This window comes from Hylobates moloch, unplaced genomic scaffold, assembly GCF_009828535.3.
Source record: "Hylobates moloch isolate HMO894 unplaced genomic scaffold, HMol_V3 SCAFFOLD_20, whole genome shotgun sequence".
Classification (NCBI taxonomy): domain Eukaryota; kingdom Metazoa; phylum Chordata; class Mammalia; order Primates; family Hylobatidae; genus Hylobates; species Hylobates moloch.
The window spans coordinates 32,993,360-33,134,153 of NW_026652295.1; the positions used below are offsets into that span (position 1 = coordinate 32,993,360).

At 52.3% G+C, this 140,794-nt stretch overlaps 3 protein-coding genes and 1 pseudogene across 7 annotated transcripts in view; 1 reads left to right on the forward strand and 3 right to left on the reverse strand.

Annotated features, from left to right (window-relative positions):
- The first annotated feature begins 6,781 nt into the window (after window positions 1–6,781).
- On the forward strand, window positions 6,782–75,215 carry PACSIN1 (protein kinase C and casein kinase substrate in neurons 1). Of its 2 annotated transcripts, none has more exons than XM_032140457.2 (10): window positions 6,782–7,036; window positions 66,288–66,413; window positions 67,377–67,533; window positions 68,684–68,919; window positions 69,439–69,594; window positions 69,708–69,883; window positions 70,284–70,404; window positions 70,501–70,628; window positions 71,641–71,828; window positions 72,409–75,215. In XM_032140457.2, exons 2-10 carry the CDS (start codon window positions 66,351–66,353, stop codon window positions 72,516–72,518), a joined length of 1,335 nt encoding a protein of 444 aa, XP_031996348.1. In that variant the 5' UTR covers window positions 6,782–7,036; window positions 66,288–66,350; the 3' UTR covers window positions 72,519–75,215. The 2 variants fall into 2 exon arrangements, with proteins under 2 accessions (XP_031996348.1, XP_031996349.1); XM_032140458.2 differs by lacking the exon at window positions 6,782–7,036 and adding an exon at window positions 54,825–55,046.
- Window positions 75,216–77,751: 2,536 nt separating this feature from the next.
- Window positions 77,752–96,240, reverse strand: SPDEF (SAM pointed domain containing ETS transcription factor). 2 transcript variants are annotated; one of them, XM_032141033.1, is made up of 6 exons: window positions 95,840–96,240; window positions 83,971–84,435; window positions 80,953–81,150; window positions 79,478–79,525; window positions 79,213–79,359; window positions 77,752–78,409 (listed from the first exon to the last, which is right to left on the reverse strand). In XM_032141033.1, exons 2-6 carry the CDS (start codon window positions 84,404–84,406, stop codon window positions 78,231–78,233), a joined length of 1,008 nt encoding a protein of 335 aa, XP_031996924.1. In that variant the 5' UTR covers window positions 84,407–84,435; window positions 95,840–96,240; the 3' UTR covers window positions 77,752–78,230. The 2 variants fall into 2 exon arrangements, with proteins under 2 accessions (XP_031996924.1, XP_031996925.1); XM_032141034.2 differs by lacking the exon at window positions 79,478–79,525.
- Window positions 96,241–116,079: 19,839 nt separating this feature from the next.
- Window positions 116,080–118,141, reverse strand: LOC116459624 (interferon-induced transmembrane protein 3-like; annotated as a pseudogene).
- Window positions 118,142–130,698: 12,557 nt separating this feature from the next.
- Window positions 130,699–140,794, reverse strand: part of ILRUN (inflammation and lipid regulator with UBA-like and NBR1-like domains) — a 108,484-nt gene continuing 98,388 nt past the window's right edge. For all 3 annotated transcript variants that reach the window (XR_009211269.1, XM_032140205.2, XM_032140204.2), the window contains one exon: window positions 130,699–130,921. Coding sequence is in view for 2 of the 3 variants with exons in the window: in XM_032140205.2 (XP_031996096.1) it covers window positions 130,886–130,921 (36 nt within the window). In the remaining variant the exon portion in view is untranslated. The remainder of the gene's footprint in view (window positions 130,922–140,794) is intronic.

The window sequence follows — 140,794 nt, forward strand, 5'->3', positions numbered from 1 at the left end:
GACCAGCTCAATTGATGCCCCTTGGATGAGTCATTTTCTCATTTAAAAAAAAAACAAGTAGGAGTCAAAGTAATGTTTGGTGTGGTAAGAGTCAAAGGTAACGATGCATGTGGAGGCTCTTGGGAAACTGAAAAATCAATACTTTGTACAGATTCTCCCCTGCCCCCCACCACCATTAATTTTGAGGATGACATTACTAACGATGAACTCTGCCCAAGACCACATCTTAAATGTAAAAGATGATTATTGGCCAGGCGCAGTGGCTTGCACTTGTAATCCCAGCACTTTGGGAGGCTGAGGCGGGTGGATGGCTTGAGGCCAGGAGTTCGAGACTGGTCTGGCCCACATGGCAAAATCCCGTCTCTACTGAAAATACAAAAATTAGCCGGGCACGGTGGTGCATGCCTGTAGTCCCAGCTACTCGGGAGGATGAGGTGGGAGGATTGCTTGAGCCTGGAAGGCGAAGATTGCAACAAGCCATGATTGTGCCACTGCACTCAAGCCTAGGAGACAGAGCAGGACCTCGTTTCAAAAAAGAAAAGAAAAGAAAGTTAAAATTAACTGGCATCCTAAACAAGCAAACAAAAATTACAAAATCTGTCACGTGTTGAACCTGCTGGCCAGCCTTCACTTAGGTATTCTGCTTGCGTTTAAGGTACAACGCCACTAGGTGGCGATGGTATCTGGGCCATAGAGGCTTGTTCCAGAGCCATTACCCCCAGGACAATCTCAAGTGTCCTCTTTTTATACTTGGAGAGAGGCACCCCCGAAGGACCCATTGAGCCTCAGTTTCCTCAGTTGTAAAATGAGGGCAAGTATGTAAACTCCTCCTGTGCATAGTAATGCCTTTAGTAAATATTTGCTTCTTTCCTAACTGTATGATTTCTTAGCTGTATGAACATGGCTTTTGGAACAAGACGGCCTGGGTTTGAATCCCAGCTCTATCACCTACCAGTTTTGTGACCTCAGGCAAGTTACCTAACCTCTATGGGCCTCCGTTTTCCTGTCTGTGAAATGGGGGCTGGTAATCAGACCCATCCCTGTAGTTTCCATGTGTAAAGCTTAGAAAGTACCACGGCCGGACGCAGTGGCTCACGCCTGTAATACCAGCACTTTGGGAGACTGAGGTGGGCGGATCATCGGAGGTCGGGAGTTTGAGACCAGCCTGACCAACATGGAGAAACCCCATCTCTACTAAAAATACAAAATTAGCCGGGCGTGGTGGCGCATGCCTGTAATCCCAGCTACTTGGGAGGCTGAGGCAGGAGAATCGCTTGAACCCAGGGGGCAGAGATTGCGGTGAGCTGAGATCATGCCATTGCACTCCAGCCTGGGCCAACAAGAGTGAAACTCCGTCTCAAAAGAAAAGAAAGAAAGTACCTGGTCCAGGAAAAGGGCTATGTTTGCCACAGTGTCTGTATGTCCTGGGGTGAGTAGGCTGAGTCTGGGTCTTAACTCTGGGCACCTTCCAACACTGAGGGCCTTGTCAAGGTGCGATGTCATCTTCAGGGAGTTTCTAACTTCCCAGCCATGAGTCATGGACTAAGGAAGGCACAGTTCTGAGGCTCCTGACATCCTGGTTCAGGATTCAGGACACGGCTGGCAACAGCCTCTGTCCACCAGGCAGGTGATGGCACTCAATTTGCAAGTGTGAAGCCAGCTGGTGGGAGGATAAGGCGAGGGCAGAAGGAGCTGTGAGACTGTTTTTAAAGTACTTTTGTGCCTCGGAGGTGTCCTGCTCATGTCCCTGCGTGCTGCTGAAAGGCAGCTCATAAAATAAAACACCACAATGGGTGACTGGGCCAATTGCTTTCCACGCTCTGACCTGCCCACCTCCATGCAGGTTTGCGGGGGAGGAATCATGTGGCAAAGACAGCACCAGAAGTCAGGAGATCTGTTTTTAGCCCCAGCTCTGTCACGGATGCACTGTGTGACCTTGAATGAGTCACTTTCCCTCTCTGGGCTTCAGAGTCCTGCTCTGCCAAAATTCGGGGAAAAAATCCATGTCCTTTCTTTTTAACCAGAGATGTGGTAAGAATAGAGAAACTCCTCAAAACTCCACCTCCTCCTTGAAGCCTTTCACGTTGGATGGAACAAAAGGGAACTCACAGCGTTACCACCACCCTCCTGCTCTCCTAGGCTAAACATTCAATATTAATTAGCATCCATTATTCATGTATGGGTTGGTTGACTTCACAGGCTTGTCCAGTGCTGGTCTGTCCTTTCCACAAGTTATATCTGCGTGTGAAAGCTCCTCTGGGGAGGTCTGTAGGCCTGCCTCATTGCCCTCCATGGTACAGACAGCCTAACAGAGGAGGCTTCTGATGGAGGGAGGGCTCGAAGCTCTCAGTGGGAAGGAAGGTACCATGGAAACTGAGGCTAGTCAGATCTTAATGGGACTGAGAAAAAGTGCACTGAGGCCGGGCACAGTGGCTCACGCTTGTAATCCCAGCACTTTGGGAGGCCAAGGTGGGCGGATCATGAGGTCAGGAGTTCGAGACCAGCATGGCCAACATGGTGAAACCGTATCTCTACTAAAAATACAAAAATTAGCCAAGCATGGTGGTGCGTGCCTGTAATCCCAGTTACTCCAGAGGCTGAGGCAGGAGAATTGCTTGAACCTGGAAGGCGGAGGTTGCTGTTAGCCGAGATCGTGCCACTGCACTCCGGCCTGGGCAACAGAGCAAGACTTTGTCTCGGAAAAAAGAAAAAAAAAAAAGTGTATTGAGGAGAAAAAAGATGTGAAAAGTGCTAAAAATACAAAAAATTAGCCGGGCGTGGTGGCTAGCGCCTGTAGTCCCAGCTACTCGGAGAGGCTGAGGCAGGATAATGGCGTGAACCCGGGAGACGGAGCTTGCAGTGAGCCGAGATCGCGCCACTGCACTCCAGCCTGGGTGACAGAGCGAGACTCCGTCTCAAAAAAAAAAAAAAAAGTGAAAAGTGCTGTGCAAAAGGGAGAAAGTCTTATTCTCTGAGCGGGGCACAAAACAATAAGAGAAAGAGGTGAGAGGAGAGAGAGAGAGGGAGAGAGAAAGTTTATCTTTGATGAACGTTAAGTTTTGCCGACAGAAAATCTAGAAGAAAGCTAGTTTAATTTTAGGAAGCATGGAAGTTGTGTCAATTCCTAAAATAACAGTTTATTTTAGATTACACAGGACAGGGGTGTGTGTGTGCGTGTGTGTGTGTGTGTGTGTGTGCGTGTGTTCCACTCTAATTTTTTCAGGGCTTGAGGCTGCGAAGGTCTGAATTCAGCTTTAGGGAAGCCTCAACTCCTAAAGGAGTAAGCCCAGCTCAGTCTTCTCCCTCACCCCTCTCCCCACCCACCTCCTCCCTCTCCCTACCTCTGCCCAATCAGGTCTGACCAGCCATTGCCCTTCCACACTGTCCCCAAGTGGCTCCGCCCCTGTGAAGGCAGAGTCCTCCCTGTGCCCTCTGCATTACACCCTGTCCCCTGTGAACGTCCTCTTCCTGCTCTTGCCATCCTCCACCGAATGCCTGCTGCCGAGGAACATCGAGTGTCCTCTCTCAGTCAGTGTTCTGTGCTCTGGACTTCACTGCCTTTTCAAAACCTTCCAGGCCTGGGCTTCATTCTATCTACATCAAAGCTCCTGATGACACATTGAGCCAGGCTAATGTGTTAGTAGGGGAGGGGCCAATTGTTAGTCTATCCAACCTAGATTGTCCTTTAAGAGCCTCTTGGGGAATTAGCTTCTTTACATTAAGAAAGTCCTGGTAGGCCAAGCACGGTGGCTCATGCCTGTAATCCCTGCACTTTGGGAGGCTGAGGTGGGGGGCTCACTTGAGCCCAGGAGTTCAAGACCAGCCTGGGCAACATAGGGAGACCCTGTCTCTACAAATAATTTTTAAAAATTAGCTAGGTGTGGTGGCATGCGCCTGTAGTCCCAGCTATCTGGAAAACTGAGGTGGAAGAGGATTGCTTGAGCCTAGGAAGTCGATGCTGCAGTGAACTGTGATTGCACCACTTTATTCCAGCCTGGTCGAAAGAGCAAGACCCTGTCTGAAAAAAGAAAAACAAAAAAAGCTCTGTCTAAAGAGGGGTATTTCATACCACTGTGGTAGATCGGAAAGGGAGAAATTTTGGGGTGCATGTAGTTGATGATAATAATAGTACCATTATTTTGGCACACCTACTGAGTCCCAGGCACTATGCTAGGTGACTTACATTCTTTGTCTAATTGCAATAACCCTATGAGGCAAGTGTAATTATCATCATCATCATCATCATCATCATAAATACAACAAAATTAACTGAGTACGTATGTGCTAAGCAGTTCACCTAATTGTCTTGTGAGGTAGGTGCTGTTGCCATGCCCATTTTCCAAGCCGGGGAACCAAGGAACAGATCAAGTAGGCAACTTGCCACACGGCTATTAAGATGAAAAGGCTGAATCTCAAGGGGTTGAGTTACCTGTCCATGTTCACCCAGCAAGCAAGCAACTGAGTGAAGTTGATGTTCCCCCCACCCACCCACATGCTCGTCACACCTCCTTCTGGGGCTACTGGGAAATTCTAGGTTGGGGTAAGGGCAGCTAGGACCAGGACCTGCTGGAGTGGGAGTGGGGGGTGGGGCTTCACCAGCCTGAAACAAACAGCATACCCCTTGCACAGAGGGTGTCCAGCAGTGCTCCACGACCCGGCCCTAGCCACTTGCCAAATGTCCCCTGGCCTTGCTGACCTTTCCCAGCAATCCATCCCTGCCTCCTGCCCTGTCTGGCTCATCATAATCCCAGTTAACCTTTGTCACCCTGTTGGAATGCTGCCTCCTCCAGGAAGCCTTCCTGGATGGCCCTAAACCAGAGCCTTATACTGACCTTCTCCAGAACATTGTCCACTCACTTGTCTGTCCTAGTCAGCCTTGAGGTACATACTACCATCTGGCCTCCCCAGCTGGGTGTTGAGTTGCCCCAGGCTCCAACACCTAACATGCAGTCGGTGCTCAGAGAATTCTTATTGCACGAATAAATACTGCATTCAGGCATTGCTCTGGGTCACTGGGACATGAATTTCAGTGCCTCTGGTGGAGTGTGTGGAGAGGGAAGTCAGGAAATATAAACATGTGATTATTCCAGGCTCAAACAATAGGGAGTAGTAAGCTCTGTGGCATACTAGAGTCTGCATGCCTACCTGAGGGGCTCACATTCAAATTCAGCCACCACCCTCACCTCCTAATCTCTACACATGTAAAGGGCAGGGACCCATTCTGGTCCTGAGGAATTTCACTTCTTTTCCCTTCTTACAGCTTTATTTTTATTTTTATTTACTTAGTTTTTCTTTTCTTTCTTTCTTTTTTTTTTTTTTTTTGAGATGGAGTTTCGCTCTGTCGCCCAGGCTGGAGTGCAGTGGCGCGATCTCGGCTCACTGCAAGCTCCGCCTACTGGGTTCACGCCATTCTCCTGCCTCAGCCTCCAGAGTAGCTGGGACTACAGGCACCCGCGACCACGCCCGACTAATTTTTTGTTTTAGTAGAGACGGGGTTCCACCGTGTTAGCCAGGATGGTCTCGATCTCTTGACCTCGTGATCCGCCCACCTCGGCCTCCCAAAGTGCTGAGATTAAAGGCGTAAGCCACCGCTCTCGGCTCTGGCTTTATTTTTCCACTCTGTGCATACCACTTTAAAATACACGCTTGGCCGGCACAGTGGTTCCTGCCTATAATCCCAGGACTTTGGGAGGCCGAGGCGGGCAGATCACCTGAGGGCGGGAGTTCGAGACCGGCCTGACCAACATGGAGAAACCCTATCTCTACTAAATATACAAAATGAGCTGGGTGTGGTGACTCGCGCCTGTAATCCCAGCTACTCGGAAGGCTGAGGCAGGAGAATCGCTTGAACCCGGGAGGCGGAGGTTGTGGTGAGCCAAGATCGTGCCATTGCACTCCAGCCTGGGCAACAAGAGTGAAACTCCGTCTCAAAACAAAACAAAACAACAACAACAACAACAAAAACGAAACAAAACACTCTTAGCTGCTGATATTGAGTATCTATCTTCCCTCACACATGTGAACTATGAGATGGCAGAGTTTTGGTCTGTTCTGTCCTCTGCTGCAGCCCAGCCCCTCATCAGTGCCTGATACAGAACAGGTCTTCAATAGGTATGTGCCCCGCTCCTCCCTGCAGCGTCCAGGCTCCAGGCAGCATTTAGGGCTCAAGTTCGGAAGAGCGAAGGCCGTTGAGGGTCCCCTGTTAGGCCCCAAGCCCCCTAGAGAGCTCCAACGACATGGCCTGGAGTTTGCTCAGGCGAGAGCCGGTCCTGCTGGAACTAGGACATGAGGGTTAGCGACCCTGCCCCATGGGGTCACAGGGCAGAAGCTGCGGGCAGGGGTGGGCATCAGTGGGGCGGTGGTGCAGAGGGTGTCGCTCCCAAGTCAGCTCACACGCACATCTTCAACACACCCACCACACAGGCACCCGCACGCACCAAGGGACGCCGAGGTTCGGAAGAGGAGGAAAGGCCAAGGCGATGGGGAGATGGGGAGAGAGGCAGGGAGCAACATCCCGGGCTCCGAGAGCGCCAGCTGGGAGGGCTGGGGAGGAGGGAGCACGGGAGGGCTCCTGGCACGCGCGGAGCCGCGGGCAGCCCCCGGAAAAGGGAGCCAGGCAAGACTGCTGGGGTAGGGGTCGGCTGAAGCAGCGGGGAGCCTGACCCCACCCGCCACCCGCCACCCGCCACCCGCCACCCCCGGCGCTTGCCAAACTGGTTGCTGCCTCCCCGGCAGCCGCGGCGAGTCCACCTGCGCAGCCACCGCGCCGCCCTGCCCGCGCTACCATTGGCTCGCTAAAAATGCCTCTCTAATCTGCGCTGCTCTGTGCACGCCTCCTCCTCATCCTTCCCCCCACTCCGCCTCGGCTCTGACCTTCCTCCTTCCCGCAGCCCCGGCGAGATCCCAGAGCGACGCGGTGGCGGCGGCAGCGCCAGCCCCCTCCTCCCCCGGGAAGTCGGCCGGGCTTGAGGCCGGGCCCGGACGTACCGCTTCGCCCCGAAGCGCCGCCGATGGTGCCCGGCGCTCCTGCTCCCAGGTAGGGGGTCTGGCCCTTGAATAGAGGGCGGGGGGGTTGTGTGTGCGGGTGTCCAGTTAGGGAGTGCGTGTTGGAAGTGGGCGCCGGGACTGACATCTCCCTGGGCCAGAGGCCGGGCAGGGTTGGGCAGTTGCCTGGAGAGAAGCGGGTGCGCGTCCGGGGATGCCTTCAGGGGACGGAGTTCGCGGGCATCACCCAGGCAGTGCCAGGATGCCCTGCGCTGGGTCCCTTGGGGGAGCGAGCCGGCAACGGAGGCCCTTACCCCAGGAAAAGCGCCGGAAATAGGTTCCTTGGGAAGCTGGGGCCTGGGCCCGGGCGGTCCGGGTCTCTGGACTGCTACCAGAAGGGGTGGGTGGGCTGGTGGCAGCTTGGTGCATAGGCTATTTATGGATCAGAGTGGGCTGGGGAGAAACACAGCAGCTGATGCCTGTCTGGCTTATGGTTAAAGGTATTTCCTTCTGTCCCCTACCCCTTCCCCCACAGCTGGGATGGGAGCGGGGAGGGGGGAGAAGGCAAGAAGGAGGCGATGATGCTAAAAGACCCGCAGATAGAGAAGCCATGGGCTGCTGGGCACTGCCCTCCCCTGCAAGCCCCAGGCCACTTGCTGCCTGTTAGAGCTGTCTCTGCCCCTTATTTTCACCTTAAAAGAGGCTGTGAAAAGGTTAAAGGGTCATCAGGGTGTAGGAGACGTGGTGGCAAACCCGGGAGCTTGGCCAGACCCAGCTTCAAGCCCCAGCTGCCCCTACCCACAACAGCACAGCTCTGCACCACATAGGCAGTGACACATATGGCCGCTTATTTCTAGGCACAACCATAAATAACCCACATTGCCCCAGCCCCTGGCACAGCTGGGGTGCAAACAGGACTGTCAGTGATTTTTCTTCCATCCTCCATCCTGGCCTTTCTATCACAAGTCCAAATCATCCCTCTCAAGCCACCCCCTCCAGCAGCTTCCCTGATACCCCAGGTGAGATCCTTGCCCCCTGCCCTATGTTCTTGGACTGCGTTGTGGCTGGGTTATTTGTCTTGTTCATCTCCTTCTAGACCAGAAGTACCTTCAGGCTGGGAATCTGATTCATCTCTGTCATTGCCCCTGCACCAAAGCAGGGTTTGGCACCAAGTAATTTGTGGAATGAATGACTTATTGAATGAGTGAATGTGAACTCTGGGAAATAGCTGGCAACCTGAGGGAGGGGGTCGAGCCCCCACTTGGGCTTTCTCTGTATTCCCCAGGACCAAAGAGCCACTCAAACCAGGTGGTTCTCTTTAGTAGGCCCTTGCTTTTTTTTTGAGAGAGAGAGTTTCACTCTTGTTGCCCAGGCTGGAGTGCAATGGCACAGTCTCAGCTCACCACAACCTCTGCCTCCCAGGTTCAAGCGATTCTCCTGCCTCAGCCTCCCGAGTAGCTGGAATTACAGGCATGCATCACCACGCCCGGCTAATTTTATATTTTTAGTAGAGACGGGGTTTCTCCTTGTTGGTCAGGCTGGTCTCGAACTCCCAACCTCAGGTGATCTGCTCACCTTGGCCTCCCAAAGTGCTAGGATTACAGGCCTGAGCTACCATGCCCGGCTAGGCCCTTCCTAAGCCTGGAGTTGATGGGCAGCTATGCCTTTTGGAGATAAGATAGTGTTGCAACCTGCTGGCTCCAGAGGGTCTTATGGGCCCCTGGTTTGAGTCTCCAGGCCTGGTCCTGGCTTGAGGGAAGGCCTGATGTGAAGGTCTGGCTCTCCTCAGGCCGCTGGGTTGGCACTTTCTTCCCGGGGTGCCAACTTTAGACCAAAGTCTCTGCCTCTGTCCCAGCCCTTGGGAAAATACAGGTCAACATCAGGGAAGCTGGGAAGGCCCAAGCCAGGCCTTCCTCGGCCTCTAGGGTCTTCATAGCAAGCTCTCAGGGGTCTCATGACCCTAGTGTGTGGAGGAGCAAACCCACTCCAGAGGAAGAGGCTGCCAACAAGGGTTCTGGCCTAGCCACAGGCCTGTGTCTATGAAGGACATCAAGATTTCCAGGCTTCAGAGGGGCCTAAAGAGAACTGTCTGGTTTGGGTAGCTCTTTGGTCCTGGGGAATAGAGGGAAAGCCCAAGAGGGGACTCAACCCCCTCCCTCAGGTTGCCAGCTATTTCCCAGAGTTCACATTCAGTCATTCAATCATTCATTCATTCCACAGTGGACCGCGTTGCTATTTGACAGCCATGCAGTCTCCCTGACGTGGCTCTGCCACCATTCCCACACCCAGGCTGACTCTCCCTTCTTGCCCTCCCTCTGCCCCCTGGCTGCCCTGAGCTGCTTTCAGTTCCTCAAGCAAGTGGGGCTTCTGTCACCTGCAGGCCTTTGCACAGGCTGTTCCTGTCCCCTCCTCTCCCTCTTCCTTCCCACCCAAACCTCTCACCCTCGGGAGTCCACTGAGACTCCTTTTCCCTCCAGAAGCTTCCCCAGCTTGGGCTGGGAGCCCCACCCGTGATCCCCTCCCCACAGCCTGGCTGCCTCCCCTGGGAACCCTGCCATCATGCAGTGTCCTCTCCCTGCTGGGCTGTGGGGTCTGTGGGGGCAGAGTCTATGTGCTATTTCCAGTGGCCCCATGGCCTGGCACAGAGTAGAGCCAGCTCTGGCTTGTGGAGTGAGTGAGTGACTGTTGGTCCCATCATCTACTTTCTCTCCTCACCAATATCAGGACATATTTTGCATTCTTCTCCCATTAGGAGATGAGGGACCCATTCAGAAGTTTGCGGGTATCCCTACAGCAAGAATGAGAAGCCTTCCCTGGAGAAGTGAAACTGGCTGCAGGTCTGGAAGGACAGAAGGGACAGGAGAGGACATTAGGGGTGGAGGGCATTCACTGATCTGGGGGACCCTCCCTGGGGAACCAGGTGGAGGGGTTGGGGGAGGAGTGGGTATACCAGTTAAGAAGGATGCTGCTTGGTTTGGTTTTACATTTTTCTTAAAGAAAAATAGCTTTTATTATTTTTTCTTATTACCAAAGTAATATAGGTTTGCTGTGGGCAATTTAGAATATACTGGAAAGCCGAATGAAGGAAGCCCATTAGCCACATCAGACCCACCCACCATGGGCACTTCATAGCTGGTTTCCAGCCAGGGGCAGGATGGACCGGAGGGGAGGTCTGGGCTGGGGACTTGGGGGGCAGGTCAGGGTCCCAGGAAGTAGCCGTGAGGATTGGCAGGCAGGTAGAGGAGGGGTCCCGGAGCTTCACTGTGGAAAGCAGGGAAGGAAGTGGGATTGGATGAAGGGGAAGTGGACTCTGATGTAGTCCCAACAGGCAACAGGGTGCCCTGGGGCTAGAGTGGCCTTTCAGTTCATGCGCATTTGCTTGTGAGATTCAGGCCCTAGACCCCAGCATCCTGTGCCCATCAGGCACTGGGTTTGGGCATGCCTTCCGGCAGGTGGCTCTGTGGTAGCAGCAGTCCCTGAAGCATCTGCCCACTGAGGTCGCCTGCTGACAGCACCCACCCCCTGGGGCAACAGATAGTGTTCATCACCAGGAAAGATGGGTTGGGAGGAACCCAGAGGTGGGCTGAAGGGACAAGATCAACTGGAGCCTGGCCTCAGCTGGCTCTGGGGAGACAGGACCTCTAATGCCAGGGAAGTTGCTGGTGCCGTTTCCAGAAAGGGAGTGTGTCTGTGGGGAGCAATTTAGAATGTACTGGAAAGCCAAATGAAGAAAACCCATTAGCCACTTCAGACCCACCTGCTGTGGACACCTTGTGGCTGGTTTCCAGCCAGGGACAGGGTGGCTTGGAGGGGAGGGCTGGGCTGGAGACTGGGGTCGGGGGCTCCCCTCCACCGTCCCCTGGGTGCTGCCTCTGAAGACCTCAACCTTGGGTGTGAGGGGCTGCAGGATACCTGAAAACTGGGAGGGCAGGGGAGGCCTTGGCTATTATTATTATTATTTTTTTTTTTGAGACGGAGTCTCACTCTGTGGCCCAGGCTGGAGTGCAGTGGCACGATCTCGGCTCACTGCAACCTCTGCCTCCCGGGTTCAAGCAATTCTCTGCCTCAGCCTCCTGAGTAGCTGGGATTACAGGCGCATGCCACCACACCCAGCTAATTTCTGTATTTTTAGTAGAGACAGGGTCTCACCATCTTGGCCAGGCTGGTCTTGAACTCCTGACCTCGAGATCCACCCGCCTTGGCCTCCCAAAGTGCTGGGATTACAGGCGTGAGCCACCATGCCCGGCCTACCTTGGCTATTATTTTAACATCACACGATATTGTTATTATTATTTGCTTTTTAGAGGCAGGGTCTTGATGTGTCACCCAGGCTGGAGTGAGTGACACCATCATAGCTCGCTGCAGCCTTGACCTTCCGGGCCCAAGGGATCCTCCCACCTCAGCCTCCTGAGTAGCTGAGTGCTACCATGCCCGGCTAATTTTTCAATTTTATTGTAGAGATGGGGTCTTACTCTGTTGTCCAGGCTAAAAATAACTTGATATTAAAATGCTGGGTAGGGGCAAGGGTAGTCTTTCTATATAAAATGCAGGATACTCAGGTAATTTTAAATTTCAGAAAAACAACAAATGTGTTTTTGTTGTTTTTTAGTCTAAGTATGTCCCAAACATTGCATAGGACATATTTTTAATAAAAAACTGTATTTGTCATTGATCTGAAATTCAGATTTAACTAGGTGTCCTGAATTTTTATTTTATTTTATTTTTATTTATTTATTTATTTTTGAGATGGAGTTTTGCTCTTGTCGCCCAGGCTTGAGTGCAAGGCTGCAATCTAGGCTCATTGCAACCTCTGCCTCCCAGGTTCAAGCAATTCTCCTGCCTCAGCCTCCTGAGTAGCTGGGATTACAGGTGCCTGCCACCACACCCAGCTAATTTTTGTATTTTTAGTAGAGATGAGGTTTCGCCGTGTTGGCCAGGCTGGTCTCAAACTCCTGAACTCAAGTGATCTGCCCGCCTCAGCCTTGCAAAGTGCTGAGATTACAGGCATGAGCCACCGCGTCTGGCCCTGAATTTTTATTGACTAAATGTGGCCACTGTAGGCTGGGATAGGGAGGAGTGGAAAGAGAGGGTGAGAATTTTCTCTTCTTGGGTGTGGGGGAAGAATCAATAGATACTTGTTTGAAGTTGACAGTTTTAAAACGTTAACACATCCATTTTTAGAAACAGGTGAGATGTTCCAAATTTCCCATCTGTTAACTTTCTATACTGGCTAGAAAGTAGCCCCTTATTTATGGATTTTGGCTCCTTGGTGCTGCTGAGAAATAACAAAACAATCGTTTTCTCGTTTATGCAAGTGAGACAAAGGGAGATGTGGTGATCAAGGGTGGAATCACTAAAAAGGGTTAATCCATTTAAGAAATAAAAGTCCTCATCCTAAGAAAGCTCTCATTTGGCAGAGGGCGTGGGAAACTGGAACTCTCACGTCAGTTGGGGAGCATACGTTAGCGCCGTGTTTTTGGCAACAGCGGTCACAGTTTTGACTTGGCAATTCCACTTTTTGGGACTTATCCCACAGGTACACTCTGAGCAGTGTGCAAAGATTAGCTGGGCAGAGACAGTCAGTGTAGCGAAGCTAGATGTCTGTCAGGAGGACCAGTGACAAAGTCAAGACCTCTTTGTACGCTGTGATTTCAGGCAGTTGTTCGTTCTGGGATTTAGTCAACGGATCTCTGAATGTCACTGCCTGCCAGGCACCACTTTAGGTGCTTGGGGACACTAAGACAAGACGGGGCAGAGCTTATTACCAGTGTGTAAATATGGTCACAAAGTACTAATAAGTTAAAGCAAGTGGCTTTGTAGAACAATGTGTGTAGTATGATGCAATTTTTAAAGCACATGTACATATGTTCCTCTGTGTTCATATTTACATAACGATGTGTAGAAGGCTGCATACCTGACTGTGATTAGCGCTTACCTCTGAGGGGAGGCCTATTGCCGGGATGGAGGGAGAATGCGTCCTCTTTGTTTCAGCCATTCTGTGCTGTTTGCATTTTATAAACAAATATCATTACTCCTAAAGAAAAAAATTAAAACTGCACTTGATGATACTGGGAATTTTTTTCTTAGAAAGCTAAAAAAATGAGCACATAAACTCCGTTCCCCTTAATCTGATGGCATTTGAGTCACATGCTGCCACGTGTGTTTGGAGAGTTTTTATTTGTAGCTGGTTCCTAACTGGTCCCCTCATGGGCTTATTTCCCCTCTCCATCCTCCAGACTTGTGGTGCCTGAAACCTGGAAGGATGGGAAAGGGGGTAAGGTAAGGTAACATCTGGGTATCAGGAGGGCTGCAGAAGGAGTATGGCAGAAGTGGGGTATCTGGCAAAGTGGTGGTTGCGTAGCCCTGGGGAGTCTTGTAGGGGCACAAAGGAGGGGCCAGGGATCCCTGACATGTGCCAGGCACTCTTTTGTTTATCCATATTTATAACTCATTTAGTCCTCTTAGTAACCTCATGGGGTTATCCCCATTTTACAGATGGGGCAACTGAAGTTAAGTAACTTGCTTGAGGTTACACAGTGAGTAAGTGGCTGAGCCAGATTCACAGCCATGCAGTCTGGCTCCAGAAGCTGTGCTTGTGAGCCTCTGTGCCTCAGCACCTGTCGTCGAGGAATAGGGATAATCTCTTGTCTCAGAGACCGGAGGCAAGTGTGTTCTGGAAGACTGAAGGAGGGTTGTCTTCTGCAGAAGGCAGACCTGGAAGGAAAGGATGGTCACATCCAGAGATGGGGTCGGGGGCGGGGGGTGGTGACAGCAGAGTGACAGCAGGGACAAAGATGCAAAGGCTGGTATGTGAGTGGTGGGCTCAGGGGCTGGGGAGGAAATCAGCATAGGAACACGAGGGAGGACATGGGCCGTGAGGCTGGTGGGGCAGCCAGCTTGGATTGCTGCTGCAGGGCATTTTAAATGATCAGCCTCATTGGACCTAGTGGGACAGGTGGCCCAGGGCTGCTTCTCCTTGCAGGGCCTGGCAAAGACCCTGCATCCCTCAGCCCCACTCTGCCCAATCTGGGCCTTCCCTGAGGTCACACATTTCATCACTCGGTTCCCGGGGTCTAGCCTTGACCAGTCACTGAGGACAAGAGGGGCAGCCAAGGCAGGGCTGGAGGGCTGGGGGTTGGGGGTCCAGGCTGAGGTCCTGGCCCTGACACTGACTCACTGAGGGGCCTAGGGCCACTCAACCCCCTCCCTTGGATTCTGTTTCCTCTTCTTTTATTTGCACACTTTTTATCGTGAAACATTATAAGCATTTACAGAAGTAGAGAAAATGTCATATAACAGTCATATACTCATGTCTTAGCATCAACAGATACCAACACATGTCCAGTCTCCTCTCAATCAAGATATTTCTCTAAAAGATAAGGACTTTTTCTAATGTAATCACAATACCATTATTACACCTAAGAAGTATTAATTCCTTTATATAGTCAAATATTCACTTAGTATTCACATTCCCTATTGTCTCAGACATGTCTTTTTGTTTTTTAAATAGTTTGTTTAAATCAAGTTCCAGGTAAGGTTCACACATTGTGATTGGTTGATATGTTTTAGTCTCTTTGAATCCACAGTCTCCTCTCCATCTTTTCTTATTCTTTTGCAGTTTATCTATGGGAAAAAGCAGGTGGTTTGTCCTGCTGTGTTTCCTGCAGACTGGATTTTGTTGATTGCATCCCTGTGGTGTTATTTAGTATGTCCTCTCTGTAAATTGGGGGTTGCATTTGTCTGTCTCTGACACCTCATCTAGTCATCAACAAGTCCTTCAATTCTACATTCAAAACACCCAGAATCCACCCACTTCTTATCACCTCCATTGCTGCCTTCCCTTCTCAGCCTCCACTATTCTCCCCTAGATGTTTGCAGCAGCCTCTACCTGGTCTTCCTGCCCCGTCCTTGCCTCACCAGCCAAAGGTCCTTTAAAACTTAAATCAGATAACATCCTTCCTCTGCTAAAGCTCTTCAATGACTCCCCTCCCATTCAGAATAAAGCCCAGAATCCTATAACAGGCTAGATGCGGTGGCTCACACCTGTAATCCCAGCACTTTGGGAGGCCGAGGTGGGTGGATCACCTGAGGTCAGGGGTTTGAGACCAGCCTGGCCAACATGGTGAAACCCCATCTGTACTAAAATTACAAAAATTAGCCAGGCGTGATGGCACATACCTGTAGTCCCAGCTACTCGGGAGCCTGAGGCAGGAGAATCCCTCAAATCTGGGAGGTGGAGGTTGCAGTGAGCTGAGATCATACCACTGCACTCTGGCCTGGGCGACAGAGCAAGACTCTGTCTCAGAAAAAAAAAAAAAAAAAGCCCTGTAATAGCCTACAAGGCCCTATGTGATTCGGCTGCCCAATACCTCAGACCTTCTCTCATACATCCTAGCCTCACTGATCCCCAGGTCATTTCTTGGACCCATCAAACACCCTGCCCCAGGGCCTTTGCACGCCTATTCCCTATGCCTGGAATTCTCTTCCCCAAAGGCCTGCATGGCTCATGATGTTCACATCTCCACCTACATAACCCCCTCAGAGAGGCCTCCCAGACCACCTCATCAAAAACAGCCCTCGTTGTCCCCCATCCCCTGATTCTACTTTATCATCTTCATAGCACTTATCCCTGACATTATGCTCTTGTTGGTTTCTTGTCTGTCTCCCTTACCTGCCCAAGCGTTCCATGAAGGCAGGGTTTGGGTGGGGGCAGAGCAGCATGACTGGCCTTCCCCTGCCCCTCACTCCTGCCCACAGAGCTGACTGCCTCCTCCTCTCACATTGCTAGCTCCTCTACTTTCAATGTTTCCTAAAATTAAAAAAAAAAATTTAAAAAACGCATATTTGTGCCTAGTGTGTCATTGTTTACAAAATATTTCCTGTCTCAGGTCTGGTCTTCTAGAAGCAGAGCTGAGACAAGGATTCCCGGGCAAATGATTTATTGCAGGCATGCTCATATTAGAGCGGGAAAAGATGTGCTTACAGCTAGGATCCCGCAGAGAGCTCTAGATCGTGAACAGCAAGTCTCACAGGGTTACCTTCCTCCAGACAAGAGGCCAGGCCTTTGTAGCCCCTTAGCGGGTGGTCATTGTCTGCAAGCTGCTCCCAGGGAAGGGCCTAGCCTCCCCCTGCATCTCCAGGTAAGGCAGCTCCTGTAAGCCGAGGGCAGCTCTCAGGGGAAGGGGGCAGCTGTGAGCTGTTAGCAGCCAGCACCCACAGCTGCTGAGAGATGGGTACCCCACCTGGTAGAACGACACTGGCAGTACCCCCTCTACTTCCATATCCATTTCTGCTTTGAGCCTTGCCACAAGTCTGTGGGGATGGTATTTATTAATGATCATTATTCCCATTTCCTAGAGGAGGAAGCTGAGGTTCTTAGGGCTGAAATGACTTGCTTGAGGTTGCACAGCCAGGAAGGGGTTATATTTAAGCTCAGATTCTTACACGGGATCCTCTGGTTAGCTGGCAAATCGTCTTAGTGGCTGCTGGTTTGTAGTTTTACTCTCACGCGTTCATCCTTTTGAATGTTAAATGAATATGTATTGCGTGTGGTGTGCTGTGTGCTGAACTAGGCGTCGGGCCATTCAGCAGTGAATGACACACACTTTGTCCTTGTCCCTGGAGTTGCCAGTCGGTGGATCTGCCCAGTATTTAGCTGCCACCACCGTGGTTACCCCTACTGAGCCCTCAGGAGTCCCAGCTTCCATAATGACAACACCATGTCTGTTGAGCATGAACTATGTGCTAGCACTGTGCCAGGCTCCCCTTCGCCTTCACAGCACCCCATCTTCAGATGGGTATGCTGAGGCTGCAGAGGGACTTGCAGCTCCCAGCCGAGATCTCTCAGCAAGCGTGTGATAGAGCTGGGATTCAAAAGCACGGGGCTGAATTTGGCTCTCCTGCTTCCTGCAGCCCCTTCCCCAGTCCTCCCCACACTCCCTCCCCCCTCCACCAGCAGGATATCTGGTGTCACCTCTATCATCAGCTCCATCAGACACTGGGCTGCCACTGCTGCCTGCTCCCCAGGTGTTGGATGACTGGCCACCATCTCACCTGCCCCACTTGGCCCTGCCCCAGATGGGGCACCTCTGATAGGAGGCCTCCCCTACCCTACAGGGCCCAGGATCCCTGCCTCTGCCCCCTTGCCAGCCCCTTGTCATTGGCCCTGACAGCTGGGTGGGCCGTTCTGCCAGCCCCAGCATGGCCTGGGTGTTGGTGGCCCCTCCCCCTTGCACCAGCTGGCCTGGTAAGCTGCAAAGCTGGCTTGGCTCGGCTTGGGGGCCCCTGGACAGGGCTGGGGGCAGGTGGCAAATCACAGGGGACTTCCTTCTTTCCTGCCAAACAGGGCCAAGACAATCCTGACAGGGAGCAACCAAATCACAAAATTGCCACCTGAGGAATGTAAGGGTGGAGAGGGCACCCCCCAGGACTGCCTTGGTAATGGGCATCTATGAGGCAGTAGTTCGGGGGTGGGCACTCCAGGCCTGTGTCAGCTCGGGATTTCCCTTCTCTCCCTAGGACCCCCTCATTGCCTAGCCTTCAGGCCTCTCTGACCATTGCTCATTTGGGCTGTGGCAGAGGAGGCCAGCACTCTGTTCCAAACCTCAGCCCTGAGGGCGTCCTCCAGGGGCTGCACTGAGGGACTGTGCCTCTCTTGGCAGAACTTCGGGAATCTTTGTGTGAATTTTGTATGCGAAACATATGCAAATAAGCATATCCAGGCCGGGCATGGTGGCTCATGCCTGTAATCCCAGCACTTTAGGAGGCCAAAGCGGGAGGATCGCTTGAGTCCAGGAGTTCAAGACCAACTTGGGCAACATAGGGAGATGCTGTCTGTATTAAAAAAAAAAAAAGAAGAAGAAAGAAAGAAAGAGAAGAAAGAAAGAAAGAAGAAAGAAAGAAAGAAAGAAAGAAGAAAGAAAGAAAGAAAGAAAGAAAAAGGAAATCATGTCCATCTCACTGTGGGTGTGGCCTGCTGGGGTGTTGTGGTCTGCAGGGAACAGGCACTCCCTGCAACAGCTGGGGGACCGGGGCACAGAAAGATGAGGACTCCTAAGGGCTCTGGCCATCTCATCTTTACTGCAAGCACAAGTCCGATTTCCATCATATTTTCTCCTCTCCAGATGGTTATTTTTTTTCTAATTTGATCGTTTTGTTTGCATTTATGAGCTAGACTTCTACAAAGAACTATTCCTCTTCACCTATTTTGTTATTCTGAAACACGGTGCATACTGGAGGATAAAGGTTCCATTCCTTCACTTTATCCTTTTTTTGTTTGTTTGCTTTTTGAGACAGGGTCTCACTCTGTTACCCAGGCTGGAGTGCAGTGGCATGATATTGGCTTACTGCAGCCTCAACCTCCTGGGCTTCAGCAGTCCTCCCAACTCAGCCTCCCCAGTAGCTGGGACTACAGCTGTGTGCCACCAAGCCTAGCCATTTTTTTTTTTTTTTGTAGAGACAGGGTCTTCCCATGTTGCCCAGGCTGGTCTTGAACTCCTGGGCTCAAGCAATCCTCCCGCCTCAGCCTCCCAAAGTGCTGGGATTACAGGCATGAGCCACTATGCCCGGCCCCTTTATCCTTTTCTTTTTTTTTTGAGACAAAGTCTCGTTTTGTCACCCAGGCTGGAGCACAGTGGCGTTATCTTGGCTCACTGCAACCTCCGGCTCCCAGGGTCCAGGGATTCTCCTGCCTCAGCCTCCCAAGTAGCTGGGACTATAGGCACGTGCCACCGTGCCCAGCTAATTTTTTGTATTTTTAGTAGAGATGGGGTTTCACTATGTTGGCCAGGGTGGTCTTGAACTCTTGACCTCGTGATCCACCCTCCTCGGCCTCCCAAAGTGCTGGGATTACAAGCATGAGCCACCACGCCGAGCCTATTTATTTTTTTTTTTTTTTTTTTGCAATGGAGTCTTGCTCTGTCACCCAGGCTGGAGTGCCGTGGCATGATCTCGGCTCACTTCAACCTCCGCCTCCCGGGTTCAAGTGATTCTCCTGCCTCAGGCTCCTGAGTAGCTGGGATTGAAGGCACGTGCCACCACACCTGGCTAATTTTTGTATTTTTAGTAAAGATGGGGTTTCACTATGTTGGTCAGGCTGGTCTCGACCTCCTGACCTTGTGATCCTCCTGCCTCGGCCTCCCAAAGTGCTGGGATTACAGGTGTGAGCCACCACGCTCAGCCTATTTATCCATTTTTAAAGAAATGAGTTGGTGCTGTAGCAACCTCCAATGGTGACCAGTGAATATTTTTTCCTTTAAAAAAATATAAACACATATAAAATAAGTTGTACATTTGTACATTTGTATATTTGTCTTAGTCTTTTTTGTGTTGCTATAACAGAATACCTGAGCCCAGGTAAATTAAAAGGACAAGGAGCTTATTTGGCTCACAATTCTGGAGGCTGAGAAGTCCAAGCAGCATGGCACCGGGTCTGCTTGGCCTCTGGTGAGGACCACCTGGCTGTATTCTAACACGGCAGGAGCAGGTGCCAGAGCGACAAGTGGGCAAGTGTGAAAGAGACACAGATGAGAGGCTGGGCTCGCTTTATAACAGCCTGCTCTCGTGGGAACTAATCCGTTCCCACAGCGCTCCAGCAAGGTGGCATTAACCTAGTCATGAGGGCAGTGCCTCGTAATCCAAACACCTCTCACTAGGCCCTACCTCCCAACACAGCCACATTGGGAATCAGATTTCAACATGTGTTTTGGAGGGGATGCACTCAAACCATAGCAACATTTTAACAAATTTAATATAAAGCCAATATCTCCATCATGTAGGTAAAAAAAATCAGAACATTGCCACAGCACCAAACGACCCCCTCAGACCTTTTCCTATCACAAGCCCTCCCTCCCCCACTGGAACCCACCATTCTAAATAGTTAGGGTTATTCACTGCTTTGTTTTTGGTTTTACCACGTAAGTATGCATCCAAAACCAAAGAGTTCTGTTTCTTTTTGAATTTTCTGATTTTTCTTTCTTTCTTTCTTTCTTTTTTGAGACAGGGTCTTGCTCAGGCTGGAGTGCAATGGCGTGATCTTGGCCCATTTGGGCTCAACCTCCTGGGCTCAAGCAATCCTCCCACCTCAGCCTTCTGAGAAGCTGGGACCACAGGAGTGCACCACCATGCCCAGCTACCTTTTAAATTTATTTTTATTTTATTTTATTTTTTAGAGAGATGGGGATTCCCTGTGTTGCCCAGGCTGGACTTGAACTCCTGGGCTCAAGTGATCCTCCTGCTTCAGCCTCTCAAAGTGCTGAGATTACAGGCAGGAGCCACCACACTTGGTTTTTTTGAATTTTAAGTAATGAATTATGTATTCATTAAAGTCTGTTCTTTTTCATTTTGTTTTTAATTTTATTATTATTATTACTTTTTGAGACAAAGTCTTGCTCTGTCGCCCAGGCTGGAGTGCAGTGGTGCAATCTCAGCTCACTGTGACCTCCGCCTCTGGGGCTCAAGTGATTTTCCTGCCTCAGCCTCCATAGTAGCTGGGACCACAGGCGCACGCCACCACACCCAGCTAATTTTTGTATTTTTAATGGAGATGGGGTTTCACCATGTTGGCCAGGCTGGTGTCGAACTCCTGACCTCAGGTGATCCACCCACCTCTGCCTCCCAAAGTGCTGGGATTACAGGCATGAGCCACTACTCCTGGCATCTAAAGTTTGTTCTTTTTTTAAACTAACATATTCTTTTTACCAGGATCCAGGTTGTTATTTGTAGCATCAGTCCTTTCATTTTCTTTTCTTTCGTGTTTTTTTTTTTTTTTTTTTTTTTTTTTTTGAGAAAGGATCTCACTCTGTCACCCAGGCTGGAGTGCAGTAGTACCATCACGGCTCAGTGTAACCTCTGCCTCCCGGGCTCAAGTGATCCTCCCACCTCAGCTTCTCGAGTGGCTGGGACCACAGGTGTGCACCACCACACCCAGCTAATTTTTAATTTTTTTTGTAGAGATGGGGCACTCCCTATTTTGCCCAGGCTGGTCCTGAACTCCCAGGCTCAAGCAATCTGCCCACCTCGGCCTCCCAAAGTGCTGGGATTAAAGGCATGAGCCACTGTACCTGGCTCATTTTTCATTATATATAATAGTTTCTAATATGTGAATAAACCATGATATACTTGTCCAGTCTGTTTACAGACATCAGGGTTTTTTTCTGATTTGTGTCTACTATGAAAAGTTCTCCTGGCTTCCATGAAGGGATAAGATAAAAAAGTTTCTGCTCTATACATATCCCCAGGTAAACATATGCATGCAGTTCTCCAGGGTTTATGCAAAGGAATGGAATCACTAGGTCATAGGGTATGTGATCTTTAACCTTATAGATAATGTGAAACTGTTTTCCGGAGTGCTTGTACCAAATCACACCTACACAAAGCAGTGTGTGCAGAATCCCAGTGGTCCACGTTCTTGCAGGTATGTGGTTACTAGCAGACTTTTTCTTCTTTTTTTTTTTTTTTAGAATTTAGTTTTCATTATCATTATGGATTTTTATAAATTTGATGTGTTTTAGCACTTGCAATCATAATTCTCAGTAATGCTCAAATTGTCTCATCTTTGGCCAGTGGGAACTTCTTCAAATGGACTCTTTTTTTTTCAGACAAGGTCTCACTCTGTTGCCCAGGCTGGAGTGCAGTGGCATGATCTCGGCTCACTGCAACCTCCACCTCCTGGGGTTCAAGTGATTCTTCTGCCTCAGCTACCCGAGTAGCTGGGACTATAGGCGTGCATCACCACGCCTGGCTAATTTTTGTATCTTTAGTATCTTTAGATGGGATTTCACCATGTTGGCCAGGCTGGTCTCAAACTCCTGATCTCAAGTGATCCAGCCTCCTTGGCTTCCCAAAGTGCTGGGATTACATGCACAAGCCACCACGCCTGGCCTCTGACATCTTTTTCATACGTTCACACGGGTCTTTGAGAATGCCCTTGCTTGGCCAGGCATGGTGGCTCACGGCCGTAATCCCAGCACTTTGGGAGGCCGAGGTGGGCGGATCACGAGGTCAGGAGATTGAGACCACGATGAAACCCCTTCTCTACTAAAAATACAAAAAATTAGCCAGGCGCGGTGGCGGGCACCTGTAGTCCCAGCTACTAGGGAGGCTGAGGCAAGAGAATGGCGTGAACCCGGGAGGCGGAGCTTGCAGTAAGCCGAGATCGCGCCACTGCACTCCAGCCTGGGTGACAGAGCGAGACTCCGTCTAAAAAAAAAAAAAAAAGAAAAAAGAAAAAAGAAAATACCTTGCTTTCTGGTGTGAAGATGTTCCACGTTCCTCAGAGCTGGACTCAGCCAGCTCTCCAAGGAGCTGCGGATCTTTTATATAAACACATTTTTTATTGAAATACGATTCATATACCATAATATTTACTGTTTTCAAATGTACACGTCAGTGGCTTTTAGTATATTTACAAAGTTGGGTAACCACTATCTAATTCCAGAATATTCCATAACTCCAAAAAGAAACTCCATATCCATTAACAGCTACTTCCCCATTCCCCCTCCCTCAGCTCTGGAAACCATCAAACAACCTTCTGTCTCTATAAATTTGCTTATTCTGGAAGATTCATATAAATTGAATCATACAAGCCTTTTGTGATGGGCTTCTTTTTTTGTTTTTTTGTTTTTTGTTTTGAGATGGAGTTTCACTCTTGTTGCCCAGGCTGGAGTGCAATGGCGTGACCTCGGCTCACCGCAACCTCTGCCTCTTGGATTCAAGCGATTCTCCTGCCTCAGCCTCTTGAGTAGCTGGGATTACAGGCGCCAGCCACCATGGCTGGCTAATTTTGTGTTTTTAGTAGAGACGGGGTTTCTCCATGTTAGTCAGGCTGGTCTCGAACTCACGACCTCAGGTGATCTGCCCACCTCGGCCTCCCAAAGTGCTGGGATTACAGGCGTGAGCCACCACGCCCGGCCCAGACTTTTTGAATTCTAGAAGTCAACCTAAGGTCCCATCCAATAGCCTCTGAAGCTCTGGACAAAGGACCTTGGGATGTAGGACCAACCTTGCCCAGTCCCTTCATCTTACAGTAATGCTGCAGGACAGAGGAGGGGACTGGCTTGCGCAGGGCCACGTAGCTGGTGGGCACCAGAGTTGGGTCCCAGTTCAGTTCCTACTGCTCCTCTAGGGGTCCTCACCCCAGCTGGGCGCATGTGCTCCAAACCTCCAAACTCCACCGCTCCCTTTACGTGGTTTCTGGTGCCCGGCTCTGTGGCTCTTAGCCACAGTCTCTCTCCTTCAAGGACTTTTTTTTTTTTTTTTTTTTTTGAGACAGAGCTTCACTCTTGTTGCCCAGGCTGGAGTGCAATGGTGCAATCTTGGCTCACTGCAACCTCCGCCTCCCGGGTTCAAGTGATTCTCCTGCCTCAACCTCCCGAGTAGCTGGGATTACAGGCATATGCCACCATGCCCGGCTAATTTTGTATTTTTAGTAGAGATGGGGTTTCTGCATGTTGGTCAGGCTGGTCTCGAACTCCCAGCCTCAGGTGATCCACCTGCCTCGGCCTCCCAAAGTGTTGGGATTACAGGTGTTAGCCACCACGCTCAGCCCCTTCAAGGACTTTATGGGCTGCCCCAGCTGAGAGAGGGTACTTGTCCTCCTAGTATGAGCTCCTGTGGCACCCAGGAGGTGGGAGGTGGCACCTGGACAGATTGTCCATGGTCAAATTTGGGAAATTTACTTTTGGGTTCAACCCAGGTAAAGGGTGCTCTTTAGGGTAGGCCTCATCAGGGCCTTTAACATGCTGCTGTGTCCTGTGAATGTCAAGACATTTCATTGCCAACATTTAAAAGCAATCAAGATGTGCTTCAATAGGCAAATGGTTATATAAACTGTGGCACATCCTGGCAATGGAATATTATTCAGTGTTCAAAATAAATGAGCTATCAAGCCATGAAAAGGCAAGGAGGAACCTTAAATGCATTTTACTAAGTGAAAGAAGCCAATATGAAAAGGCCACACACTGTATGATTCCAACTAGATAACATTCTGGAAAAGGAAAAACTATGGAGATAGTAAAAAGATCAGTAGTTATCAGAGATTGGGGTGGGGCAGGGAGAGGTAAATAGGTAGAAAGCACAGAGGATTTTTAGGGCAGGGCAACTTTTCTGTATGATACTACAATGGTAGATACATGTCATCAACATGAGTCAAAACCTATAGAATATACACCACCGAGAGTGAACCCTAATGTAAACTATGGACTCTGGGTGATAATGATGTGTCAATGTAGGTTCATCAGTGCTAGCAAATGTACCACAGAGACGCACAGTATGGACAGTAAGGGTGGATACTATGTGAGTGGAAGGGGGTGTATGGGAACTCCCTGTACTTTCTGGTCAATTTTTCTAGGAGCCTAAAACTGCTCTAAAAAATAAAATCTATTAATTAAAAAATATATATATCCACATACTGACACATATATATTAGGAATTGATAAGTGTTACAAAAGAAAAATAAAGCAGGAGTGAGGGTTTAAGTAAGGGGTGAGGGGCATGGGCTGGCTGTTCTGGATGGGGCAAAAGTGGGGGTCAGGATCATGAATCAGACTTAAAGCAAAGGAAATGCGCCCTGCAGATGTCAAGGGAGGAGCATCTCGGGACAGGAAGCCGCAGGTGCTAGCCCCAACTCAGGGAAGAGGAAGCACAGGGGGTCTGGAGTGGAGTGAGGCGTGGGGAGTGGTTGGAGGTGAGGATGAGTCAACAGGTTGGGGCCCGGAGGCACGGCGATCCTGTTCTCAGATTGGTGAGTCACTCACTGGAGGGTTTCCGCAGGGGTGTGATGTGTCGAAATTACATTTATGTTTTTATTTTTCATTTTTTAAAAAGGCCAGTCAAATTTAGCAGTGGGGGGCTGTGTAGCAACTTTAGTGACATTATTTATGTTTTAAAAAGATGACTGCAGCTGCTGTCTGGCAGATAGACAGTAGGGGGCGAGGGCGGAAGCAGGGGAGCTCATTAGGAGGCCATGTAGCCCTCCGGGTGGGAGAGGGGGCTGGGGCAGACCCTGGCATCTGTGGCCGACAGGTGAGAGGTGGCTGGATTCTGGGTATATTTTGAAGGGAGAGTCAGCGGGGTGTGGGGTGAGGGAGATTCCTGAGTTCTTGGGTGAACAGTGGTGTTGTGTCCTGAGATGGCGAAGGCCAGCGTTGGAGCAGGCTAGGGGGCAGTCATCTGGGGACATGTTAAGTTGGCCTGTCCCACATCCAAGTGGGGCCGTTGAGGAGGCGGGTGGATTTGTGAGGCTGGAGTTCAGGGGGATCTAAGGCCACTGCCCCGATGAGATCCCAGAGGGAGGAGACGTGAGTGGAGAAGAGAAGAGGCCCCAGACCTGAGCCCTGGCCATGTGAGGGCCACCCAGGGAGACGGAGCTGTGACAGAGTGGGAGTGTGGTGTCTGAGGAGCCCGGAGGCGGACAGCATGCTGCCAAGGAGGAGGACTGGAGACTGGCCGTGGGGGTCAGCGGTGGCTGGTGAGGGCCAGAGGCCGACTGGAAAGGCTTCGGAGGGAGTGGAGATGGAGAGGATGCGCAGGCCTTCCCAGGAGTGTCCTCTGCCACCAGAGGGAGGAGACACATGGGCCCGCAACATGGGGGGCACGGGGCGGTCTACGGGGCCCTTTCGACTGTCTCTTAGATGAGAGAAACAACAGCATGATTCTCTCTGCATGGGAAAGAGTCTCATGTGAGGGAAAAGCGATCATTCGAGAGAGGGGAGAGCACATCCCAGCCCTGCAGCAGGAGTGCCCAGACTAGGGGGTGAGGGGTGGACGGACAGGGGGCCTGGGAACCCAGGGGGAGGGAGGCAGGGCCTAGGGGTGGGGTGAGGTGGGTTTGGGGCCACAGTGTCTCTAGGTGCCTCCCTTTTTCTCCGAGCACAGCTGTCAGCTGAGAGGGAGGGAGGAGGAGGTGTTGTAAAATATTTGTCTCCAATGCGGTTCTCACAGGCACCAGGTGAAGTAGGTGCCATCACCCCCGCTTTGCAGATGAGAAAACAGGAAGGGGGCCAGGTAAGTTGCCAGCTAGGGCAGGACTGAGGTTTGAACGGGGCCTGGAGGGCACGGGGTATGGAACTGCGATTCGACTACATCCTGCCCCTCCCGCCTCCCATTTCAGTCCAGGGCTGCACTAGCAGGGAGGACACTGGAGTCCAGACAGGGAAAGTGATGTCCCAAGGCCAGACAGCAAAAAGGTGACATTGCCGTCGCTGGTCCTCTTCCTCCCTCCCCTAAGCTCTATGGGCACAACACACCTGGGCCACTCTGTTCCCACCCCTACCCCTGTCACCCCTGCAGGGCTGCCCTCCGTGGGCCCCTCTCTTTCCTCCTGCCTTGGAGCCTTGGTGCAGTTGCTCTGCATGTTGGGACAGTGCCTCTTCCCCACTTCAGCAGACCCTAGCCTAGGGTCTTCTGGACCCTGGCTGCACATTAAAATTTTCTGATTTAACTGGGCTGGGGCCTGTTTTAAATTGACATATAGTTGGGTGTGGTGGCTCACACCTATAATCCCAGCACTTTGGGAGGCTGAGGCAGCCAACTTACTTGAACTCAGGAGTTTGAGACCAGCGTGGGCAACATAGCGAAAACCCGTCTCTACCAAAAAAAAAAAAAAAAAAAAATTAGCTGAGCTTGGTCGTGCATGCCTGTAATCCCAGCTGCTTAGGAGGCTGAGGTGGGAGGATCAGCCGAGCCCAGGGAAGTCAAGGCTGCAGTGAGCTATGATTGCACCACTGCACTCCAGCCTGGGTGATGGAGTGAGACCCTGTCTCAATCAATCAATCAGTTAATTAATTAAAGTACAAAGTGCACATTAGTGAACATGAGCCACTACACAGAACAAGATACAGAATACTTCCCGCATCCCAGAAGGTTCCCTCCTGCCCCTTCCCAGTTAATGTCTGCCCTTGGTAACCACTCTCCTGACTGTCAGGATCAGGTTTGCCTGTTATGGAACTTCACAGACATGGAATCACGTGGAATGTGCTGTTTGGCGCTCAGTGCTCTGTCTGTGAGAGTCCCCCGTGCTCTGGTGGGCTGAGTGGTTTGCCCTTCTCCACCACTGTGTAGTTGGCGTAGGTCTAGTCTCTGGAAAAATAATCTGAGCTGAAGGTTTGGATGCAGGAGGTTGCTCTCGGAATCAACAGGATTGAAGGATGGAGGACTGGGCTGAAGGAGAAGTCACAGTAGAGGCCTCAGCTGACCCCACGTGGAACCCTGAAGCTGGGGTGAACATCATACCATATTAAGACAAGGGGCCAGGGCTTTGCACCTCCGCATTGACCAGTCACTGGGCACAAGCTGTCTCTGGGGAGAAGGCATAACCTTGGACGAGGTGGCTCCCTTCAGCCAAGGGCAATGCCCAGAGAGGGACTCAGCCGTGGACCATGAGCAGGCAACACTCCCAACAGCTGGGGTCAAAAGTGACCTCACCCTGGGGAGGTGGCAAACCTACAGCATCCACTGCAGCCTGCCCCTCATGCTACTTGGAAATCTGAGCCCTTATAATAATTCATCCCACCTGGGAACAGCTTCTTCAGGGTCCTGGCTGGTCTCTTTTCCTGGGGAGGCTTATAAGGGGAAGGTCAGTGAGATGAGCGACAGTCCTGCTGCTGCAGCAGGACTCTGGGCCACAACAGACACTTGCAATCTCCCTCTTCAATGACCCTGACCTTGGCTAGCACCTCTGTTGGTGTAGGTGGCTTCCCTTGTGAGGGGACCTGGCCCCTCATGTCTGAGGGAGTCTGAGTCTCTGGCCGTCCTGCTCTCCTCAGACCCTGACCATTGCCCTTGCCCATTTCCCATCAATACCAGGCAAGGGAGCACCAAGAAATGTCCCAGGGAATTATCTGGCTGCCAAGGCTATTATTCTTCCCTGCCCCTTGCCATACAGTGTGAGGCTTTTACAGAAGGCCCCTGTGGATGATCAGGGCCAGTTATTCCTGCCAGGATGGTGACTCCGTGCTGTTGTTTCTTTTTCCCTGCTGGTTTCTTGCCACAAGGGACCTGAAGGGAAGTGGTGGCAGTTATAGCTGAAAGTTTAATGTGACTCTTGCTGTCTCTTGGTGGAACTATTTCCCTTTTGGGAACCAGAATTTCTAAACTTGCAGTGCCCAGAGTTGTCCCTGGGTGTGGTGGTGAGTGGGGCTGCTCCTACTTCTACCCCGTAGTTCTTAGATGCATGTATTCTAGTCCCATTAGGGACTCAGCCCCATACAGTAGTCATTAGAGTGTGTGCCATGTTCCAGAAGACAGCTCACCATCCTTGCAGGAGATCAGCTCCAAGCTGATCTGCATCTTTTTATTATTATTTATTTGATTGATTGATTTGTTGCCCAGGCTGGTCTTGAGCTCCTGGGCTCAAGCAATCCTCCCTCCTTTGCCTCCCAAAATGCTGGGATTACAGGCGTGAGCCACCTCACCTGGCCTATTATTTTTTAAAGTGACAAATAAAAATTGTCTATATTGGCTGTGCACAGTGGCTCACACCCGTAATCCTAATACTTTGGGAGGCCGAGGCAGGCAGATCACTTGAGCCCAGAAGTTCGAGACCAGCCTGGGCAACATGGTGAAACCCTGTCTCTACTAAAAATACGAAAATTAGCCAGGTGTGGTGGCATGCCCCTGTAGTTCCAGCTACTTAGGGGGCTGAGGCAGGAGGATCGCTTGAGCCAGGGAGGTGGAGGTTGTAGTGAGCCAAGATGGTGCCACTGCACACCAGCCTGGGTGATAGAGTGAGAGTTTGTCTCAAAAAAAAAAAAAAAAGTGTATTTTTATGGTGTGCAACGTGATGTTTTGAAATTGTGGAATGGCTAAATCAAGCTAATTAACATATGCATGACCTCACATATTTTTATGGTGAGAACACTTAAAATCTATTCTTGTAGCAATGCTCAACAATACAGCACATTGTCATGAATTACAGCCACCATCCTGTACAGTAGAGCTCTTGGTCAGCTGCATCCAAAAGGCTGTTGCATCACCCCATCCGGCAGCAGTGCTGGGTGGTGTGGTGTACGGTGAGACCGGCAGGCCCTCACGTGGAAAACCCACAGCCACACCTCCTTCGATGGCAGGTAGTTTCAGAGGCAGACAGTTTCAGAGGCTTCCAAGAGCTATCATAGTAGCTCTTGCCCCGCAGGCCAAAGCACCAGTGTGGGGGTTCTGCAATGTGTGTCTATTCCAGTTACACACTCAGGGACCAGCGAGACCACCACTGGATGTCATGTGAATCCACTGGACTCCCTGTGAGCCGAAGCTGGGCCAGGACTCCACTCATCACCTGTCCCCATATGCTTCCGCCCTAACAGGGGGTCATAATGCCTCTTTGGGTCCCCAGACCAATGTCCATGTGGACCCTATGTCTGACAGTCTTTGAAATGCCCGAGTATTCATCTTTCTCCCACATATGGTTACTCACGTAAAAGGCGTGTAAGCCCTTCTTAGGAGGGACTGATGGAATCATCATCACATGTGCTGATTCTGGGGTTGCAGGGTGCTTCCTTCTGGGGACCTGGTCTCTCCTTCAGTCAGTTGGATCTGAAACCTTACTCAGGTCTGGAAACTTCTCAAAGGATCAGGACTTTTCATTGGGTTGCTGCCCTCAACCCCCATCATCAAGCCTTGGATGTTCTCTCTTTTTTGTTTTTTTTTGGAGACAGGGTCTCACTCTGTCACCCAGGCTGGAGTACAGTAGTGTGATCAGGGCTCACTGATGGCAGCCTCGACCTCCGGGTTCAAGTGAGCCTCCCGCCCCAGCCTCTTGAGTAGCTGGGACAACAGGCATGCATCACCACACCTGGCTGATTTAAAACCTTTTTTTTTTTTTTTTTTGTAGAGACAGGGTCTCCCTATGTTGCCCAGGCTGATCTCAAACTCCTAGGCTCAAGGGATCCTCCCACTTAGGCCTCCCAAAGTGCCGGGATTACAGGTTTCAGCCACCATGCCCAGCTCTTGGACTCTTTTGATTGCATCCAGTGGGCAGTGTCCTTGTTGGCTGTCCATCTGGCTTGCCCTGGGACAGGAATCTATGAACCATTTCCATGGCTTGGCGGGTCCGGCAGCTCTGACCCAGCTGCTAGCGGTGGTAACTGCCTCCACCTCATGACTCCTGAGCCTGCCCTTCTGATGACCAAGCGCCGCCACCTGGCCTCTTCCTTCGGGATCCTGTCATCCGCACTGTTGTCAGGGCACCCAGTTCTGTAACTGCAGCTCCAACTAGCAGGTCTTCAGAGGACATTCACCTGGGCTTCTTAGGGGCTTTCCCATTGGCCCTGGCAAATGAGGTGCCTGCCCGGCCTTCCTGCAGAAGACAGATAGTGAGTGGGTTTCTGGCCAGACATGGCAGAAACCCAAGCATGCCCCCTTCTCCAGGCCTTTGGATCCTTTCTTCCGCTGCCTGACACGGCAGCCCTGGCGTTTCTGCTTCTACTGTGGACTTTCGTTTTCTCCAAGCAGCACGTTAAGGCCCTCTTGCCAGGGTGTTAATTCTCCTATTATGGGATTGACTCTCCTTTATCCCACTTGATGTCCCACCCCCGCCCTTGGGCCAGCCTCTGATCCTCTGCATAGTCTTCGAGCAGGGGGAGTGCTTGCCAGGGGTCACTTCTGCACCTCACTCTTTCCCAAGCAGGTTCTGACCTTGACACAGCTGACTCATCGTGGTCTGAGCATTGAACTTCTTCTGTTTTACGCTCCACTCATAACTGCGCCCTGAGCCCGCTCCTCAGCTTTTTCCTCTCCTCCAGCTGCAGGAGAGGAGGATCTATTTGCTGCTAAGGAGGCCCTTGGCTTTCTCACTTGGCCTTAAATTAGTGATGAGTCACACTCAGCCTTGCGTTGCCTCTCTCTAGTGCACGCGGGCCCCAGCACAGCCATCTCCTTCCACAGGCTTTATAATTAATTACCATTCCCCAGCCTCTCCAATTCGGGAGCTCTTGTCCCTGCAGTGCGGTCCCTTCCCTGCTACCTGCTGGGTGCCAGCTCTCCTAGCACCAGCAACAGTGGGCAACCCAGCTTCTGGGTCCCAGTGTTCAGAGGCTGCTTCCTAGAATCAGTCCTGACACCAACTAGGGTAGATTAGGTTCTGACTTGGAGACTTGTGTGCAGGAGGGTCGCTGCTGGAAGTGCTCCTTGGAACACCACGTGTAAGAGGAGAGGGCTGTGTGCTCCATGGTGTAAATGCACCACATTTTGTTTTCTTTTTTTTTTTTTCGAGGTGAAATTTCGCTCTTGTTGCCCACGCTGGAGTGCAACGACGCGATCTCGGCTCACTGCAACCTCTGCCTCCCGGATTCAAGTGATTCTCCTGCTCAGCTTCCCGAGTAGCTGGGATTACAGGCACCCACCACCACGCCCAGCTAATTTTTGTATATTTAGTAGAGACGGGGTTTCACCATGTTGACCAGGCTAGTCTTGAAGTTCTGACCTCAGGCGATCCACCCGCCTCAGCCTCCCAAAGTGCTGGGATTACAGATGTGAGCCACCGCGCCTGGCCCCCACATTTTCTTTAATCCACCACGTTGATTCCCTTTTTTTGCTATTGTGACTAGTGTAGAGATGAACATACAAGTGCACGTTCTTTTTGGTAGAATGATTTGTTTTTCTCTGGGTATATACCCCAGTAATGGGATTGCGGGTCAAATGGTAATTCTGTTTTCAGTTCTTTGAGAAATTTCTAAACTGCTCTCCATAGTGGCTGAAATCATTTACATTCCCACCAACAGTGTATATGTGTTCCCTTTTGTCTGCAGCCTTGCCTGCATCTGTTCTTTTTTGACCTTTATAATAGCCATTCTGACTGGTGTGAGATGGTATCTCACTGTGGAATACTATGCAACCATAAAAAAGAGTAAAATCGTGTCCTTTGCAGCAACATGGATGGAGCTGGAGGCCATAATTCTTTTTTTTTTTTTTTTTTTTTTTTTTTTTTTTTTTTTTGAGACAGAATCTCACTCTGTTGCGAGGCTGGAGTGCAGCGACACAATTTCTGCTCATCGCAACCTCCGCCTCCTGGGTTCAAGCAATCCTCCTGCCTCAGCCTCCCTAGTAGCTGTAGCTAAAAGCACGCATCACCATGCCCAGCTAATTTTTATTTCTTTTTATTTTTTTTGAGGCAGAGTTTTGCTCTTGTTGCCCAGGCTGGAGTGCAATGGCACAATCTCAGCTCACCACAACCTTCGCCTCCAAGGTTCAAGCGATTCTCCTGCCTCAGCCTCCCGAGTAGCTGGGATTACAGGCTCGTGCTACCATGCCCGGCTAATTTTGTATTTTGTAGACATGGGGTTTTGCCACGTTGGTCAGGCTGGTCTCGAACTCCTGACCTCAAGTGATCCACCCACCTCGGCCTCCCAAAGTGCTGGGATTACAGGCATGAACCACTACGCCCAGCCTGGAGGCCATAATTCTAGTGAATTAATGCATGAACGGAAAACCAAATAGTGCGTGCTCACTTATAAGTGGGAGCTAAACATTGAGCACCCAAGGATATAAACATGGGAATAGTAGCCACTATGGCCTTCTAGAGGAGGGAAGAAGGGAGCTGTGGGTCACGAAACTACCTATTGGATAGTCTGCTCACTACCTGGGTGCAATATATAGCCATGTAACAAACCTGCACATGTACTCCTGTATCTAAAATAAAAGTTAGAAATAAATAAAAACCACACACATGAGAAAAGAGCATAGGGAAGTGGAATAGGGCAGAGAGTGGGAGAGGGTGAACTAAGATGCCCTTTTAACACAGGCCTCAGTTGATCCCATATGGAGCGCTGGGGCTGGGAGGACACTTCAGAGTTGTCCCAAATCAAGCAAGGGATCCAAGCCTGGGTCAAGCACTTGTTGGATATGAGTTGCCCCTGGGAGGGGGCCAGCAAGAGGAGGGCAATTCTTGGAAAACAACTCTCAGAATTGTCAGCAGTGAAAATCCCCTGCAGCTGGGGGATGGAGTGTCTTCACCCTGATGCTGGGCTTTGGGGTGGCACAGGGCATAACATTGTACACAGTATATCTGCTTAGTCTTTCAGCTATTGGTGGACACGTAGGTTGTTTGGAGGCTACTATGAATATGGTTGCTGCAAGCATTCATGTGCATGTCTTTTGGTGGCCTGGGCACTCATTTCTGCTGCATGTAAACCCAAGAGTGGAAGTGCTGGTCTAAGGGATATGTGTGCTGAACTTCAGTAGAGATTGCTGCATAGTTCTCAACATGGCTGATCCCATTTTACAATCCCACCAGCAGTGTTTGAGAGTTGTGGTTACTCTGCATCCTCACCAACACTTGATATTATCTGTCTTTTCATTTTAGCCACCCTGATGGTCCAGACATCACTGATTCTGTTGTGAAGCCTGGTGGGGAACCAATGCTCCCCAATGGGTAGGAGGACATGAGATGTGGGGAGCCCTTGGACTACCCCCACTTGACTACCTGATTCTAATACCAAGGGTCTTCAAAACCAAATCCTGGCAGACACATTAAAGTATTATCAGATCGTAACATCCTCAAGTGCCCAGGCTTGTCCAGCTTCTTTCAGCATGGGATTCCAGCTATCAGATGTGGGAAGGGAGCAGGGGTAAGCTTTGCTGCCTGGGAGGCCAGGCTTCTGTGGACACTAGGAAGCAGCTGCTTTGACTTGCCCTGTCCAGCGTTTCATGGCCTCCAGTGCACTTTCTCATCTTAGCTCCTTTGGTTCTCATAATAGCTCTAAAGGCAGCAAGAGAACAGAATATCAGCTCTATTTGACAGAAGACAAAACTGAGGCCAGTTACTTGGGCAAAGTCACACAGAAATCAGTAAAAGTGAGCCTGAAACCAAGCTGTAGATTCCAAGTATGGGACACAAAATTTACCTACTTGTTAGTTTTATTGGCCTATCTTACCCTCCCCTTCCTTTAGAAAGCAACTCAGGCTGGCTCCTTGGTAGAGTTAACCTGCTCTGCCCAGTTCCCCAGTGCCCACCCCCATTCTTTGTTTCATGGTATGCCCCTACCTCTTGCTCATCAATGTCCTCCTAGAAGCGGGTCATTCCCAGAGCTCTCTGTGCTTAAATGTTAGACCAGAGCTTCTCCAACTTTAAGGCACACAGGTGTCTCCTGGGGGCCTTTTAAAAAGATTCTGATTCAGTAGGTCTGGTGGTCCTAAGAGCCTGCATTTCTTTTCTTTGTTCTTTTTTGAGAGAGAGTCTTGCTGTGTTGCCCAGGCCTGAGTGCAGTGACGCATTCATAGCTCACTGCAGCCTCAACCTCTTGGGCTCCAGCAATCCTCCTACCTCAGCCTCCCAAGTGACTGGAACCACAGGTGTGCACCACCATGCCTGGCTAATTTTTAAATTTTTTGTAGAGATGGTGTCTGGCTGTGTTGCCCGGGCTGCCCTTGAACTTCCGGGCTCAAGCAATCCTCCTACCTTGGCCTCCTAAAGCGCTAGGCTATGAGCCACCAAGCCCAGCCACAGCCTGCATTTCTAACAAACTCCCAGGTCATGCCAGCGCTGCTGGTCCTTGGACCATACTTTGAGTATCGAGGCATTAGATCACTCCCCCAGCTATCGGCTGTATAGGCAGGTTTTTATGCTGTGCTCATCCTCTCCCTCAGAGCTCAGGCAAACACTGGTTGGTTGCTGTCTGAACTCTGGCACTAGTGCTAGTTACTGTAAGTCCAAGCCTCTCTCTGGTTTTCCCATTATGGTATTTACCATTCAAGTCATTTGGCTCAGTTCAAGGTGCCTCACTCTTAACACCTCTCTCAGAAGCACCTCTATTCCCTCCCTCTTCCGGCTCGCTTCTCTTTCCTCCTCCATCAACACTCCTAATTCCTACCCTCTCCTCCTCCAAAATGGGCAGGATCTCAGCTAGGCATTAGGCAAAAAGCTAGCTGAGTGAGCTTATTTATACTAAAGTGTGAATGACTCACATCTCTTCCCTTAACTCTCCCAGTGGTTATTTAGATGTGCAAAAGAAGGAGCTTTTGGTTGTTGGAAATGGTGACAGTGAGAGAAAGAACAAGAAATATTCAGGAATTCTTTCCTTTACCACCTAACATTTCCCATATATGGGCTAATGATTGGAATTACATGAAGGAACTTTACAAGTCAAAACTAAAACAGGAGCACTTGGATTTTACCCTAGATCAGCAGAATCAGAATCTCCAACGTGGGGATCAGGAAGATGCTTTTTTTTTTTTTTTCCAGACGGAGTCTCACTCTGTCACCCAGGCTAAACTGCAGTGGCACTATCTTGGCTCACTGCAGCCTCCACCTCCCGGGTTCAAGTAATCCCCCTGCCTCAGCCTCCTGAGTAGCTGGGATTACAGGTGCGTGCCACCACGCCCAGCTAATTTTTGTATTTTTAGTAGAGACAGGGTTTCACCCTGTTGGCCAGGCTGGTCTTGAACTCCTGATCTCAGGTGATCTGCCCACCTCGGCCTCCTAAAGTGCTGGGATTACAGGCATGAGCCACCGTGCCCAGCCAGGAATGTGCATTTTTTAAAGGATATTTTGTTGCACATACAGGTTTAGAAACTACTTCCCTAAATCGTACCAGTTGTGTTTCCATCTCCCCCGTTTCTAAAGGAGAGATTACTCAAAGGGTCCCTCTGTGTCGCCCAGGCCCAGAGAATGTAGAGTGGGAAGAAATGGGGCGTAGGTGAGGTGTTAAGGTCTAACTCCTATCAGAACTCAACTGTTTACAGGCCCCTTATCCTTGGTGAGGCTGAGCCTCAGTTTCCCCATCCCTACAACAGGAATGAAGCCAGCTGCCTGCTGCTCCCCTGTGTGGTTGTAGCTGGAGAGCAGACAGGCAGCAAGTTGTGCAGATGCAGGTGATTGTGCCACAGGACTAAAGGCAGCCTGTGATGGGGAGGGTGAGGGACCAAAACCTGGCTGGAGAGGCCCAGCACCTGGGCTGAGTGAAGCCTTGGTCACAATGGCTCATTGGGGATAATTGCTGCGGTAATTATGAAGATTGCACAGGCAAATGGATTCTAGTTTACATTCTGCTCTCCTGCAAAGGTCATCTGTAATTGCCTGATTTCCTCCCCACAGTGGGGAGGAGGCTGCGGTGGGGGCCTGTCAGAGGGTCACTGGGCTGCAGGCCCAGGCTGAGGGGGGTGGGGGCTGAGGTCTTCTGGGGTGATCTCTGCCAGCCTGAGGCGGGAGGCAGATGGGTGAGCTCTTGGCGCAGAGGCTGCTCGGCCTCCTCCTCCTGGATGGTACCCCAGCTCCTCAGTGCTCCTTCAGCTGCGCTGGCTGGAGATGGGAGAGGCAGAGCTTGCTGACTCGTGGGGAGACTGATGCTGAGGCTGAGGCCGTGGGTTGTCCTGCCTGTCAGTCTGTTTAGAAGCCTCAGCTCCACACTCTCCTCCATCTGACATGCTCCCTTCTCTGGTCATCTTTCTGTACAAATGAAATGGTTAGACCAGACAAAATGGCTTTGAGTGGCCCCTTCCAACTCTGGATTCCTGGATTCCAGGACTCCAGCCTGTGGTCCCCAAGTTGTGGAAGATTTGTGCATGGGCTTTGGAGCTGGATACAATAGAGTCTGAATCCTGGCTCATTTCTGCTGTGTGACATTAGACAATTGACTTTACCTCTCTGAGCTCCAGTTTCAACTTAAAAAAAGATAGAGATAATGATATGCATCTCTCTCTCTCTCTCTTTTTTTTTTTTTTGAGACAGAGTCTCATCTTGCTCTGTCGCCCAGGCTGGAGTGCAATGGTGCAATTTCGGCTCACTGCATCCTCCACCTCCCGGGTTCAAGCAATTCTCATGGTTCAGCTTCCCAAGTAGCTGGGAATACAGGCGCCCACCACCACGCCTGGCTAATTTTTTTTATTTTTAGTAGAGACAGGGTATCACCATGTTGGCCAGGCTGGTTTCGACCTCCTGAGCTCAGGTGATCCTCCCGCCTCAGCCTCCCAAAGTGCTGGGATTACAGGCTGAGCCCCGCACCTAGCCAATGGTATGCATCTCTTAGGGTTGTTGAGATTAAAGGAGATAATGATGGAACATATAACTGACATTATTGAGTGCTTCCTGTGTGTCAGGCACTGTTCCAGGTACTTTTGATGCCTTAGCCCAGGTATCCTCCCAGTTGCCCTGTGAGGTAGGTGCTGCTATCATCCCCGGTTAAAGATGAGGAGGCACCGTTGACAGCATGGGCAGATAGGCTTTCTGCAGAAGTCATCTGCTGCAACAGTTGGGAAGCTTCTCCAACAAGGCTCCTCGCAGGCTCACCTCGAGCTCTTCCTCCTTCTTGGAATCTCCTCCAAGGGGGTGCGTGCCCCAGCCCTGCCCCCAGGCAGCCACACCTCTCTGATTCCGTGAACAGACAACCTGCCCCACACTGTCCATCACTCTGTTGCCATCCGACTCTGTGGTCTCTCTCGATCCCTCCCACGGTCTGCTGGGGCTGAACCCATGGTCAGTTCTTGTTCGTCTTCTTGAATGCACCTGTCAAAGCAGTGGGCATGGCATGGTGCTGGGGGGCCCATTTATTTGAGAATTTCTAGGGCTAGAATCTCCCAAAGTCCCCACTGGGCCCAGTGTACACCCTATTCTATGTGTCCATGGGCCACACGTCATGCTAGAAACTGAGAATATAGAGACTAACACAATTGGGACTAAGATTTCAGTGTAGTAGACAATGGTTTCATTCTGGGCTGCCCATGGGAATCACCTGGGGAACCTTGAGTTCTGATGCCTGTGCCCCACCACAGAGATTCTGGGGTGCAGAAAAGTCCTTTGCCTGTTTTGTGTTTGTTTTGTTTGTTTGTTTTTTGAGACGGAGTCTCGCGCTGTCACCCAGGCTGGAGTGCAGTGGCGCAATCTCGGCTCACTGCAAGCTCCGCCTCCCAGGTTCACACCATTCTCCTGCCTCAGCCTCTCCGAGTAGCTGGGACTACAGGCGCCCGCCACCACGCCCGGCTAATTTTTTTGTATTTTTAGTAGAGACGGGGTTTCACCGTGGTCTCGATCTCCTGACCTCGTGATCCGCCCGCCTCGGCCTCCCAAAGTGCTGAGATTACAAGCGTGAGCCACCGCACCTGGCCTTGTTTGTTTGTTTTGAGACATAGTCTCCCTCTGTCACCAGGCTGGAGTGCAGTGGCCTGATCTCGGCTCATTGCAACCTCTGCCTCCTGGGTTCAAGCGATTTTTCTGCCTCAGCCTCCCAAGTAGCTGGGACCACAGGTGCACGCCACCACGCCTGGCTGATTTTTGTATTTTTAGCAGAAACGGAGTTTCACCATATTGGCCAGGCTGGTCTCGATCTCCTGACCTTGTGATCCACCCGCCTCAGCCTCCCGAAGTGCTACGATTACAGGCACGAGCCACCGCGCCCAGCCCTTTTGCCTGTTTTTTAACTGGGTTGTTTGGTATTTTGTTATTGAGTTGTAGAAGTTCTGTATATATTCTGAATACGAATCCCTCATCAGATATATGACTTGCAAGTACTTTTTCCCCATGCAGCAGCCTGGTCTTGAGGAGTTTTAAAAGTGTCCCGGCTGGGCACAGTGGCTCACACCTGTAATCCCAGCACTTTGGGAGGCCAAGGCGGGTGGATTGCTTGAGCCCAGGAGTTTAAGACCAGTTTGGGCAACATGGCAAAACCTTATCTTGACTAAATACACAAAAAAATTAGTCAGGAATGATGGCACACACCTGTAGTCCCAGCTACTCTGGAGGCTGAGGTGGGAGGATCACCTGAGCCTGGGAAGGTCATGGCTGCAGTGAGCTGTGATTGCACCACTGCACTCCAGCCTAGGCCACAAAGCAAGACTTTGTCTCAAAAAAAAAAAAAAAAAAAAGTGTCCCAGGTAAGAAAACTGGATATCCACATTCAAAAGAATGAAATTGGATCCATACCTTGTACCACAGCGGTCCCCAACCTTTTTGGCACAGGGGACTGGTTTCGTGGAAGACAGTTTTTCCACAGACTGGGGTTGGGGGGTGGTTTTCCACAGACCAGGGTTAGGGGAGGGTTGGGGGATGATTCAAGCACATTACAATTATGGGGTACTTTATTTCCATTATTATTACATTATAATATATAATGAAATAATTATACAACTGGCCATAATATAGAATCAGTGGGAGCCCTGAGCTTTTCCTACAACTAGACAGTCCCATCTGGGGATGATGGGAGACAGTGACAGATCATCAGGCATTAGATTCTCATAAGGAGTGTGCAACCTAGATCCCTCACATTCACAGTTCACAGTAGGGTTTGCACTCCCATCAGAATCTAATGCTGCCAGACAGGAGACGGAGCTTAGGCGGTAATGTGAGTGAGGGGGAGTGGCTAAATACAAGGTTCCTTGCTCACCACTTACCTCCTGGTGTGCAGCCTGGTTTCTAACAGGCCATAGACCAGTAGCAATCTGTGGCCCAGGGGTTGGGGACTCCTGTTATACTATATACAAAAGTTAACTCAAAAATGAATCGAAGACATAAATATAAGAACTAAAGATTTTAAATTCTTGGAAGAATATATAGGGATGGGCTGGACCCAGTGGCTCACGCCTGTAATCCCAGCACTTTGGGAGGCTGAGGCAGAAGGATCACTTGAGGTCAGGAGTTTGAGACCAGCCTGGCCAGCGTGGTGAAACCCCATCCCTACTAAAAATACAAAAAAAATTATGCAGGCATGGTGATGGGCACCTGTAATCCCATGTACTCAGGAGGGTGAGGCAGGAGAATTGCTTGAACCCGGGAGGTGGAGGTTGCAGTGAGCTGAGACGGTGCCACTGCACTCCAGCCTGGGCGACACAGTGAAACTTCATCTTAATAAAAAATAAAAAAAAAGAAAGAAAAAGAAAATATAGGGAAGAATCTTTATGACATTGGATTTGGCAATCGTTTCTTGGATATAACACCCAAAGCACAGGCAACAAAAGGGAAAAAATAAATTGAACTTCATTAAAATTTAAAACTTTTGTACGTCAGAGGACACCATCAAAAGGGTGAAAAGCAGCCCACAAAATGGAAGAAAATATTTGCAAATCCTATATCTAATGAGGGGTTAATATCCAGACTATGTATAGAACTTCTACAACTCAATAGCAAAAAAGACAACCCAGTTAAAAAACAGGTAAAGGACTTTTCTCCAAAGAAGATATACAGTTGGTCAATAAGCACAGGAAAAGATGTTCAACATCCCTGATCATTAGGGAAATGCAAATAAAAAACACAATGAGATACCACTTCACACCCATTATGATGGCCCTTATAAAAACAGAAAACAACAAGTGTTGGGAGTCTCTGAGCCTACTCTGGTTTGGGAGGCTGCCTGATTCGCAAATAAAAATAATAAAATAAAATAACATAAAAAAACAAGTGTTGCAGGGAGGTGTAGAAATTGAAACACTTGTATGTTGCTGATGGGAATGTAAACTGGTACAGCCACTGTGGAATTGTCAATAAGCAGCAATATCTTGAAAGGAATCTTTTTTTCTGAGCAGTAGGTCTCAACAGTAGGCTTAAAACATTCAGTAAACTGTGCCGTCAACCTGGATGCGCTGTCATCCAGGCTTCCAGGCTTTGTTGTTCCATTTACAGACACAGGCAGAATAGATTTAGCATAATTCTCAAGGGCCTTAGAATTTCAGGAATGGTAAATGAGCACTGGCTTCAACTTAAAATCACCAGCTGCTTTAGCCCCTAACAAGAGAGTCAGCCTGTCCTTTGAAGCACTGAAGCCAGGCATTGACTTCTCTCTAGCTATGAAAGTCCAAGATGGCATCTACTTCCAGTGGAAGACTGTTTCATGGGCATGGAAAAATCTATTGTTTAGTGTAGCCACCTTCCTCAGTGATCTTAGCTAGATCTGGATAACTTGCTGCAGCTTCTACATTACCACTTGCTGTTTCACCGTGTACTTTGCTGTTGTAGAAATGGCTTCTCTCCTTAAGCCTCATGAACCAGCCTCTGCTAGCTTCAATCTTTTCTTCTGCAGCTTCTTCACTTCTCTCAGACTTCATAGAACTGAAAAGCGTTGCAGTTTTGGATTAGACTTTGGCTTAAGGGAATGTTGTAGCTGTTTTCATCTTCTATTTAGGGATGAAGGTTTATTCTAAAACTTTCTCCCTGTCAGCAATAAGGCTGTTTTGTTTTCTTATCATTTGTGTGTTCACTGGAGGAGCACTTCTAATTTCCTTCAAGAACTTTTTCTTTGCATTAACAACTTGGCTGCACTCCAGCCTGGGTGCCTCCACTTCCCAAAGTGCTGGGATTACAGGCATGAGCCACTGAGGCTGGCCTCCAATTTTTAAAAAAATTACTTAGCATGTGTAGTTTGGTAGACAAAAATCTTTTTTTAAGACAAGGGATTTCTTGGGTGAAGAAATACCTAAAGGGTCCCATGGTGGTGAAGAGGTTAGAAATTGCTAATCTGATCCAATGCCCTCAGTTTGAGGGGAGCAGACCTACACCCAGAGAGGGGAGTCACCTGGACCAAGCAGCCTACCTAGGAGCAGACAAGGTCAGGGCTAGAAGCCAGGACCCGGGCTTGTTGAAGAAGCCAGTTCTGGGCAGGTTTCTTGGGTCTCAATGTGTGCATGTCTGCCCCAAGCTGTCAGCTCCCCCAGGATGGTGACAGTGTCTGTAGCATTTTTTTTTGATCAGTGACCAGAACAGGTGGGGAGGTTTAAAAGTCTCTTTGGTGGTGGTGTGATAAGATAGGACCTGTTCTCAAGGTATAGTCAATAGAACACCAATATCAGCATGGGGAACTTTCAGAAAGGTAGGTTATTAAAAAATGCAAATTTGGCCGGGTGCAGTGGCTCACGCTTGTAATCCAGCACTTTGGGAGGCCGAGGAGGGCGGATCAAGAGGTCAGGAGATCGAGGCCATCCTGGCTAACACGATGAAACCCCACCTCTACTAAAAATACAAAAAAATTAGCCAGGTGTGGTGGCGCACAACTGTAATCCCAGCTATTCAGGAGGCTGAGGCAGAAGAGTCTCTTGAATCCGGGAGGCAGAGGTTGCAGTGAGCCGAGATCACACCATTGCACTCCAGCCCAGGAGACAAAAAAAAAAAAAAAAAAAAAAGCAAATGATTGGGGCCCACTACAAACTTTCTGGGATGGAGAAGTACATTGGTGTTTCTCACACCCACTCGTGAACCCTATCTCCTGGTATTCACACCCTGGTGCAGCGTTTTCCACAGTGACACTAGGCTTGGCAATATGACTTGGTCTTGCCAGTAAGACATTGACAAGCATGACACAGGTAGAGGCTTGACAGAGAAATGCTCACACACTGGAACTTATCCTTTGGAATGCTCACTTTTGGAGCCCTGAGTTACCATCTAAGTGGGTCCAGCTATTGTGCTGGAGAGACCACAATGAAGGAGAAACAGAGGGAAACACAGGAAGGGACAGGGACAAGCATCCAGCCAACTGCCAGCTACTGCAGCCATCCCAGCTGAAGAAAAGTCGTGTCAATGAAGAAGCCATCTTTTTTTTTTGAGACGGAGTCTCGCTCTGTCGCCCAGGCTGGAGTGCAGTGGCGTGATCTCAGCTCACTGCAAGCTCCGCCTCCTGGGCTCACGTCATTCTCCTGCCTCAGCCTCCTGACTGGCTGGGACTACAGGTGCCCGCCACGACACCCCGCTAATTTTTTGTATGTTTTAGTAGAGACAGGGTTCCACCGTGTTAGCCAGGATGGTCTCAATCTCCTGACCTTGTGATCCGCCCACCTCGGCCTCCCAAAGTGCTGGGATTACAGGCGTGAGCCATCATGCCCGGCCAAAGACGCCATCTTGGACATTTTAGCCCCAGCTGAGGGCATGTGGAAGAGAATAGCCACCCAGCTGAGCCCAGTCAATCCACAGAGTCATCATAAATCATCATTGTTCTAAGTCACTAAAATCTGGTGAGCTTTGCTATGCAGCAATAGACAACTGAAACCCCTGCTGAATCAGAATCTCTGTGGCTGTGGCCTGAATCTCCATTTTGTACAAACCTCCAGTTGGTCCTGATGCTTACTAAAGTCTGAAGACCCCTGGAAGGGGCACTGCATTTGGAATCCAAAAGCTTGATTCAGGCCACGCACAGGGCAACATAGTGAGGCACTATCGCTACAAAAAAAAAACCCCAAAATTAGCCTGGTGTGGTGGCACGCACCTGTAGTCCCAGCTACTCTGGAGGCTGTCCGTAGGAGGACTGCCTGAGGCCAGGAGTTCAAGGCTGCAGTGAGCCATGATTGTGCCACTGCACTCCAGCCTGAGCATCAGGGCGAGATCCTGTCAAAAAAAAGAAAAAGAAAAAGAAGAAGAAAAAAAAGCCTGATTGAAATTCCCAGGAGCTGTGTGACTTTGGACAATTCCTTAGCTTCTTTCATACTCCAGTGCTTTGTGTGAGATGAGTAAAGACTCCAGAGAGCAATGGGGAGGAGAGTGCTTTGTGAATCGGAAACACCAGATGGAAATGCGAGTGAGTATCGTCAGCACTGTTAGCCACACTGGAGCATGCATTGAACACTGCTGCATGCCCAGCACTGAGCCTGGTGCAGGCTGCTATGTTGGACTGTGGTTGCGAGTATGCTTGTCCTATTTAATTCTCCTCAGGTACCAGAGGTGAGAATGTGGGCTGGGGTGCTCATAGAATGTGGGCTGGGAGTGCTCTTGGAAGTCACTCCATCCACCTTACAGCAAGCCCTGTGGCTCCATCTCCAGAGGGTGCCCTGAATCCACCCTTTGCCACTGTACTATCAGTGCTCTCACGGACTGTTGCAACAGCCTCTTTTTTGTTGTTTTTAATTGAAGTGTGACTTATAATGTTGTATTTTTAAAATTGAAGTATAACACATCTTAGCCATGCAATTCAATGAACTTTACACCTGTGAAAACTGCCACTCGGATCAGAATAGAAAATACTTCCAGTGCCCCAGAGGCGTGCTCCTGCCTGTTGACATCTCCCAGAAGCAACTGCTGTTCTGACCTCAATCTCTATGAATTAGATTTGCCTGTCCCGGATTTATCTGTAGTGTTTTTGAGTGTATCTCTTTGTATAGATTTTTTTTAGTAGTTGCTCTAGGTATTACCATATATATCTACATGCCTATATCTATTTGTCTATATCCATGTCCATCTACCCATCCATCCATCCATTCACAGCCTGCTGGTGTCAGTGTTTTACCAGTTCAAGTGAAGTGCAGAAAACTTACTTCTCCTTAAGTTCCTTTACTCTCCCATTTATAGTCTAATTGTCATCAATATTTCCTCTGCATGTTTTGAGAAGCACATCAGACAATGTTATATGTGTGTGTGTGTGTGTGTATATATATATATATATATATTTTTTTTTTTTTTTTTAATAGAGTTTTGCTTTTGTCACCCAGGCTGGAGTGCAGTGGTGCGATCTAGGCTCACTGCAACCTCTGCCTCCGGGTTCAAGCAATTCTCCTGCCTCAGACTCCCGAGTAGCTAGGATTACAGGTGCCCAATACCGCACCCAGATAATTTTTGTATTTTTAGTAGAGACAGGTTTTGCCCTGTCGGCTTGGCTGATCTCGAACTCCTGACCTCAAGTGATCCACCTGCCTCGGCCTCCCCAAGTGCTGGGATTACAGGCATGAACCACCACGCCCAGCCGTAATGTTATAATTTTTGCTTCAACACTCAGACATAATTTGGAAAGCTCAAGAGAAGGAAATTTGATCATATTTACCTGTATTTTTGCTCTTTCCATTTTTCTTTCCTCCTTCCCAATGTTCCAGGAGGATTCCTTCTTTTATCTTTCCTTTCAGTTTCAAGAACTTCCTTTAACTATTCTTTTAGGGTAGGTCTGCTAACAAAAAATTATCTTAATTTTCCTTTATCTGAGAATACCTCGATTTTCCTTCATTCCTGAAGGATATTTTCTCTGGATATATGGTTCTGGGTATGGCAGTTCTTTTCTTTCAGCACTCGAAAACTGTTTTGCCACTTCTTTCTGGCTTCTATGGCTTCTGATTTTAAAAATCTGCTGTAATTTGTTTTTCCCTTTTATTATTATTATTTTTTATTTTTAGTTTTTTTTAGGAATGAGGTCTCTGTTGGAGTGTCGTAGCACAATCATAGTTCACTGCAGCCTTGAACTCTTGGGCTCAAGTAATCCTTGGGCCCAGGAGGCCTCAGCCTCCCAAATAGTCAGGACTACAAGTGCACGCCACCACACCCAGCTGATTTAAATTTTTTTTTTTTGTAGAGATAGGGTCTTGCTATGTTGCTCGGCCTGTTTTTCCCTTTTAAATAAAGTGTCATTTCTCTCTCTCTGCTTTCAAGATTTTTTCATTGTCTTTAGTTTTCAAGAGTTTGACCATGATGTGCCTTGGAGTGGATTTCTTGGGGTTTTACCTGTTTGAAGTTCACTTAACTTCTTAAATCCATTGTTTGTCTTTTGCCAAGTTCAGGATTGTTTTCAGCTACTATTTCTTTGAATATTTTTTCAGCCCCCACTCTTTCTCCCCTTCCTCTTGGACTCTAAAAACATGAATGTTAGAGCTTCTATTTTAGTTCCACATGTTCCTGAGGTTCTGTCCTTTTCTTTTTTTTTTTTTTTCCAGGCCATTTTCTCTCTGTTGTTCAGATTGGGTAATTTCTATTGTTCTATCTTCAAGTTCGATGACTTTTTTTTATCTCTTACCTCCATACTATTTTTTCTTTTTTTTTTTTTTTTTGAGATGGAGTCTCACTCTCTCACCCGCCAGGCTGGAGTACAGTGGCACAATCTCGGCTCACTGCAACCTCTGCCTGCCTGGTTCAAGCAATTTTTGTATCTCAGCCTCCCTGGTAGCTGGGATTACAGGTGTGCACCAACGTGCCTGGCTAATTTTGTAATTTTAATAGAGATGGGGTTTCACCATGTTGCCCAGGCTGGTCTCAAACTCCTGGCCTCAAGTGATCTGCCTGTCTTGGACTTCCAAAGTGCTAGGATTACAGGTGTGAGGCACAACACCCAGCCTCCATTCTATTTAGAAAGCTCACTGGATGTTGAGCCCATCCAGTGAGCTTTCTAAAATTCTATCAGTTTGGTTCTTCTTTGTAGTTTCTATTTATTTGCTTAGGCTTTCTGTTTTTCATTTGTTTCAAACATGTTCATAATTGCTTGCTGAAGCATTTTTACGATGGCAGCTTTAAAATCCTTGTCAGATAATTCCAGTATTTGTGTCTTGGTGTTGTTGGCATCTGTTGGTTGCCTTTTCTCATTAAAGTTGAGATTTTCCTGGTACTTGGTGTGACAAAATTTTTTCCTTTTTTATTTTTTTGAGACAGAATCTTGCTCTGTTGCCCAGGCTGGAGTGCAATGGCACAATCACAGTTCATTGCTGCCTCGACCTACTGGGCTCAAGCAATCCTCCCACCTAAGCCTTTAAGTATCTGGGACTGCAGTCATGCACCACCATGCCAGGCTAATTTTTTCATTTTGTAGAGACAGGGTCTCACTATGTTGCCCAGGCTGGTCTCAAATTCCTGGCCTCAAGTGATCCTCCTGCCTTGGTCTCCTAAAGTGCTAGAATTGCAGGCGTGAGCCATTGCTCATGGCCACAAATTATTTTTGTATTATATCCTGGACACTTGGGGTATTATGTTATGAGATGCTGGATCTTCTTGAAATCTGTTTCAGCAGGCATCTTTTAACCCTGGGCCTTATTAATGCCAGGTGCGGGTAGAAATCCAGGTCCCCTACTTGACCTTGGTTGACACCCTGGTGGGGGTCAGGGGTGCCTCCTTACTTCTGGGCAGTGGTGGGAGTTCTGGCACCAGTGATCCCTCCCTGCGTGGGAAGGGAGGGTGCCTTGTTACTGCTTCTATGTGGTCTCCACTGACCTTATTACTCTTGGGTGGGGGTGAAGGTCAACCCAGCATGAAGAGGGAGGGGCATCTTGTTATTGCTGGGTGCAGTGGAAGTCCTGGCTCCCCCTCATTCTTCACTGTTGTCACCCTGGCGGTGGGGGATGGGGCTCCTAGTTACAGCCAGGCAAGGCTCCCCACCCGGCCTTTCCTCACAGGGGAGCATGGGCCTGGGGCTGTAGTTTCTTCCATGGTGTTTGGCTACAGTAGGGAGGTCATTGTTTTAAAGGTTTTTGTCTTGCTAGGCTGGGTCTCTGCTGATCCTTTGGCTAAAGAGAGAAGGTTTTTTCTCTCTTTTTTTTGTTTTATTCTTTTTTATTATGTTTTAGACCTATCAGCAGGAAGCAAAGAGCAGGTTTTTCTTGGGGCTGTTTTTGTCTATGTTTATTGGTATTTCTGGGTTGCTGACTTCTTCCAGCTCCAAATCTGGCATATATTGGGCAAAAACAAAACCCAGGGAACTCACTGCTCTGTCACTGTTTGGTCTTGAAGTGTCTAGTCAGTCTGTCTTCTTCTCTCTACCTTTAAGGGTCTTCTTCTGTTTGTTTTATATATAGGGGTGGTTTTAGCAGGAGGAATGGGGAGAAGTGTGTATACTCCATGTTGTTCAGAATCAGAAGTCCAGATTCATCTATTCTTGAACTTCACATAAATAGAATCTACTGTGTGTGCTCTTTTAAGTTTGGCTTCTCTTGCTCGGCATGATGTCTTTTCAAAAAAACTTTTATTGTGATTAAAAAAAAACCACATAACATGAGATCTACCCTTCTAACAGAATCTTAAACGTACAGTATTAACTATAGGCCCAATGTAGTGCAGCAGATCTCTGGAACTTTTTCATCTTGCAAAGATGAAGCTTTATGCCCACCGAATAGCAACTCCCCATTTCTTCCTCCCCTCGGCCCCTGGCAACCACCATTCTCCTTCCTGTTTCTGTGGATTTGACTACTTTAGATACCTCATGTAAGTGGAATAATGCAGTATTTGTCCTTCTATGACTGACTTATTTAAGTTATCATAATATCCTCAAGGTTCACTCATGTTGTGGCATGAGATAAGATTTCCTTTTTTAAGGCTAAATATTATTCTACTGTGTGTGTATATACCACATTTTCTTTATCCATTCATCCATTGATGGCTATTTAGATTGTTTCCACATCTTGGTTATTGTGAATAATGCTGCGATGAACACAGGAGTACAAATTTGTCTTTGAGACCCTGATTTCAATTCCTTTGGATAAATACCTAGAAGTGGTATTGATGGATCATATGGTAGTTCTTTTTTTGTTTGTTTGTTTGTTTGTTTGAGACGGAGTTTCACTCTTGTTGCCCAAGCTGGAGTCCAATGGCGCAATCTCAGCTCACTGCAACCTCCACTTCCTGGGTTCAAGCAATTCTCCTGCCTTAGCTTCCCAATTAGCTGGGATTACAGACATGTGCCACCGCACCTGGCCAATTTTTTGTATTTTTAGTAGAGATGGAGTTTCACCATGTTGGCCAGGCTGGTCTCGAACTCCTGACCTCAGGTGACCTACCCGCCTTGGCCTTCCAAAGTGCTGGGATTACAGGTGTGAGCCACCATGCCTGGCAGTGGTTATTTTTTTAATTTTCTTTTTTTTAATTTTTATTTTTAGTAGAGACAAGGTCTCGCTATGTTATCCAGGCTGATCTTGAACTCCTGAGCTCAAGCAATCCTCTTGCCTCTACCATCCAAAGTGATGGGATTAGAGGCGTGAGTCACCGTACCCAGCCTATTTTTAATTTTTTGAAAAACCTTTTTACTGTTTTTTATAGCAGCTGCACCATTACACATTCCCACCAACAGTGCACAAGTGTTCAAATTTATCCACATCCTTGTCAACACTTATTTTATTATTATTACTCTTTAAATAATGGCCATCCTGACAGGTATGAGGTGATATCTCATTGTGGTTTTGATTTGCCTTTCCACAATGATTAGTGATGTTGAGCATTTTTTAATATACCAGTTGTTCATTTGTATGCCTTCTTTGGAGAAATGTCTCTTCAAGCCCTTTGCTCATTTTTAAATTTTTTTAAGCTATCCAGTTATAGGAGTTTCTTATATATTTTGGATCCTAGTCCCTTGTTAGATATGTGGTTTGCAATTTTTTTCCCCCATTCAGCAGGTTACATTTTCACTGCACTGTTTCCTTTGCAGTGCTTAGGCTTTTTAGTTTGATATGTAGTCCCATTTGTCTATTTTTGTTTTTGTTGCCTGTGCTTTTGGTGTCAGATCTAAGAAATCATTGCCAAGGCCAATGTCCTGAAGTTTTTCCCTATGTTTTCTTGTAGGAATTTTATGGTTTCTGGTTTTATGTTTAAGTTTTTAATCCACTTTGAGCTGATTTTTGTCTACGGTGTAAGATGATGATTCAAATTCATTCTTTTGCATGTAGAAAGCAACAGTTTTCCCATCACCATTTGTTGAAGAAGAACCATCCTTCCTATCATTTCCCCATTGTGTATTCTTGGCACCCTCACTGAAGATCTGTTGATCATATATGTGTGGGTTTATTTCTGGACTCTTCATTCTGTTCCATTGGTCTGTATGTCTTTATTTATTTATTTATTGTTGGTGACCATAATATGCATATATGTCTGTCTTTATGACAGTACCATGCTGTTTTAATTACTGTAACTTAGTAATATGTTTTGAAAACAGGAAGTATGGGGCCTCCAGCTTTGTTCTTCTCAATATTTTTTTTTGGCTATTTTGGGGATCTTTGTGGTTCCTATGATTTTAAGATTTTTTTTCTATTGCTATAAAAATGCCATTGAGATTTTAAGAGGGATTACATTGAGTCTGTAGATTGCTTTGGGTAGTATGGGTATTTTAAGAATATTAAGTCTTCCAATCCATGAACATGAGATGTTTTTGTTTGTTTGTGTCTTCTTTATTTCATCAATATTTTATAGTTTTCAGTTTACAAGTATTTCATCTCCTAGGTTAACTTTATTCCTAAGTATTTTATTCTTTTTTGATGTTATTATAAATAGAATTGGTTTCTTAAATTTTTTTCAGAAATTCAGAAATTTTAGAAAACTTTCAGAATTTGTCAGAAATTCTTTGTTATTAGTGTACAGAATCAGCATGATGTCTTGAGATTTATCCATGTGATTATGTGTAGTGGGATTTTTTTCATTGCTGTGTAGTATTCCACTATGTGAACAAACCACACAATAGAATTTACACAATGAAATCCTACACAGCAAACTACCTCAACTATACGCAGTAAACTGCACAATTTGTTTGTCAACTCCTCTGTGGGTGGGCATTTGGGTTGCTTCCAATTTGGAGATATTAAGAATGAAGCTTCTATGAACATTCTTGGACATGCGTTTTCATGGCTATTAGCACTAAATATTGCAAAAGCTTCTTAACTGGTCTCCTTGCCTCAGCCCTGGTCTCCTTCTAATCACTTCTCCATGTAAAAACCACTGTGATCTTCTGAAAACATAACTTGGATCCCTTTCTCCCCTTGCTAAAAAATACCAATGGCTTCCCTTCATACTTAGAATAAAATTCAGAGTCCTCACCATGGCCTACAAGGGCCTCTGGGAGCCAGCCCCTGCCTGCCTCTTTTTTATCACTACCTCGTTTGCCACCTCTCTCTGTCTGGCTTGCTCTACCTACCATCCATTCATCCGCCCTCCCATCCACCCATCCAGCATTCAGCTGTGGGCTGCTTTCAATGTGCTCAGCTTACTCCCACCTCTAGGACATTTGCCCTTGCTCTTCCCTCTGCCAGAAACACTCTTCCTTCAAATCATCACATACCTCCCTTTCTCCCTTTTTTTAGATCTCTGTTCAAATTTCATCTCTTCAAAGGGGGATTCTAAAATGTTCCTGCCTCATACTCTCTGTCTCTTTAACCCACATTATTATTATTATTATTTTGAGACAGAGTCTCACTCTCACCCAGGTTGGAGTGCAGTGATGCGATCTCAGCTCACTGCAACCTCTCGCCTCCTGGGTTCAGGCAATTCTCCTGCCTCAGCCTCCCGAGTAGCTGGGACTACAGGCGCATGCCGCCATGCCCGGCTAATTTTTTGTATTTTAGTAGAGACAGGGTTTCACCGTGTTGCCCAGGCTGGTCACGAACTCCTGAACTCAGGCAATCTGCCCGCCTAAAGTGCTGGGATTACAGGCATGTGCCACCGCGCCCAGCCCACATTATTTTTCTTGGTAGCACTGTTCATCATTTGAACATATTTATTTATGATGTGTCTCCCTTTGGCAAGAAATCTACCTGAGGTTATGGACGTCGTCTGTTTATCTACTGTGTTTCATGCTAAAGCAGTGCTGCACATAGTTGCAGTCAGGAAATGCTTGTTAAATGCACGAAGAAACTAGCATGAGATTTAGTCAGACACCTCAGTATTGACACCAGCTTCATCTTGCAGCTGTGTATTACAGTATGGGGCAAGCCCCTTAGCCTAGGAGTCTCACACTCTGATCACCCGGGATCTTGTGAAAATGCAGATTCTGATGGGGGAAGTCCGGGGTGGGACCTGAAATGCCGCATTTCTGACCAGCTTCCCGGTGGTGCCCAAGCTGCTGGGCCTTGGATATCGAGGCCTTAACTGCCCGGAGCCTCAGTTTCCACACCTGTATAATGGCTCTTTGGGAAAAAACAGTGGATATGGTATAAAGCACCATGCACAGTGCCTAGATGTAGCAGGGACTCAGTGATTGTAATATTTGTCGCTCTTGCTCCGGGTGCCTGTCAGGGCCACTGGACATTTTCTCCCCCGATCTTCCCCCTCCCAAGTACCCACCCCACATGCTTAGCCGCCTACACAGAATCCCACTAAAGCCTTTCCATTTTCTTTCTCTAGAGCTGGCCAGCCCTGCCTGTTGTGGGCTGGGGTTGGGGAGGATTCTGGCATTTTGACAGTCATGGGAATATTATGCAGATGAGATGCAAAGCAGCAGCTAATGAGCACTGATTGCATTTTCCCTGGCTCTGGGGAACACGTGGGATAACTGTGCTGAGCTGGGGAGAGGGGGCAATGAATGCTTTTGGGGAGCTGGATAAGGAGGCAAGGAGGGGGCTGACAGAAGGAGTAGGCATCTCCCAGGGGCATGAGGGCCGCTGCCCTGTGGTGTGGGCCAGACACCCACCTCTGATCTCACCTGTGGGACAGGAACATGGCTAAGGTCCAGGAACAGGAGCTGAGGTTGGGCATGGAGTGTGTGTGTGTGTACGTGTGTGTGTGTGTGCGTATGTGTGTGTGTGTGTATGTGTGTGCGTGTGTGTGTGTGTACATGATGTAGGGGGTGTCCCTGTGCCAGTGTGGGACCTGCAAGTGGGAGAGTAGAGGGCCTTCATTCCCAGCAGCAGCTGGGGCCAGATTAGGCTGACAGTGGGGGTGGGGTGGGGGTGGATGCTCTTTGTGCTGGGGAAGGAGGGGGAGACAGAAGGGGTCAGCTTCTTCCACAGGGCCTGTCTGGAATCCGTGAGTGTGGGAGGACAGGACGTGGGGTCTGCCTGGCAGCAGATGGGGCTGGATCAGGCTGACGGAGGGGTAGGTGGGAGGGCAGCTGTCTTTGGTATCCTTGGATGGAGCCCGGCTCTTTAGGAGAAAGATGATCCGGGGCTGGGGGCCGGCAGGTGGGCAGGGGGCTCTGCTTACAGCACCTGGGAACTCAATCCCTCCCTGTCCCCCAGCTGAGGCCTCCTCACTCTCTAGGAAGCCTCTGCTCTTGGGCGCTGGGAGTCCCCACCCTCCTGGGCTAGGACTTGACCTGAACTCCCTGCCAAGGACGTCCAGGCCTGGGGATGGCTGACATCAGGCTTCTGGCCCAAGGAAGGCAAGGCTGGAATTCACTTCTGAGGTTGATTGTGGGGTCCTCGTGCCCACCACTTGACTGGGACTTCAAGTACTTACGACCTCATCCTGCCTTTGATCTAAGGATAGAAGCGAACTTGGCTATGAAACTTTTAGAAACTGAGTGGCTGGTGCCACGTTTCCCAATCAGATCTTTCTTAATAGAGTCAACGTGAGGCACTGGAAAAGGCTGGGCAGGCTGAGGGCTCGAATCCCAGCCTATCCACTGGCTGCCTTTGTCATTGTGGACAAACTGCTCCATCTCTCAGAGCCTATTTCCTAATCAGTCCAGTAGCCTCACCATGCAAGGCCCTGTGACAACCAAAGACTGCAGGAGAGCCCCTGAGACAGACCCAGGCTTTCCGAGAACCTACTAGCTCGTCACCTCCTCAAGGGCAGGGACTCTGTTTTGCCCACAGCTGTATCTCAGTGTCTAGAACCATCTCTGACACATGGTAGGTGCCTAGTCAGTGTCGGTTGAATGGATGAAATGCCCCATTTCTGTATCCCAAGATGATTTTTCTCTTAGCTCTTGACATCTCTAATACTGGGATGCTTCATGCAATTATGTCTGAGTTTCACTGGCAGCAGCCTTGTGATTGAGAGGGGTCTTGGAAGTGATGAATACGGAACAGCTATCATTATCATTACAAGAGGGCCTTTTGCTTAATTTGTGGTGGCTTCTGGTTCCTTTCTGTTGTATCTGCCCTCTCTGGGGAGTGTGGGGTCCCTGAGAATTACCCTGGGGCACAGGGGCTGCAGTGACCCTTGCCCGAGGCCTTGCAGTGGTGCTGAGCTGGGAACAGCATGTCCTGTGGGGCATGCTGTGTGTCCTGGGCCCCAGTCCCCACTCTGGTCTCCTGTCACCCACCACCCACACTGTCCCTTCTTGGGGTGGCAGAAGTCTAGAAGCCTGTGTGAAGCTTGGAATTCTCCCCTCTGGGAGAGTTGTTTTACTGTGCCCTGTCATAACTCCAAGTACCGATGCTAGAGGGGTGAGTAGGGATATGTGTGGCCCCCTAGGCTGAGGGGGCTCTAGCGGGGATCTAGTGTGGATTTCCAGAATGAGAGTTAGGGAGGGTGGGCCCTGTCTCCACCCCCACCCCATCCCCCTTCAGCAGCAGAGCTGAGACACTGCTGAAATCAGATTAGTGCCTGATCCCCAGGTGGGGTGGAGCAGACAGGCAAATCCTCCCCTGGGAGGCCACTCATTATTCAGCCCCTTGATCCTGACACTTCTACTCCCATCATTGAACCCTGCCCATGAGGCTAGCACCAGGGCTTGTGTGTGCCGCAGTGAGTTTTGTGTGTTACAGGTTCTGAATCCATGTAGATGTATGTGCACGTGTCTTAAAGATGTGTGTATGCTGATATTAGTGTCACAGTTACATGTGTGTGTTACAGGTGCATGTGTAGGAAGATACACAGACTTGTGGAAATGCATGTGTGCAAATATATGTAATGGGCATTTGTATCTGTAAGTGTGTTGTTGGGGTGCACATGTCCTGGACACACATGAGCGCTTAGGGCCACCCATGTGTGCCCTTGAGTGGTGTGTGGCAGCCATGTCCTGTGGGAGAAGCGTCGGAACTGGCATCACAAGGTCTCAGTGCTGACAGCTAGCCCAGGAACCTTGGACTCTCAAATTCTTTTACAGCTGTGGCCCTCAGCTTTCAATCTGTCAAGTGGGTATGAAGTCTTATGACACAAGGTTGTGCATGAGCATCTCTCACACTCAGCCTGGCCTAGAAAAAACTCAAAATTTTGAATTTTCATCAAATGAGAGAATAAATGATTAAACAAATAGAAATGCTTCACAGAGCAGCACGAGCTTAGATTTTAAGGACCCAAGCAAAGTGCATGGAAAGGTGCAGCTGTCTGGAAGGACGGTTGGGAGGCGGGATCTTGGGGAGAAAGGGAAGAAAGGGGACGGAGCAGGGCTTCCCAGTCGAGAGCGGCGGCCGAGCCTGTGTCCCCACTAGCGTCTCTGTGGCTGTGAAGTGTATGCATGTGTGCCCATGTTGATGCGGCGCCGTGCGGGAGGCGGGCGTCCCCTGCTGTACATGGGAGGGAGGCTATCTGTGCAGAGCATTGCCCGGTTGCCATAGAAACGAGCAGAAGGAGGTGGGTGGCTGGAGAAGGAGGCGGGTCGGGAGCAGGGAGTGGGGAGGAGGCAGCAGTGGAGGGAGCTGGCTCCTGCAGTTCTGGCGCTGCTGCCTTCCTGAGTGAGCGGTGGAGGGAACCCTAGAGGACAGAGCCCCCAGCCCGGCACCAGGCCCCCTCTGCCCGCCACCACGGAGGAGAAGGAGGACAGCCAGCCCCTCCGGCCCTGGCCTGGCCCAGCAGGGGCAGTAAGCTCCTACCTGCCCCCAGCTTGGTGCCCACACGGGCCCAGGTAGGCATTTCGATGGCTGGAAGAGGCTGTGTGGAGAGTGGGGAACGGGGCTACCCTGCCTTCCTACCAGCGGCACCTGGTAGGAGCCAAACAGGCCAGCTGGAGGGGCTGGGCCAGGGACCAGGCTGGGGAGCGGGGTGTGGGGCGCAGCCAGCATCCTGAGAGGTCTCGTCAGAACCGTCAGAACCTTGATCCTCCTCATCAGGGGGATTGTCCCTGTTGCCTTTCCTCCTCTGTACCTCTTGTCTCCACCACCACCACAGGTCCTGACTTTGTAGCCATGCCCCCTCCTTGGGGCAGCAGGCCGAGGGAGGCTGGAGCCTCCAGGGACCCACAGTCTGAAGCTAGACAGGGTAGGCGGCAGAGGGCAGGGAGGAGTAAGGATGCCCCCGCCCCACTCAAGGCACTGCTAGGCTCTGGCCATTTGGGATAAGCAGTCTCACCTCCCACCCCCAATGACGCCAGAGCCTCCCTGCTGGCCCTGGATGGTCTCAGGCACTGGGCTTAGAGCCCCCTGGTCAGGTCAGAGGCATCTACCTCCTGCCCCGACCTCAGGCCCTTCCCTTTCCTCATTCTCCCTGGAGACTTAGTGAACTCTCCCCAACCCCACATCTCCCAAAGGACCCCCGTGCCCATCTCCGGCAAGCCCAGGATCTCCAAGTTGGGGTACCAGGGAGCAGGCCTCTGATGGGGGGGGAGTGCCTGTGGCCCTCCCTCCTGCGCTCTCTGTCCCTCTGCAGCATTGCTCCTGGGGACAGACTCGCTGCTGCTGGGGGAGCTCTCGGGCACTGCCACTGTGGAGGAGCCTCTGCTGGCTGCTCAGGAGGGGGCAGGGTGGGGTGCAGGGGAGGAGCTGGGCCCTCTGCCCCAACTCTGGGCAGGGAGGGGGCTGGAGGGGGCCCACAGGAGTGCACGGGTGGGGCACACCTGGTCCAGGTTTGCCCTGGATGGAGCTGAGCCACCTTGGGTGGCATAGGGAGGAGATGCTAGCCTGAGCGGGGCAGAAGGTTGATGTGTGCAACTATGGGTGTGCTTAAGGTCCTGCTCTTCTCCACCTGCTTTCTCTCCTGCACCCCCTGAGAGCCCAGCTGGGTCTTTCACTGGACCACAGTGTGGGGTGTTCCCTTCCCATGGGCACTCGGGTCAGAGGGCCTGGTGCAGGGGCTGAGGAGGGGTCACATGATGGGTAGGGGAATACACGCTGAGAAGCTGGCATGGCTCTGCTCATTTCTGCAAATGTTAGATGCACATTCACAGAGTGCTGGACTCAGGGGCTCCCACTTTGGGATCAAAGGCCTAGGAGGGAGAAGGGCAGGTCTCAGGGATGGCAAAAATGGGATGCAGATTCGCCTGTGCGCACTAACACTGCCTGTCCCTGCTCCTCCGAACCCCGCACTCTCCTCCTCCCCGACCAGGGTGGGAGCTGATATCTGCTCTGCCTCACCTCCTGCCGCCGGGCCTGCTGGCCTCAGTTGCCCATCAGTGGCCGCCCCCACCTCCACTGGAGCAGGGGCTGGTGAGGCCTGGAGGGCAGGTTCTTTGGGTGAGAGCTGAAGGAGCGTCTGTCCACTCAGCAGGCCCTCCAGGCCTGGCCCCGACTTCCCACCCCCGGCCTGCCTCCTCTAGGCCCAGGCCCCTCCCCGTCAGGTTGCTGCTTCACAGGTCGGTTCGGGGCTGCCTGTGCTTGCTCTTTCTCCCACGTTCTTGCCACCAGATTCTGGGGCAGTGAGCCCGCCAGGATGGGCTTCTGGGACACATTTCCCTGGCCCACTTCATTGCACACAACGCGCCCACAGCCCAGGGCACCTGCCTGGAAGACAGATTGAGACTTGACCTCCCCTGGCAGACCTTCTCATGTGAAAGGGAGCTTGAGGGAGGCCCCAGGAGCACTGAGAGGCCTGGAGCTCAGCAGAGGCTGGGGCCTGGGACACAGGAACAATCTGGCTCCCCGCTGGCCCCTCCTCACTGCCCTCGACCCCCGTGCAGGAGCTGGCAAGGGTGAGGAGGTATCTCCAGCTGGCTGTCCATGGGCATCTCAGGGCTCCAGAACTGAGCTCCCATCCCCCCAAACGCCGTTCCTCCCTCGGTATCCCCAGCTCAGCAAACAGCAGCTCTGTCTGCCAGCTGCTCTGGCAGGAGCCATCCTTGACTTCTCACCTCACTGTCACATCCAAACCATCGGCAGATCCTGTTGGCTGGAATGCCACAGCACTTCCAGACTCCAGCCTCTTCCCGCTCCTTCTAACATTACCTCCTCATTCTGAGCCCCCATCTTCCCTCACCTGGGGGACTGCAGCCACCTCCTAGAGCTTCTCTGCCCACTCTGCCCCACCATGGTCTGCTCTTCCCCCAGCAGCCACAGATCCTTTAAAACAGAAGCCAGATCACATCCCACCTCTTCCCAAACCCTGCAATGGCTCCCATCTCACTCTGAGAAAAAGCTAAAGGCCTCCCTCTGACCTACAAGGCCCTCCCCAGTTCCCTCCCCCGTTCCCTCCCCCAACCTCTCCAGCCTCACCCCTCCCCTTCCCTCATCTGCGCAGGCCACATGACCCCCTTGCTCCTCAACCCTGGCAGCCGGCTTCTGCCCCGGGGCTTTGCATGGGCTATTCGGGCTGCTTGAGTGCTCTGCCTGGCTCCCTCCCTACCTCCCTCAGGCCTTTGCTCCAAGGCCACCTGCTCAGAATGACCTTCTCTGACCATCCTCCCTAAAAAAGCACAACTCCTCGCCCCCATCTTCCCTCCCTGTCCCCTCCCCTGCCTTGCTTTCCTTTGCAGCCCTTGTCACCTTCTAACATCCTTGATTACCACTTATTTATCTCGTTTCTTGCCTGCTCAGCCTCTCTAGAATGTCAGCCCCACAAGGGAGGGGATTTTCTGTCTTGTTCACTGCTGTAGCCCAGCTCTGCCCCCTGAGAATCAGGGCTGCAGTATAAAGCCAGGATTGTCTCCCTCGGGGGCTGGCTCAGCATCTGTGCTGTCGTGGGGGCCTAGATTCTGTCCTCACAGGGGAAGATGATGCCCGCCTACCTGGGCCATTGCCTCAGGGACATTGGGTTGGACAGGACGCTGGGCCTGCACTGGGTCCACACATCTTCCTTTTCTCCACTCCAGCTGTGGCCAGAGCAGCTCTGCCCGGCCAGGCCCGGGAAGAGAGCGAGCTGCATGCATCCCACCCCAAGCCACTGAAGCGGGAGGGCCACGGCCGCTTCTTCCTGGTCAGAACTCATCCTTGAGTTCCCCATGTCGCAAAAATGTGCTGCGCTCCCACCAGGAGTGCTGCCCACAGAGGGGGCAGCCTGGCCCCTGCTCTCCAGGTGACCACAGAGGCAGTGGGCTCAGGACAGACAGACGGACCCCTGCAGAGTGGCCAAGTGTGTGCTAACTGGTCTTGAGAAAAGAGATGCCCCAGAGCAGACAGGAGAGGGCCCTGCCTTCCCAACAAGCTCCTGCCCCTGCCTCCCCACTGTGGGCATCTCACTTTGGGCTCCCCCAGAAGCCAACTCCAAGACAAGGATAGGATTCATTTAGGAGGTGGCCCACAGAAACACTGAGGATGGGAAAATGACACAGGGAGACAAAAAAGGGTGCTTTACCAAGCAAGTTACCGCTGCAGGCAATTCAGCTCGCTCCCCCGGAGAGCTCTGGGAGGGGTTTTGAACACACCTTTGACTCAGTCCAGGAGGGCAGGGGAGCTCGGGTATGCATACACCACCTTCCAGTGGCTCTCCACCACCCTTTGCCCTGTCCCTCTCGCTGGCTGAATTTTCTCTGAACTGTTGTCACCACCTAATGTGGTGATATTTATTGTATATTCTTCTTGGCTTTTTGCTTGCACTGGAGTGTAAGCTCCATGAGGGAAGGGCTGGTCTTATTCCCTGATAAGCCTGCCTCACCTGAAACAGGCTTAGAGGCCCTCTAAAGATGTGGGCTGTGCAAAATGGTGTCTTGTCTACTTGGCTTGGGAGCAGGGGAGGGATGTGGGCCTTTTGGGGTGATTTTCTGGAGGAGAGAGAGAGGGTCTGGGCTCTTAAGAGGGTGGCCGGAGGAGGAAGGGAGAGCACAGGGATGGTGAAGGTCAGACCAGGAGTGGGCTAGGGAGGAGGAGGGGCGAGCCACAGAGGCTGGGGTGCCTGAGGCTGTGTCTGAGGCTTGTTCTCACAGGTGGGCCACTAAGGGGTACCTTGGGCCCCTTCCTAACTGGGATGAGCCCACCTGGTCCCCTCTGCCCTGGGCCTCTCTGGAGCCCTCCAGCCTTGAGTAAGGTTTGAGCTCTGCCTCCCTGAGTCTCCCCATTTGTGTTTCCATCCTCCTCCTTCCTCCTCACCTTGGGATCATCATTTCCAATGAGCAGGCTCCCTGGGGACTGCCTGGAACACCCCAGGTCAGAGGGGATGGAGGTCCAGGGGACTGGTTTTCAGACTCAAAGAGAAAGCAAGAGGAAGCCAGGCCTGAGATCTTCCTTTCATGGGGGACCTGGAGACCTGAAGGTCCCAGGTGAGGCCCAACAGTCCTGGAAGGGCTCTGGGGGTGTTAGCTGAGGAGGGGAGGAGGGGAGCCAGGTGATCCAGAGAGATGAGGCTCCTGTCATGAAGGCTCTGTACCTGTTAATACCCATAATACTGCAGGTGAACTCTGGGCCTTCTGTGCACTGGGCACTCATTTCCTCCTATACCAATCCCATGGGGTAGGTGCTATCATCACCTCCTTTTGCAGATGAGGAAACCGAGGCACAGAGAGTTTAACTAACTTGCCAAGGTCAGTGGCAGAGCAGGGATTTGAACCTCATCTCCAGACATTCTGTCTGGCCCCTTGGTGCTGTTAGCTATTGTGCTAATCAGCTTCTTGGGACAGCAGGTTGCCACTCCTGAACCAGCAAGACTGTTTAGGGCAGGGCATGCCTAAGAATGGCACCATAGTGTTGGTGTCAGATGAGGGGAGGGGTAGGCGAGGGCTGGGGTATTTGGGGAAGGCTTCTTGGAGGGACAGGGACTGAGCTGGCCCTTGAAGGGAAGCAGGGGTTTTTTGGGGAGGGGTGAGTGATGGGAGGGAGGATGGCATGTGCCCTAGGCTGGGTTGTGGGGAGACATGAGCAAAGGGGCAGAGGCTCTAGTGGACATGGTGCATCTCAGCTGACTCGAATCCTCCCCACTGCATTGGGAGCCCCAGCAGAGATGGGTCAGGGTCCCCGTGTGGCCCCAAGCCAGGCGCCGTGAGCCTGTCGGTCTATCTCTGGGTGAGGCGAGGAGTGGGTTGAGGGGCACTGCTGGGAATGTCTGTGGGACCTGAGACCCTGGGGGAGAGGCAGGAAACTCTGGTTTCCCCATGGCGGGGTCCCTGAGCTGAGCCTGTTCTTCGGGGAGAAGGCCTTAGGCCAGGAGGGCTGGAGTGACACCCACAGAGAGCTGGGAGCAGGGGCAGGGGAAGGACCACACCTGGGTCTGAGTCTGGCTCTGACTCCTCCCTGCTGTGTGACCTTGGACAAGTTATCTAACTTCTCTGAGTCTCAGATACTCATCTGTAGAACAGGGAAGGCAACAGTCATCTCAGTGAGCTGTGAGGTTTGGAGGTAAAGCGTGTGAGGAGGCGATCACAATGGCACACAGTAGGCGCTCAAAAATCGTTGTGTCGTTGATGCTGCCTGCGTGCTACAGCATCCCTGAGGACGGAGGGCGCCATGCTGAGGGCAGGATGGTCCTGGGACCACAGGGAGGAGGAGACCCTGGAACCAGGCCCTGAGGGCTGACCAAGAGGAGGGAAGGGCTCTCCAGGAGAAGCCCAGGCTGGAGATAGAGGGCAGGTGGGACTCGGGACCCCCTCCTGGCTCCTGGCTCCTGGCTCCTGGTTCCGGTTGTGTCATCGTTATCATCGTCAACATTGGCTGGGCACCCACTGTGTGCAGGTAACTGTGTCTGGCTCTGGGATAGAAAATTCATCATATCTGCTGTTTATTAAGTGAATGTTCAGAAGGTCCTTGGCGTTTATCCATTCATTCATTCAACAAAAGTGCACTGCGCACTTACTATGTGGCCGGCACTGCGCTGGATGCTGGGAATACGGCAGATAACCAGACAGATAAACACCGCTGACTGGACTGAGTGACATTCCTGTGGGAAGGAGGACACGCAACGTGACGAATGCCGTGCTGTGGATGGCGTGTCCGGTGGTGACGAGAGCTGTGGAGAATAATATGGCGAGAACAGGGAGGAGGTGGGGGCTCAGGACCTGCTGGTGGCTGGGAGCAGCTGGGTGACTCCCAGGCCTGTGGTTGGTGACCACTGAGGTAGGAATCCACACAGCGCCTTAGTCCACACCAGGCCTGGCCTCTCCGGGCTTGCGCTCTTAATTCCTCTGTCCCTTCCTCAAGCCAGGAGTAGACGGAACACAGCTGAGGGCCTTGCCCTCCAGGGTCTCCTAGAGGCAGCTGTCAGGAGATGCCTGGGCCTGAGGAGAGACGCCCTTCACCCTGGGGCTCCTTTGTCACTGAGGCCTCCATTACAGACTTGGCCCACGTCTCACTGGTAGTAGTTGGGGGAGCCGGCTCCAGAGCCCTGCACCCCCCGGTCTGCACTTCACAGGCTGCATCATCCTCATGGACAAGAAAGGCAAGACCCTTCCTGGCTCCACAGAAAGAGAGGGCCACCCCTGAGATAGAGCTATTGCCCCACTGCAGGCGACGGCGGTGGCGGATGGATAGTGAGCACCGACACCTGTGGAGAGCTCGCCATGTGTCAGGCGAGGTCCAGTGGCCCGAGGTCTAGTGCTCCGTTTAATCCTTGCAACAGCCCATTTTACAGATGAGGACGCCGAGGCCTGGGAAGAGGGAGAGATCCACGCATGGTCTCACAGCCCATACATGAGACAGCCAGGGTTCAAATCCAGATTCTTTGGCTCCAGAGTCTGGGTTGTAATCCTACTCTGTGCTGCACAGGCCCCAGGGTCAAGTCCTCACTCTGCCATCTGTAGCCGAGTGATCTTGGCTTACCTCTCTGAGTCTTGGTCTCCACAAGAAGAAAAAGAGGAAGCCCCTCTCTGTGAGGATTGCTGTGAGAATGAACGAGGTGCTGGGTGTGAGGGCCTATCCTGAGGAAGTGCTCAGTAAGCCTTGCTTCTGCTCTCCCTCAGGGGGTCCCGGGGAATGAGGCTCAGCAGGGGCCACGCAGCAGGGGCTTCGGCTGGAGCGAGGATTCAACCCCAGCTCCGCTGTTTACTGTCTCAAAGGCCATGGGTGCACTATTTTAGTCACTCTGTGCCTCAGTTTCCCCATCTGTAAATGAAAATAAGGCACACAGAAAGCATCTACAGCAGTACCCATCACACAGTAGGCACTCGCTAAATGCTAGCTAGTGATAGCCAATGTTAATGTCAACACCTCTCTATGTAATGATAGTGTGGTGGTCAGGAGTGTGCGCTCTGGATGCAGACCCTGGGCTCAAATCCCAGTTGTACCTTTCCCTAGCTGGGTGTATTAGGCTCCCCAGAGAGACAGAACCAACTGGATGGATGAGTGGATGGATGGATGGATGACAGATGGATAGATAGGTAGGTAGAGAAAGATGGATGAGAGGGGATTTATTAGGGGAGCTGACTCACGTGATTGTGAAGCAGTCCCACGTTCTGTCTGTGAGCTGCTGAGCCAGGGGAGCCGGTACCGTGGCTCCAAGTCCAAAGGCCTGAGAACCAGGGGGGCCAGTGGGGTAACTCTCAATCTGCGGCCAAAGGCCTGAGGACCTCAGGGGCTGCTCATGCAAAGTCCCTGAGTCCAAAGGCCACAGAACCTGGAGATCTGATGTCCAGGGGCAGGAGAAGAGGGTCAGCTCCAGAAGAGAGCGAGAACTCACCTTTCCTCTGCCTTTTCCTTCTCTCGGGGCCCTCAGCCGATTGGGTGGTGCCCGCCCACATTGCATGAGGGCAGATCTTCCTTCCTCAGTCCACTGATTGCAATGCCAGCCTCTTCCCGTAACACCCTCACAGGCATACCCGGAAATAATGCTTCACCAGCTCTCCGGGTATCCCCTAATCCCATCAAGCTGACCCCTGAAATTAATCATCACACTGAGCAACCTTTGGCAGGTTACTTTGCTGCTCTGTGACTCAGTTTCCTCATTTATAAAACAGTGTAACAGTTTTATAATAGACATCACCTGGCCGTTGTCTATTCATTGAGCTCCCACATGCGGTGCTGTGCACTGTGCGTGGGACATTCAGCCCTCACTGCCTGCTGGCCACTGTCATTGCTGTGATAGCCTTAAATCATAAGATCACACAGGGATGCTGTGACGCCCTGGGCTCACTTCTCCCGTGGTACCTGGACAAGCTCTGTCCCTGTTACATCCCTGAGCCCCTGGATTCTCAGCTACAGTGTGGGAGTGACAGCAGAATCTGCCTGGTCAGGTTGTGGTGAGGATTAGAGGAGGTAGATTCGACATGTGAATGGTATGTGCCCAATCAATGCCAGCTGTCATTTATTGAGACACTAAAGTGTCTTCAGGGCTGAGCTAGCCTCACAGCCACTGGTGAGAGAAGGCAGATGGGCCTCGTGCCCCTTTGAAGGGTTGAGGAAGGCTAAGAGCATGTTGAGTTTGCCCACAGGGAGTGCCAGGTGACAGCCACATCCCTTTCTGACGATGAGAGATGCAGCCTTTTTAGTGACAGCAGGTACCAACTGCCCTTCCGGAAGGACATGGCATTTGTCCAGAGTTGAGCCTCCTGCCTGCCCCCAGGGTGGGGGTGTGAGGTTAGTTTGGAAGAGGCAGAGGCAGGGTGGGAAGGTGTGTCTAGCCGTATGATACGGGGTCCACATGCTGTCTCCTGGCTCTTCTTCCTGAGCCCACCACTGTGTGAGTCAGAACCGAGGTTGGAATTGGGAGGGCCTAGAGTCTGCCATGGCGGGACACTCACCACCTCGTCTAATCCTTAAGTCAGTCATATCATCCTCATTTCCCAGCAAGGCCCAGAGAGGCCTGGGAATTGCCCATGGTCACACAGCAGGTTGGTAGCAGAGCAGGGACCCTGAGGTTGGAGCTGTTTCACTGCACATGCTCCCTCATCTGGAAGCTGGAGAGGCACATTACCTGCCAATACCAAGGGTGGACCCCAGCAAGTTCCAAGAACCCTGGGCCTGGCCTTTTCTGGACGAGGTAGAGAGTGGTCTCAGCCATCGGACATTTTGGCCTGACATACCAGGTCTCAGCTGCACTGTCCCTTCCCTCCATGCTGACAGCACACCCCATCCTGGTTCCCAGCTCCCTCAACTCTCCCCCAACACAGGCCAGAGAGTTTAAAAAATATATACATGAGGCACATTAAAAAATTCTTGCACATGAGGCAAAATTAAAAGGGCACAAAAGGACCTACAGAGAAAAGTCTCCCTCCCCCTGCATCCCCTGGTCACCCCATTCCCCGAAGACAGTCGCCATCACCAGTTTCTCTTGTGGTCCTCCCAAAACACTCCCTACTTATGTATTTTCCCAGCCACATGGGTCTGCACCTTGCTCTTTTTGCTTTAGTGATGTGGTCTGGGGAAGCTTCCATTCAGGAGCAGAACTTCCGAGACAGCGCTGCACCATAACTTACTGACCCAGCCCCTGTGTACGGGTATTTGGGCTGTTTCCAGCCTTTTGCATTTACCAGTAGTACTGTAGTAAATAATCTTGTGCATCATCTGGCTGACTGACTGGAAGTAAATTCATAGAAGTGGTGTTCCTGGGTGAAGGGTGTGTACCCCATAATTGTATCAATAACAATTGTATGGTATTAAGTTACTTTCCCATCACCGTGGGCAAGAGACAAATGGCTCAGGTTCTACCTTTGTTCCCACAAGGGAATGCCTCTACCCTCCACCCAACTCCTGCCCACCCCCAACCAGCACCCTGGCAGCAATGCATTACGGGAGAGTTCTGTGTGACATTAAGGGGTCTAGAAGGGACTGTGGCCCCAGGGATACCTGTCTCACCTGGCTGACTATGCTTCCTTAAACATCCCTGCTTTTTACTTCTCTGTATCTAAATTTAAAACGTTCCTTATGAAGCAAGTAATGCTTTATAAGTGAAAAGTGCCAAGTTAAGAAAAGAAAAATTCAGACTCATTTCTTTGTCCCTTGATGAAATCCAGCCATCCTCCCTCTCACCCACCCCTCACTGTGCATGAGTTTATGGGAAAGTCTGTCTGTGGTTCTTCTAAAAGGGAGGGAACAAAATATGTTTAGATGCCTGAAGGGTGCAAGAGGCAATACTGGGTTATTACTGGGAAAGAGCCCCAGGCCCTGGACAGATGGGGAGCCCTAGGGGGAGGGACATCCTCCACCAACCATTCTTACATGTTATTGCCCCTGCCCTGAGCCTGAGAGCCAGCTGCTGGTAAGAGCTGGGGGTCCCCTGGACCCCCAGGTTGGGCTGAATCTTGCAGAGGCCAGCCCTCCCTGAGCATCCACACTGTCAGGGTTCACAGTCCTGGGACTGCAGTGCAGAAGCAGGGAGGCATCCCCTGGTGCCGGGATCCAGCTAGAGGCTGGCAGCTTGTATCAGGGCCAGGCGCAGCCTGGACTCTGCTGCCTCTTTGAAAACCAGACCCCTGGCCCTCTGAGTCCTGGCTCCTGACTACTGAGCCATTCTTGCCTGGGGTAACAGTGAGGCCTGGCTAGGGGAAGGGAGGAGGGGAGTACCCACCTCGGCCCTGGAGCAGCGCACGGCCTAGATTGGATAACCGTGATGCCTGCCGACAGATCCAGGCCAGACACAGCCACCCCAGACGCTCCCATAGATCTCGGTGGTGTGACCTGTGGGCCAGGACACCACACATTTGGGACTCCCAGGAGACTTGTAAGAAGCTAATGGGGGCTGCTGAGGTTGGGAGCAAGGGCAGCCAGAAGGGCATTTACAGGGTCCAGGGGCTCAGATAACTGAGGAGGCGCTGAGCCTGGGCTCCAACAGTCCAGGAGACAGAACCAGCTCTGGGGGCTGGGGCTGGCTTCTGAACGGAGGTGCTCATACTGGATAGAGGATGGATTCCAGGGATGGGGAAGGAGGAGGGATGGGGAGTTAGGCATGAGGGTGCTACAGGGCGACTCTTGGGGTTACCCTAAGTCTGGTGAGTTAGTCTCTGGACAGGAAGCTGGCATCCTAATGCAAGCCTCCTCCCATGGAGCCCCCATCCCATCGGGTTGGGGACCCAGGCCTGGAATGGCGCAAAGGGTGGAGGGCCCTTCCCTCATCTCCAGGGATCTCTCTCCTGCCCTCCCAGCGCATGAGCAGCCCAGCCTGCTAACCGCAGCTCCGCACTTGTCCATCCCCCTGCGGCTACACCATGTCCAGCTCCTACGATGAGGCCTCACTGGCTCCAGAGGAGACCACCGACAGCTTCTGGGAGGTGAGGCTCTCATGATCCCCAGGTTCTGGGGACCAGACAGCCTGGCTGTTTGGAGGCCAGGCTCCCTTATCACTCATCCCATGACCTCAGGCCCCACTCCCCAGCCCCCCAGTCCCCTCCAAAGCCCTGGGTGTCCAACAGGCAGCAGTAGCCATGAAGTGGCTAAGAGCATTGCCCACTGAGCCAGGAGCCCCTCTCTCCCCACAGCTTTCCCCAGAGAGAGCCTGTGGCATTTCACAATGTGGGAACAGGCCCGTTGTGACTCTGTGGCACTTATATGAGGCAGGTACAGCACAGCCTTTCTCAGCTGTTCCTATTTCCCTCGCTCGCCCCCCATCCTGAGGTGGGCAGGGGTGGAGCGCTGGACACACAGAGAGGGCGTGAGCTCCCAGAGCCCCATGGGGCCGCAGAGCGGGAGGCACAGCCAGAAGCCAGCATTTTCAGAACCTTCGGAAATATTTGAGACCCGGAGAAAAAAAAATTGCTATTGGCTCCGGAAACCCAAGACGAAAACTGCCAAACCTAAATTAATAAGCGTTTAATGAGATGTCTACAAAACATAATATTATGTCAAGAAGCTGCAGCTCAACTCAACGCTTATATGACTCTATATAAATATAATAGATTTAACTCACAAAAACAAAATGAATAATTCATTCCAGCCCAAGTCCAAATTCTAAAAATCCTTCTGCATTTTGTAGCAGCAAGGAAATCATGTTTAAATTGGGGTGAGGGTGCGTGTAGACGGTGGGGCCTGACGCAGGGTGCTGGAGCCTCCGGAAGTTAGTTTCCCTGGCGCGTTGCCGCTGCGCCGCGGGGCGGGGGGCGGGGGCGGGGCCGGGGCCCGAGGCCCTGAGCGGGGAGGCGGGCGGAAGACAGTGGGCTTGGCCGTGTTGGATGCGGCGGGCGGGGCTGGGGACGCTGGGGAACCCGCGGGACTGGTGCTCGCTGCTTGGCCGCCAGGTGGGGAACTACAAGCGGACCGTGAAGCGCATCGATGACGGCCACCGTCTATGCAACGACCTGATGAACTGCGTGCAGGAGCGCGCCAAGATCGAGAAGGCGTACGGGCAGCAGCTCACCGACTGGGCCAAGCGTTGGCGCCAGCTCATCGAGAAAGGTGCTCCCCCAGGCTCACGTCGTGCGCGCCCCCAGGCGGTCACCAGCCCCCTCGGTCTGGGTCCTAGGAGCCCCGGCTACTTGCATGCACCATGCCCTCCATCAACCAGACACAGGACCTTTTCAGGCGCTGTTCCCTCCTAGATCAAACCAGGCCTACCTGTTCATCTCTATTTTGTACAACTTTAGGTTGGATTTGAAAAAACACACTTTTTATCTTGAAATAATTCAAACTTTGTGAAAGTTGCGACAGTAGCACAGAGAATTCCTACATACCCTTCCCCCAGGCTCACTGGCCCCATGTTTGTTTTCTCACTGACTGTTTATTGATATGCGTATTTTCTGAACCATTTGAGAGTAAGCTGGAGCCATTATCCCTGTTTACCCCTAAATTCTTCATGTACCTCCTAAGAAAAAGAGCACTTGCTTAAGTAATCAGAGTTCGGCTATCAAATTTGGGACATGTAATACGACCCACACGCACATTTACCATGGCAATTGTGCTTGCTAATCCAGGATCTAGTGCGGTCGCACATTGCCTCTATGCATCGTGTCTTCAGGTTCCTTTAATCTAGAACAGTTTGAAGTTGCAGTTTACATATACTTGTTCATGTTATTCTCTTGCAGTATACTCTAAACCCCATGAGAGCAGGGGCTGGGCCTGCACCACCTAACACAGTGCCCTGCACAGAGCTGGTGCCAGTACACAAACAAGTCAGTGTGGAATGACTGGTCCCCAGTGGCCTCCTGGCATCTGTCACAAGCTTCAGCTAACATTCCTGGAGCACCTACTGTGTGCTTGGCGCTGTGCTGGGCTTGTCAGAGCTCACAGGGTCCAGGCTGCCCCCCTCCAACCCCACTCCATGGGGCTCACACGCTGACAGGAGAGATAAGGAGGAGGGAGATACAGGCGCAGATACTGTGAGAAGAATGCAGCGAGGGCTGCTGGCCATGGCAGGAGGGCAGAGCAGTCAGGGAAGCCTTCCTGGAGATGGTGGCTGATGTGGGCCCTAGAGGATGGGGCCACGTAGAGCAGAGGAGGGCATTTCTGTTGCTATGGGAGGAAGGGGAAAGCCTCAGAGAAGGGAGGTGTGAGGGGGGCCTCTGGGCAGGGACAGTGAGGTTCTTGTGACCTATTGCCATTCCCTCAGGCCCACAGTATGGCAGCCTGGAGCGGGCCTGGGGTGCCATAATGACAGAGGCAGACAAGGTGAGTGAGCTGCACCAGGAGGTGAAGAACAATCTGCTGAATGAGGACCTGGAGAAGGTGAAGAACTGGCAGAAGGACGCCTATCACAAGCAGATCATGGGTGGCTTCAAGGAGACGAAGGAGGCTGAAGATGGCTTCCGCAAGGCCCAGAAGCCTTGGGCCAAGAAGATGAAGGAGGTGCTCAGTGGGTGCTGCCACGGGTGGGGTGGGGTGGGCCCATCTGATCAGAGGGTGCTGATCCCAGGGAGGGCATCTATGAATGGGTGGGCTGGGCACTGCCCTCTGGGATTGTGCCCACAGGGGAACAGCACTGCCTTCCAGGAAAAAATATTCACAGATGGGTAGGCAGTGCCCATCAGGTAAGGAGACCCATGGGCAAAAAGGGGCACTGTCCCCAGGAAAGATACCAGCAGGGGCAGAAGGGCACATTGGCCCCTGGGTCCCCAGATGGGGTGGACACTGCACTGCCTGACAGGAGGGTATCTGCAGGGAAGCAGGCAGTGCCAAGCAGAGACGCAGCCACAAATGGAGGAGCGCTGCTCCCAAACACCTGGAGCCAGGGCCTGTATGCCTTCTGGCTCTTAAGATTGTGGGCTCACAGCTCCCAGGGAGTGGGCAGGGAAGGAGTTAATGGGTGACCATGTTTGCTGCTGGTCACAAATGAAAACCCTACTCCCTATTCCCCCCTCCCCACAGCTGGAGGCAGCCAAGAAGGCCTACCATTTGGCTTGCAAAGAGGAGAAGCTGGCCATGACACGAGAGATGAACAGCAAGACGGAGCAATCGGTCACGCCTGAGCAGCAAAAGAAGCTGCAGGACAAAGTGGACAAGTGCAAGCAGGATGTGCAGAAGGTGCTGGTGGGCAGGGATGGCAGCAGGGGGTCTGGGGGCCCCTTGCAGAAGGTGGTGGCTGGGAGCTGCAGGCCTGGCTAGGTGTCACCCTCTCTCCACTCTGGTGCCCACAGACACAGGAGAAGTACGAGAAAGTGCTGGAAGATGTGGGCAAGACCACACCCCAGTACATGGAGAACATGGAGCAGGTGTTTGAGCAGTGCCAGCAATTCGAGGAAAAGCGGCTGGTCTTCCTCAAGGAGGTGCTGCTGGACATCAAACGGCACCTCAACCTGGCTGAGAACAGCAGGTACCTGGGCTGGCAGGCACTGAGGGCACAGGCACAGCCAGCAGATGGTGTGACTGGCATGCAGGGCATCCCAGCCCTACATCACAGTGACAGGAAGGGGAGGCAGAGCTGCAGGGGTCAAGAAGGATGAGGCTTCAAACACAGGGGCTGTTGAGTGCAAGCTGACGCACACTGGGTACTCTAGAAACACATGCTGGATGATGGGTGAATGGCTAAGGTGGGAGGGAAAAGGAGTCCACCAAGCATGCCCGGAGATTATTCTTGCAAAGCCCACATGATTCCTGGCTGGGCAGCATGCCCAGCACCCTGCTTCCCTGAGTGGACTCTGGTCTCTCATCAAGGATGTGAAGGGGCCATGTTGAATCTGTGCCCTCCACCTCCCCCATCTCCCTGAGCACAGCTACATCCATGTGTACCGTGAGCTGGAGCAGGCCATCCGGGGGGCTGACGCCCAGGAAGACCTCAGATGGTTCCGCAGCACCAGTGGCCCCGGCATGCCTATGAACTGGCCCCAGTTTGAGGTGAGGATATGTGGGGATGGGAAGGGGAGCCTGAAGAGGCTTAAAGGTGCCTCAGGGCATAGTCCCCCAGCCTGACTGCTCCACTGGCCCCACCAGGAGTGGAACCCAGACCTCCCTCACACCACTACCAAGAAGGAGAAACAGCCTAAGAAGGCAGAGGGAGTGGCACTGACCAATGCCACTGGGGCGGTAGAGTCCACATCCCAGGCTGGGGACCGTGGCAGGTGAGTGCCTCCTGTGGAGCTTCCTGGGGCCAAGAGGGACCCACACTCTGGGGCAGCTGAGTTTTGCTTCAGAAGACAAGAAACGGTCTAGAACATAGCAACTATGTCTCCTCTCTGAAAGATAGTGGTAGTTCATCACTCTAAAGCAGCCGTCCCCAATCTTTTTGGGACCAGGGACCGGTTTTGTGGAAGACAGTTTTTCCACGGATGGGAGAGGGGTGGTTTCCAGATGAAACTGTTCCACCTCAGATCATCAGGCATTAGATTCTCATAAGGAACGTGCAACCTGGATCCCTCGCATGCGCAGTTCACAATAGGGGGTTGCGCTCCTATGAGAATCTAACACTCTGGCTGATCTAACAGGAGGTGGAGCTCAGGCGATAATGCTTCCTCACCTGTCACTCACCTCCTGCTGTGCTGCCTGGTTCCTAACAGGCCACGGACTGTATGGAGCCCCAGGGTTGGGGACCCCTGGTCTAGATCACAGGAACCAAGCCTCCTCTCTAAAAGATAGTGGTAGCGTGTCCTTCTAGAGCACCTACTGTGTGTGGCACGGTTCTATGCACTTTCCATATGTTAACTCATTCAAGTTCAAGCCCATAAATATTACCATTTTACAGATGGAGAAACTGAAACTTAGAGAGGTTAAGTGACTTGCCCAAGATCACATTGCTAGTTAGTAAACCTCAGAGCCAGATATGATGCCCAGGAGGTCTGACTCCAGGATCCTTGCTCTTAACCATTAGGTGGTACTCCTCCTCCCGGATGAAGGTTCAGATGTGCCCTGGAGTCCCCTTCAATGCCCTCTCCCTCGAGGGCTGAATAATAACGCAAATGGTCCTGCATTTAAACATCTGTTTAAAGAGCTCATGAGGGTCACCCCTCCTATGTGGCCAATCCTTGCTCTAGCCTTGGTAGAATTCGGGGTCAGGGCTCTGATTAGGAGGAGCGGTTAGCCCTCGGGGTGCGGTGTGGGGAGACATTGAAGCTGGCTCCCTCCTCCGCGTCTCAGCGTTAGCAGCTACGACAGAGGCCAGCCCTACGCCACCGAGTGGTCAGACGACGAGAGTGGGAACCCCTTTGGGGGCAGTGAGGCCAACGGGGGCGCCAACCCCTTTGAGGACGACTCCAAGGGAGTGCGCGTGCGGGCACTCTACGACTATGACGGCCAGGAGCAGGACGAGCTCAGCTTTAAGGCTGGTAGGACAGCTGGGCGGGGCAGTGCCTGAGAGAGGCTTGGGCCTGGATTGGGTGTGTGGTGGGGCAGGGGCGGTGCCTGAAAGAGAGGCTTCGGCCTGGATTGGGTGTGTGGTGGGGCAGGGGTGGTGCCTGGAAAAGAGGCTTGGGCCTGGATTGGGTGTGTGGTGGGGTAGAGGCAGGATTTGAAGACGGGTTGCGAGGATTTGCAGGGAACTAAATGGGGCGTGGCCTGGGTTATGGGCGTGACCTGGGCCCAGGATGGGAGTGGGGGCAAGATTTAGATTGGTTGGTGCCAGGGGCGGAGTCAGAACCTGAGAATAGTGTGGATGCGAGGTCTGGTTTTGGGGGCGGACCCGACACCCAGATTAGGGGAATGGCTGAGGTAGGCCAAGACCTCTATGCCAAGGGTGGCACGTGAATGTTGGCGTGGGACTGGGGCTGGTTTCCAGGGGCGGGGCCTAAGAATCTAAGACCCAGTGCAGTAATCGGGAGGTGGGTATTGGAGGGCTCCCCTAGCAGCCGGTGTGTTGAGGGAGGGGCAGCCTTCTCTCTGAGCCGCTCCCTGTGTTCTCTTTCCCAGGAGACGAACTCACCAAGCTGGGCGAGGAGGATGAACAGGGCTGGTGCCGTGGGCGGCTGGACAGTGGGCAGCTGGGCCTCTACCCTGCCAACTACGTGGAGGCTATCTAGAGGCCCCCTCCCTCCATACTCCCCTCACTCCTCCCCACTGCCTGCCCTCCCGTCCCACTCTCGTCTCCTTCCCCTCGCCATAGAGTTCCAGACATATTTTCCGATCAAGCTTTTATTTTTTTAAAAGTCAAAACAGAACAAAACAAAGTATGCAGAGACAGAGCATTTTCAGGGCCACCTGGAGGCTGGGATGCTGGGGCTTGGGATGGCCCCAGGGTAGGTAACAGTCTTAGGACTTAGCCCAACATCACAACATCTGCTCTTCGGGTTCCACCAAAGAGTCTCCTGAGCCCTGAGGGATGGATGTCTCCTGACCCTTCCACCCTGCCTCATTCCTCCGTCCCACTCCACTCCAGGCTGCCGGCACCTGCCCCATTCCCTAGCCTGGTTTCCTAACCTCTTCTTCCTCCCCTGCCCTTCTTCCCTTCCTCCACCACCCTGCTCTCAAAGGCCTCCTCTCCAGACCCCTGGCAGGGAGGCTTCCCCATCTTTAGTCTTCCACTCTGCCCCGGGGAGCACCCTTCTACTCCTAGCCGCGTCCCTTGGGACCGGTGGGACCAGAGGAGGAACGGTCACTCTCCTCCCCCATGGAGGTTTCCAGGGGTCCCCCAGACATGAAAGAGGGGTGAGCTGGAGGAACTCATGGTGTCACTGGGGTACAGGAGGGTGAATGAAGGGCATGCAGGCCCTCAGCCCAGGCTGTGCCAGCCCTCCCAGCCCCAGGCCCATCTAAAGGACCAAGACCCTGTTACGCAGGCCCTTCTTTCCAGCTATCAGCACTCTGAGCATCGGCTCTTCAGCAGATCCAAACCCCCTCAGCAACTTGCAGAAGACTTGTCCCCTCTCACAAGTCCCCTGGCCTAGGGTGGGGACCCCCAAACCCACGGCAAAGCCAGCAACAGTAGCAGCCTCCTCCCATTTGCTGGGGAGGAGGTCATCTTGTCCCCCTGGCCCCCCATGCTCCCTCCATGTCCATCCAAAAACCATAAAATCACTGGGTTCCACATCAGCCTCTATGAGGCCAAGCCTTGTACCTTCAAGGCTCTTGGCCTAACCATTCCTCTGTCCTCTTCTCTGGCTGCCTGGGGAGCCCGTGAAGGCCCCATGGGTGCCTCCAGCCTGAGACATCAGGGGAGAGCCTGCAGCTGAGTTTGGCAGAAAGGAGGAACCCTGGCCCTCAGGAAGAAGATAGTCACATGTTTTTCTTCCTTGTCCCCACGGCCCCCAGAACAACATTCTCCCTGCTGGCAGCCCTTCCATATCTCCAAACCTGGGTCAGAGTGAAAGGACCTTTAGGGGTGGGTGGGAGCAAAGGGCCCACCTGCTGGTTGGTGAAAGCAGTGGTGCTGGAGTGCTAGGTACCGCACGAGAGGGTGCGGGGGCTTGGGAAGCAGACCAGGGTTGGACAAAACCCCATGAGGGCAGGGAGCTGGAAGAGAAGTTTCTTGGGGACCTCTGGGGCAAGGAGCTGAGAAGTTCTGCAGCACCAGGTGAGACTTGCTTACAGTAGATGCCACTTCTAGGCCTCTGGACCGCAGATGCCCTCCTCCCTCCTGCACACCTGGCCTCCTGGGCCTCCAGGTAAAGAGAGCCAGCCCAGCCCTGTTTCCCCTCAGTCCTCCTTTGCTCCTGCTGCTTCTCCCAACAGTCCACTGTTAGGAGGTAGTAGACCCCAGCCTCAAGGCTCTGACCTTCTTCATGTGGACGTGGAGGGTCCTGACACTCTGGCAGGGCCTGAGCTGGGGTGGGCCTTCCTCAGGGCCAGGGGCGATGGCATCCCGGGGACAGGCAGACCTCCTTCCTGCCGCCAGCACCCCCTTCCTTATCACTGTCTGGTCTCCGGGCTTCAGCTGCAGCCTGAGATGTGTCCTGGGCTCCTCAGAGCCTGAAGCAAGCTTTTGGAAGCCTGCAGTCCTCCCAGCTCCAGTGCAGAAGCCTCTCCAGCCTCTCCCCAGGAAGGAGTTGGGGTTGGGGGCCTCTGTCCCTCATCGCTTACCTTGGAAAGGTGGGAAGCTGGCAATCTGCACCTTGGGGCCTGGGCTCCCCCTCTCTGTGCCAGTGGCTTCCCAGCACCTGGGGAGGGGCTGCAGCCCCAGCTGGACTCCAGCCTGTCCCTCTTAGCACTCTAGCTGCCCACTCCAGGGCAGGAACTCGAAACCCCCTCCGTCCTGAGCAACCACCTCCAGGGCCCTGTTTGGGACCACTCTCTCAGTCCCCAGGTCCTCAGGGCCCCAGAGCAGGAGGGTCTCCTACCTGGAAGTCCCCCTGAACTCCGGGGCCCAGCCCTACCTGCCAGTGCTGGTGTCAGGGCACTCACCACCGAGCGTGGGGGCCACACCCCTTGCCATGCCCACGGCCTCCTCCTGTAGCCCCTGCCCGCACCCTCGATGCTGCACGGGCCCGCCCTGGCGGGGCTCGGCGAGTAATGTGTTTTGTCCTCAGTTAACCACCATTCTGCAGCCTGGTTCTGCAAGGAACCAGGGCTGCCCCACCGCCCACCGTCTGCTGCCCTAGGCTTCCTGACTCCATTAGTTCTGACACTTGTGAAACTCCGAGAAGTGCTGTGGTCTCAGCAATGCACCTGTTTTGTACATGATTGTGTAATTTAAAGGTATATAAATACAAATATATATATATATATATCAGTTGTGACTGTGGATAAAATCCAGAACTGTGTCAACCTGGCTGCGCTTTGTCATCTTGCGTCTGTGCACCTTCTTCAGTCCTGGGGGTTTCTGAGCCCTCTGAGAGCTATTTGTTGTTAGGATGCAGGGGAGTAGGGGTGGTGCCCGAGCAGGACTGGGTGCTGTCCTGGCCCACCATCTACAGACTAGGCCACTGAGGGCTGATCCCTTCACCCTGCAGGGGCCTGGGTCTTGTCTGGACTGGGGAGGGTGATACTGGAGGCTCCTGGAGCTCTGGCCCATTCAGGTTCCGGGTGCCTTGGTGACAGGCCCTGACCAGGAGAGCTGGGGCATTCAGGGTTCCACACTCATGGATCAAGAGTAAATGAAGCCCTCAAATAGGTTTTGCTTTTTAAAGTAGAATTCTAAAAGTGACTGCTGAGGCCCCTGGTTCCTGGCTGTCCACAGTGCCAAGCTCCCTGTGTGGTGACGCTGGGCCATGCCACACCTTCCTGCATCTCGCCTGGCTCCGAATGCATTTCTGTGTGGGACCCGTGGGAGGGCCTCTTGGGGAGAATTTCTCAGGGGCATGGGCAGAACCAGAGCTCTGGGTCCTCAGCTGTTCTGCCAGCCCCAGTACCAGCCCTTGCTCTGGCTCCCTGACTCCCCCTGCACCCCAGCCCCAGGGGATCTCTTCTGGGGTGGCGCAGGATCCCAGGGCCAGTCCCAGTTCTGCCATCAGCTCACTGTGTTCCCATCCTCACCCGGGCCTCAGCTTCCCCAGTCTGGTGAGATGTCTCTCTGAGGGTCCTCTGGCCCTGGCAGCCTGGTAGGGCTGTCACACAAGCCCATTACTCAGGGCAAATATACCCCTGCCCCCTCCCTGATACCCCTTGCCCCCAGCCTCAGGGTGTGTCAGGCAGGGAGAAAGGTTGAGATGGAAATTGAATCTATTTGCCACCCCATCTTCCTGACTCCTCCAAACTTACCTCCATGTGAAGCCCTGCTTTTAGCCAAACAGAGAAATCTTCAAATAAAGACCAAAGGTTGTTGTATTGTCTTACCTGCACAGGCTGTTCCATTTAGTGATGGGGAGCCCCGAGGGTGGGGTCCCATGGAGAAGAGTCAGAGAATACCCAGCCAGGTGGGATTCTGCTGGGGAGGTGTTTGGAGGAGGGAGAGGAATCTGCAGATTGCTGCCAGCTCACAAGGTGTCACTGGATGGGCCTGTGTCTGCCAAGGTTCATGGGCAGGGAGCTGCCTCACCCGGGCCCCCAGATCTACCCTTTCCAGAGCTGCCCCAGCTTTGTACTCCTAGCCTCTACTCCCCATACCTATCCTCCTGTCCAACCCCTGCCTGAGAGCTGAGGCCTTTCCAGGCCCAAGCCCAGCTGGGGACATACAAGCAAGTGTCTCCAGGGACTCAGCTGGGAGCAGGGCAGGCTGGCTGGAGACAAAACCAGTTCAGCAGAGCCTGGTTCTGGCCAGGGTCCCAGTCTTCCCCCCCCACACTCCTCCCTCCAAGGGAGTGAGACACAGCAGGGGCCCAGCGAAGCACAGGCCTGGGGCAGGGCCCCCTCCTCCCTGCAGTGCAATCCCAGCTGACAGATGCCAAGGTGCTATTTGCTCACTGCCAGGAGCAAACTTTCTTCTGAAGACAATAAAATTGCTGAGGGCAGAAGGCAGCAGTACAGGGTAGCATTTAACCCTTGGTGGTCTGGGTGGTGCTGGCTCCCCTGCTGTTTCCTGGAAGCCAGGCCTCAGAGGATAAGGGTGATAGAGGACCAAGGGTGCTGACCGGTCAGAAAGCCGGAGGGCTGGAGGGGCAGAGAGAGCCCTGTCCTTGGGGAGAGACAGGTATGAGTTATTCTGTCAATCAGCTGTGTGACCATCCGCAAGCCACTTAACCACTCTGAGCCTCGGTTTCATCGTCTGCAAAATGGGGGAGTAGCCCCTACTTCACAGTTTTGTTGGGAAGATAAATGACAAAGCACCTAGCACATAGTAGACCATAAGGACACTGAGCCAGGTGATAAATGTGAGGGAAGTGGGAGGAAGCTGGATGAGTTGCTTTGCCCAGGAGAGTGGGTGGTGGGTCCTGGTCACCCCCAGCATGCCCACAGACACCAATGCACACCCTCTTCCCATCACGCACAGGGGTCTCACACCCACTCACAGGAGCTCACATCTTCACAGATGGCACTGCTGAGGCCTTCAGGAAACAGAAACAGGAGACAACCAACCTCTCTTCCACCCTGTTAGCTGCAAAGCCCTGCTCTGCAACAGAGCAAAAGGATGCCAGAGATGCCTTCCCCACTCCAGTCCTGCATGTAGAACCTCTTTAGCACCGGCCTTGCCACCTGCCTCTCAGCCCGAATGGCGATAGGGAAGATGAGGTGGCTGTTCTAGCCCCTCCTTGACTTTGAAGCCTCACTATCTCTCTCCCAGAAGCATCTACCAATCAATTATCCCTTGCCCTTTAGGCTCAGCCCAAAGCCACCTCCTCCAGAAAACCTCCCTTGACTACTCCAGGCCCTGTGACCACAACCACATTTGACCATTGATGACCTCGGGGCTGTGCCATTCACTGCGCAGACACTAGGGACATGTCAGTTCTCTAGTATCTTTATTATCCCTTCCCGGGGGCACTCCTGGCTCCCCAACTCAGGGGTGCAGATGTCTCCCTGCACCATGCCAGGTGTGGTGCAGAATGGGAGGCAGGGGAATGGAGCAGAGAGAGCCTTGGACTGCCTGTGGCCTTTGTCGAGTCACTGCCCTTCTGTAGGCTCTGCTCTGGAAATGCTGGGGTCAGAGGCAGGTGGAGGGTTCCTTTGTTGGGGAGCAGCCCTGGCTCCCTCTGTCCTCCAGGGGAGCAGCTGGGCCTGAGGAGGAAGCACCCCTGCCCTGAAGGCCCCAGAGGGCCCATATGCCCCCGGGGAGCAGTGGGCGGCCCCTCCCTGACCTTGGGCTCTGGAAGGTCAGAGCAGCAGAGCAGACTGCCCGTTTTCCCCCAGCTCAGAGCCTGGCTGAGGCAGGACAGGCAGGAGGGAGGCCCCTGAGGGCGGGTTTCAGGCCCTGGGCCAGGCACTCAGATGGGGTGCACGAACTGGTAGACGAGGCGCTGGGAGATGTCTGGCTTCCGGATGATGCCCTTCTTGTAATACTGGCGGATGGAGCGGCTCAGCTTGTCGTAGTTCATGGCGGGACGGTTCTTGCGGATGCCCCACAGCCGGGCCACCTGGGCTGAGTCCTCAATTTTGAAGATGCCTGGAAGAGCAGGAGGGCCCAGAGACAGCCAGCAGTATGAGTGAGGTGGCAGGAAGGAGAAAGACGCAGACCACCAGGTCAGCCTCGTGGCGAACCAAGGGACCCCATGCAGAGGCCTCCCTCTGCTCGGGTGGGGCGGGGTGTGGGGGCCCGAATGCCTACTCCCAAGGTGTAGTTGCGGTGAGGGTTAAAGAGACGTGTGCAAAGCAGGTGCCACAGGCCCCAGTGAATGGCGGAGAATACTCTGGAATCACAAACCTCCCGGTACAGGTGAGCCTGTGTACCTTAGTGGTTTCCCTGGGGCCCTGCGGGCCTGGCCCTTGCCAACCCCTGCTTCTGTGTGGGGTTTGCATGACCTAATGCAAAGTCCTGTGTGGCTCCCAGCAGTGCCCACGGCTCACTTGGCAAGAGCACCCCTCCTCCATTACAGGTGTCTCTGTAGTTCCCAAGCCTGAAACGACCTCTTTGCTATTCTCAGGCAGTTCGGCCCATGCAGCCCTCTCTGGCAGGATTAATTAATATGAGATGGTGGAGGGAGAGTGGATTTGGAGCTCGTTCCAGGCGCTGTGCAGTACTAAAGCTCCTAAGTGAGACAGAGTCTAGCAGGAGACAGATGTGGACACAAATTGCACACAGACCCCCAGGGCTGTCCCATGAGAGCTGCATATTTGGCATCTGGGACAAAGGTGGGGATCAGCTTCACCCCTCTGCCCCGCCTCCGCCCCCAGGCACCGTGCCTGGCAGGAGACCCCACAACCTCCATGCTCGCTGGGCCTGCAGCGCCCCTTGGGTACCCTGCTCACCCTTCTCCTTGTTGAGCCACCTAATGAAGCGGCCATAGCTGTGGGGCTTGAGTAGTAGCTCCTTGAGGAACTGCCACAGGTGGATGGGCTGCCCGGAGCATGATGAGTCCACCTCGCTGTCGGTCCAGCTCTCCTCACTGGTTAAGGCTGGGTGGCCAGGGAGGGTGGCGGTGAATGGGAAGGGGAGGCCAGTCCCTGCTTCAGTGGCACCCACCCCTCCACCCCACCGGAGCCCCCGCCCCCACCCTGCCGCTGCCTGGCTCACCGCAGCAGTGAATCGCCCCAGGTGAAGTCCGCTCTTTCATCCAGGCCGCTGCAGGGCAAGGAGACGGGGTTGGGGACCCAGGAGAGGCCCCGAGGGGGAAGGGGGGGAGGCATTTGGGTGGGACTGTGGGGCCACAGGAGCCCCTCTGTGGCTGGGGGTTGCCCCTGTGGCTCCCTGCCTCCTGCCAACCTGGGGAGGCAAGCTGGTTACAAGAAGCTGCTTCCTGGAAGAAAATTCAGGATTTCAGAGCTAGGAGGGGCCGCAAAGGGCTTGCATGCATCCCCTTGTTCAGATGAGGACATCTGACGTGGGGGCTTGCCTGGGCTGCGGCAGGGCACTGGTCTCTGACAGGGTCCTATGAGCGGGTCCTGTTTCTTACTCCTTGACTCATCGAGCAGGCACCACCTCCCCCAGAGCACCTGGCCCTGTGCAGGCAGCAGTGGGTGCCCACTGAGATCGAGACAATTTAGACACTCAGGGGCTGACACGCAGCCATTAGAAATTTAGGGCAGGCCGGGTGTGGAGGCTCATGCCTGTAGTCCCAGCACTTCAGGAGGCCGAGGTGGTTGGATTGCTGAAGCCCAGGAGTTTGAGACCAGCCTGGCCAACATGGTGAAAACCCGTCTCTACCAAAAAATACAAAAATTAGCAGGGTGTGGTGGTGCACCGGTAGACTCAGCTACTCAGGAGATTGGGGTGGGAGGATCCAATGAAACTGGGAAGTCAAGGCTATAGTGAGCTGTGACTGTGCCACTGCACTCCAGCCTGGGCAACAGAGTGAGACCCTGTCTCAAAAAACGAAAACTAAAATTAAAACAGGGCCGCTGTGTACACGGACAGGAGCAATACCCAAGACATACTGTGGTGTGCAGAGCAGTGTAATGCTCTGCTGCTATTTATGTCAAAAAAAAAAAAAAAAGAATAAAAGAACTGCATACATATATATGTGCTCGAATAGTCATAGACTTTCCCTGGAGAGATACTCAAGAAACTGGTAACAGTGGTTCCCTCTAGGGAGGGGGTTGGAAGCTGGGGGTCGGGAGCGGGAGGGGGAAATTGTTCATGGTACACTACTTTTCACTGTGGTCTATTTTATAGCATGCACATTTATTACTTCTTTAATAAAAAAAAAAAGAAAACAAAGAAAAACAAACAAAATTTTAAAAGGAAAAAGGACTTCCTAGTATGCACAGTCCCCAGCTCTGACATCCTGCATCCTCACAGTCTGACTTCTACCTTTTAACCTCCCAGGTGCTCTGTCCCAAAGCTCTGGGGCCTTGACCAGGGCTGGGAGTGGGTTGGGGTGAGGAGTGCACCAGGATCCAGGAGGCAGCTGAAACTGGGGCTGAGATTCAGAGTGGAGTCCAGCTGGGGGCCAAGGGGCTGCTGCCCCAGCAGAGGGCAACCTCCTAGCCAGCATCCTGTCCCTGGCGTGAAGCCTGGGAGGGGCTGCTCCCAGCCATGCCACATCCTACCTGACTTCCAGATGTCCAGGTGGGCGTGCAGCACATCCCCGCCCAGGGGCGAGCGCTGGCGGAACTGCTCCTCCGACATGGCGCACAGCTCCTTGCCCGCCAGCTCCTGGAAGGCCTTGCCCACGGGGGGCAGCCGATATTGGTGCTCTGTCCACAGGAGCCACTTCTGCACATTGCTGGGGCTCCAGTCCACGGGATCTGGGCAAGAGGCATCCCCTCAGCTCAGGGGCGGCCTGAGAGCACCACCCTGCTGTGATGGGGTGCCCACAAGAACCTGTGGCCTGAGACCGTGTGCTCCTGGGGATGGGGCTAAGTCAGCCCCAGACAGGCCCCTGAGGGCCCCTGTGGAAGTGGGTACCCAAGAAGAGAGTGGGGCGAGAGGAAGGAACCAGGGCCCTAAAAAATGAACTTGGTTCAGGGCAGCGTAACCTGGTGCATCTGTACTGCCCGCCTCACCCAGGGCTTGGGTCCTCCCAGATCCCTCCAGCCTCTCCAAAGGACCTTTCGAGGGAGCCTCAGCCCTGGAGGGACAGTGACACTCTACCAGAAACACCTGGGTTTCTCCATCAGGTACTTCTTGCCTTTCCCAAACCCCTCAAGGAACAAGAGAAACACCTACCTGGGAATTAGTCTTAGAACCCCACCATTCTCTCCAGCCCCTGTATCTCACAGATGAGGAAACTGAGGCACAGGGCACTCCATCCCCTTGTCCTCCACGGAATAAAGGGCTAGACGCACAGGAGCTGCTCCAGGCACATGTGTTGAATAAGTGGCAGGGCACAGGGTGGCATGGGGCAGCCACAGGCTCCAGAGGCCAGGAGGGGAGCCCTTGGCTAGGTCCTAGATGTCCCCCTGGGGTACTGCTCTGGGGTGAGCCTCATAGGCCTGTGCGGGGGATAGGCTGGTGGGCATGGTCACAATGGGGCCTCCAAGTGAACACTGTGGTCCAGCCAGTGTCCCAGCTGGGTGACCTGCAGGCTGGGCTGTCCCCACTTAATAAGCCCATTTTCCTCCCCAAGGTCAAAGCCATTTGTTTCTGTTCCCATTGTTGAGGGAGCAGGGCCCTCCCCTCCCTAGCCCTGTGGGTGGGGAGGAGGTCTGTGGGAGAACTCCTGGAGTCGGCCTGGCATGGGCATTGGGAAACTTGGGGCATTGGCAGGAGCAGCTTCAAATGCGGACGTCAACGGGGCGGCTTTGGGGGTAGGGGCCGGGCCTGAGGGATGCGTGAAGACCCCTGCTTCCCAGGGAAATCTGCATAGAGTTGAATGCTGCAGCACCAGGGCCTGAAGACGAGGGACATGGGTCAGGCCTGCCTGAAGCTGGAGGGGCGACAGCAGGACAGAGGACTAGATACTCAGCAGCCCCGCCACCCACAGCATCGGCTCCATAATAACACCTTCCAGGTCTGGCTGACAGACACATGTATGCCAGGCCCTGGGAGGTCCCCTCCTCATCGGGGCCTTCTGTCCCACCAGAACAGTGACACATTTCTCTATTTATTTGTGATCTGTTTCCCTCACTATCATGTCAGCCCTACGAACACAGGGGCTGTGTTGTGTTCACCACTCAATTCCCCAGTCCTAGAATAAGGCTTGGCATATTAGGAACTGCTTTTTGGCCCAGAGAGGTAGCTCATGCCTGTAATCCCAGCACTTTGGGAGGCCAAGGCGGACGGATCACCTAAGGTCAGAAGTTCGAGACCAGCCTGGCCAACATGGTGAAAACTCCGTCTCTACTAAAAATACAAAAATTAGCTGGGTGTGGTGGTGGACACCTGTAATCCCAGCTACTCAGGAGGCTGAGGCAGGAGAATCGCTTGAACCCAGAGGCGGAGGTTGCAGTGAGCTGAAATTACACCACTGCACTCCAGTCTCGGCGATAGAGTGAGAACCTGTCAAAAAAAAAAAAAAAAAAATGAAGAAGAGGCTGGGCACGGTTGCTCACGCCTGTAATCCCAGCACTTTGGGAGGCCGAGGCGGGCAGATCACGAGGTCAGGAGATCGAGACCATCCTGGCTAACACGGTGAAACCTTGTCTCTACTAAAAATACAAAAATTAGCTGGGCGTGGTGGCGGGCGCCTGTAGTCCCAGCTACTCGGGAGGCTGAGGCAGGAGAATGGCGTGAACCCGGGAGGCGGAGCTTGCAGTGAGTGAGCCGAGATTGCGTCACTGCACTCCAGCCTGGGCGACAGCGCAAGACTCCATCTCAAAAAAAAAAAAAAAAAAAAAAAAAAGAAGAAGAAGAAGAAAAAGCAATGCTTCTTGTTGAACAACTGTTTATTGAGCATCAATTATATTCAAGGTGCTATCTTGGCATCTGGGGATGGAGTGATGAGCAAAACAAATGAAAATCCCTGCCTTTGTGGAGTGTACATTCTACTGGAGGACACGGAGAGTGAGCGAGATCAACAGATACGGTGCGGCACGTCCGCGGAGTAGAAGTGCTATGAGAGGAAGCAGGTGAGAACAGCAGGTAGGGATGTGAGCAGAAATTTTTCTTCTTTTTTTTTTGTTTGTTTTCTTTACCATGTCCTGTGCTCATGGGCAGCAATTTTAATGGAGGGGTCAGGGAAGGCCTCATGCGGATGGTGCCATCTGAGCCAAGACTTGAAGGAAGTGAGCCACGCAGATCTTTGGGGGAAGAGCGTTCCAGGCTGAAGAAGCAGCAGCGTAGCGAGTGTTGTGGGAAGAGCAAACAGGCCAGTGTGGTGGGAGCAGAGTGAATGAGGGGAGACTGGAGTCCAAGAGGAGGTGGGGGGCACAGAGCTTGAATTCATATCATCCAGCGCCTACCAGTGGGGACACTAGGCTGGCGTGGTTGGGACACTAGAGATGGATAGAAACCTTCCCGGCCCAGGTTCACAGCTGACTGTGTGTAGAAGTGCCAGCGTCCCCAAAGCTGCCCGAGGCTGGGCCAGAGGTGGCCAGAGTCCATTCAGCAGTGCCCCGACCCACCCCAGTGACCTCAGCCTTGCCTGTGACCCCTCTTACGGAAGCAGGCATATGGAGAGGGCTCACCTGCGGTGATGTTGAGCAGCTTGCAGGCAGTCTCGATGTCCTTGAGCACTTCGCCCACCACCATGGACTGCACCTGCTCCAGTGAGTGCTCCTCCAAGGTCAGCCCGCCGGGCACCAAGTCCAGGCTGCCCCCTGGGGCTTGGCTGTCAATGACCGGGCACTGCTCAGGCTCCTCAGGCGGCTCCTCCCGACTGCTGGCCGCAGGGGCCTTGGCTGCCCAGCTGCTGTCCTCAGGGTACAGCATGTCAAAGTAGGAGAGGTAGAAGGCGGACAGGCCCTGCTCGGGCGTGGCGGGTGGACTGGGACTCCAGTCCCGTCTCTCGAGACCCACTGCTCCTGCTGCTACCTTCTCCAAGCCTGTCCGCGACACCGTGTCGGGGGGCAGCAGGAGGTGGCTGGGGGACACGCTGCTCAGACCCGGGCTGGCGCTGCCCATGCCGCTGCTGTTTGGGCTGGCGGCTGCGTCTACGAAAATGAAAGAGGACTCAGGTTTGACTGCTTCTCCATCCCTGTAGGGGCCGCTAAGCTGGTTATGGGGATGAGGGGCCCTGTGGACAGTGGGCTGGGCCTGGGACAGAGTTGGAGGCTTCCGGGTCATTGGGCAGACAGGCCTTCTGGCTGGGAAAGACAGTGAGGTGGGAGTGGGTACAGGACCAGAAATGGATCGCTCCTTCGATCCCCAAGGAAGCTAGGCTGGCTGGGAGCAGCAAAGCTCCACACATGTACTTTGCTTAAAACAGCCTTCTGAGGTTTCTGACCTCATTCAGCCCTCACAATGGAAGGCATGATTGCCCCATTTGGCGGATGAGCAAAATGAGGTGGGAACAAGGGGCCCTCAATGTCCAAATCTTTCCTGATGTAGCAAAGCTTGTTTTTCTTCTGCCTTTGACAAGGATAGATTGGAAGTGGCAGGCAGAGGCCAGCATCCTAAAGGTGGCCATCATCTTCCAGCAGGGGAAAGGAGAGAGGAACAAGGCGGGGTAAAAACCCTCCCGCACGCCGGGGAGTAGGCCAGCCCTTGTCCTCCCACAGGGTTATCTGGGGGATCTAAGTAAACTCAACACTCTCTAGGGGGCCACTGAGCAAGAGCTCACAGGTGTGCGTCTCCCCATACCCCAGGCTGGGTGCATGGTACCCACCTCCCCTTACCCTCCCTTGGAAGGTGCTGCCCCCAGGGCCCCTTCCAGCTCCCAGTGCTCTCCACTTTCCCCAATGCCTGGAGGAGCATGCGGCCACCCAGAGGCAGTGCCACATGCCAGGCTTTCCAGGGGGAGCCGGGGTGGTGGTGAGATGGGGCAGGGCTCCAGGGAACACCTAAAACCCTTAGCAACTCAGCCACCTGCTCCTCACTGCTGCCCCAAGGCCCTCCAGGGGGAACCATCTGGCCTCAACACAAGCAGTCAGAGGCCTTGCTCCCCACGGGCCGCCCAGGCTTGTTTTTGCCCAGGCCCTTTTCCCTGAACCCCATAGCAGAGTGCACAGTTTGGGTGAGAGGGCGGACTGGAGAGGTGTGCAAGCACTGAAACCCCAGGACATTCTGGGATGGCAGTGATGTGGGGGCCTGAGACTTAAGAATACATCAAGACAGGCCCGGTGCAGTAGCTCATGCCTGTAATCCCAGCACTTTGGGAGGCCGAGGTGGGCGGATCACCTGAGGCCAGGAGTTCGAGACCAGCCTGGCCAACATGGTGAAACCCCGTCCCTACTAAAAATACAAAAATTAGCTGGGCAAGGTGGTGAGTACCTGATTCTCCTGTCTCAGCTACTCGGGAGGCTGAGGCAGGAGAATTGCTTGAACCCAGGAGGCGGCTGCAGTGAGCTGAGATCGTGCCACTGCACTCCAGCCTGGGTGAAAGAGCAAAATTCCGTCTCGGAAAAAAAAAAAAAAAAAACCACACGAAGAATACATCAAGCCAGAGGCAGAATATCACCATCAGATATACGCTCCTAATAATATAGAGAACCAGTTAGGGAGGAGGAAAGGAGCAGATAAACCTGTTAAGGGCAAGTTAATTTGTGTCCTTTCTCGAGGGTTATTTATAGTTTCAAGCAGTGGTTCTCAAAATGTGCTGTCTGGGCCAGCAGAACCAGCGCCACCTCGGCGCTTGCTAGAAACTTGGATTCTCAGGCAGTTCAGAGCCACTGAATCAGCAGCTCGGGGGGAGACTCTGCGGTCTGGTTTAACTGGCCTCTGGGTGACTCTAGTTCATCTTCAAATCTGAGGATCTTTGCTTTAAAGGCAACTGGCCAGTGAGGGGGAAGGCTTTAATCAAAGCACTGAAGTCCTCTCTAACGGTGACATTTATGGTGCCCTACTGGGACAGCGGGCAGGGAAGGGGGCTCCCTGATCCATCTCCAGTTATCCTGTGAGACTGACCCGCACAGCCTCTGTATGCAGCTGGCATTTGCTTCTGCAGGTGGGACAAGGGAAAGAACCCAGTTTGGAAGGCACCTCCACCTCGGTAGGGCCACAGCTAGCCCATTCAATTTCACACAACTCAGAAAATGACATCCCTTCCCCCTGGATAGCATAGCTTGATGAATGGAGCCCAGGTAGAATTTCAGCTTCCTCTGCCCACCCTCCTTGTGCAGTGCCCAACCTTCCCAGTGTTACATGGCAGCCCTGCAGCTTCCTGTGGTGGAGAAAATGCCAGCAGGAGGGAAGGGTGTTCCCTTTGATTTCAACTCTCCCATTCAAGGGCTCCTTTAAGTGACAAGGAAGGAAAGGTCAGGATGGGGTGGGGTGGGCAGAGACCAAGGCGGGGCTGGGGATGTGGGGGACAGAGGGCAGACCTGGAATCATTTCAAGTCCTTCTGTGCAAACACTCGTGTGTGCTGTGGGCCCATATTATTTACTCAGGCAGTGCCAACAGCTCACTCTGCCCCTGGGCCCCACCCTGCCCAGTGCCCATGCCCTACCCGCTAGGTGGCTCCACCCCTGGGGACCCCTCCGCAGCCCCCCACCCCTCCTTCATCACCCCCTGCCTGCCTCCTGCCCCGTCCATATCCCCAGAGCCCCCATGCCTGCCACGTTAGGACAGCCTCTGCCAACACCCTGGGCGCCATGCCAGGGAGACAGAAGCTTTTCCAAGAAGCAGAACTCGCTTCCCTTGTGGCCCTCCTGTTTGCTTGGCCTCAGCCACGGGTAGGACGGGAGGCAGCTGCTGTGTTTCAGGCATGGTTGTGTAGGGTCGGTGGGGATGAATGGGCAGGGCAGGTGACAGCTTTTGCCAGGAAGGCATATAATGACACATCCTTGACACATTTGCTGAGTGCATGTGAAGCCCTCACATCCATCCCCTTGCCAGGAGAAAGGCAGCACAGGCCTTATTCTCTCTTTTTTTGAGATAGGGTCTTGCTCTGTCGAGTGCAGGGCCGTGATCATGGCTCACTGCAGCCTCAACCTCCTGGGCTCAAGCGATCCTCCTGTTTCAACCTCCCAAGTAGCTGGGACTACAGGTGTGCGCCATCATGCCTGGCTAATTTTTTAAATCTGTTGTAGAGACATGGTCTCACTATGTTGCCCAGGCTGGTCTCGAACTCCTGGGCTCAAGTGATCCCCCTGCTTCAGCCTCCCAAACTGCTGGGATTATAGGCACAAGCTACCTCATCTGGCCCGGGTCTTATTCTCATCCCTATTTTGCTAATGGGGAAGTCAAGGTGCAGAGAGGTAAATCCCCAAATCCAGGTCTTCTGACTCCTGGCTCAGGCTCCTTCCCCTTCTACACGTCACATTCCAGCTTGACCTTGCCCTGTACCTAAATGCCAAGGAATCTACTCCCCACCAAGCCTCGGTCCTAGCTCCAACACTTCCCTGATGAAAAATAAGTTAATGGTTAACTGTGTGGCTGGAGGAAAGGTTCGACTGTCCGCAGATCAGGGGTGGTGGGGAATGCTCCGTCCCCAAGGCAGCCCAGGCCTGGAGTAGGGGGGCTTGGCTTACTGGTCAGGGAGCCAGGGCTGGTGTGCCCAACCAGCAACTAGGCATCTCAAGGTCTGGGCTGGCCTCGGGAGGGAATAAGAGAGAACAGCACTGTGAGCCCCTGGCAGTGAGCACCAGTGCCACGTCCAGGCTTTCACCCACATCACCCGCTTTCCTACCCACAGCCAGGGTGACGTGGACTCCAGAGCCCTGCTTTATAGATGCGGACAGTGAGGCTCAGGGAGGCTGTGCAGCTTGTCTGGGGTTCTTCCTGCCCAGGCGTGCGTTCTGCTCACTGGACCACATTCTCTCAGAGGCACGTGCTCTGACCAGTCCCATCTTCCTAGGGGATCTGCCCACCCACCAACTGGGCTCCTTGATGCTCTAAAGTCTGTCCCCACCTGTTGGCTCTTCATTCCACGCCACTGTTCATTTCCCTGCAGCACCCTTTCATCAGACACCCCTGTGCTCAAGAATCTCCCATGGCTCCCCATTGCCCCATCCCAGTGGCTGGTGCCTACCTCTGAGTCCACCTCCTATCTAGCCCAGATAATCAGAGCTGGAAGGGGCCATGTATTATGTGATTGTTTCATAGAATGGGAACAATGAAGCCCAGAGTGGGGAAGGGATTCATGTGCTTATCAGCAGCAGGGTCCGGACCAGAACCAGGGATTGACATAGTGACCACAAATCCAAGCTCTAACGAGAATGGCATTTCATACCTGCCCCTGTGCTGTGGGCACAACAGGGCTATTTTCTAAGATGGCCTTTCCTTCTCATCACAATTCATCCCAAAGCCCTCCTGCCCCAGGGAGCCCTCTCTAATAGCTCCCCGCTGCGACTTCCCAGGCTTGCCTCATCTGTGCCATGCAATTCAGCCCAGGATTAAATCCATCAGTGATGGTCCGCCTTTGGGGACACACGTGCACCGGAAAAGCTGAGGCTCAAAGAGTGGCAGGGAGGTGCCCACAGTCACACAGCACAGCCAGGGCCAGACCAGAGGCCTCCTGACACTCAGGCCACTGCTCTGTAGGCTGAGGGTCCTGGGACGTGCCAGGCATCTGCCATGTCCAGGGTCCTCAGATGGCAGGCCCCAGCGTTCCTGCAGCCTTGGCCTGCCAGCCCCACGGGCTGCCGTCTCCTGAGCAATGCCTCCAGCTCCCAAACCTCGAGTTGATCTCTTCTGGATTAACCCACGTGTCTGGATTAAGGCTCAGCGTGTCCTGGCTCCCTCCTGCTCCAGAGGCCCCGGATCCCACTCCAGACAAAGAAAGTTTGGTAACAGCTGGTGGAGGCCAAGGCCCAGAGACAGGAGCAGATTGGTGGGGTGGCGGCCAGGGGGATTAGCCACCTTGGGCCCCTTCTCTTAGCGCCTTCCATTCCCCCAGGAAGGAAGATTAGGGAAAGAGAGCAGAGGGACCCAAAAGGAGAGATTTAGTGCAGCTTTTCCTGCCACTACCCTGCCTACTCTCACCCCTTGGGGCTAGAAATGTGCCCCTTGAACCCTTTGCCTCCCAGGTTTTCACTCCCACACCCCAACTGGCATCAGCAAAAGATGCCCTCCCTGACAGCTCCAGAACCACAGTTTCCGGGAATGGAGTCACTTGGGAGGCCTTTGCTAAGGACTCAGGTCGCTGGAGGGGTTGGAGCCTGTCTTCCATATCCTGCCTGGTCCCGGCTCTCAGGCCCTACCTCCTGGGGGGATGGTGGTGTGGGGTAAATGTACTCTCACCCCCACCTCAATCCTGAGACCCAATGCCAGACCGCCCAGAGCCCAAGACCCCGGCTGTAGTCCCCATTGAGAAGAGCGCTGAGGGAGTGACAGAGATGGCCACTCTGGCCCTGCTGCTCAGCCCCCAGCCGGCCTCACTGCAGGAGGAAGAGGTCTGATAGGGAACAGACCTCCTCTGGCTTTCCCACGTGGCCTACTGAGCTGTCTGTCAGCCCCTCCCTCCATCCATCCAAGACCCCGGGCCCCCTTAAATGGGTCAGAGTCAGGGGCTGTGGAGGTGAGGCCAGGTCTTGGCCAGAAGCCATGCAGAGTGGGCAGGGGCCACATGGGCCTGCCCCGGTCAGCACCTTGGAGAAAAGCTGGGCTACCCAGGCCGCAGGAAGTCCCAGCCAAAGCCGTGACCACGCCCAGGCGCAGTAGCATGTCTGGCTTCTCCAAACACCCTGACCCCCGCCCTGCCCCATCCCCTCAGGGCCCCAGCCTCTCTCTTGCCCTGCCGTTCCTCCCACCCCTTCTCTGCTCCTCCAACCCTTCCATAGGGAGGACCTTGCTGCAACCTCACCCTTCAAACTGTTCTTCAAACTAGCTGGACCCAAGAGAAGTGCCAGATCCCTTCCTTACGGCCCTCCATTCACTGCCCAGAGCACCACTTCTGCCCGCTGGACAGACCACCCCGCTGCCCAGGAAGGGGGCCCAGGCTGCCACCTCTAGGCCAGCAGCTCCTGCCCTCTCTCAAGCACCCCACTGTGGCCATCTTCAAGCACCTGCTTCCCCAGGGTCTCCAAGGGCAGAAGAAGAGAGCAGGGAGGTGGCTGAGGGAGAGAGACCTTGCTGTCTTGGACTCAGCATGAGTAGAGGAGGTGGGTTTCTTCTAGACCTCCGGGCTTTCCCCACCTCCTCTGGGCACAGACCCGTCCAGGCTAACTGTCCCCCTAACTTTTGCAGGAGCCCTGATCTGTGTGAGTTTCACCTTGGGGAGCCAGCCAGTGGGCCCAGGAGCTGGGGTCTGTGGGGGGAAGTACAGGGGAGTGGGTGAGGCTTTGTGGGGCGGGAGGCAGGTGGAAGCGGGGGCGGGGCCACGTAGCAGGAGGACGGGGCACAGGAAGCCAGAGTGGAGCGCCAGGGGAACCCAGTGGTTTTGCTCTTCCCACAGTTCTCACAGGCAGCAGGAACACATCGCATCAGTGAAGCCTCCTCTGTGCCCCGCTGCATGGGCAGCCCGGGTGTCCACACACACCCTCACTGACACTACTTCCAGGGCTTTCTGGGACAGGAGGAAGGTCAAACTGAATAAACTGCTTTGCCGGGCCCTCCCAGCTGGGGCAGCCAGCATTATTCCCACTTGACAGACAAGGGCGCTGTGACCTGCTACGGGGCACCTGTCCATGCGTGAGCGAGCAGGGACTTGAACTCAAGACTCGGCTCCACCCTCCTTTCTGCTGGTGCTGGCAGACCCGGCACCTTCTAGCTCCTAAGGTCGCCCCTGTTGACCTTCCCCTTTGCCTCTGCTCAGGCCACCTGCCAACCCAGCCCCACAGCGGTCGCCTTGGTGGGGTGTGGGTGGCACAGGTGCCCGCAGCCTGGAGGTACAGAGGCCCACCGCAGCCCCAGGTGGACCATCGTGGCTGAGTTTACTCCAAAGGAGGATGTGGACTGGAAAGAACTGAAGACCTCCACTTCAGGAGATGCGGGTGATGCCCTGCCCTGTTCCCTCCACAGGAGAGACCCTGGGTGAGTCCTTGGTCCCTCCAGCCCTCAGTCTCCTGCTCTGTAGGCCAGGTCATCTCTGAGGACTTTTCTAGCCCAGGTACTGTCTGGATTTTACGATCCATGACCCTCATCTTGCCATCAGCCTGGCTTTGGGGACTTAAAGAAGGATGGTGGGGTCGCAGAGGTGGACACCTGGGGCTCCCCTTGTAAGCAGAGACATACTCCATTTACAGCTGACACTTTTGGCAGAATGAGGGATGTGGCTGGGTGTCCCTCACTGTCCCTGGAGTTGGTGTCCGGAAGCTCTGAAAGACTCAGCCCACCCTTCTGAAGAAGCAGAGCCGGCTTCAGGCTGTCCTGCACCTCACGAGCTGCCCGTCAGGCCTGGCTCCCACCCCAGCAGCAGCGCCTCCCTGCCTCCTCTAGCCAGCAAGGACCCCAGCCCAGACAAACCTGGGGCTTGCAGTGAGTCGTGCTGACAGTGCGGGGACAGAACCCAGTTTCCCACCACAGCAAGTACAATTCCACTCAACTTTCAGGGCTTCCCAGAAATTGCCATTCACGTCTTCCTTCAGCCCTGGTTGAGCCCATGTGTATATAAATATAGTTCACTTCTCAGTGCCCCAGTCAGGCCTCTTAGCCACACCAAGGCTGCCATGCCCCCAACACCTGCACATCTCCGCTTTGCGACGATGCAGCCTGGGTCACATGGCTGCCCGTCTCTGGCACAGTCTCGTCCTCACCAGCAAATCGCACGTACACTCCTCCAAGGGCCGACCATAGCACCTTCCCTCTTCCCTACCCTCCTCCAGCCCCACATACGCCGTACCTCCCAGCTTGCCTCAGGACAGGGGCCGTGAGGTTTCCTGGGTCTCTTGCTCCCCACAGCCCTGCCCAGCAGGGTCACTGAGGGCATGAGAACACATGGATGTCACCGGAGCTCTGCTGTTCCTGCCTGAGGCCCCTTGGCCGATCCTCTCGGCCTCAGCCTCTTCAACAGCGAAATGGGGACTCATAAAGACAGCTGTGTGTCTGGATTTTGAAGTCACCAGGCAGGACAGTGATGTGAGAAGGCTTCACCATCTCCCAAGAGGTGTGTGTCCACAGTGGTGACTGCTGTCTCTATCTGCCGTGTTTCTGCGGCCCCCTCCAGACCCAGCACAGGCCAAGGGAGGCAGAGATCCTCCACACACCTAATTGTTGATCTGTAAAATCTTGATGGGCTGAAGGGAAAAAGCATTCCTGCGATCAGGCCCTGGAGCACACCTCCAGGCTTGGAGAGGGGTGTTAGGACAAAGTGAAGGACTCCAACATCACAGATGAGAAAAGTCCAGAAAGAACTGTCCTGACAGGCTAAGAACAGAAATTGCTTCCAACAAGGTTGAGATGGGTGGGAGTGGGTTATTAAGGGGTTATCAGGACCGGTTCCCACCTGTGAAGTGTCAGCAGAGACACATCCCCCTTTTGTCCTGGCACAGAGGGTGGGGTGGGGCAGAAGGAGCTAGGTCCCAGCAGCCCTCAAAGCAACTTGCTGCCCCAGGAGCAGAGAGGCCTGGGCCTTGCCCCACAACCAGTCTCAGGTGCTGGAGCCCCGGGCTGGGCAGTCCCTCCAGCCACGTCTCCCCTGTGCCAGAGCTAGAGGGAGAAGGAGGAGGGTCTTTATCCTGGTGGTGCCCCGTCATAATCCTGGGGAGGTCCTGGTCCCATCCGACCCCCAGCACAGTCACACTAAGGTCCCTGGCTGAGCGTCTCCCTCCCCAAGTCTGGAGGCCCCCTTCTACCCACCCCCAACCCTGGCTGCTGAGAGGTGGGAGAGCAGAATCTGGCAGGGGGCGCCTCCCAGGCTGAAAACATGCAAACTAGCCAGGAGAAGGAGCTTGGCATTAAATGTCAGGAAGAGCCCAGGGCAACTCAGCTTGTGCAAAGTTTGCTTTGGGAAGAGTTGTTCCACCTGACAGGCCACTCGCTTGGCTGGGGGCACAGGGTGGGGCATGAACGGGGTGGGGGTGGGGACCAGGGGAGGGTCCCAGACCAGGTTTGATCCCTGAATCTCTGCTCTAGCTCTGGGGCTGGGGCCAGTGACTCGGGCCCCCTCTGAGGCTCAGTTGTCTTGTCTATTAAATGGGCTGTCAAGACTATGTCTTAAAGGGGTTGTGGAGGTTGAGATGGAGGGTGAATGGAAATCATTTATGATGGGCTGAGTGTACGTGAGGGAGGCCCTGGGTACAGGTGAGGGGATCAGCTGGAGAAGAGAAAAGAGAGAGGGAATGGGGTGAGGAAGCCGGGGAGCAAAGGAAGAAGCAGAAGGTGATGGGGAGTAGAGGGAGTGGGCCAGAGAGTGGAGTTTGGGGTGAGCTGAGGATGGTGGTGAGGGAGGCTGGGGCCCTGTCCTGTTCTCTAGCCCAGTCCAGGCAGCTGCAGTCTTCACCCACCCTCCCTGCCCTCTAGGAGGAGCCAGAACCAAGAATTCCTGCCCCACCCTCTTCCCCCCCACCCCCCGACCCGCCACCACCCCCCAACGCCCAGGAGACAGGCTGGCAAATCCAACTCCTACACAGCCTTCAAGGTCCTGCTCCAGGCTGTCTCCTCCATGAAGCCTGCTTTAATAGCCAATAGCCTTGTCTAACCTTCTTGTTTCACAGACAAGGTGTTGCAAGTATAGTGAGGAAAAGTGACCCGCCCACGGTCCCACATGGCGGGACCTCACCTGTTCCTTCTTGCCCTCCACCTAGAGGGTCTTTGTCCCCCTGTCAGCCTAAATTAACTTCCCCGGGTTACACTCAGGCTGCAACAAGTCATTTAGCACAAAACTGCTCTAATGGTTTCAGGGCTATTCACTTTATACTCGCAACAACCTCAGTGCTAAAAAGTGGGTTCTCCCGGTTTTTGCACTTCCTGCCAGCAACACACTTTCTGAGCATTGACTGAGCACCTACCGAGTGCAGCCCTATTCCCTCAGATTTGGCTGACAGAGAAGCCCTGTCTAATTCAGAGGGTCCTTGTGAAAACCGAAGTGTTTTACAACCGACAGTGTCCAATAAGCAGGTCTGGTAGTTTTCAGCTCTGGATCCCCCCACGGGGCCTGGCTCAGAGGAAACGCTTGTACGTGCACTGTCAGCCTCTCAAAGGCGAGGGTGGGTCCCCTACGCAGTGAGACCACCTCTTCCACACAGCCCCGCCTGCCTGGGAGCTCCGAGGATGCCCCCCACCATTTGTCTGTGAGTTTGGGGTGGTGGGACTCCAAGTTGGGGGTCAAGGACCTCTTGCAGGCTCTGGCCCCTCTCGCAGGTGGGTGGAGGAAAGCTCAGCCCAACTGGCCTGGCTGAACCGTGGCCTGGGCCTGCCTGTCTGGTGGGGCGTCTCCTCCCCATCCCTGCCCACCAGCTTGGGCCTGGGGCAGCCCGGACGCCTGTTTGCTTTGTTACTCAGCTGAGCAGCTGGTGATGGGGAGATGCAGCTTTATTGGGGAGGTTGGGGCAGGAAATGAGGCAAGTCCCAGCCCTGGCCGAGGAGGAGGAGAAAGCCCATGGCCGTCATAAAGGACACAGGCTACGCGGGGCTCGTGGCCTGGGTGGGGGCTGCTGGGTGGCCCCAGATGATATGTGAGGTGAGGGATCTCGGCCTGCCCATCCCCAACATGCACACACACACACACACACACACACGCACATGCACACACCACACACACACATACTTGCACACACACTCACGCATGCACACACCTTCACCAGCCTCAGGGGCACCCACTCCCCCAGGCCCTTCAGCTTCCCACCCTGTCATCCCACCACCCACTTCCTCTCTCCACCACAGGAATCTGGCAAATCTTAGAAATGAGCACCTTCGAGGGACTGCTACTGTTGCTTTCCTTGGGTGCCAAGACCAGGACCCAAGGCTCTCAGCTTCCCCCAGTGTCCAAGGGCTCAGAAGGTGTGCTCGGCGGTGACCCCAGCCCCCTGGTTCCTGTGCCCATCCCTGCCCAGCCCAGCTCCTGGGCTCTGGACCTGTCTCCCCTGCCCCGACCTGGACCCGGCCTTAGCCTCAGCCCTGACCCATCAGGCTCCAGTAATCCCCTGCCCACTGGTGGCCTGGCACCAGGGAGACCCTTTCCTCGGCAGAGCAGCTGGGCTGGCAGCAGCAGCAAAGCCGCTTGTGTTTTGCCAGCCAAGCAGAACTGGTTAGGTCTCAGGGGCCGGGGCTCTGCATTTGCACAGCGGCCTCCCCTCAGGCTGGGCAGACTGGGCTCAGTGTGGGGTACCCCAGGCCTTGCTGGGCAAGGGGGCTCACCCAGCATGTAGAGTTGGCCCAGAGAGGCAGTCTGGGGAGCATGAGGAGGGGCAGGGAATTCTGAGGGTAAAGGGACCCAGGTCACAGGGTCACTGATGACTGGGAGATGAGCTCTGAGCTGGCAAAGTGCACCCCCTCCAAGTCGTGCCTGCAGTCAGCCACCCCCCAGCTGGCAGGGAAAGACCCCATGCCAGGGTACCCCCATCTCCTGTCGGACTCACCTGTTAGCTGCCTGGTGCCCAGGGAGCTGTCTGCTGCAGTGCCAACTTCAGGGGCCGAGAAGAGATGTGGGCAGCTGAGGCCACTGGCGTGTCTCAGCCAGGCATCTGGGGGGCCAGCAGAACCAGAGGCCAGCAGAGCTGGTGGCAGAGGCAGCACTCAGGTTGGCCACCAGGGGCCTGGCCACCCTAAAGGGGTGGCCCTCTGAGGTCTCAGGGCTGCGTGCCTGTAGGGAGTCCCCTACCCCCAGCCCAGGGCTGCCTGCTGGCACCGTGGCAAGGCCCAACCTGAGGGGCTTGCAGGGAGCTGGCAGCAGGCTTGGAGGACTGGGTCTGTGGGGCAGTGTGGACGCAGCAGAGTGCAGGAATGTGCTGGGAGGAAGTCAGACAGCCGCGAGATGAAGAGTTGGCCAGGGCCTGATTTCCCATTATAAGTAATCCTTCCTTATTTACCTGAACAAATACACTCCTTGCTTACCTCAGACCACAGGCAGGCTCCTGGTTAACCCTTGCAGGTCTCCCCCTCCTTGCTGGGGGATCCATGCCCTGACAGCCAGGGGACTCATTCATTCACTCGCTCATTCACTCGTTCATTGGTTGCTGCATAGCCACTCAGCTCACATTACGTGCAAGGCGCCAGAGATACATCGAGTGGGTCCAGGGCTGGGGTTCTAAGATGGATCAGCTGAGGGCCAGGGACAGACAAGTGAGCAGCAGTGGAGATCTAGAGCCACCCATGCCCTGATGGAGGGCTGAGAGGGCACTGAGGGTGGGCACCAACTAGGGAAATCAATGAGGGCTTCCTGGAGGAGGTGCTGTCTGGCTACTCAGGCCAGGGATGGAGAGAGCTTCAGAGAACCCTGGGGAGGGGTCCCGAGGCTTGTGGGCCAACCATGGCCTGGTGGGAACTGTGTTCTCTCTGCCCCACAGGGTCCTTATGCAGACCTGTCACACAGTGGCGGTGAGGAAGGACTCCTAGCTCGCTTTCCCATGCCTGCAGTCGGGGGCCAGCCAGCAGCAACTTGCTCTCCCATAGCCCCAAAAGGTGATGGCAGGGACACCACGCAGGACAGAGGTACCCACCACCAAGCGCTTGCTGCCCCAGCCCCTCCACCTCCATGAGCCCAGCGGGGGCCACAGAGTCCAGCTTTTGGATTCCTCCATGTCCTGCCAGGTGGGCTGAGGGTTGTCCCTGGAGGCTGGGCCTTCCTTTCTCCAAATCATCTCAGAAGTGCTCCACGTACCTGCTACCTCCATTCTGACAGGGGAGAAAGTTCTAGATAATGCTGATTTTTCTCTTGTTTCAGGAGTAACTGTGTAACTGCTGAGAGCAAGAGGATTCTGGGGCTACAGGGGATCCCAAGGCCTTTAGAACTAGCCCCTCACCTTCACCAATACCCACATTCTCCAACGTAAGGTTGCACTTTGCACCCCCAGGGAGCCCTGTACTTGGCTGTTATTGTCACTGGCACCTTGGTTGAGGATCAGTTATCAGTCACCCCCCAGAGAAGGTTGAGGTAGGACGGAGCGGAGGAAGGGGAGGTAACACAAGGTCCTGAAATGGTACACTCGACCACTCCTAATCCCCAATGGTCCAGCCCTCCAGGGTCAATAAAGAAAGACACGCTACGTTTCCAGGTGGATCTCCTTCCCCTAGAGTGCGTTTTTGTGCCTGCTTCTCTGTTGGCCAGAGAAGCCTGGCTTATATCACAGCATTATGATGCATTAATAATAATGACCACTGCTTAACAGGCACCTACTGTATGCCTCGCACTGTTCGATGCTCATGAGATGCTAAGCTATTAATCATACTGTAAGTACTATAATGAGGGTAAGTACAAGGAATATCTAATAAATGTTTATTGAGGCTGGGTGCGGTGGCTCACGCCTGTAATCCTAACACTTTGGGAGGCTGAGGTGGCCTTGAGATCAGGAGTTCAAAACCAGCCAGGCCAACATGGTGAAACCCCGTCTCTACTTGAGATCAGGAGTTCAAAACCAGCCTGGCCAACATGGTGAAACCCCGTCTCTACTAAACATACAAAAAAATTAGCTGGGTGTGGTGGCAGGCACCTGTAATCGCAGCTACTTGGGAGGTTGAAGCAGGAGAATCGCTTGAACCCAGGAGGCAGAGGTTGCAGTGAGCCAAGATCGTGCCACTGTACTCTAGCCTGGGCAACACAGCGAAGCTCAAAAACAAAATGTGTATTGAGTGGATAAGGTGTCAAAGATAGCTGTCCATTCTCCCCTTTTCCTCAGTAAACAAGGCTTGATTTTTATTTTTTATTTTATTTATTTTTATAGAGACAGGGTCTCTCTATGTTGCCCGGGGTGGTCTCGAACTCCTGGCCTCAAGCAATCCTTGTACCTCGGCCTCCTAAAGTGCTGGAATTACAAGCATGAGCCACTGCACCTGGCCAAGGCCTGGTTTTTAGCTTGGCACATGGCTACCTAGAATTAAGACTATCCCAGCCTCCCTTGCAGCCAGATGTGACTATATGACCAAGCAAAAGTGTCATGTGCCAAGATTTCTAGGAATCTTTCTTAAAAGTAAGCTGGCATGTACTACCATTAACTCCATTCTTATTTATCCTCACTCCATCTTGCTGGGTGGAATGCAGCTGTGATAGCTGGCATTCTGGCTGCCATCTTAGACCATGAGGACAAGATAGTAGAGTGGGGTAGCGAGCTAGAAGGAGCCCAGGTCTCTCAAGATTATGTAAAACCTCCATACCAGCTGCAGACTGCTTGCCTCAGGACTTTTATGAGAGAAATGGACTTTTCACTTTTGTTAAGTGGGAATTCTTATTGGTGTGGCCTCACTCAAGGCCCAAGGGAGCACTTCACAGGGGTCTCCTGAATGGATGGGCCCAGCTAAGCTGTACCAGCTATGGACAGGGTCTCTACCCATTTAAGCCTGGAGTAGGGAAACAAATGTTGCCTCTGGAAGCTGGAAAATGTCCACCAAGAGGGAGCAAGGGAGGTCTCCCCCATCTGCTCAGCTGGGCTAACACAGGCCCAGCCTCCACAGGCTGCTTGGGGAGGACATCAGTGGTGTGCCCAAGGTGGGTTGGGTGCCCATCTAAGGCAATGCTGGTGGGCTTCAAGGGAGGAAAGGCCAACTTTCCCAATGAGGGAACTCTGGGTGACACACATCCTCTTGACACCCTGATCCACCGGGCATGGTGTCTTGGCACCAGCTTGGGATTTGATCAAGTACATGTCCTGATTCTGTCATTTTCCAGCTTTGTGACTTTAGGCAAGTGTCTGAAATCTGCTGAACAGTCACCTCCCAAATCCAGAGAACCCTGAGAGTTACTGTGAGGAGGGAGAAAATGCTGGTCAAAGTGTTCCATGAACCTGGTTGCCCTATTCCAGGGCCTTGCTGAACACCAACCCAACCACGTGTTTGACAAATGCCGTCTTACTCCTCACAGCAACACTTACAGGTAGATGTTGCTATGCCCATTTTTCTTTTTTCTTTTCTTTTCTTTTTTTTTTTTAAAGACAGTGTCTCGCTCTGTCACCCAGGCTGGAGTGCAGTGGCGCAGTTTCAGCTCACGGCCACCTCTGCCTCCCAGGTTCAAGTGATTCTCTTGCCTCAGCCTCTCGAGTAGCTGGGATTACAGGCACGCACCACCACGCCCGGCTAATTTTTGTATTTTTAGTAGAGACGGGGTTTTGCCATGTTGACCAGGCTGGTCTTGAGCTCCTGACCTCAAGCTATCCACCTGCCTCGGCCTCCGAAAGCGTGAGCCACTGGGCCAGGCATATGCCCATTTTTCAAGTGAAGAAATTCAGGCCGTACATTTAAAATGTCATGCCCAAGGTCATAGCTGGGAAGCAGATTCAAACTCAAATCCCTAATTTCCATGACTGCCCCATGCCCAGTAAAACCCTGTTGCTACTCTCACGTCCTCTCAGGGCCAAGTCCCGGGTCCCTGGAACAGGTCACTGGGTCCACTAGACTCCCTGCCTCCAGCTCTCTGGGTCCGCTAGACTCCCTGCCTCCAGCTCTCTGGGCTGGACTCCTCTCTAATCCTCCTCTGGCCAGCTCTCATCAGGTTAAATGTGCCCCCTCCTGTTTGCCCTCCATCCAGACCCCACTCATCTGTTGTGGGCGATGCCTGCTCCATGTCCACCCCTTCCAGATCTGGGGTCCAGTACACAACCCCAGTTGGCCCAGTGTGACTCCGTCCTGGAACTTTTCTCCAGCCTACTGAGATAACAAATTCTCTCTTGCCACTAGAGTTTCCAAGCCTTGACGTGTTAAGTCAGGAGCTGCTACCCCCAGGGAGAATAGGGACAGCCCAGAAGAGGAGGAGCCAGCGGGAGCCAGACACCCTCCTGACATCGCTGTGGGAACACCTGGATGAAGCAGCCATTCCCTTTTTCTGTCGTTCAAATGGACTTGAGTCCCTCCTATTTTGGTGGAGGGAACCCCCATCCTTCGGAGGCCTATTTCAAGAGCCCCCTCCTCCAGAAAGCCTTTCCCTGTCCCCTCCAGTCCTTGTAGACCTCACATGTCCCAAGTCTTGGTTCTCTAGTTCTTTCCCCAGTATTTCTTATTTCTTTCTTCCCAAGATTTTGACTCCTTGAAGGCAGGGATTCTAGAGCAGCTGGCAGCATCAGCCCCAACACACCAATTTCTGGAGCAGTTGGCCTGAGCTTCCTCCCCACACTGGTCCTCTCTGGCCACTGGCCCACCAGAGGCAAGTGTGGAGAGCACCGGGTGGAACTCAGGGCCCACGTCTCGGTTTCTATGCGGCGCTGCCACTGACGAGCGGTGGGATCATGAGCGAGTCTCAAGCACTCTGGGCCTCCCTCGCCTCCTCTGTGAATGGAGATAATAACACTTGCCCTGCTGACCTTGTGGGTGGAGCACTGTGATGAGCGAATGTCAAGTGGCAGCGGAAGTGGACACGCTTTGGAAAGGGCAGTCTGTCTGAATCAGTCTGTTGGTCGGATTCCTGCCTTCCTAGCTTTCTTTCTGCCTCCATCTGCCTGCGCTCCCATCCTCGCTGCGTCCTGCTCTCTGATGAGCTAGGCTGGGGATGGTGGCAGAGACAAGGTTGGGATGTATGCCAGCCACAGGGACATGCATCTGCCAGTTAGTTCCTGACTGACACAAGGCCCCACCCCCAGACCCAGGCTCTAGCTGCGAAAAGGCTGGACAGCTTGGGGGAGGGTGCCCCCTGCTGAGGGGTGAAGAGCCTGAGGCTGGTCACCTAGACAGGGCCACAGGGGACAGGATGGGCAGGAAACTTGGTTGGTGGCATCCCAGAAACCACCCAGCTGTCTCGTGGTACAAAGACCTTGGGACCAGAGAGGCTAGGGACCAGGCCCAAGGACACACAGCAGGGCTGGGATCTGAATCCAGACCCCGAGCTGTGCTCCCACATGGCATGCATTATCTCATTCAATCCTAGCGAGTCCACCACCAGAGGGGATCATTGCCTGTCTCACTCACAGATAGGGAAAAGAGGCTCACTGACATTCCTAGTCAAGCCTGGATAATGGCAGAGGAAGGATTCAGGCTGGATCTGTTGGAATCCTCTTTCCAGGACACCGTGTTGCAGCTGGATGGTGAACAAGGGGCTGGGAAATAGCCCAGGGGGTGGCGGCTGTGTTCTCAGGGCCATACTATGAGGCACTGCCAGCAACTGCAGCATGCCAGGGCCTCCCTTGGGCACACTTGGGCCACGACATGTTGCTCTGCCCAGACCAGCACCTTACTCTGTGCCGCCAGGCCCTAAACAGGCACTGAGGCCAGGGTGGCCAGGCACAGTGGCTGGGCACAGCCTGCTCTTGAGGATAGTTCAAGGCCTGGTGGCTGCAATTGCTCAGGGTCTTCTTGCCTCAGAGGGCAGTGATGACTCCCAAGGGTAGCCATCTGCAGGCTTACTAGTTTCATGAACACCTATTAGGTGCTGTCACAGTGAGTGACCCCCTCCATTCTAGGGAAAAATGACAGGTGGGAGAGCTTCAGGCCTCGTTCCATCAGTGCCATCTCCTACCCCTCTACAAACTGACTCCTCAGAGAACGACCCCAAGCTCCTGATGGGGGCTGAGCAAATGGACCATTTCTTCCTGTAGCCAAGGGCTAGCTGTACCCACCCCCACTGCCGATTCATACCTGGGAGGCCATCTGAAGAGGCCGCATCCCATCCCAGGGCCCCAGCCCTTGGGGTCCTCAGAGTTCCCGTGTGGGCCCAGCCAGACAGGGCTCGTGCCAGAGTTAGGCACCAAGCCTGAGAACCCTGCAGCCCTAGCTTGGGGGACAGACAGGACACACAGATGGCATCCTCTTTACCACCTTCACCCCCTGATGGGGAGCAGGGTGGCCTGTGCCTGCCTGCATGAATCTATTCCCTCCTCAGGGGTGTCCTGGAGGGCTACTGGGGGCCAGGCATGGGTCATTGCATACAGCGAAGCCTCATTGGGCTTACATTCTAGAGAAGGATGGACAACAGCAAAGGTGCAAATGAATAAATTGCATAGTACACTGGTGGGTGATGCATGCATGACAGGAAGGGCCTAGGATGCCTGGAGAGGTGGATGGGATGTGGGAGCAGCGCTGAATACGGTGGTCAGGGCAGATCCCTTTGGGGAGGTGGGATTTGAGCAAGGCACAAAGGAGGCGAGGGTGTGAGCTCTGCAGGTCTCTGTGTGCATTCTGGGTGGCAGGAGGTGAAGTGAGGAGGCACCGTGGAGTTAGATTGTGGTGGCCTTGAAGCCCTGGCCGCTCATTTCCCGGGTCCCCTGGCCAGGCATCTCACCTGTCCCGTGCTCACTGGGAGCCAAGTGCCATGCTGGTTGCTTCAGAACAGTTAGCTCATTTAATTATCTTAATGGCCCTTTGAGGTAGCACCCTATCGTTAGCATCCCTATTTTAACCTCAGGGAGGAAACTGAGGCACGGGAGTGGGGGAGGAGCTTAGTACTTTGCACAATGAGGGGAGGAGCCAGGATCTGGTGCAAAGCCCCACTCTTAGCCACCACTGCTTATGGTCTGGTGTGTCTGCTGCCCCTCCCTGACCCGCCCCGCCACAGGGCACCAGGTGCACCCCCCAGCCCAGCAGGCCCGTCGTGGGGGGTGGAGGGGCCCCACATCACTGCTCACACCCTAGAGCTGACCGCTGCCTTTCCCCCATTAATGCAGAGCCAGCCGGGCCTTACAAAACCGCAGGCCCAGATAAGAGCACAATCGGAACCTGTTTTGCTCACAGGCCGGCTCAGGAGCTGGGCCCTCCGGGTGGTGGGAAGTTGGGGGGAAGGCTGCTGGCGGCACTCTAGCCCTGTTATCAGTAGCCTTCTCCCCCCGCCCATTAGCCCCTTTGAAATTTACCCACCTTATCAGAGGTGCGAGCTTTCCAGCTTTCGGAGGGAGGGCTGTTATGCCTTTGTGTCCAGCCGCTGCCTTCCGCCTCTGCCCAGAGAAGACTACATCTGAGGGTAGGGAGGGTAGTGGGGTGGAAGGGGTGGGGACTTGTAGGGGTGAAGGGCCTGGCCCTCCAACTCCTAAGGGGGCCCCTACAGTCACACACATGGACCTCGGCAGCCCCATCACTGCCAGGTGGGCACTTCCCGGGCACTCCTTCCCTCCTTGCCCTGAACAATGCACACTTACCCTAAGCCTGCAGCACCCCCAACTCTCATCCTTCTCTTAGCCAAGCGGTGAGCACAGCTTCCTCCCCCTCCTCATGCCCCTGTCCAGCTTGCTCAGAAACTCAGGCCTGAGCCTAGCACCCCCCGTGCCCCCCCACCCCTGTCACACCTTCAGCAAATGTTTATTGAGCACCTACTATACTCCAGGCATGGGGGGCACGGCAGTGAACAGGACAGACCAATCTCGCTGTCCCATGGAGCTGACGTGCTAGTGCTGGAAATGGCATAAATAAACACAAATAAGTGGATATAGAGTGTCAGGAGGTGGGAACTGCTGCGGTGGGGCCAGAATGAAGCAGGAAAAGAGCATGGAAAGTGTCGAGGGCAATTTTAAGTGCGTTGGGTGGAGCGTGGGGGTGGCATTTGTTTTGTTTTGTTTTTTGAGACAGAGTCTTGCTCTGTTGCCCAGGCTGGAGTACAGTGGCGCCATCTCAATCTCAGTTCACCGCAGCCTCCGCCTCCTGGGTTCAAGCGATTCTCCTGCCTCAGGCTCCCGAGTAGCTGGGATTACAGGGGCCCGCCACCACGCCCAGCTAAGCCACCACGCCCAGCTAAGCCACAATGCCCAGCTAATTTTTTTTTTTTTTTTTGTATTTTTAGTAGAGATGGGGTTTTACCATGTTGGCCAGGCTGGTCTCGAACTACTGACCTCAAGTGATCCACCTGCCTCCCAGAGTGCTGGAATTACAGGCGTGAGCCACCGCGCTGGCCTTCGTCTAGTGACATTTGATTCAAGACCCGAAGGAGTCTAGCCCCGTCCCACTGTGGAGTTAGAATCACAAACACAGGAGGGAAGAGCCAGGAGATGGAGATCCACCAGTCTAACATGCTTCCTTTTTTCTGTCTTTACTGCGGCTCAGAGAGTGCAGTGAGCTGCCCAAGGCCACCCAGCATGATGGCAGCAGAGCCAAGCAGGAGTTAGAGCCCAGGATTTCGGTGGCCCAAACAGGACTCTTCCCGCTATTCCTGCTGCCCCCAGGCTGGGGCAGTGCCAGGGCCCTGGGCAAGACAGTTCTGGCTGTCTCAGGATGAGGGGTGAGGGGACTGAGCATGGGGGTGCAAATGTCCACAGCCATTTGACTGCCTTTTACAGCCTAGTGGGGTGGGCAGAACTTGTTTGGAGCTGAGAGTTGGGGCTCAGGTGCTGGTGCAGGGACTGCATGGATGGCGTTGTGACCTGGGAGGCCTGGCTTCAGCACTCCAGCCCCCTCAGAGTCTCAGCAGCCCCTGCCCGGTGTCGCTTGCTCTGTGCCCCTCACTTCTAGTCCACCAGTGGCCTGACCTTGAGGGCTTGTTCTTCCAGGAGCAGCTCCTTTCCATGGCCCCTTCCTCCCGTCTCCCACCCTCTCACTCCCAACATGAACCTGCCCTCCTGTGAAGGGGCAAGTGGCCTGGAGGGGAGAAGGCAGCAGCCTTGGGCATGGTGGAGGGTGGTGTCATGAGCCAGGATGGATGGGCACTCCCCAGGGGCCTGGCTCCTGCTGGATGAGCTTTAAGGAGACAGATGAGAAGTGGGTGCTAAAGGGAGCTCGCTACTGGGCTGCTGTGTGTGCTGTCACCTCTGGGCCCTGGGGAGGTGGCGGTGTTCAGAGGCCCTTAGGACAGTGTTCCTATTGAGATGGAGAAGCCTAAGGCAGTTAGGCTGCTGGAGAAAGAGCACTGAGTCTGGAGACTGAGTTCAAATCCCAGTTCTGCTGCATTCTTGCTGAGTGTCCTTGGGCAAGTCACTTCCCCTCTCAGCCTTAGTCTCCTTTCTTGGTGAAAGAGGATCAAGGATCCCTTCTTCAAAGGGATACTGTAAGGAGGGAATGAAGAGAAGCACAGCGCCTGGCACACAACCGGGACTCTGTCAACAGCGGGCTGTCTCCCCTCAGGGACCTCCGTCTCACCCTCACCTGATTACGGCCGGAGTTTAGGGCCATACGGACTGGCACTCAGCAGGTGACAAGCACTTCAGAGGCTTTTTTCAGGACCTCGGGTGCACACTGGATCAACCATAACCCTTGGTTTATGACACACACTCCCCAGGATCCACGCGTGGCCACCTTTTAATTTTTAATAATATAATGAATACTGGGAGCCCACTGGCAACCCAAGATGACGATTATTACCAGTAATGTCACATGTATCAACTCACTTATTTTTCTTCTCAGTCTTCTAGGTTTGTGTCTACACTGTCCCCATTTTACAGAAGAGGAAATTGAGGCATAATTGAGAGTTCGGGGCATCCTCTCTGGGGGATGATGCTGAGATGCACGGGGTACACTCTTCCCACCAACTCCTGCTGCTCTGGGCTCCAGGCAAACAGAACCCTGAGGGATGACATCACCATATGACCTCCACTGCGTCCTGCCATGTTCTGTAACCCCTTCAAATCCCAGCCAGCCCCTCTTCCCGTGCAGGGCCCCACCTTCCACAACGCTGACCCCTAGGGTGAGGGGGCCTCACGGAGGAGCCTGCCTGGCCCTGTGCTCCCTGCCTGCTTGGGCCTCCCCTGGCTCCTCTTAGCCCCGCAGTGACCTCCCAACGCTGCTCAGTGACACAAGAGCTTGGTGCTCCTAACACTCTCATGTCTTCCTTCTAGGTGGTGCCCAAGAATAAATGAAAGTAATAAATGAGGGGCCAAGTGTGGCAACTCACGCCTGTAATCCCAGCACTTTGGGAGGCTGAAGCAGGGGGATAGCTTGAGGCCAAGAGTTTGATACCTGCTTGGGGAACATTGTCAGACTCACATCTCTACATAAAATTAAAAAATAAATTAGCTGAATGTGGTGGCCTGGGTCCCCGCTACTCTGGAGGCTGAGGTGGGAGAATCATTTGCGTCCAGGAGGTTGAAGCTGTAGTGAGCTATGATCACTACAGAGCAAGACCCTATCTCAAAAAAGAAAGAAAGAAAAAGAAAGGAAGAAAGGAGGAGGAAAGGAAAGAAAGAAAGGAGGGAGGGAAAGAAACAAAACAAATCAAATTAATGAACAAATGAGCCAGGAGCAGTGGCTCACACCTGTAATCCCAGCACTTTGGGAGGCCAAGGCAGACAGATCACATGAGGCCAGGAGTTTGAGACCAGCCTGGCCAACATGGTGAAACCCCGTCTCTACTAAAAATACAAAAATTAGGCAGGCGTGGTGGTGCATGTCTGTAATCCCAGCTACTCAGGAGGCTGAGGCATGAAAACTGCTTGAACACAGGAGGCGGAGGTTGCAGTGCCAAGATCACGCCACTGCACTCCAGCCTGGGTGACAGAGTGAGATCCTGTCTTAAGAAATAAATAAATAAATAAATAAATAAATAAATAAATAAATAAATAAATAAATAATAAATAAATAAGGATGGTGGAAGGGGGAAAGGGACATTAAAGGAAAAAAATCACTGCATGGCTCTGAGCACTGTAGTGGGCAAGGAAGGAAGGTGGGACTCAGTGTTGAAAGACGCCCCTCTGCCAGCTGCCACACTCAGGGAGCATCTGTGCTCCTTTGGTTGTGTTGGTCTGACCCACTGATCCTACTGCCCTTGCCCTGTCCCTGGCCTGAGACCTGCCCTTCCCCCACGGCGACTTCCCAGACAGAGTGACAGCCAGAGTTCCCAGGAACCATCCTAAGCCGATACAGCTAAAGCTGCCCCACAGGGCCTGGGCTGGGCAGGACACTCCTGCCAGACGGCAGCACCAACACTACAGGGAAGTGCTCGGTGCCGTCGCCTGCTGCCGGGAATGGGGTAGGGTTGGGGTCCACATGCAATGCCAGGGAAAGCAACCTCTTCCCCACACATGACACACACACACACACACACACACACACACACACACACACACACACATGCAATCCCAGGGGCTCACAGACTGCCCCCTGCCCAGCCAAAGCACCTCCACAAACCCCAGATTCAGAGTCCCCATCCTGGACTGTGGGTAACGTGTAGGCAGAACTGTTGGACTCACCTCCAGCTCACAGCACAACAACGGCATGCAGTAGGTGTTTACTATGTGCCTATTTCAACAAATCGACACGTACCGACTTGTTGGATGAAGGAAAGGACAACGGGGAGGACCATGCGCTGGATCAAGCCAGTCAGGGGAAGGGAATGGAGGGTGAGGTGGGGGCTGCCCCTCTGCTAACCATCTCCCATGGCTCCCCCTGCCCTGTGAGCAAGCACGAGGAGTTTGTGGGGCAGGAAGGCCTTGTGATCCTGCCCCAGTTGCCCATTTTGCTTCACTTTACAACCATGTGTGTTGGTTCAGCCCTAGAGGCTGCCAGCAGCTCTCATCAAACGTTTACTTATTCTAACATTTACTGAGATGTTCTAGGCACTGGGGATACAACCGTCAACAAAACAGGCCCTGCCATCGTAGGGCTGACAGTGGCTCTTGCTTCCAGACTTTTCTTTTTCTTTTTTTTTTTTGAGACGGAGTCTTGCTCTTGTCACCCAGGCTGGAGTGCAGTGGTGCAATCTCAGCTCACTGTAACCTCCGCCTCCCAGGTTTAAGCCATTCTCCTGCCTCAGCCTCCCAAGTAGCTGGGATTACAGGCACACGCCACCAATCCTGGCTAACTATTGTATTTTTTTTTAGTAGAGATGGGATTTCACCATGTTGGCCAGGCTGGTCTCAAACTCCTGACCTCAAGTGATCCACCCGCCTTGGCCTCCCAAAGTTCTGGAATTACAGGCGTGAGTCACTGCGCCCAGCCATATCCAGCATTATGAAACAGTCCTCCTTGTCTGATGGTCTCCTGGTGTGGGAGCCCATAGGGACAGGGTTCTTTCTCACGTGCCTGGCATCCTTGGACCCCAGTGCAGTGCCTGGCAGATAGCTGTGCGTGGACTGAAGGAATGAACAGGATGGATGGACTTTGCTGGGGTCGGGGGTACCAATGGTGAGGCAGGAGGTGAGTCAGGGCTGGGGCTGAGATGGGTCTGAAAATGTCCCTGAGGAGGGCAGAGGGTGTGGGGCTAGGTTCCCACGTAAGATCTGATTACCTTGGGCAACAATGGCCACAGGCTTGTGGGAAGGAGGAGGATCGGGGAGGGGTGACGGGGAATAGGATTTGCTTCCTGGTGCGGGGTTTCTAACCGCTTCCACCTCACCCTGGGGTTCCAGTCAGGGGCACCACTCCCCTGAAGTGACTCAGGCCTTGTGGAGTAGGAGGGGCAGAGGGGAGGAGAGTGATGCAGACCACCCAAGTCAGGCCCTGGGGCTGGGGGACACTGAGCTCTTACCTCCCTGGGCGGTGACTCCTATCACCAGCTCCACAGGAGGGGCTGAGACACGGCCTGCCCTGTGCTCAGACCCCAAGACAGGCTCAGAGAGAGTAAGGGGTCTGCCTGAAGTCACACAGCAGGGTCAGAGCTTGACTCATAGACTCTTTTCATTCCCAGGCAGCACCTGCCCAGCTCTACGGGGCCAGGGAGGGGGAGACGGCTTCTCTGCGGGTCCCCCCTCCTAAGGGAGGGGCAAGCCAGGCCTGCCTGTGAGGGTACCACCCCACTTGCAGATGAGCAGGGGCTTGGCCCAGCTGTGAGGACAGAGGGTACTGGTGGAAGCAGGAACAGGACAGAAGGCTGGTAGGAGGAAATCCATCACCTCTCCTCTCCCAACCCTACTGCCCCAACCGTACGACCGACACCCACTACCCAGCTCCTTCACCACTAGGGAAGCCTCCCTCCTTCAGCTGCCATCCTTAAGGAGGGGAAAGGAGACAGGGAGGACAGAGACTGCGGGGGGACCCTGTCCTCAGGCATGTGGGAACTGTAAAAATAGGAGGGGGTGTGTGCACCCAGTGTGACTCCCCTCCCCAGAACTATGGACCTCAGAGTCCCGAGAAGCCTCGGGCTGAACCTGTCTAATGATTCATTTTACAGGGATGTGGTGGAGGCCCAGAGAGGAGAGAGGCTTGCTCAAGGTCACACAGCCCTGTGTCTGTTGAGCCTGTGGAGTGTTTTCTTTGTACAAGGCACTCTTCCATGTGCTTCACATATACTAACTCCAGAATCCTCCCCACAACCCTATGAGGCAGGTGCACTACTATGATCCCTATTCTACAGATGGGGATACTTTGAGGCACAGAGAGGCTAAGGAGGTTGCCTGAGGTAACACAGCTTGTGAGTGGGGCAGAGCTATATGGGAGCCCAGGCAGCCTGGCTCCAGAGCCTCGTGCACAACCCCATGCTTTGTTGCCTCTAGCTGGAGTCACCAAGTAGAAGTCTTGGTCTCACCTTGGCTTCTGCCTGCTGAGTGCCTTCAGTTTGGTCTTTCATGATCTCTGTGTCTTTATTAACGTAATAATAATAATATTACTATTTGAATTTATCAAACCCTTTCTGTGGTGCAGTCACTGTGGACTCATGCTTTTCTACATATTACTTCTCATAATAACCCTATAGGGTAGGTATCATACTCCCATCTGCAGATGAGGAAACAGGCCCACAGAGGTTCATTAACTTGCTTAGGGACACACAGCTAATAAGAAACAGCCAGAACTCGAGGCCAGCCAGGCCATGACTCTGTCCTGCCCATACAGGGGCCAACTTGAATGAGGGGTCCCAGGGTCAGTCGGTCCCAGGAAGGTTGTTCTGTCCAGCCTTTTTCTCCACTTTTGGAGATCTCTTGCCATCTGTGCCCTTCACTTGACCCAGCAGCCCTGCGTGACCTCAGAAGCTGCCCCCACCACCCTCCGCCGGCTGGTGACCCCTAAACTCTTCTGCCCTCTTGACACGGCTTTTGCGTCATGTCAGAGAAGCCAGGATCCTCGTGCCCAGTCTGGGACGCAGTTGGCAGCAGCTGCAGGAAGCAGGACCCGCCCAGCATCTCGGGTGTCACTCACGAACCTCCCAGGTGTCGCTACCGGCAGGTGAGGAAACCTCACACACCACCCCACCCTCCTCCTTCACCCCCTCGCTCCCTCACTCACATAGTCATTCATTACTTCCTTTTTATTTATTTATTTTTGAGCTCGGGTCTCACTCAGCCACCCAGGGTGGAGTTCAGGGGTGCGATCATAGCTCACTGCAGCCTCCAACTCAAGCGATCTAACAACCCTCCCATCTCAGCCTCCCAAGTAACCAGGACCATGGGTACACACACACCTAGTTAAAAAAATTTTTTTTTTGGTTTGGTGGAGTTGGGGTCGTGCTACATTGCCCTGCATCAGCCTCCCAAGTAGCTGGGACTGCAGGTGTGAGCCACTGTGACCTTGGGAGCTCACGGTCTGACTAGGGAGCTGAGAACAGCACCTGGCACCCAGCAAGTGTCAGGGAAACAGGGACAGGGATAGACAGGAAGAACTCCAGGAGCGGGAAGAGGGGCCATGGTGGGGGTCTGAGAGGCTGGGAGGCTGGGAGCCGGGCTGTAAAGACTGGGCCAAGCCTTGGAGAGGTGTGAGGAAGGGGAAGGAAACAAGCATGTGCTGAGCGTTCTGTGGAGCGTTTCTCACCTGTGAGGCACATACATGAATGAGGCGGGGCGGACAGACAACTTCTGTGACCTCAGGAGAGCCCCTTCATCTCCCCAGGCTCAGTTTCCTCAGGCACGGAGACAACAACAGTGCTGACCTCTTAGGTTGAAGATCAACCTTTGCACGAACACGTGGACAGCAGAGAACATATAGTGAGTGCTGTGAGGGCTGGGGAGGCCTTGTATAGCCTGCTGAGTTCTCGCAACCATTTTTTTTTTTTTTTTGAGACGGAGTCTCGCTTTGTCGCCCAGGCTAGAGTGCAGTGGCGCGATCTCAGCTCACTGCAACCTCTGCCTCAGACTCCCGAGTAGCTGGGATTACAGGTGCACCACCACGCCCAGCTAGTTTTTGTATTTTTAGTAGAGACAGGGATGTTGGCCAGGCTGGTCTTGAACTCCTGACCTCGTGATCCATCCACCTCGGCCTCCAAAACTGCTGGGATCACAGGCGTGAGCCACTGCACCTGGCTGCACGACCCATTTAGAGGCAGAAAAACGGAGGCAGGGCAGGGGCTGCGCAGTAGCAGAATTGATTGGCCGGCTTGACCAGGCATCCTAGAGCATTTGGGGCCAGAGTGGGTGGGAAGTCTGGGGATCAGAGTGTCATAGGGCTGGAGACCTCACAGTCCAAGAGCCTGCCCCAGAGGGGTCGAAACCTGGCTCTGGCCCCAGCTCTGCCTCCAACTTGCTGTGCAACCTCAAACTCCTTTCCCTCTTCGGTGTCAGCCTGGTCTTCTAAAGGTCAAGAAGCTGTGTTAGTCTGTCACTAGGTCCCTGGTTGGCGCTCCCAGCACATGCACACAGGTGTCCCCCAATGTGGGAAAGCCCCCACCTGCCCCTCACAATCTACTGTCTGTCACTGCCCCCAGCAGCACTGTCACATCGGGCAGGCTGGACAGGCTCTTTACATATGTTGTCTCATTTCATCTGCACACACCGTTGTGAGGGAGGTCTCATTTCTCACTTACCGATGAGGAAACTGAGACCCGGAGAAGGTAAATGGGCAGCCAAAGCCCCCAGAGAACAGGTGAGTGGGCAGAATGAGGGGCCAAAATCTCCATGCCCCTGCCTCTCCCAGGGTAGGCGGCCCCCTGGCCTAGTAGAGACCATGGCTGGCTTGTCCTTCAGCCCCCACAGCCGGAGGGAGGTTTCAGAATGGGCTGCCTCTCACTCTGCCAGTCACCCACACACCCGCCAGAGCTGCTCCACCTGGCTGGGATCTGGGGCCTCTCAGCGCCGTCTTTCCCTGGGTCAGCCTTTTCCCACGATGGGGCTGCGCGAGTGTATCCTGAGTTGCAGCAGCCGTCTCCTCTGCACTGCTCCGTCAGCGAGCTTTTCTGGGCTCCTCCAAGGAGCATGAGCCCTGCCTTCTGGGAGGCCCCATTCTCTGTAGGTGAACATCAACCTCGCATCGATCCCAGGTGGTGGATGCTCCCTCACTTTACAGGTGACGAAACTGAGGCAAGAGGGCGTTTCTGTTACCTCTTGGGTGGCACAGCACAAAAGCAGAGTGGAGAACCACATGCTCGACTCTCTCCCAACCCACTCGAAACAAAGGAAAACAACAGCGGACAGGAGGGAACTTGTACAGGACAGACCCTCCACACCAGAGGAAAGTAGAACACAAAGGGAGAAGAAAGCCCGAGTCCCTGGGACTGGGGTGGTCAGGCTGAGGCACAGGTCTCCTGGGACAGGCTTTTGATCTGCTGCAGGTCCTACTGCACAGGGGGCAGACACTGTACCCAGCCTACCTCCAACCCCCTCACCAACCCTGTTGTTCCCATTGCACAGATGGGAAAACCGAGGCCCAAGCTCCATCCTGCAGGGCCCTCGGAAAAGAAGGGTGAAGGGTATCTGGCTGAAGGGACAAGTGAGTTCCTGGCAAGCCAAGAGGAGGGGACATGGGCCCTCCAGGCTTCCTGCCCTTGCCCACTCCAGGAAGGATTAGCCCCCTCACTCACACAGTAACGGGAGACAGTGAGAGGACAGAAGGCCTCCCTTCAGCTGGGGCCTCCCAAAGCATCCTTTCAGCCCTCACAGCCAGCCAAGGGAGGGGCTGCCAAGTGCTTATCCCCATTTCCATTTCAGAGGGAAAAACTCGAGCTGAGAGAGACTGACCTGCCCAAGGTCGCACAGCTGATTGGAAGTGGGTCAGTTTGCCTCTCCAGAAGAGGAGGAGGACCAGAGAACTGAAAGAGAGGAAGGAGGCTGGGCACGGTGGCTCACGCCTGTAATCTCAGCACTTTGGGAGGCCGAGGCGGGTGGATCACGAGGTCAGGAGATCGAGACCATGGTGAAACCCCGTCTCTATTAAAAAATACAAAAAAATTAGCCGGGCGTGGTGGCGGGCGCCTGTAGTCCCAGCTACTCGGGAGGCTGAGGCAGGAGAATGGTGTGAACCCGGGAGGCGGAGCTTGCAGTGAGCCGAGATCGCGCCACTGCACCCCAGCCTGGGCGACAGAGTGAGACTCCGTCTCGGAAAAAAAAAAAAAGAGAGAGGAAGGAGGATGAGGAAGAGAAAGGCGAGAGGGTGGCCGAGGTCTCAAGACCTCCCAGCTCTCCCAGCTCCCTGCCCAAACTGGCTTCCCTCCCCCTTCCCAGAAAGGAGGAGCCCGTTCTGAACTGCTGCCCCTCACACCTGTTCCCAGGCATGAGGCATCCTTCAAGGGGAACGTGCTGCTGTGGTCTCCGGCAGGGTGTGGCCTCCTGGGAGGGGCTGTTTGTTCCTGGGTAGGCCAGGTTCGGGGATGGCTTTATGGTGCCATCTGGAAGATGAGGCCTGGGCGGGCCTAGCTGGCACAGGGCCAGGACAGGGAAGGGGGCACCAGGCACAGTGCGGAGCTGCCCTCCCACCCCCGAGATGTTGCTTGGTCCCCAGAGGAGGGCAGGGGCTTCGGTGAGCCTGAGTCCAGCATAGTGTGACCCTGTGAAGCAGGAAGTAGCTCCATTTCATGGGTAAGAACACTGAGGCCCAGCAGATCAGCAAACTGCCCAAGTTCATACCTGGCCAGCAGGTATGAACTCAGACCAGGTATAAGTGACATTAGAGCCTATATCCTACCCACCTCTCAGCACTGCCATACGTGGGTGCTGGGGGCAAAGGGCAGGTCTGGGGCAGAGGACCTAGCCCAGACACCCTGAAACCTGGAGCAGGGTCTCAACCTCCTTGGCACTCGGTTTCCTGTACTGTAAATGGGGGATAATATACTACTCCTTCTGGACAGATGAGAGAAAAGTGGAGATTGCATTTGCGCACACTCTTAGAAGGATAGACAGTAGTCCAGGGACGGATGTGAGGGTGTGAGAGAGGGCTGCTGGTTTTTATCATGGGGATGTATAGGATACCCCCACAGCACTCACTGCTGCCACAGGACAAAGTCCTCAACCGACATCGATGACCCTTGGCTGCAGGATCCAACCCCAACCCCCGCAGCCACAGCCCGTTTCCCGGGGCAGGGACAGGGGGTTGAGCAAGTTACCTCCCGTCTCTGAGTCTCAGTCTTCTCAAGGGTCAGATGGCGATGAACATTCTCTATAGACTGTCCGTGTGAAGCTCCAGGGAGCTCCCGCCTGAGAACACGCATGGCCTGTGCAGGTGAGGCATTAATACATAATAACAGCATCAACACCTTCAACACTGAGTTCATTCCATCTTCTTAAGGGCCTCAGAGGTACTGTGTCCAGAGACAAGGTCGGGAGCTGCAGGACTTGCAGAAGGAGAGAATTCGGGAAGCCGGCCAGTGTCCTTCCTTCCTCAGCACCCTGGGCATCTTTCTCCACCAAGAAGGATGCTCAGGGCATAGCGGCTGTGCCCTGGTGGTGAAAGGGCTGCTCGTCCCACATAATCAGTTTGGGTTTAGGGCTGGTTTCCCTCCAAACCCAGACAGCTGCCAGGAGGACCTGTCCCAGGCACGGTATGTTGGGGTGCGCGGGGCCCTGCCTGCCTTCCCCAGTAGATCTTGGAGTTTACCACTCAACTGCACACCCAGGGCCCAGCCCACTAGGGAAAACTGTGTAGGGGGCCACAGTCCTGGACCCTTGGCATTTGCTGGGTCTCTGGACCCAGCAGCTCCTCTGAGCAATCCCGGTACTAGGGCAGGACTCCCCCACACCCTGGGATCTCTCCTCCCTTTTCCAGGCTTGGGCCGGGTCCCAGGCTGAGGGCCTCAGTCCCTGACATCTGGAGTGTTCCATCTGATCTGTGATCTGAGGGTTCCTCCCCTGCCCCTTGAGGGTCTACAGCCCTGGGTTTCCGGGCCCCTTTCCTGAGGGCTACCTTCAGTACACATTTCCCGAGTGCTGCTGACTGTGCACCTGGTGCTCCCTAGCCACCTGCTTCCTCTCCCATGCTAAGCTGTTCATCTTGGCACCAAGAGCCTGAAACGATCTTTAGGTTTGGTCTGTGCGATGCCTGTCTCTCCCCCCATCAGAATGTCAGCACCTTGGGGGCAGGGACTGGGCCTGGCTAGTTCACTGTTGTCTCCAGCTGTGGGCAGCACTGCCCCTCAAATCAGCTTCCTAGAGAATCCACACCTGCTTCCGGTCCCTGCTGAATAGAGAGGGTGGGGGCGTGGCAAGGCCCCGCCCCTCCAACCCCGTCTGATGGATACCATAGGTTGGTGTTCTGAGTTCTCCAACCTCCTCCTTTCACCTCAGCAACCCTGGGGAGTTTCTGTTACTGGCAACCCCAGCAGGTTAGATAATGAGCTGCAGGCTCCTTACCTAGCTTGGGTGGGGTGAGGGTAGAGGGCCCCAGAGGTGGAGAAAACAGCATGAGTTTTATTTTTGCTTGTTTTTTTGAGACGGAGTCTTGCTCTGTTGCCCAGTCTCTGTCGCCAGTTCCTTATAAAGGGGTGCAATGGCGCAATCTCAGCTCATTGCAACCTCCGCCTCCCAGGTTCAAGCTATTCTACCTCATCCTCCCGAGTAGCTGGGATTACAGGCATGCACCACCATGCCCGGCTAATTTTGTATTTTTAGTAGAGACGGGGTTTCTCCATGTTGGTCAGGCTGGATGTGAACTCCCAACCTCAGGTGATCCACCCACCTCAGCCTCCCAAAGTGCTGGGATTACAGGCATGAGCCACTGCGCCCGGCCAGCATGCAGTTTGTTTTTTTTTTTCCACCAGAAACACGTGCACTTTATTGAATACCATTGTAGAAAAGTGCGTGAGGATAAAGGGCTGATACAGGACTGAGCTCTGGGGGCAAGGCGAGGAATGGAAGGTGGAGTACGTGGGATTCAGGTCATGGGCAGAGCTCCTTGCCTGGATGATGCCTCCTGATCTATCGATAGGCTTGGAAGATCAACACTGGGATGACGATGAGCAGAATGGTCATGAGGATGTCCACAACCAGGGCTCAGATGTTCAGGCACTTGGCGGTAGAGGCATAGGCCTAGGCCCCAGTCAGGTCGCCAACCATCTTCCTGTCCCTAGACTTCACGGAGTAAGCAAATGCTATGAAGCCCAGGCAGCAGGGGTTCATGAAGAGGGTGTTGAACAGGGACCAGACGACATGGTCGGGCACGGAGGTCTCGCTGCGGATGTGGATCATGGTGGACGTCGGGGGAGCAGGGCTGTGGGGCGCCCTCAGCACAGCCACCTCGTGCTCCTCCTTGAGCATCTCATAGTTGGGGGGATGGCCGCTGTTGATGGGAGAGAAGAAGGTTTGGACAGTGTGGTTCATGGTGTCCAGCGAAGACCAGCGGTGGTCGGGTTACTAGGGTGGTTCTCAGTGGGCCCTCCCTTTCCCCCAGTAGTTTCGTTTTCTCAACAGTTTCCTCTTCCTGGCATTTGTCCAGCATGCAGTTTTTAAGATTAGAGATGGAAGAGTACAGGGCACGTGTAGGGAAGAGAGTGCTAGTTGCCTCCCCAGTATCTGTTTTCTTCTATGTTTAAAAATTATTTATTTTTTTAGAAATGGGGTCTTGCTCCATTACCCAGGCTGGAGTGCAGTGGCACCATCATGGCTCACTGCAGCCTCTAACTCCTGGGCTCCAGTGAGCCTCCCGCCTCAGCCTCCTGAGTAGCTGGTACTACAAGCATGTGTCATCCCATCCAGCTAATTTTTAAATTTTTATTAGGGATGAGGTCTTGCTATGTTGCCCAGGCTGGTCTCAAACTCCTGGATTCCAGTAATCCTTCCTCCTCAGCCTCCTAAATGCTAGGATTACAGGTGTCAGCCACCACACCCAGCCTCCTTTTATGGATATAATAATGACAGCATTTCTTGTAGATGGAAGGAACAAGTAGCCAAGTTCTGGCCCATAGGATATACGTGAAGTCATCAGGTGGGGATTCTAAGACAGTTCTTTATAAAGGGGGCTGATTCAGTCTTTCTTCTGTGTCTGGAATGGGGATGTGATGTCTAGAGCTGCAGTAGCTGTCTTAAGGATGGAAGCCAGCCCTGTACATACCCTCAGACTTCACATCTAGTGAGGGAAAAATAAATCCCTATCTTGTCTAAGCCACTCTTGCTCAGGACCATGCTACTTGCAGCTGAATGCAATTCCCAAGTGACTCAAGAGGGTCTGTTAGGTCGGGCGCAGTGGCTCACGCCTGTAATCCCAGCACTTTGGGAGGCCGAGGCAGGTGGATCATGAGGTCTGGAGATCGAGACCATCCTGGCTAACACGGGGAAACTCCGCCTCTACTAAAAATACAAAAAGCTGGGCATGTTGGCGGGTGCCTGTAGTCCCAGCTACTCGGGAGGCTAAGGCAGGAGAATGGCGTGAACCTGGGAGGCGGAGCTGGCAGTGAGTCGAGATAGCGCCACTGCACTCCAGCCTGGGTGACAGAGCGAGACTCCGTCTCAAAAAAAAAAAAAAAGAGGGTCTGTCAGTGTCTCCTTCTTTGCCCTCTCCTTTGCTAAGATGGTCTTAGGTGACTATTTCTCCTTAAGGGAGGCTTCTGAGAAGCAAAGTGAACAAAGGGAAGGGAAGTGGCTGAGATATGGAGCCAAACCTGAGAGGAGGTCGGGAGTACTTAGGAGAGAGGTCCTCCAGAGATGACCCAGGCCTCCCACTTGAGTGTCCAGGAAGGGTAGAGGGACCCCAGACTCAGCTCTCATCCACTATTCCCCTCAAAAATAAATTTGCAGATGAACATGTGAGGCACATGTGAGCACGGAGTGAACATATGAGGCACAATCAGATCTCCAGTAATGTTACTTATCCTCCCAAGTACACACAGCCAATATTTGAAAATGCTTGGCCAGGTGTGGTGGCTCACACCTGTAATCCCAGCACTTTGGCAGGCCGAGGCAGGTGGATCACCTGAGGTCAGAAGTTCAAGACCAGCCTGGCCAACATGGCAAAACGCGGTCTCTACTAAAAATACAAAAAATTAGCTGAGTGTGGTGGTGCATGCCTGTAATCCCAGCTACTTGGGAGACTGAGGCAGGAGAATCACTTGAACCCAGGAGGCGGAGGTTGCAGTGAGCTGAGATCACGCCACTGCACTCCAGCCTGGGCGACAGAGCAAGACTCCAGCTAAAAAAAAAAAAAGAAAAGAAAAAAGAAAATGCTAAATGTCCATAAACCATGCCAGAGTTTCCCCTATTGCCATCCTTGGGTTAGAGCCCTGGACTGATGCTGTGGCGGCCCTGGGGTGAGGGTGACCAGGCCAGAGGCATTGCTGTGGAACTGTCAGGCCCTGTGACCAGAGGTGGTCTGTGGCTCCCCACCTCTGGGGAGGGATGGCCACGGAGGCTCCCCCGCTGGTAAGGACAGGCCTGCAAGGACAGAGAGGGCTCAGGTGGACAGGGCAGCTCTTTATCTAAACCTCATATCATGTGGGTGAAGAGACGGCCCAGAGAGGGTGAGTGGCTCCTTTGAAGTCACACAGCACTAAAGGCAGGACAGGTGCCAGAATCTGTACAAAATCCATAGTTGGCATCTGAATACAATGGACACCTGCTTTTTTGCTTTGTCTTGGCTGTTCTTCTTGCCTGAAATGCTCTTCTCCCAGATATCCACGATGATCACTACCCTCGGCTGCTTCACACACCACCTCAAACATCACCTTCTCAGTGAGGACCTCCCTGACCTCTCATTTAAAGCTGCACTCCCAGCCAGATGTGGTGGCTCACTCCTGTAATCTCAGCACTTTGGGAAGCCGAGGTGGGAGGATTGCTTGAGGCCAAGAGTTCAAGAGCAATCTGGCCAACATAGTGAGACCCCAACTCTGTTTTTATTTTTTTAATTTTATTATTTTTTGAGATGGAGTCTCACTCTAATGCCCAGGCTGGAGTGCAGTGGTGCGATCTCGGCTCACTGCAATCTCCGCCTCCCGGGTTCAAGCGATTCTCCTGCCTCAGCCTCCTGAGTAGCTGCAATTACAGGCACATGCCATCATGCTGAGCTGATTTTTGTATTTTTAGTAAAGACAGGGTTTCACCATGTTGGCCAGGCTGGTCTCGACGTCTTGACCTCAAATGATCTGCCCACCTCGGCCTCCCAAAGTCCTGGGATTACAGGCGTGAGCCACCACGACCAGCCCCTGACTCTATTTTTTAAAAAGGTAAAATAAATGATTAAAGTTGCATTCCCAACTCCCCTTTTCTTATCTTCTCTTGTTTCTTCCTATCATCTTTCATCACCTGATTTACCATATGTTTTACTGAACATCAGCTCCATGCTGTAGGGATTTTTGTTTTTGTCTGCTTCACTGCTGTATCCCCAGCACCTAGGGCACTGCTGGGCACAAGGTAGGTTAAGTCCACAATATGCATTTATTAACAGAACAAATAAATGAGTATCAACCTTCGCCAATAGTGTTACCACAGGTGAAGGGCACAATGAAAATGCTTGAGTGGCTTCTTCTAGTGCAGAAGCATCCTTGAACGCACAACCCATCCCCGTAGACACACCGTGCTCTGTGTGCCCGTCGTGTCCTGTACCCGCTGCCCCAGGACGGGAGCTGCAACCCCTGAGCTCACAGACCTTGCTGATCCTTTATGAACCAATACGCACCCTCAGAAGGGCATGGTTGACAAAATATGTGCTGCTGTTAGGTGTCTATTCATTGTCAAATACTCAAAAGTAGCTATGAATTCTAAAAGAAAATCTGCTTAGAGAGGAACTAGCAAGTCATCTTTGCTCAGGAGTGAGGCCTATAAGGAAAAATCGAATATCCCGCTCTAAAAACTAGAAACAAGCCTTGTGTGAAAATGCTTTGTGATGTGCTGTTTCATATCACAGAATGGAACCCGTGTTTTGATTCCAAGGTTCGCAACACTCTACAAAGCTTAAATTTTCTCTGCTGCTTTCTTTGTAGAAAAAACAAAGGCTACTTTTCCAAGCCTTTGTGATCATGGCCCTCTATTACGTGAGGTGTACACACGTATGTTACTGGATATTTATGTTATGTAGTGGTCTGGAGTTAGAGAGCTTCAGGCTGGCCACTTAGTGGGTGACTGTGGGGCTGAGCATCAGTTTTTCTAACCTAATAAATGAGAATAACCATGGCACTTACCTTATCAGAATAACAGCTCCGCTTGCGTGAGCTGTTGACCAGGAGGGCACACTCAGGAGCTGCTGGGGCTCTGGGCATGCTCTAGATCTTGACCTGGGCAATGGTTATGCAGGGCATGCATAGGAGAGAAGTCATCAAGCTGAGCCTGTAAGTTGTGTTCTTTACTGTATATAAATTATACTTCAATAACAAGGAAAAATTAATTCTTACTTCTGGAGGTTGTGAAGATGGAATAGAAAGAATGTAAACTATGCCTGACTTACGGAAAAACAGTTTTAAAATGACTATACAGTGTGAATGTGTCCATGTGTGAATGTGTGAGCTTCTATGTGGTTGGTGTAAGATTATGTGACCCTGTGGGTGTGATGTGTCTGCGTATGAACTAAGGTGACGGTAATGACTGCGCACCTGGGTGTCAGTATGTGGATGCACATGTATTGCATGTGCCTATGTCCCCATGTGAACAGTGCACAGAACTGCACAGGTATGCTGGATTACATGCTTGTGAATGGCTGTGTGTATGTGCAGGTATGTGGAGGCTTCTGTGCTCTGAAACCGCATGTTCTACACAAGACAGAGCCTGAATCTCAAGCCAGTGGCTCTGGGACCCAGCTGTGCTCCTTACATGAAGTAAAGTAGGGGCTGGCTAGCAGCAGGGTGTGCTCCCCGCCTCTCCCTCACCCAGAAGGAAGCAGGAGACTGAAGGCCTGGATAAAGGTTCCCAGCTCCCCCTCCCTTCCCACAGCTGCAACTTCTCAAAGATGCAAATTACCCTCTGCTCCATGCAAACCAGTCCTGAGAGCCAAGGTTGCTTCCCCTCAGGCCCAACCACTACCACTATGATTGGACCCCACTGGACCCTAGCTGCCCAGGCTGGGGATGGGAGCCAGCTAGAGTCGGTTCCTGTTTCCCAACCAGTCGCTGATGTTTTTCCCCCTGGGGTGACTTGGCTCTCCCTGCTGGCTCAGGTGTTGTGGAGAAAGCCTGGGCTAGGAGTGGTCCACATAGACTGTGGGACTCTGGGGAAGGTAATGCTGTCTCATCTTTGGGGATGCTCTGAATGGCGAATGTACTATCCCAAAGGACTGGAGCAAGGCCTGGCTCTCCCAGACCCTCCTGCCTGGCATATGTGCTGTGGGGCTCACTCACAGGACCCTTAGCCTACCTGGATTCCCTATTGGTGCTCACTTTTCCCATCTCCTAGGTCCTGCCTCGCCATCAGGGACATGTGTCTTCATCAGCCCTGGATGACGTACATCACGGGTCCCAGCAGGGGTTCGGCACACATAGAGGTTCCCTCCCAACGCACCCTGAAAACTCCCCCGAACCCACCACCTCTCTGCGGGCACCCCCAACCCCAAGCCTTCATCTCCATGGCCATGGGCCCATGGTTAGAGTGTGCTCAACTATCAGGAAGCTGAAAGGTGTGGGAGAGAGGTGGGAGAAAGCAGGAGGAAAAGTGAAGAAGGCTGGGCGTATTGGCACACTGTAATCCCAGTGTTTTGGGAGGCCGAGGCGGGAGGATCACCTCAAGCAAGGAATTCAATACTAGCCTGGTCAACATAGTGAGATCCCGTCTCCACAAAAAATTTTAAAAAAATTTTTTAAATTTTTAAATGGGCCGGGCGCGGTGGCTCACACCTGTAATCCCAGCACTTTGGGAGGCCGAGGCGGGCGGATCACGAGGTCAGGAGATCGAGATCATCCTGGCTAACACGGTGAAACCCCGTCTCCGCTAAAAATACAAAAAATTAGCTGGGCGTGGTGGCGGGCGCCTGTAGTCCCAGCTACGCAGGAGGCTGAGGCAGGAGAATGGCGTGAACCCCAGGGGGCGGAGCCTGCGGTGAGCCGAGATCGCGCCACTGCACTCCAGCCTGGGTGAAAGAGCAAGACTTCGTCTCAAAAAAAAAAATAATAAAAATAAAAATTTTTTTTAATGGGCGTAGTGGAGTGTGCCTGTGGTCCCAGTTACTTGGGAGACTGATGTGGGAGGATTGCTTGAGCCAGGCGAGGCTGCAGTGAGCTGTTTGAGCTGTTTCATGCCACTGTACTCCAGGGTGACAGAGAAAGACCCTGTCTCAAAAACAAAAACGGAAGGAAACAACATGAAATCAAGACCTGGAGGTGTTTGGAAGGTCTGGGTGCTATTCGACACCAGCAAATATCACGTTGTGGTGCCCACCTGTGGCCCTGGCCTCCATTCCTGGCCCTGGTACTTACAGAGGTCCTTGTGGACACCTGGATGCAGTTGTGTTGGCCCCTGTACTCCACTCTCAGAAGTGGTAAACCACAGTGGTCAAAGCAGTTCTCAGGCATAGGTTTTTGGGTTTTTTTTTTTTTTTTTGAGACGGAGTCTTGCTCTGTCGCCCAGGCTAGAGTGCAGTGGCACACTCTTGGCTGACTGCAACCTCCGCCTCCCAGGTTCACGCCATTCTCCTGCCTCAGCCTCCCGAGTAGTTGGTACTACAAGCCCCTGCCACCACGCCCAGCTAATTTTTTGTATTTTCTTTAGTAGAGACGAGGTTTCACCATGTTAGCCAGGATGGTCCCGATCTCCTGACCTCGTGATCCACCTGCCTCAGCCTCCCAAAGTGCTGGGATTACAGGCGTGAGTCACCACACCCGGTTGGGCTATCATTTTTACCCACAGGTGCATCTGTGACCCCCCACCCCTCTCCAGGAGCCCTTGACACTATCTAGGGTCTGAGCTGAGCCGTTTGAGCTGGGGTGGGCAGTGTCCACCTCCAGAAATCAGGCCGGTACTGCAGAAGGCAGGCCCCCAGTCTCTTCTTCATTCAGCAAGTGTATTGACAGCCCACTGCATGCCGTTGCTGAGTGCAGCTTCCTCTCCTTAAAAGTATATCAGATCTCCTCGACCCTCTTCCAGGATGCTCCTTTCCTGCATCCCTGTATCCCAACTCCCACCCCAAACCAAGAAATATTCATAAAGCAAGGGTCTGCCTCAGATAAGAGCTGTGGTCCGGAGAGAGACCCCTGAACAGGCTACAGATTTTTTTGATTCTGCCTCCCAAATGCCCAGTGTCCCAGTCCCCTCTCTTTGGGGGCCCAGGCCTTGACATCTCTGGCAGGTCATAATATAACAATGGTCACCCCATACTGGATACTTACCATGTACCAGGTATATGATGCTAAATATTTATATGATAGTTTTAATTCTTATGATACTTCTGGGGTAGAAACTATCCTCATTTTACAGATTAGGACATTGAGGTTCTGAAGCCTAGGTAAACTGACCACAGTCACATGGCTGGTAAGCAGCAGAGCCTAGATTCAAACTGAAGCTCACCCACCTGGGTGGAGGGCAGAGGCAACACTTGTCCTTGAGGAGTGGGAATTTGGGAAACCCTTGCAGGGGAGGCCAGGCCAGGGCAGTGTTCATCCTTTTCAGGTGAGGTCTGGGCCCCATGGCGCCCTCTGCTGGCCATAAACACCACCACCCCGCCCCCGCCACCAGCTGAGGCAGCCATGTTCCTAGCACCCCAAGGACCACTCATGCTCCCACAACGTGGCTCAGGGCAGCCATAGCCTGAGACAAGGATTTCCTCACAGCTCGACTGAAATTCCTCCTTGGCTCTTGCTGTGTCCCACTGCCCCATGACTGAGGTGGGAACAGGGTGCAGAGGAGGATGCCTTGGCTGCTCGGAGGCACTGAACCGTGGCACCCCAGCCCATCAGGGATTCAGGGTGTCTTGATTGTTGACCAGGGCTGGGGCTTGGTGCAGGTGAACATGGCCCCTGCAGGGCTTCTTTCCTTAGGCCCCAAGGCAGACACAGTCCTCCTCTTTCCTCAGGCTTCTCCCTCACAGCCCAGCAGGAGGAATTTCTAGGATTTGGCTCCAGAGCCCCAGACTGGAGCTTGGGAGGAAGGACCACAGGAATTAAACTAGGCCCTACTGGGGCTCTGGTTCCACTCCTCCATGCGCTTGCAGCCTGGTTCCTGGGCGGTGTCACCCCTGGCCTGGACACCATCCATTCTCTCATCTACTCCATAACCGTCTGCTGTGACCAGCAGGGAGTGGGTGGGGGCACAAGAGTCTAAGGAAAAGGACAGAAGAGAGGTCAACTGCAGCCAACAGAGCTCTGAGTCTGAGGAGGGGTCTTCCTGGTCAGAGATCCTTGCAGAAGGAGTTGGGGCAAAAAGTAGGCTTTGAGGGAGCAACAGATAAGGTCCAACGTTTCACTCCTTTGATAACCAGTGCTGAGGCTTTAAATTCCATCTCCCTCTGAGGACTCCCCCACCTCGCCCCTGTGCTGCAGCCTTGTATATCCACGCTGCCAGCCTAGCCCATTCCTTGGATGCCTGCTGAGCATCTCACACTGAACAAGTCCAAAAAGAATTCCTGATTTCTCCCCTCAAGTCTGCTCCCCATGTCCATGTGGTCCTGCCTCTTAGCTAACAGTAACTTGTCAATCTAGTAAGTAGATCTTAGTTGCTTGAGCCCAAATCTCAGGGGTTGTTTCTCTCTCTCTGCTCATCTTCTACATCTAATCCATCAGCAAATACTGTTGGCTCCACTTTCAGAAGGTAATGAGGATCCAACCACTTCTCACATCCTTCGCTGTCACTCCCCAGGAACGACCTTACTAGTTCATCTGCATCTACCCTTTCCTCTACAGTTTATCCTCAACACGGCAGCTAGGGGGATTCCAGATGTGCTCCTCCCTCTGCTCACAAACCTGCAATGGCTCCCATCTCACCCAGGGTGAAAGCCAAGGCCACTTCAGTCACCTCAAGGCCCCACACAATCTGACCTCTTCAGCGCTCTGACCTCATCTCCTGCCCCTACCCAGGACCTCTGCACCTGCTGCGCTCTGCCTAGAGGTTCGTTCCTACTCCAGGTATTCACAAGGCTTAGTCTCTGCGTGTTAGTTAAGGCTTCCCTGACTGTCCTGTATGAAATAGTTATCCTCTCTTCCTCATCAGAACTCCTATCCTTTTTCTCCATAGTACCTGTCACGTCCTGACACACTACATTTGTGTTCCTTGTCTGTCTACTACAACTAGAACACAGCTCCATGATGGCAGGGGTTTTTCTTTTTTGGTTACTGCTATATCCCAAGCACCTGGAATAGTGCCTAGCACATAAATGATGTTCAATAAATGAATGAATTAACAAAGTGCCAAGAGGCAAGGGTGGCAGAGCTCTCCCAGGCCGGGCTGGGGCAATAACTGGGAAGCCCCTATTCTCTGAGGCATTGATCTCCTTTCAGCCTCTCCAGTACACTGCCCTCTCCCATCTTCCTGCAGGCTGTTTCCTCCAGCCCTGTCCCATCCTCCTATTCTTCAGGTCTCAGCTTCAGTGTCATTTCCTCAGAGAAGTCTCCCAGACACCCCTGGACTAAGTTAAGGTCTCCTACTCCATGCTCCCCAAAGCAGCTTTACTGCCACTTGTAAGGACTCCAGACACTTAGAGGTGTTAGTTGCTCACAAACTGGGCACCAGGCTTATCTGCTCTTGATTGCCTCATCTGGACGGCTGTGGATTAAATGAGGTGATTCATATAAATACATTGTTGAATAGGAATTGGCCAATAATGGTCAGGCAATATTGCCACAATTACAGTGGATATTCAGACATTTGTTGTTTGTGACAGAAGGGCAGCACACCAGAAATCGTGGTTAAGCCAAAAATCACAGCCTGAATCAACCCTGGGAAATGCTGGGGAACCACTGCCCACATTTTAAACAATACTGTTCCCGACGACTTTGGCTCCTTCAAGTCCTAGTTGGCCTGGCCAACACACCCCTGGCTAGCGTCCCACAGGCGGGGTGGATTCTGGGGGGTGGGGTGAGGGTTGGACCTCCCTGAGGTTGGAGGACCAGCAGCATCCACAGGAGCTTGCTAGAAATGCAGCATCTTGCTCCCTTCCCTAAGACCTGTTAAATCAGAATCCGCATTTTCACACATTGAAGATTGGAAAGCATTTCCCCAGATCACAGTGTCTCAGAACTAAGGGCTAAAAAGGATACATACATATATATATATATATATGTATTTTTTAAGTTTCAGGTTCTGGTTTCTATACTAATACATCTTCAGTCAGTCATGCTCACTGGCCAGAATCCATTCTCTGAACACCCTTGACCACCAAACTCACACATATTCTCTATCTCTAAGCAGTCTTGCCTGTTCCTTCCTCATTTCCAAAATCTGGGGCTGCCATGAGTGCCCTCAATGCCTGTTCTCTTGGCAACCAGACAGGGCTGGGCACCAGGTGATGTCGGGGAAATGGCTAGGTCACAGCAAGCAGGTGGCCTGCTCAGGAACCTGCGTGAGAAGGGCCTGAGGGAGGGGCCTTCTCAGGAACAGGGTGGGAAGCATCCAGATACAACCTGAGCTGAGGCACAGAGGAGACTTGACAGGGCCTGTTTGCTTTGCCAGAAGGGCTGGGCCCGGACCACTGCAATTGCTTCCCTGCCATCTCCCAGACTCAGCTGAGAGCCCCCTCCCTGTCACCCAGCCCCCGTGGGAATGGCTCAGGCCAGGAGCTACCATCAAACTAGCTCCTTTCTCCCAGGGCCTGGTGACTCCTTGACAGGTTACAGCCCCAAAGACAAACAGATTCTGCCAAGCAAATAACTGTTCAGCAGTGGGGGTGTTGGGGAAGGCCTAGGAGTGGGTCTGAAGCTGCCAGAAGACCCAGGTGAAGTGGGGGGTGGGCTCCCCTGCAGAGAACAAACAGCTGTGGGCACCTGGAAGGAAGCAGGATGCAGGTACACTGTCACGGGTGAGGGCACTCATCCCAGGGGTCTCTGGGCCAGTCTCCCAGGCTCTTTCACTCTGGGCTCTGTATCAGGCTGCTCCCTGAGAAAGAAGAGTCTTGCATTCAGGCCCTTGGGGCAGGGAACCAAACAATGCTTGCTGGCTGATCAGCTAACTTGGCTGGTATTTCTTTGTGCTGGAGATACAGGTCATTTGGAGGCAGTTTCCTTACCTTCCTGGTCACTGGGCACCAGAAAGGGCAGGAGATCCCATTATAAACCCAGGACTAATTTCCCAAACATATAATGAACCTCAGGGTCTCAGTTTTCCCATCTGCAAAAGAGAAAGGCCCAGAGACCAAACAGTACACATTACAGAGCCATTATGGGGCCACACAAGTTTACAGGAGGCTTGAGGGTGCAATAAACTCACCAACACACATGAAAGCAGCTTTTTTTTTTTGGTGTGTGTGTTAATTTAATCATACAAATATTCATTTATACAATAAGGAAAAACCTCCTCATCTTTATCTCCTCCTAGGCACCATGAGGCCCCACCATAAACATTCAGCTGGCTTTCTACACACATCACTGTCCAGGTGGGAAGGGCAGCCACTGCTGCTCCTGCATTCACCCAAAGAAACAAAGGAAAGGTGCGGCAAGGCGGGGTGGGGTGAGTAATCAGCTTGCACTTCTGAGCCCTGGCAACCCTACCAACCCCTCCTGCTGGGCTCAGATTGAATTTGGGGAGGTATTTATTCTCATGCCCATTTCCCACCATGGCCACCCTCAAGCCGCACCAGCTGTTTGGTGAGGTTCTCTCCAGGCTGGAAGTAACTTTGATGGGCTTAAGGTTACAGCCAGTCCTTATGGGGGAGAGAAGGCTGACTGCTTCTCGTAGAAAAATGCCCCAAATTCAACTGTCCTCATGGCAAAAAGAAAAAAGGCATGCACACGTGCACATCCATCCACACACACACACACACCTCACTCCATGCACACTGACAGATTCTTCCCAAGTCTGAACCCCTCTGTCTCCCCAACTGGGTTCAGACCCTATCACCTAACCATGGTGTCTGCCTCACCTCCTGGGTGCCAGATGCAGGTGGTCCTGTCCAGAGGTGGCCTGCCACTTGGTGAAAATTCTAAGAGGAGCAGGGACTATTGGGGCTGAGAGGTAGCCACTACCACCCCACTAGGCAGGGGAGCAGAGAGGGGCTCTAGGCATTGCTCTGAACCCATACCAGTGAGGGGAGAGAGAATGAATGATACTGATACCCTCCCTGGGCTGGGGAAGCCATGGACCCCTCTGCCTGCACTCCATGACTTGCACTTACTCTGGCCCTCTGCAAGGAGCTCACCTCGCCTCCAAGGATGTGCACAGAAATGGTTTGTTCTTGGGAAGGGAGACAAGGTGCTTGGGACATTTAACTTGCCAAGTGTGGTTGCCTAGAAGCAAGAGGAAGAGCAAGACGACTCTGGCAGGCCCAGACCCACTGATGGTGGCCCATGAAGCCCCCGCTGGGAAACTGGGAAGGGGCACCCAGTGTTGGGCAGATGAGGAAGTCAGGAAAGCAGGGGTTGTGAAGCCTCCCACAATCCTGCCAGGGACAGTGGAGATGTGCTGCTTCAAGGCTACTAAGCAGTAAGAACAGCTGGGCATGCATGGGCTCCAGGGAGGCAGTGTCTCAGGAGACTGGTACCAGCAGCAGCAGTCTGGGCCTAATGAGGCCCTCAGACAAAAAGCCATCCTGAGGCCTATGGCGTGGGCACCTGGCAGAGACTTCCCTCTGCTCTGCTAGGGAGTGGAGCACTCCCATGTGCACAGAAAATAGGTGCTCCAGAGCAAGCTCTAGTGAAGTCCCAGACCCAGCTGCACCACGCTTCTCAGCAGGCTGGCTCCACCCACCCCCTGGGCTTCTCCAGTGGAATAAAGTTTATGACCCCTTTTATTTTTTGGGGGGTGGGGAGGTGAAGAGGGAATTTCACACAAGCTTTTCTCCCACAATCAAGCTCTAAAAAAACAAGTCTCAGAAGAGGATGAGGAGGAACAAACAACACACATTTTTTGGAACTCAGACACCCAGACAGAAACAGGCAGGCAGACCCTCACCCACACCCAGGCTATATGACTCCTTGCAGCCACTCATCACCTGGTCTCCCTGCCTGTCTCACACCCTCACCCACCACCCAGCTGGAAGGGGGTGTGGTAACAGGCAGGTGACCCTGCAACAGCACCCTGGATCCATATCCCTGGCTCTCAAACCAACTAAGACTTGAGGGAAGGAGGGGGGTGAGAAGAGGGACTTTGCATATTCTTGTATCTTTGGCAGACAGCTGTTCTAGCCTGGTTCAAGCTTCCCATGGAGATATCCACATCTCAACCTGCTCAGAATCTACAGGATGCCAGGGGGGCCACCTGCCTGAGTGAGCAGCCAGCCAATCAGCCTCTTGCTTCAGCTGGGCTGCCACTTGCCCACCTCCCAGCCAATAACCTAGCATCCTGGCAGGGAGGCGGGGCTGTGGAGGTCCTCTTATTTCCATCTAAATGTGGTCTCCAAGATCAAGTAGTCAGTGGCTGGCCCTTCCCCATGACAAATTCCCCCTTTGGGGCTGTATTTTCATACCTCTACAGATCAGCCTCCACTAACAGGCTGTGAAAATATCACAGAGGACAACTGAAGAGAAACAGGGAAAGGAGTTGTGTGACAACAGAGAAGCATGGGCCACCTTCAAGCTTGTCTGCTGCACACCTGCTGGCGGTTGCACCAACACCCGTGTGTGCACACGTGGTGCATACATATAACCAACACAGAGGCATTGTTCCCACAGCAAATGGGAAGCCACTGCATGAAGAATCCAAAAGAGCAGTAAGCATGATGGCATTTCTCTCTGCCAAGAAAAACATGGAAGAAAAGCAATTTTAATTGTTACAACGGTGTGCAGAAGGACACCTCTCAGGCTTAGAAAATCCCACGTCACCCGAGATCTATCCTCAAGGCTTCCTCTGCTGGCCACACAGGGAAGTTTGGTCTTCAGAGAGGTTCTGATGCTAACAAGCCACAGGGTTGACAAATACAAATGTCAAAGGTGTAAATCAACAGAAGATTAAAGAGAAAAGAGGAGGAAAAGGGTGATAACTCATTGGCTGATGCCATTAAAAACAAATGGGGTCAGAGACTTCTGGAGTCATGTGGCACGGCAGATGTACTCCTGTAGCACTGATCCGCAGAGTCCTCAAACATGCCACGCCAACTTTTCACCTGAATCTCTTCCAGAGCAAGCACTATTCTATAAAGAATATGTTATCCCTTATTTAAAAAAATAAAAGTGGGGAAAGAGGGAAAAAAAATTAACATGTACTCAAAACTACAACCTTTCTGTAGGCAAAATAATTTTTGTTTAAAAAGATGGCTTTTTTTCCCCCATTTTAAACTTTTTCCCCCTTCCCGAGTGACCTAATGACTTGTTAGACTGATGCCTATAACAAAACCCAAAGTGGCTGCATGGATTTCTTCTTGGTAGCCTCAACACCATTCCTGTGATTCAGCATTCACACATGCATACTGAGTTTACTCAAAACTAGTCTGTTCTGCTTCTTCCTCTTCTTCCGGGATGAGAAGGGGTCAGAGCCAGGGGTCTGTGCGATGTGGTCTGCAATCCAGAGGAACCCCTTGCCCTAACCCCCCAAAGTCAGGCCTTCTGTCTTTTGTTAATTTTTCTTCTTGCTGACACCCGTTTAAGACTGGCCGAAGGGGTAAGGCCCATGGAGCCCCTGGAAGAGAGTGAAGATAGTCAGTGATGGTACACATAGCAGTGCAACTTGACAACCAAACCAAGAGCAAGATCTATGGTTCCCAGTGAGTCACAACGAAGCCCCAATCCATAGACAAGGCCTGAGCGTCTTTGCCACACGAAACCTCGGCACGCCAAAGATCAGTACATTTCAAGTTGCTAAGTTTTTCACTGAATCACATCATCCAAAGAGAGGGGAGGGTAGAGAGATAACTCCCCCATCTTTCAGATGGTAGATCAGTCAATGCCAACCTTCCTCCACCCAGGCCACAAAGCTTTCCTATTTCCTTCTTGACAAAAATGTCTCAACCACTCTGCTAAAGATCCTTATATGCCATTCTATGCACCTTAACTTCAGATGTAAGGCTACTGCTAGCTAACAACACATATATCAGCAAAAACACAGAAATAGCAACTATTTACTTAGCACCTAGGTCCCAGGCACAGTACTAGGGGCTTATCCTACATTGCCTTTAATCCTCACCTCTTCCCTAAAAGCCAGGTGAGTATTATAACACCTATTTCACTGACACCCATTTTACTGCAGAGAATAAGACTTGTTCAAGGTTATGTGGTTAGGCCAAGTGCGGTGGCTCACGCCTGTAATCCCAGGACCTCATAAGGCCAAGGCAGGAGGATCACTTGACCCCAGGAGCTCGAGACTAGCCTGGACAACATAGTCAGAACCCATCCCTATAAAATTAAAAAAAAAAAATTAGCCAGGCATGGTGGCACACGTCTATGGTTCCAGCTACTTGGGAGGCTGAGGTGGGAAGATCACTTGAACCTGGAAGGTCGAAGCTGCAATAAGCCATGATTACGCCACTGCACCACTCCAGGCTGGGCAACAGAGTGAAATCTGTCTCAATTTTTTTTTTTTTTTTTTTTTGGAGATGGTGTTTCGCTCTGTCGCCCAGGCTGGAGTGCAGTGGCGCGATCTCAGTTCACTGCAAGCTCCGCCTCCCGGGTTCATGCCATTCTCCTGCCTCAGCGTCCCCAGTAGCTGGGACTACAGGCGCCCGCCAACACGCCCGGCTAATTTTAGTAGAGACGGGGTTTCATCGTGTTAGCCAGGATGGTCTCGATCTCCTGACCTCGTGATCCGCCCGTCTCGGCCTCCCAAAGTGCTGGGATTACAGGCGTGAGCCACCGCGCCTGGCCAATCCTGTCTCAATCTTTTTTAAAAAATCACGTGGTAAGAGGCAGAGCCAAGATTCAAAACCAAATTTGATGGACTGCAGTATTCCTTCTTCCCATGCTAGCTCTCCTTTGCCACATGATAAGGTTTATTCCAACTTGGCAAAGGCACTTTCTATGCTGCTTGGCTGAGTGGAAGAAGCTTCACAGTCTTGCTTCCCCTTATAAGAAAGACACACCAAGATGTGCCAACATCAAAAGCAGCTACACAAACCATGAACATGCTGGACCATGACGTGTGCTTCCTCCCCAATCCCTCCTTTTTGTTTTTCCATATAAAGCCTCCCAAAACCAGAAGTACATCTCTAGCTGCTTGGTGGTATCACTAAACTAAACAAAAAATCCTCAGGAGATGATCTGGGGAATGGATAGGCCAATACCAATGGGGCATCCACTACGTGCCAGGTGCTGCAGTAGCACCTAACATGTTCTCTTTAACCCTCACAAAGATCCAAGGAGACAAGTATGGTCTCCAAGCTCAGAGAGGTGAGGCAGTCTGATTAAGGGAGCAGCACTGGTGAGGGAAGCAGCTGGCATTTGCCAAAATGCCACATGGCTGTCAGCCCGAGCCAACCATGCCTCTAGCAGACGAGCTATGGCTCCAACCATCTCAGCAGCCACAGCATCCACCCACTCAAGCAAGTGTGGGCTGGGGCAGCAAAGGGCTCTCAGATTCCATTTTGCAAGGCCTGGTAGGGGGGTCACATACATCAGAGGTAGCAAGTTCATGCATGCAAAAGTAACTGCAGTTTTTGCCATTAATTTTTTTATTTTTATTTTTTCAAGACAGAGTCAAACGCTGGGATTACAGGCATGAGCCACTGCGCCTGGCCTTTGCCATTACTTTTAATGGCAAAAAAATGCAGTTAACTTTTACACCAACCTAATAGAAAGTAAAGCAACTTAAAACAAGCTGCTCTGACTCAGCAGTTCCCAACAACAATCATTCATCTAGAACTACCCAAGGAAAGCAACAAAAGCTTTAATTCCCTTAAGGTTTAGAACCGATACGATGCTCAAAGGTCTCTGTGCAGGAAAAAAAAATGCACAGCAAAAAGAAAACCTGGCTAGGTATGGTCGCTTATGTCTATTATCCCAGCACTTTGGGAGGCCCAGGCGGGAGAACTGCTTGAGGTGAGGAGTTGGGAGATCAGTGTGGGTAACACAGTGTGACTCCATCTCCACACGCAAAATTTTTTTTTCAATTAGCTGGACATGGCAACGCATGGCTGTAGTCCCAGATACTCAGGAGGCTGAGGCCAGAGGATCACTTGAGCCCAGGAGGTCGAGGCTGCAGTGAGCTATGATTGTGCCACTGTACTTCAGCCTGCGAGACAGAGTAAGACCTTCTCTCTTAAAAATAAAACAAAGTCACAGGTTCTGAGGGTTAGGAAAAAAATAATAAATTTAATAAAGAAAAAAGAAAACTCAAAAAACAAACAGCATTTGCTTCCTATGAAATATTTACCTCTTTACCCTAAATTCAACTGCTTTCCAGTCCAAAGCTCTACACACTTCATGTGGGCCTTTATAAAGCAAGTACTGGCCTTATGATTTGTCTAGAATGCTTGAAGAAGGGAGTTTATGACTTTGTCAAAAAGCTGTTGTACATTCCCATTTAACGGATAAATAAAGCAGGTTCTATGCAATTGGAAGAAACAGGAATAAAGACGTGTGCATTTTCAGATTTCCTTCGAGTGCCCTGGCCCTCAGACCATTCAGTGTGGCATTTAACTAGTTTAGATCATGGTTATTGTTGATCCTCTATTTACTGATGTTCCATGCCTTTTACGAAGAAAAATGCTACCTAATTCTCTTTTACCCAGTGAACTACATATTAGAGTTGTTGTTGTTTAATTGGAACAGAAAAAGTGTGATGAACAAGCTCTATTTTTCTTACCCCCAAATTAATTACCATCACTTCAAGGAAGAGAGAGGGCGCCAACTCTATTTGGAAGCTATTTTACGATCTAGACTCCCCACACACAGTATCATAGGTGTCTCATGTGGATCACAGAACACAGGCAACATAACACCAGTTGTAGAGGAAAAGCGTGGCAGAGATTCCAAGAACAGCTTGTCTGGGGAGTCCTATGGCAGTAGGCCAAGCAGGAAGACCATGGCAGTACCTTCTGGATGGAGGTACTTTCAAAATGGGAGGCCCATCCACATTTCAGATTTCACTGGAGTTCTAAGACCTGGTGTAACAGGCTCTGGTAGCCAACGACAATCCCAGCCTAAAAGTAGGATTTGGCAATACAGATAACATTCACTCTCTTCTGGGGCCTAGCAACTCTTCAACTTTTATCTGTAGTAAAAACAGATGCCAAATATTTTAGCTAACCTGGAATCAATGAAATATCTTCTCTTATACTTGTACCACTACTACTAAGGAAAACAGATCAAGGGGCATACGCATTAGATGGTACCACAGAACTCTGAATTCAACTCAGACCCAAGCAAAAATCGAAGCCATCATCCTGATTATAAAACCCAGTGAGCAGAAAGCCACTCCCCTCTAGGAAGAATCATGTCCTATCACATAGGGACTAGCAGCAAGACTGATTTATCCATGCTAATGGAGGGTATAAATACTCAAACCCAGAAAAAAACTCTGGTATCTGACTCCAGGTCTAAAGGCCAGTTGCCCAGGGCATAACACCACTTACACAGAAATGGGTTTCCAAAGGCTACATTGAACTGCCCCACATCTGCTAGGGGATATGAAACTGTTCAGGTCCATAGGGGCTGAGGTGTTGCTTGTTTTGCCTCAGCTTTCCCTAAGCTTTCACTGACCAGCTATCATAGGTTCAAGCACGGGGACCTAAGTTCAACCTGGCTAGAGAGCAGGCAAGCCTTCTTAAAGCGCAGAGGCTCCACAGTCATTAGCTAAGGCAGCAACGCCTCCTGCTCACTAGTGATGGGGAAGAGACTTTTGCCTTAGGCCAGCTGATTGATTACAGTAGTTGGGCCAAGTCCTGAACTGCATTTCCACAATGCAATAATAACTACTGCAAGCAAGCCATTATCTGGCTAATTTCCTAAAATTAAAAAAAAATTTTGTTCTGGGCGGGGGGGGGCGGGCGGTCCTCACTACGTTGCCCAGGCTGATCTTGAACTCCTGGCCTCAAGTCATCTTCCCACTTTGGCTAAGTGCTGTAATTACAGGCATGAGCCACTGTGCTCAGCCCTAAAATATTGTTAGAGAACATTTACAGACATAAAGATGAGCTCAGTCTCATCCTTATCAATCTCCTAAAAGGAAAATTTAAGATCTAGTACTTACAATCCTGTCCTCAAAGCAAACCTAAAAATAACTGTTTCTCTGATTTTACACAATCATTTATAGTTGTGTCTGTCGAATAGCAAGAATCATTCCTAGCCAGTGATGTGGTTATCACTTATGTGAGGGTAAACCTGCAATATCTTAGAGTCCTTCCTAAAATTATACAGAAGTCAAAATAACCTTTCCAAAAAGCAGTACTAAAAAACTGTCGCTGATAGAAAACATCAACTGTATGCCAAAGTACTAAAAAACAGGCAATCGTTCTATTTCAGTTAGGATTTTTTTTTTAACTGTATTCACCTATTTTCATCAGTAGGCAGGGCAGTGCTATCAGAAGAGTAGGCTGTCCTTCTATGAGGACAGAAGCTGTTCCTGATACTTATTTCTGCCTTGCACACAGTAGACTCAGGTATCAGTAAAATGAATGAATGAATTATGAAATACACTGACTGGTGAGTCAGCCCGTTTTTAACATTCCAGGAAAAAAAAGAAGGCTGAAATTCCCAATGAAAAAAGGATGTCTCACTGAGAGATTTTTGCATTACTCTTTCTGTATATGAAAGCCTGTTTAGATAAATTACCACAACACAAGACTTTCACATACCTGTCTTTATTTTGCTTTTATTTGCGATTTGATTTAAATAAATAAGAAGGTTCACATAGGTTAATAAAAAGACAAGCAAGTTTGTTGTATGGCTGAGAAATAATATGCTCTCTTGGTGTATACTGATGGCATTATTGGATAACACCATGAGGACCCTCCTCCTCCTCATTTCCTGGGTCAGCCCTGGTCAGTGCTTCTTCCGCCTAGTGCTCCTTTTGTATCATTTATGTACACTGAATGCAAACACAGAAGAATACAGGGTTTAGTACTAAGTTCTGTCGTGATTCTGTACTGCAAACATTGTGTGGTGAGGCCCTGCTCACAGGCCTGGCCTGGCTGGCAAGGGCCAGAAACTGAGTAGGCCCTGATCAAACCCATTACTCATTAACTAGAAATAAAATTAAGTCTGTACTGGAGTAATGAGCAGGGCAATGGGCACTCTCTTAGTAATGTACAAACCAGGGCCCTTTCCTTAATGCCTTCTGACTACTCTGGGAGGCTTGCTGGTGGCACAGCAGGGCCCGTCAGCACAAGAGAAGGACTTCTGTAAGATGATTTAACATTGGTCTCGCTCTGTCGCCCAGGCTGGAGTGCACAGGTGCAACCTCCACCTCCTGGGTTCAAGCGATTCTCCTGCTCAGGCTGGAGTGCAGAGGCGTGATCTTGACTCACTGCAACCTCTACCTCCTGGGTTCAAGCAATTCTCCTGCCTCAGCCTCCCAAGTAGCCAGGACTACAGGCACCACCATGCCCAGCTAGTTTTTGTATTTTTAGTAGAGATGGGATTTCACCACGTTGGCCAGGCTGGTCTAGAACTCCTGACCTCAGGTGATCCACCCACCTCAGCCTCCCAAAAGTGCTGGGATTACAGGTGTGAGCCACTGCACTTGGCCTGTTCAAGTCTCTTTCATGTGACAGTTTCCCAAAATTCAAAGATGTATCTGATGCACTGGCTGAGAATGAGCGTGAGAACCAGCCAAAGAATAGGAAAAAACCCTATTTTTACACTCAAGGGCTGATGACAGGGCAAGCTCAGTTCAACCAGGCCTTCTGATTGTGCCAAAACATTTAACTCAGTTATTAGTGTGCTGAATGTATTTTTAAAGCTCTGTAAAAACAACTTTTTATATCTGCCTCTGTAATAGTTTTTCTGTTGCTCTTAACTAACCTCAACAGTCCTGTTGAGGAACTTCTCATCTACCCATTTATCCTCCCTTCACCCATTCATCCAACCCTTCATCATCCATCCCTCCATCCTTCCTCTATCATCCATACTTCCATCCCTCCTCCCTCCACACATCCTCCCTGTCATCCATCCTCCTGTCCACCCAAAGTCCCCCATGGAAAAAGGCAACTCCCACAGCCTTCACTCACCCCCTACTCCCCTTACAAATTTTTTAAAAACCATGAAGAATAAAACTCAAACATAATTGTGAATGAAAATGCATTATTCAAAATTTCTACATGGAGGTAGAGGATCCTAGCTGAATCTGACTTCCCCTTTTAGTAAAGATTTCAGAAAAAAGCTATTTGTTATTCGGAATTCTAGCTCCAAAGATCTGATGTAACAGCAGGTGTGCTAGAATCCAAGTGGGATGCTGTTATACAGAACTCTTTCATGGTCATCTCCTAGGGTAGAGGAGATTTCTAAACAGGAAGAAAGAACCAGTAAGAGTCTCACTGGGGAGGACACCAACATGAGAGAAGCTAATTCAAGTTCCTAGTCAGGTAGCCACCCTGCTAGGACACAGGATAAGGCTGCTGGTCCAACTTTCTCTCTGAATTTCCATTCAAGCTCCTGTAACTTTCTGTCAACTACCCTTTCCTTACAAGCCATCATCTTGCCTGTGTGTCTTATAATTAATTGACAGACATCAGCTCACATAATGGCTGGTGGATTAAGGGAAGAGAGTAAGTTGTCTCCTTCTTGGTTCCTTTCAGCTATATTTGGTTTTGTCTTGAAACTCCCCTACTCAAAAGCATTGCTGGCACTCTCTCCTTTCATATTAAATGTGAACTCTCCTTTGCTTGGCTTTTAAAGGTCTTCCTCCAAAATGCACCCCAACCTCTTTAAGCACACCTCACTCACCTCGGCCAAGCTGGCCAGTGTCCTGTGAACACACCCTGCCTGTGGTTGCCTCTGAGCCTTCCTGCATGGGGTTCTTCTTCCCTCCAATTCAGTCTGAATCTATCCTCCATCAAGGGATCACTTTCCTGATTACTCCAGTCTTATTGCTTTGGCCGTCCCCAAATTCCTATTATCACTTAAAAGTCAACTAGAATTCAACATACTTGATCTTTACTGGCTTTTATTCTTTCCTATGGATTAGTCACATCTATGTTATCAGATAGTAAATTCTTTGAAGATAGGGATTAGTGGCTGAGCACCCAGGAGACCTCACTTACTGACTGAATAATATCAGTCAGAATTATTGACTGTACAATATCAGTCAATACTATTGACTGTGTAAAACAAACAGCTTTAACTGGCCCTTAGGCAGTGAAATCACAGCAAAAAGTTCAAGACCCTCAAACCTTTGCAGGGGAACATCCCAGCTCTAAGGAAGCTCCCATTTTTCCTGAGATACAACAGTTCTTAACCTTACATTTTGTTCTGGTCCTGCTGGAACATAATTAAAGCAGATTTAGCTGAGAACAAGTCATTTGAAACCTGAGCATCTATACCAGGAGCCATTCTTACACTTTTGAATTATACTTTATCTGTTTGAACCTATAAATTTCACAAGTCCTACTTTGAGAACTTTCATCAGAAATTAAAATGCTGAATTCAGAGTATGGGGAAGAGAATGAGCCCTTATAACCAAAATAAAACATGCTGGCAATCTTGGGAACATTAGCTCTGCTTCAGCCACAAGAGTGCACAGCATCAGAACAACCTCAAACAATGCTCAGAGCCCAAAGCAAATAAAATGGAGCTGGACAGCTTTGAAGCTACTGAGGAACAAAAAGGAAAGTTCCTGGAGATACTTTTTATTCTCAGTCAGACAGTAATGTTACAAACAACAAAAGACATTTTCTAAGGCCCATAGTTATGTTTGCTTAATTTATTTAAAAAATGCACACAACATTCATGCCAATGTAAACACCAGCAAGGCTGCGAGGACTTTACTGGCTCTTCTGGGTTTTCAAAAGAGAATCATCAAAATATTAAGCCCAGAGTCTCCTGGCAAGTCCCTCCTGGTACAGAGTGTGCTAATCTGCCAGCCAACTGGGACAGGTCCCTTGGTTGCTCTGTGTTGCTTCTTACCGGCCACACATTCTTTTGCAGTTCCCACAAATGAACGAAGAGGTCTCTACGACCTGACACTAAGTGCATAAACTACCTTCAGAGAATAGCCAACAAACTTCACTTGCCAGCAACCTCACTGTAGTGTGGTCTAGAACATTAGACTCAAACTGGATCCCTGGGTTCCAGTCTGCAGCCCACCTTCAATTTGCTGTGTGAATGTGAGCAAGTTACTTATAATACTTCCCTATTATTTTTTCAAACAAGGATTATAACTACTAAAGTCACAAGTGTGTTGTGAATGAAGAATAAGAATAAAAGCAGTAAAGGTACTGTGGATAGTATGAAATGGTTTACATGTTAGACAGACAGTGTTAAACTCAGTCCTTGGACCTCTAACTATGCCAGAGGTTCACCAGTGGGGGAATTTTGCCCCCCAGGAGACATCTGGCATGTCAAGAAACATTTCTGGTTGTTACACTGTGGGGAGGGAGGGCGGTACTATTAGCATCTAGTGGGTAAAAGGCCAGGCATGCTGCTAACCACTGTACAATGCCTAAGACACATATGCCCTTGTCTTGTTTTAAAAAAAAAGACTTAACTGGCCCAAAATGTCAACAGTCTTAATCAGTCAGCTAAGAAACCCTGACCTCCTCTCATCATTTAGGGAATCACATTCAGTCTTATAGCATCAGATGCCATCCATGTGACAACTCTCAAATTTATATCTCCACCTAGACTTCTCTCCTACACTCGATATCCAACTTGGATATGCAACAGCCCACTTGACACCTCCATTTAGATGTTTATATAAATATCCAGCATATCCAAAATGGAACCCTGTTCTCTCCCCACTTCTACCACATCCTTTCCCCTCTCCATTGATGGTAGCTCCATCCCTCTAATTGCTCAGGCCAAAAATCCTGGTGTTATCCTTTATTCTCTCTTACATCCCCTTCCAATCTATTAGCAAATCCTGTTAGCTCTAGCTACACAATATAGATCCGGACATGGACCACTTCTCTTACCTCTGCTGCCACCAACCTGATCTGAACCACTCTTACTCTTTGCCTGGATGACGGCATTAACTTCCCTGTTGGTCTCCTATTCCTACCCTTGCCCTGTATTTACCACACAGGAGCTAGAGTGCTCCTTTTATAGCATTAAGTTACATATATCACCCCTCTATTGAAAACCTTTTAAGGCTCCCCTTTTCCCTCAGAGCAAAAGCCCAAAGCTTTATAAGGGCCCGCAAAACGCTCCACGATCTGGTCTCTGCCCCCTGACTTCATCATCTTCTACTCTGTCTCTTGTGGCTCTGCTCCAGGCACTGGCCTCCTTGCTATCCCTTGAACACACCAGGCAAACTTCCACTTCAGGGCTTGTACTGGTTGTCCTCTGCCTAAAATATTCTTTCTCCAGACAGGCTTTACAGAAACAAAACTCGATTTTAAAGGAACTGTAGGACAGCCCCTACGTATGTTCTATTCTAAAATACTCAGTATATTCAAAGGGAGAT

What these genes read in the sequence shown, in the direction of transcription:
- SPDEF (XM_032141033.1), bottom strand. Translation starts at nt 84,406, where the DNA reads ATGGGCAGCGCCAGCCCGGGTCTGAGCAGCGTGTCCCCCAGCCACCTC. An exon ending in CCTGGACATCTGGAAGTCAG is followed by an intron (nt 79,526 to 80,952) that starts GTAGGATGTGGC and finishes CTTGCCCTGCAG; the next exon opens with CGGCCTGGATGAAAGAGCGG. An exon ending in TGGGGCGATTCACTGCTGCG is followed by an intron (nt 79,360 to 79,477) that starts GTGAGCCAGGCA and finishes CTGGCCACCCAG; the next exon opens with CCTTAACCAGTGAGGAGAGC.
- PACSIN1 (XM_032140457.2), top strand. Translation starts at nt 66,351, where the DNA reads ATGTCCAGCTCCTACGATGAGGCCTCACTGGCTCCAGAGGAGACCACC. An exon ending in GGGCCAAGAAGATGAAGGAG is followed by an intron (nt 68,920 to 69,438) that starts GTGCTCAGTGGG and finishes CCCTCCCCACAG; the next exon opens with CTGGAGGCAGCCAAGAAGGC. An exon ending in TGAACTGGCCCCAGTTTGAG is followed by an intron (nt 70,405 to 70,500) that starts GTGAGGATATGT and finishes TGGCCCCACCAG; the next exon opens with GAGTGGAACCCAGACCTCCC.